Source organism: Xyrauchen texanus, chromosome 18 (assembly GCF_025860055.1).
Source record: "Xyrauchen texanus isolate HMW12.3.18 chromosome 18, RBS_HiC_50CHRs, whole genome shotgun sequence".
Classification (NCBI taxonomy): Eukaryota; Metazoa; Chordata; class Actinopteri; order Cypriniformes; family Catostomidae; genus Xyrauchen; species Xyrauchen texanus.
Genome location: NC_068293.1, coordinates 39,087,891 through 39,232,069, shown reverse-complemented (window position 1 = coordinate 39,232,069; position 144,179 = coordinate 39,087,891). Strand labels below are relative to the sequence as shown.

Below are 144,179 nucleotides of genomic sequence, written 5' to 3'. Positions count from 1 at the left end.
TTATTATTATTATTATATACATATATGTATATATATATATATATATATATATATATATATATATATATATATATATATATATATATTGAGAAATGACGATCTGGGCCTTGCGGTTAATATCAAATGTAAACTGTGGAATCATTTATAAGTCCTATAATTTTGCCTGCCTATAATTGACGTAATTGACCTGTCATGTTTTTAAAAAACTGACTGTGACCAGGCACACAAGAGTAAAAAGTCTATTCAAAGCTTTCCTTACATCAAATTACAATAATTACGTGTATTTAACAAGCCAGCAATGTTATGTTTTTATAACCTGTTTCATATAAGTTACTTGATTATGGACAGGAATTAAATTGGTAAAAAAGTGAAGGAGGAGGATTGATTTGAATTGTCTTTTATCTTAACCACTTCATTAAGGGCCTACATTGAAATGTTCCTTTACACATTTCAGCACAACACAGAGCTTAAGAGTCCACACTCCACTCCACTGCATAACACAAAAGCACAATCATGTTGTAATCAAAAGCTGTTTTGGCATCCAGAAACACTATTAAACACTATCTTTTTATTTCAGTCTAATCAGGGATTATAAAGGAATACTCTGTTGAGAAGTGAAGTGGATACTGAGGCAAGGCTTGTCAGAACCTTCTGCTCTGCAGACAGCAGGGCAGCCTGACACTGAAGAATACTGCTGTCAAATGCAGAGGATCAGGCCATTCTCCGCACCAGAACAATACACTCCACTACTTATTTATACTTGGAAAGACCACAAAGACCTTCAGAGAGCCGGTAAATCTACAGTCAGCCTTTGCGCAACACTGAAATGGAGGTAATTCTAGAATGAAAATCTGTACTGATTTAATTCAGGACACCGGATTGGCTCGTGTGACCCTTGAGTCAGAGCACTTCCACTGAAAACACAATGCACGAAACCATCTGTTTATGATTAGTCTCAGTTGTCTCATCTTGGAAGTTTTGTTTTATTTATTTTTTTACATTAGAAAGACAAGAAATATGTCATTTTTGAAATCCACAATTAAAAGCACAATCACTTGTCTCCTCCAAATGTCCAGTTTGGGGTTCGTATACCCAAGGGTCATTTAAATAGCTCTAAAAAAATATCCCACTGGTTACATTTGTGACCTAAATTTAGTTTTAAACTGAAAGGGTCTAAAAAGCGTTGTTGATGTATTTTATAAAGAACGTCAACTTTAAATGGAAGTGCAGACTGTCTTGATTTGTATATATATTGTTTGGTGCAAATATGAATGAATGTAACATTTATATAGCGCTTTTCTGACACTACACTCAGAGCGCTTTACATGCTCAACCACCACCAGTGTGCAGCATCCACCTGGCTGATACGACGGCAGACATAGTGCACCAGTATGCGCACCACACACCAGCTGTTGGTGGAGAGGAGAGAGTAGAGTGATATAGCCAATTCACGGATGGGGATTATTAGGAGCCCATGATTGAGAAGGGTAAATGGGGGGTGTGGCCAGGGTTACACCCCTACTCTTCACGAGAAGTGTCCTGGGATTTTAAATGTCCACAGAGAGTCAGGACCTCTGTTTAAGGTCTCACCTGAAAGGCGGTGCCTTTTTTACAGTATAGTGTCCTTTTCACTATACTGGGGCATTACAACCCACACAGACTTCAGGGTGAGCACCCCCTACTGGCCTCACTAACACCTTTCCAACAGCAACCTTAGTTTCCCCCAGGAGACCTCCCATACTGGTACTGACCAGGCACAGCTCTGCTTAGCTTCAGTGGGTAACCAGGCGAGAGCAGCAGGGTGATAGGGCATTCGGCCTAAATGGTCACATGACCAGAGCCATTTTATTCCTTTGAACCCCTCTGAAAGATGATGTCTGTGCCAAAGCTCCATAAATGGAAGCAAGTAACATCTGTTTTAATACAGATAAAACTACCATATTGGGTACACATTTAAAGGGTCTTTTGTTGATTTATTAATAAGAAGGTTCTGGCACAGGAAAAGTAAATATGTAAGTGACCAGTGGGAAAACATTAAGTCCCTGATTGATAAGTATTATTACAATAAATAAAACAAAGAGCAATGAAAAATAAATGCACTTATTCTTGGTTTATTGTTTCCTTTTCAAAATCGTCTGTTAGTAGAAAAAAAAATTGTTTACATTCATTGTTTACATTTTTCTGTTGGGTCTAGTTGAGCAACTCCGCAAAATTTGACTGTGTAGTTTCAAACTGGTTAAAATTGTAAAAGCACATACATTTACTAACTTAAAATATATATTTAAATAAATGTAAAAGAAAGAAAGAATGTATTTAAAGGGGGAAAAGAGCTTAATTTCGAAATAACTATCTTTAAAAACATTAAAGACAATCTCAATAGAACATGGGGTGTAAAAGAAATAGCTAGAGAAAGTCTGTCATAACACATTTGTTTTAGCATTAATAATCTTGCCTTTTGCCAATAGCAGTTGTACAGTAAGTTTTGTGTAAATATACAGTTTTGAGCTTGGTTAAATACTTGCATTGGATAAGCCCACTGTTTAGTGGTTTGCAACTTTTGGCAGCGACGTTGCATGCACCAAAATAATGAAATAGATCTAATAGCTTATTATTCAGTTATCACTGAAAACTGAAACATGTGCTTCCCCTCTTTTGAAAAGAACCTTCAACCCTCAATGGTTAATGGTCTGCACTTATATAGCACCTTTTTTAACCTTAGCGGTTACCAAAGCACTTTACACTGTGTCCCATTCACCCATTCACACACACACAGACACAGACACACTCATACACCAATGACAGCAGAGCTGCCATGCAAGGCGCTAGCCTGCCATTGAGGGGCAACTTTCAGTGTCTTGCCTAAGGACACTTCGGCATGTGGAGTCATGTGGGCTGGGAATCGAACTGCCAACCCTGCGATTGGTGGTTGACCCGCTCTAGGAGCCACAGCAGCCCAATAGGCCCACCAATTCTTTTGGAGGCCCACCCAAACAGCATATCTTGTCTATGCCCCTGAATCCATGTACTGAGCCATGGCATCACTCAGCTTATATTTTTCAATAGAGGGAAAATGCACACTAAGTATGTTATCAGTCATATCAGTGCGGTGACTTTGCGGTCAGTGCAAGTGCTCCGGAAAAAGCCCAAACAAATAAAGAATAATGTGCACTCTGAGTGCGGGTTATTGCAACTTTTTAGTTACCTTACCAGATAACAAAAGTAACAAAAACCACTTTTGTGCTCAAATAATGGTGTTTGTTTCACTGCTGTAACCAAAAATTCACGGGCATTACTTGTATCTGATAATAGCTCTAAATTACAGTTTCAGTCATATGTCGGACATGCTCTACTGAGTTTATAGGGCATTAGATGGTGATGTCTGTTGATTGTTCCACACTGTTTACCACACTGTATGTAGGCCAATTAAATGCTTTTGAACTCTCCTCTTGGGCCACAGTCAGCTTGGATTGGTGCAATGTATTTGCTTGCATCCACTTTTGTTTTTCATTGCACGGCTTGGCAAAGATCACAATAACTAGCCATTCAATGTGTGGATGCTATGTAATTGAGATAAAGTCATCTTAAAATCTCCACTATCTCCCTTGCTAATACGCCATACTGTTTGGCTATTGCAGCAAGCTAAACAGACCATTACAACTCATTCTGAGTTGTCTACTAAAGTCTCTGGTTTGGTGAATGCTTGAGTAAAATATTTACAGTATGGGATCTGGTCAAGAACTGCCTACTTAGACAGGAAGACACCATCAGACCGACATGTAAAGTGACCAACCAAGGGTGAAAATAAAGTACAATGTACTACTATGTACAGACTATTTCACAGACACAACATACAGTATCGCATAATACAGAGTTTTGCCCGTGGATAGGAAGAAAGTTACAACAAACAATACTCTGAATATCTTTTAAAGAACGGATGCCACTGCAAACTTTTTCAATCAAGAAGTGCTTTGTATGCATCAGATGCTGCATTCCATTAAACTCAGAAATAGTATGCCATTTGAAGCCAGACTTCCAACTTGAAAATCTGCAACTCTGATGAACATGGCAGCACTCAGGGAGATGGTAAACATTCACTTTTAAGCAAATAAAAATGCATCAATGCAATCGATTTATTTCCTTATACGCCTTCTTCTGAGCGTCAGACATTGGGGCTCCTTTATGGTCAGAGGTTGGAGATTTCAATTAAAAATATTCCATTAAATTCATTAAAATTAGTTAATACATTAGGTATCATAAACAAACAATTAACAATATATTTTAACAGCATTTATTAATCTTTTTCACTGTTAGCTGATAAAAATACAATTGTTTATTGTTAGTTCATAGTGCAGCAACTAATGACAACAAATGCAACCATTTATTTTGTTATCATATGCTGAAGTTAACATTAACCATGATTAATAAGTGCTTTTAAAGTATTGTTCATTGTTAGTTCATGTTAACTAATGTAGTTAACTAACATTTACAAATACCATCTTAAAGTGTTATTGAATGTCCCACATTTGACATAGTAATGCAGCATAAGTAAAAGGAAATAAAATAGAAATGATGCAGCTATTTCAGTCATTTGTTGGTTAAAGTGGGCACAGTGCCTTAAAAATCAAGATCAAAGTGTCCTTCCAAAACTATGACATAAATGCAGTGGAAGTCCCTATAGATTCAACATGACTGCTCCATGACGCAGCATAAATAGCTAAAAGGAGTGTTGACTAAATCGAATTGTAAATTTAGTTAAACTCTGAAGTCTGACTGCATTTGTAGGCATCCTATGAATTTTTGAGTAAAGATATTTTGGTCAAAGCATTTGACTTTAGAACTGTTTGGCATATGTTTTGCACTTGTTTGAAGATCCAGTGCAAGTATTTGATTCATTCTGTCTCAACGTCTTGCATCATATTAGCAATGCAAACTAGCTGATTATCCGAGTCATTTGTTTGTGCTACATACAGTATATGTGTGTTTGGCCGGTTGGATCAGCATCTTATTCTGCACAAATAAACAAAATGTCTAAACAATCAGAGTGCCTCCTTAGATTCCAGGTGCACATTTCAGTTTATTGGGTTCAGAGGGAGCGGGGAAACAGCAGCTCTGTTTTACAGTCTAGAGTGTTATAGCCTTGATATCAAAAGCAGGGATGGTTTAACCATATAATTAGAGCATGCTGGGAGCCTATGAGATGTGTATCAGTTTGATTTTTCGTTAATCAGTTTGACCAATATTCACATTATTCCACTTAATCAGTTTATTATTATTATCATTATTATTATTAATAATAATAATTATTATTATTTAATCGTTTTTATTCTGAAGTATCAGGTTTACTGATAAATGGCACCATTTGGGACAATAAAGAATATTACCTATAAAAACAACATTACATCACTATGTGTTTATATAGTAACAACAGTGTTCAGAGGTTAAGTACATCTTAAGTGTATTGTTTGCATTGATTACTTAAACACCATTTTTTTAAAGTGAGAAAAGAATAGCATTTTTAACGTAACATTTATTATTAATTATTAATAATAATAATATATTATTCCTAGATACAATATTGTAGGATTATTAATTTTAAAAAGTTTTATTAGAACAATTATATTTAAGATATTATAATGTAGTTATTATATAAATATATAATATAATAAGAACAAAAATTAAATTAAACATACAATTATAATCTTTAAGAATTATGTTATATAATAACAGTAATGATAATAATAATAATAATTGTTTTTATTGCTATAGTCAAATGCTTATTTAATTACTATTGCATATTGCAGAAAAACAAAAAAATATATATTAAAAAAAAAAAATCAGCTCTACATATCAATTATTGTACAAATAGTTTGTGATATTTACGTGATACAAATATTTGGCACAGCTCCTTAAAAAACAACATCAGTTGATCTTTAGTGCAGAGAAGAAGGTGCGGACCAGTGACGGACTCCACCACAGACTCTTCTTCTTATTAAAACTATAGGACACATTCCACACTTTTCCGGTCTTTTCCATCAGTACTGTCTGGAAAAGGCATCAGGCTTATAAAACCTTCTTGCATAAACAGTCCTTCTGTGGGCTGGGCAGGGACACAGGGCAGATGACAAAACATCAGCCATGACCTTAACAATCACATCAGTTCTGACAACCTCTGTCTCCGTACCAAAACCAAGAGAGATGCTACATAGTAAGAATTTGAAGGCATCATAGGCAGTTCCAAAAGGCAGGCAGTGTGATTATGCTGCTTTAAGGCCAAATTTAAAAGCAGCGTTGGATGTATAGACAATCTCATATTGTTTTGCGATTAATATTTGATTGCATCTTTGCGTGTCTTGTGCATTTGTACTGTGTGCTTTGTATGAGTATCACCAAAGTCCCTTCAAAGCACGTCAGGTCACTCACTGCCATGTTCCTAATGCCTCCGCCAGGCATTTATTTTCAATGGATAAAAGTCAACTTGTCAGCTTATCAACTTGAAGGGGGAAAGAGCAAAACCTCCAAACCTAATGGTCGAGATACCATTCCAATAACATTTTGCTTATCAAATCAGCATTACAAATCTGACAACAGTGGTTTAGTAAATTGTGCTTCTTTAGCTCAAATCAAACAAAAAATGCAAATTTTTAAGCTGATCTTGCTAATGCGCATGTGCATTCTTGAGTAAACTGACGCGATGTCTCAATCAAAAAGGTGATTAGCTCTTTTAGCTGTGAGGTGGTACCTCCATTCCTGTCTCAGGGTGAGTCTATGGAAGGGGGTGTTAATTGTTCCAGTAGATCTCCAATTCTTAAATGGCCTTGCAGTTCAGGGGTCAAAGCTCTCTGGATCTTGAGCATGTGTGGCTGAAGAATGAATCTGGCCAGATACTGAGCTCTTCACCCTATGCTAACGGTCTGAGGTGCTCTTATGTAAAGGATACTACTGTTGACAGGTCATATGTGAATGTTTAGATTCCACAATAGGATAAAGACTACAGGCTTCTTGTCCACTACACAGGTACGGCCAATACACCGATTTATCTTGAACACTCCCTGGATCTCAAGGGTCTCCATGTTAAGAATAAAGGGAACGTGTTAGTGCTATAATGAATGCTACTTTATGTTTTTCTTTCTGATTTTGTGAAGACTTACTTGTCTGTCATTTTTGGCTTTCTAGGAAGGCAATGGAAATCTGTAAATCAAGCTGCTTGATAAGATTCTGTTGGGCACAGGCCCTATCTATCCCAAGTCTATGTGTGCTGTTTTTATGGCAATATTTTACAGTGACATACGTAGTGAATTTTTTTGATGTTAAAATAAGTAAATGATTTATGAACTAACATGAACAATTGTAAAATGATTAGTTATCAATAACCAAGATTGATAAATGCTGTAAAAAATATTGTTTCAATACATTTTATGAATTTACTAATTTTAACTAATTGAACCTTATTGTGACAACATAACACAGAAAGTTGGCATGTTGTTTCAGAGAGTTTCAGTATCCTTGAATCTGCCACATTATGCCGACTTATGCCATCTCCTATCAGACACTTTTCATCAGCTCCAGCATGTTTACCTTCCCATGCGGAACAACTGGAAGCACTGCATTAGCAATGTGGGAGACCCTGGTTCGGACACTGCGTTGAAACCAAGAAGTATATCGCGTTCGCATACTCAGTGACAAGCGTGATTCATTTCCCCCTCTAACATTGCATTTTTACTCCTCTGATAGTTAGGTTTAGTTGTGGTAGTTGTGGTTGTGGGGTAGAGTTTAAGAAATATTTACTCTTTTTTACACCTGGTGAATGGAGCCCACATATTCCCATATGCCCTTCAACATGTACCACTTTCGCCACTGGGGGCAGTGTTTTGAAATTCATCAACACCTTTATGGCATTTGGTCATTTTTGACAAATATATTCTCCTAATTTAACAAAATACTTTTTCCTTTATCTGAGCAGTATAAGACTTAGTGACTTTTCCTCCATTTGCCATCTGAACACACACACACACACACACACACACACACACACACACACACACACACACACACACACACACACACACACACACACACACACACACACACAGGGCATCGATAGGTGGAGCTCTACAGCCATAATTTGTTCATTGTTGGCATTACAAATCATCTGTTGTTTTCCAGCTGATGACAGCAATCTGACACACTCACACACACGTTTGCAAATAACATTTTTACAATAGAAAGTTTGAAATTGCTAAATGTTTACTCTGATTCTTTTCTTTATACTCTAATTGAATTTCAGAATTTTGCAGTTTCTGTTTTCTGATGTTAATTTCCGTGACATTATTTTGAATATACTTTGAGTTATGTTTGAAATCAATTATTGGTGAAAAATGCTCGTTCTGTGTCTTTGTAACACCATGGTCAGGTTTGATTGCAAGCATAAAGACATTAACTGCAAATACTGACACTTCAAATTAAATGTAAAATAATAAACTTTAACAAATAATAGTTTGATAATGTCTCTATATATATCCAAATACATATATTGTGATAAAATATAAAAAATTAGGTTACAACAAGCCCACAGGCTTAAGGGTGGCTACAGCTTTGTACTGGCCGTTGCTGGCATGACGTTTTTCAAATCATGTTATTTATATATTTTTCACCAGATGGCAGCAATCTGCATCCAATTTAAGTCACATTCACATATTTTCTTTCTTTCATTTTCACCTTTTTATTCACCTTCCTGAAATTAGCTTATTTTTATATGCAAATGAATAGTAAAATTTAGAAATCTACATGTAAATAAGATCAAAAGGTGTCATTTTTCAATACCATAGGAGGGTTAATCGCAGACCGATTTTAGCTAAAGTAACCTACTGTTTCTGATTTCACCGAGATCAGTCTGACTGTGAAGTGTTACCTTTTGAATTGTTTTCTATATAAACATGCAGTAGACGGATTTGTGTCAAGTCCCGCAGTCTTTTAGCATCTTGCTTCATGAGTGCCGCATTTTAAAACAATGTGTCAAGCTACAATGTGTCAACATTTTCAAACATATCTCAAGACACTCATTCTGCTGTGTTGCGTTTAGCTGTTTTGGAACTCAAGAATGTGTCCTGTGTGAACAAGCCCTTTGAATTTCAAAAGATTACTCTTCATTTGAATTATCCACACAGAGAAATAACATTTAGTGGAAACATTAACAAATCGCCTAAGACCATGAAGTCCATGAAGTTATTTGCTTATTTGATCCCAAACACAATGATTAAATGACTCATTTCAGTGTTTAAAATGTTTGCTTCTTTGTCATGAATAATCATTGAATGAGTAACGCCCTCATGAGTCAGTGTATCTAAGATTTGTAAATCATGACTTGGTCCAGGAGGCTTTTATTATTTGTCATCTGTTTCAGGTGGAGCACCAAAAAAAAAAAACTATTATTATTATAGGCTGATTATAAGACAGTTTTGTCTATGATTGGATTGAGCACTAAAACATATTTCAAAAAAAAAGAAAAAAGATAAATAACAGTAAATTGAGGGTCTGTTGGCAGTTAAACAGTGCTGTTTATTTGGTACAGTTTGTTTCTGTATAAAATATTTATTTAGGGGTAAACATTAAGTAAGAAGATAACAGGAAAAGTGTGTACTAACACAAATGCTCAAATGACTGAAGATTTTATTAAGTAATATTTTGCAAAAATAAACATCCAATGTATGGTTTGTTGGTTTAATCAAGTATTTTAGATCTCTTTGGTGGTTTGAATTGATGTCATTGAATTTATATAGCGCTTTTTTTAACCTTAGAGGTTACCAAATCACTTTACACTGTGTCCCAATCACCCATTCTCACACACGCTCATACACCAATGGCGGTAGATCTGCCATGCAAGGCAGCTAGCCTGCCATTGGGAGCAACTTGGGGTTCAGTGTCTTGCCCAAGGACACTTCGGCATGTGGAGTCCTGTGGGCCAGGAATCGAACTGCTAACCCTGCGATTAGCAGCTGACCCGTTCTACCACTTGAGCCACAGCTCTTGCTCCAGAGACCCCACTCTAAGACCTGCCATTAGCTTCCATGCTTAAACCATGCAGACCTCCAAATTGCTCTCAGATGTCATGCTTGTGTAACGGTGGCCATCTGATAGATAGCTGTGCAATGTTTATAAACCTCACTCTCCTGACCTCAAGAGGTGCACTAGCGACTAACGCTAGAGGGTTTAGCCTCCTTGTTAGCGCACCCGCCTCCCATGCCGGAAACACCGTTTTGGGTCCCGTACAGAATGGGTAGAACAGGAGTGTCACACTTAAAAAAGTGTACATAAAAAAGCGTTTCTTGTTTGGCTTTAAGTGGAATTATTCATTACCATTTATTACAATGCTTTAAGAATCTTCTTCACTATAAACTTAAAGGTCTTTGAAAACACACACATCCAGCCCACGGCTGGTGCTATTTAACAATTAACAATGAATTTGCTTGTTTGTTCATATATTTGTGATCCATCAGTCTCAGTTACCATTCACTTTCCATTTTTCCCATTCTGAACGTTTCTGCCTAACATCTCCTTTTGTGCTAATTTTTGGGTTTACTGTCCCTTTAACATGATAGGTTATTTGCATAAAAGGCACAGATGCAGTTAAGGAAAAAAGTAAAACATCAACAGGTTTGTAAAAATCCAGTTGTAAAAAGAGTTGCATAACAATTTGAGTGAAAAACTTGAAAACTTGAAAAATTACACATTTAAAAAAAATAATATAACAGGTTTAAATTTTATTTAAAATGCCAAATTATCAATGTGGACCCCAATGTATTACTTGAGGGGTCTTTCACAAAAGCCAAATAGCTGTATTGCTTATCACTTTTGCAAGGCGCAGAGAAAAGATCAGTTATGGGAACATTGACTCTGTGAAATGGAGTGGTATAATACAAACAACAAGCATGATAAGATGCTGTTTTGTATGTAAAAATAGAGTTTACGATCAAAGCGAGCATCCCGAGAAGAAAGCAATATAAGTGTTGGATAACAGTTGGTTTTCTTTTAAAACAAACTTATTTCGAGGTTTCATTCTGAATTTGACAAATGTAATGGGAGAAAAATCCACCATCATTTTTACATCAAATTTCTTGAATCGTTATTTGACCGGACTGCCTAGAGGTAAGATTTTCCCCAAAGATTGGACAAAAAATTGGCCAAATAACAATTTTTATTTCTGAGATGAAAAGTGGACACCACTCATTGAATGAAACATGTACAGTACGTGAGGTTATAACTAGTGCTGTCAGTAGATTACATTTCTTAATCGCGATTAATCTCATAATTCTTTTGTAGTTCATCGTGATTAATCTGCAATTTTGAAAATGCTGAAATTTGTCACTATATATATATACACATGTTTTGCTGCTAAAATGCATTTATTTCCATTATAGGAAAAAAAGCAAAACAATATGTAACAATATAATGGTTTATTAACATTTTCCAAACAAAGCCTTCCACAATATAAAGATAGAAATGCAATAAAACTAAGTTCAAGAAACATTAAAGATTTCCCAAAGTCTAAATTGGAGTTGAACTTATTAAAATAAACTAGTGCCAACATAGGTTGCATATTCATTGCCACAGACATAAATTTCTTAAACTCTAATCCTCCACAATAGTAATCAGCCGGCAGTCTGTGGCTATCCGCTTTCCTACAGCAATCATGAAGCTGCGTTCATAATTCGTGTCAATGCCAGCGTTAAACGTTTCATTCTGCGTTTTGGTGATAGTTAAGACTTGCCGTACTTCTGTGGTAATTAAAATGCACCTTACATACGTCCCATCAAGGCTTTTTTGTACATCAAATAACGTTAAGAGTTCCTTTCTCCATCACTTGATCACTGACAAGGAAGCACTTTTGTGTGTGTTTATGGTGTGTGCGGACACATTACAAAGGAAGTACACTCCCAGGAAGTGTAGGCTAATGCCGTATTAACGGTAAATGTGTTAATCGCGATTAAGAAAAATGAATGCAGTAAACCGTTTTAATTAATCGCATGCGTTAACGCATTAACTATGACAGCACTAGTTACTGTATGACCAATGTAATTAAAGGTGATGCATACTGTACAGTATGCAGTAATGATAGACTAGTATTACATTCTGAACACAGCCTAAATCTCACAGCCAGTGATGAAGGTGTTTCTCATTCTGTTGTGTTTCAATATTTACCTAAAACATTCAGACTTTAATCTGACCATACAAAAAAGTTTAAATAAGACAGGAAAAAGAGCAACAGACAGCCAATCACAAACTGAACAGCAATATGCAATGAAGAGCCTAAACCCTGATTTCTAGAGAGATGAATACCCTTGATTAATAACTAACCCAGGGTAGAGTATGAACAGTGTAAAACATTGCACAAGATGTTTAGAATGACTCTGGGTTAACAAATTCAAGTGTGAAAGCCCTTATGAGTTTTTCCACAGCATGACAAATTCTGCTGACTGGTCTAAGGGGAATGCATGTGGGAAAGCTACTATAACTTTAATGGTGACATTTATGTGAAGTCTATAATAATTAAATTTTACAGAAAATGGAAGGAAAACAAAGTCTTCAAAGGAAACCACAAGAGCAAAGAATGTTGTCGAAATAACGCTTTGCAATTATTTGCAGCTACACTGAGTCAGAAGTGACAATTTATGTGGACACAATAGAAAGAAAAAGCAACAACAAATGACCATTGTTGCACAATAATGTTGTTTATTAAAATCCCTCAAAAGTATCTCTGAGTTTGGTCAAATTGCACAGTACAACAGTTAAAATTATGTATTGCTCGGTCTGCATTATTTCAGAGAAAACAATAGCATACAAAACAATACGTAGAGGTGAGGTCTGTAATTTGTTCAATGTTAAAATACTTTCTTATTTTAACATTTCCCAGCTTATTATACAAATACAACAAATAAGTACGTTGTTTTAAGGTTTTCTTCCCCAAAAAGTGGGATTACATGGGTAATCGACAGCCATGTTGCTTTTGAAAGTTTACGTAACCAGTCCATTCTGCTGAGATACAAAACAGGGCCATCCCCCATCAGACATTTTGCACCAATTCAAATGTGATCACGCAGGTAGCATTTTGCGCAAGCAGCCTCAGCGACTCGGGTTCTAGTATCACGGAAAACAGGAAGTAATTGTGTTCACATAAACAATGGTAAGTGTGATTCCGAAGTCTCAATTTTGCCCTAAAATTATACTTTCACTCCACTGGTGGTTAGGTTTAGGGTTGGGAGTAGTATGAATAAAATATGCACTACTGTTTACTTCATTACATAATTTATTACTAAAAATAGGTCTACAACTCACTTTTGGCACAACTCGGTGGACATTTCACCCAACAAATGGAGCTTACACATGCCCATAAGTTCAACAACACTTCCAGCTTCAGCCACTAGGGGCAGTCATTTCAATTTCAGTGAGCACAGACCGATTTCAGCTGAAGAACTTTCAACCTATTGCTGCCAAATTCACAGTGTGATCAGTCTGGCCTGACACAGCAATATTGGCTGCCAATGGTGTGATTTTGAGGTGGGACTAACGGTTTCTCTCAGCAATGGATGACCGGAGAGTTTTCGAGAAACCTGTTAAGAAAACACTTGCCCTTATTTTTGCAATTCCATTTGCTGATTTTAGTAGCACAGAAATTACACACTTCAGCTTTAATGGAATTCTTCTGCGCTCCTGAAGGAGTCAAGGGGAAATGACATGGCATAACATTGTCAGAACGCAGAGCAATGCTGCTTGGCAAAGCACTACTCTTTCGGGGGCAATGAAAAATAATTTCCTCCTGAAAGAGCAGCACGAGGGAAGACTTCTTGGACTGGACGAGGGAATATGAGCCATGCCTAAAGAATGCATGCATGACTGTGACCGCTGGACTTAAATGTCAAAGACAGACGGCCATACTGCACAGCATGCCATGAAATGTTTATTCAAACTTGATTACCATATGAATACATTCCTCCTAACTAGCATGAACAGAGAGACAGTGTATTTCAGTGTCAGTGGGCCAAACAAAACTAATTATTTTTTTATTTATATATATTTTAATTTAGTTTATAGCCCATTGTCTTTTGGAGCTTTATAGTCATGAAGCAGTGATCATATTTATGAGTTGAGCAAACATGGAAAAATTAGGTTAGGGGTTAGAGTTGTGGGTGTGTCAGTTTAAGAAACATCACAGAATCAAATTGATATTGATCATCAAGTCCACAAGTCCAGCAACTGTGAATGTAGATTGAGCAATTTACTTTGTTTGTATTTTGTGCACTGATGATAAAGTACAGCAATAAATCTAACAATAAAACACAACTTTTATAGTCTGTTTATAAAGAGACAGGCAACTGATATAAAACAAGTGCCATCTTTCTCTGCAGTAGCACTAAATAACCTTCCTATATTTATCAGTAAATGAAAACGTGAGAGAGGACTACAAAATTGCCCAACACATCCACTTTTTCCCCAGCAAAAGCACTTGAATGCACATCGCACTTCAATCACAACTTCCAGTCTCAAAAGAATGAATTTCCAAGGAGGACTTGAATACAGCATCATTACCCTCCCTATGTCCAAATAGGTGCTCATCACTGCTATACCATTTACAAAAAGCAGCATGTCAAATGAGTAGGATGTCCAGATAGTTACGCATGATGGTCGTTGTTAGTACATCATAGGTCTACATGGCAGTCAGATGCATTACCCTGCAAATGTGTTTATCCTTTACACATGCATACATAAAGAACATAAAGTACTTCATTAGCAGAAGTTCTTCTTGTGATTCAGTAGATACTATTAAAGTATGGAAATTTGGACGTAGCCCTTTTTTGCCTGAAGGTGCGGACACAATAGACTTTAAGCACGCAAAATCACTTCCACCTCGATCGCTTAGATTTGGGGACCAGGGACTTTTATCTGTTCCCAGATCTAGATTGAAGCAAGGCGATCGAGAATTTGGATCGAGCTCTGAAACAGCCTGCGTGTATACATCAGAACTTCTCTGTCTCTAAAACTAGTCTTTAAACATATTTCTTCTCACTGGCTTTTAAATCCATGATGGATGAGCTGACCTTTGAGGTATTCCTGTTTTTTTTCTGCGTTCACTTTTATATTTCTGTTTTATTGACCCTGTATATGTATTGTATATCCCTTTGCTCAACCTTGGTTGTTTTTAAATGTCCTTCATAAATAAACTTTGACTTGACTTGACTTTTGAGACAAAATATACTATCTACTCTACTCTACAGCTTTAATGTTTTTCTTCTTTGGATTGAGCCAAGAGATCAATCTATGTTTGGATCCTCTACTGGTCAAATGTCTTTTCACTTCACAAATTTGCAGGCCAGAGTTTTTCTATCTTGAAATTTGGAGTGAAGTGAAAGACGAAACTACATTTTTGCACAGACTGATCTCACAGTGAAATAGGAAACAGTAGGTTGACATTTACTAAAATCGGTCTGTGTTTACTGAAATTGGAAACACTGCCCCCAGTGGCCAAAGCGGTAAGTGTTGTTTGTGTATGGGCACATTTGAGCTCCATTTTTCAGGTGAAATAACCACAGAGTGGCACCAAAAGCGAGATGTGAAGCAATTTGTCAGTGGTGTCAGCAATTAGGGAGTGGTGGTGGCATTGTGGGCTACAGCACATAACTGGTAATCAGAAGGTTGCTGGTTCGATCCCCACGGGTACCAACATTGTGTCCTTGAGCAAGGTACTTAACTCCAGGTTGCTCCGGGGGAATTGTCCCTGTAATAAGTGCGCTGTAAGTCGCTTTGGATAAAAGCATCTGCCAAATGCAGAAATGTAAATGTAAATTTGTTTTCAGCTGTAAGGGATGTAATACAGTAGAGAGGAATGTATATTTTATAATCTGTACCACCAATCTCCAAACCAAACCGTCAGTGAAGTAAAAATGTAATGTTAGGGGGGGAAATGCAAAATCTGAGAGGGATAAAGGCAGACTGCAGAAGATGGTGCGACTCTCTCTCTCGTCGCACCATCTTCCGCAGTCAGCCTTTATCTCTCTCTGTGGCTTAATTAGCCTGATAAAGGACCGGTAGGTATAATCATGACCCGGTCCCGCCCTCCGCCCTGTCACACTGATTATGCGAACCCGATTACTTCCTGGTTTCAATGCAAGGTCCAAAGCTGGATCTCCCACTTCTGGTCATGACACAAGGGAAGGTAAACACATTATATCCAATGCAAAAATGTCTGATAGCAGCTGCCACTTCTCTGTGAGTTGGCATAACGTGGCCAAACCTAGAATACTGGAACTTTCGGAAACAACATGGCAACTTCCTGTGTGATCACGCTGTTTTGCATTGTTGATGCTAACGGTTGACATCAATGTCTGAAGTTATGCTATCATAGTTTACATTCCTGGGGTTTGTTAGATTATCATTGAGTTCCCAATTGTTTTGTTAAATGAAACTGCTGCTCTTGGCTTCCTCTTTCTTTGCATTTGAGCCTTACCTTTATGTAATAATTATGTTATCTGTTGTTATTATGTTGGAGTGGGATCAGAGTTTTGTACGTTGTCAAGACTAAAAGATTTTGATGTGACGCATAGGCTTTGGCTCAGTCAGCCAGTCTGGTACACATTTTTGACCACACACACACACACACACACACACACACACACACACACACACACACACACACACACACACACACACACACACACACACACACACACACACACACACACACACACACAGCCACCTGAAATTGTCATTTGAGAGTCTTCTGGGGGCTTGGCTGCCCTCACTCACCTACAAAAGAATATTAAAAGTAATATTGACCTCAGCCTGCCCTCCCTTCCCCTACACCTTTAACCCTAAATGCTACTCTCTAATCTCCTGGGCTGGTTTCAGGACCGTATTTCTAACCTAAATGATCCTGTATGGTAACAGACCTGCTTGTGATGCTAAGTGACTCTGACAGAGCAGATCTCAACAACATGCAAAAGTCTCAGAATTTGCCTCCAGTGAAAACCCTTTAATGCTGGAAAAACAGGCATGGAACAATATTCCGTACATTTATATTCCGGACTCCTCCATGCTCATTGGAAGAACAGTGGCATGTCACCTGAGTGTGACTTTAGCAAACACTTCTAGCAACTTTTAAAACTTGTGCTAAAAGTGAAGTAGACAGTTTTATGGAACAATGCTATGACGTCTCTGACAGCTGGTTAAGTTCAGCGTAATTATCAAAACCTTTTATCACAATATTAGGAATTCACAGTAACTGTATGTATCATGATATAGCTATTTTTGCTGGAAATTCAATTAGAAATGTATATATAATCAGCCAAAACATTAAAACCACCTGCCTAATATTGTGTAGGTCCCCCTCGTGCCACCAAAACCTGCATCTCAGAATAGCATTCTTTGATGATATTCTTCTCACCACAATTGTAAAGAGTGGTTATCTGAGTTACTGTAGACTTTGTCAGTTCGAACCAGTCTAGCCATTTTCTATTGACCTCTCTCATCATCAAGACATTTTCATCCACAGAACTCCAGCTAACTGGATGTTTTTGTTTTTGGCACAATTCTGAGTAAATTCTAGAGACTGTTGTGTGTGAAAATCCCAGGAGATCAGCAGTTACAGAAATACTCAAACCAGCAAATCTAGCACCTACAATCATGGCATTTACAAAAGTCTTTGTAAAATAGCTGATATACTGTACAGTACTGAGTAATAGTCTCATTAGATGTAAAAGGCACATTAGATGTTTCCCCCAAAACATTTCTTAAGATTTAGAGTCAATTGGAAATATCAAAAAATGTATTTTCCAAACATTCCTTTTGCAAATGGAATAGAAGTTTAACAAGGTGCCTACAACAGATGGTATGGCCCCCACAGAGCCCAGGTCTCAAGATCACTGTGTCAGCCTGGGATTGCATGAAGAGACAGAAGCAATTCAGACAGCCTAATTATATCAAACTGTGGCAAGTTCTCCGTGATGATGAAGTGTTTATGAACAGATAATCTGCCTCTAGTGTTCTTTTAAAAGTATCTGTGACCAAACATCAATTGAATTCTAAAATTATTTGGAAAGATGTCGATGTTACTAAGCAACCGTAAACAACAAACCCCTCTGTACTTACAAACACACCCCTAAATAACAAGTTCTTCTCATCTTGACTTCTTGTGATATGTCCCAATCAGCATTTTTGCAGAACTCCATGTTTCTCATTGCTCTCACATGTACTATTGCATTTTTGGGTCTACAGTGAGTGAAGCAGGTCACATACAGTATATCTAAGTAGAAACTGGTAGCAAAATATATAGGCTACAGGCTGACCACGGTTGTGCGTTATATACCTTCATTCTGACCGATACAGAACCCTGACCCGGTAGAAACTCCACAGAAACCAGTTCTCCTTTTCAGAGCCTGTATAACCACACTACACTCCCAGACGCACAAATCCCTAATAATGTCACCAACTTCAAAGGCAACTTGAACGGTGTAGATATCTTCTCAACTACAGTCCGTGCCAGGTTAGCAGGATAACGGGGCAGTCTGGTTCATATTATTCGATAAGCATCCAATTTTCAGAGGTATTTTAATAGCTGAGAACTATTCCTTTTCAAGGCTGGGACATTAACTCCTTACAATCGCAAAAGGGGGCCCGGTACTGCAACGTTTTTGCAGGGGTAAGTGTATCTTTTATTACATAACGACACCACCCAGCAGGAAGCCTGGTTAACGCTGTATGCCACTGAGATGGCCACTGACCTATCATGTGCCTTCTGAAGACATACAGTCTGACACATGAGATGCATGGACTAATTTTATGATACTTTTGAGTCCTTTTATAGTTTTCTAACTTGCATCAAAATAAACTTAAAAAAAATTAAATAGGCAATCATCTGAAATTAAGAATCTTAAAGAGAATTGAGACTTCTAAATTATAGGCTAAAGATAAAAGCATATCATTTAACTTACAAAGCTTCACGCTGGAGTTTTTCCTGTTTTAAGTTAAAAAGAAACTGTATGGCAGTGTATGTAGACTATATAATGCACAGGGGCCCATCTTATTTTGTGATTTTACTAACTTCACATTACAGTACTGTGCTTTGCTTTTATCAGCCTTTCACCTCTATTTGAGAAAACTTGCACACAGACAGCAGCAGGAGTGAGAGGGGTCGGTTAAATAAAAGCGCAGGGACATTAATGGAAATATAATGTACTGCGCAAAAGTTTTAGGCACTTGGGAAAAATGTTGCATAGTGAGGATGTCTTCAAAAATAATGCCATAAATAGTTTTCATTTATCAATTAATGTCATACAAAGTCCAGTAAACATAAAAAAAAGCTAAACCAATATTTGGTGTGACCTTTGCCTTCAAAGCAGCCCCAATTCTCCTAGGTACACCTGGACACAGTGTTTCTTGGTTGTTGGCAGATAGGATGTTCCAAGCTCCTTGGAGAATTTGCCACAGTTCTTCTGTCTATTTAGGCTGTCTCAATTGCTTCTGTCTCTTCTTGTAATCCCAGTCTGACTCAATATTCAATGGGGGGCTCAGTGGGGTCCATGACATCTGTTGCAGGGCTCCCTGTTCTTCTATACTAATCATTTCTATTTGGAAAAGAAATGTTTGGGATTCTATAATGTATATTCCTATTGACACACTAAAGCTGAAAATATAAATAACCATCTTAAGACAAATGTTTTTGTGAAGCATCTTATGTGCCTAAGATTTTTGCACAGTACTGAATACCCCCCAATTCTTTTTCAATAAGAGGTTACGAGCGGAATCTGCCGAAACATAGCACCCGAGAACGCTGCAACACTAGAATGCGTGTGGATCCAGGGTCGCTGATAAGGGGGGACAACTGGACCTTTTGTGCCCCTACAGTCCAACTGGGCCCTACAATGCCCTCTACAATATGGAACAGTCTTTCTGGGGCCCTGTCGGATTGTAGAGCGCATCCAAACGGTCAGCGGGAGACAAGGTTATGAACACGGAAACACTTGTGCACATTGGTGGAATAACTGTCGACCCCCCCCACAATTGACTGGAGGGGGCCCACTGAATACGTTTTGGGGCCCACTGAATACGCTCAAAGAATATTAGTTTACAGATTTATTCATTTTGTAATAATGATGCACATTGTGTGCACTAAACAGAAAAAACATGGGAAATATATACAGTAGTTAGGTCAAATGTAACATTTTAACTGAGGAGGGTGCCCCTCCAAGTGAGGGGACACAACCCATCCGTAGCCCCTCTGTGGCGCTGACACTGCCGTGAACTCATATTCAGCCCATTCTCAGCTCTTGCTCTTTGTCTGTTTGGTCAATGGAGAGGATCTGAGCAACCAATATCCCTCACACTGTGATGGCAGCAGTCAAATATATCGGCATCAACCACACTGCTCTGCCAATGGCACATCTTCATTACCGACCTCCACTAACTATAAAGTGCCTTGATTTTCTTGTCAGACACACAAAGCTTCTTTTCTGAATACTGTCACGGTCAGAGGATCAACATACAGCTCAGATGTTCTCAGGGACCTGCCACAAACCAAAAGTGTTTTGCACCAAATCGAAATGGTTTGAATCGTTTACAGACATCAGAGTTTGTTTTCTGGATGAGTTATTGACTTAACCCAAGGGTATGTCTTTTGTGGTAATGGCAAAGACTTCAACTTTCTTGACTGGGCAAGTGTCACAGAGTGACCTTTTGTGTTTAGGGAAGATTTGAGAGGTTGGGAAATAAACTTGCGTCAGTTCTCAGCTTGTAGAAAGTCAAACAATCAGCCAAGTTTACAAGCAAGGCTTGTAATAATGTATGTATTTCCCATTAGTTTATTGTGTTACGATATGTTGAACAGAGGGTTTGAAGATTCATCATCATACTTTTGGGTAAATTAAGTCATTGTGTGGTTTATGCCAAACACGAAAACAAAAAATAGATAACTTTGATCCGGTCCCAGTTGGAAAATGCAGTTTAAGCTGGTAGCCATTTTAATCTACAAGTAGCCATTCCCACCTTATACCTACTTTTGGATCTGTTGGATTTTGTTGGAAAGACATGGCATTCTGTTTCTTCTTATACAGAGACAAGCTATTGTGAAACCCTGTGTAAAACGACAGCATTTGCACATTACGAGCACAAATGCATCATGCCGTAAGTATGCGCTGCGTGCAAAGTGTAACTCCGGTCCAGATTTACCCAGAATCTTTTGACTTTACTTTGCCGGATGTCCAAGAAAGGAACAGAGAGCAAGAACGCTTTCATTGGGAAAACACCTCACCCTTCAGTAGGATCTACAGTATGTCCGTTTGTGAGTGTGTATGTGGGCTGGGGGTTTATCTGCTCAGCTGTGAGGCTAAATGAAGCAGGTTATGCCAGACTTTTATGCTCTTTTGCAGATCATGAGTACAATGCAGCTGTGTTGAGGGATATCTTCACAGTGGTCACCAAATGTTCCTGTCCAGGCGCACAAGCCTTGAGAGCATTACTGACTTCCTGGTGGCCTGCGTTTTATAATCGGTTGTAAGTGCGTGCCAACATCTGTCTTCAAGACCCCAATACATATAGTACATACATGAAGACCCGCATACAGTGCAGGTCAAGAGTCTACATTAAAAATCTGGGATTCAACATCAAATTTAAACCTGGAAATAAATAGAAATGTTTTAGGATTTTAAAAAATGTAAAGCTACATGTAAAGTTAAATACTTAAAAAAATAAAAAATAAAATTGGCCTAAAACAAATATGAAAAATGTAAGATTATGCACAATTTTATTTGGTCACTAATCAAATACACAAATTTGTGACATTGGCCATATTAAAATATGATGTTGTTTTAGTGTTATGTTAAAATTTAAAATGAAAATGTATGATTTCGAGTATGAAGTTGTAATATTAAGTAAATAAAGTCTTAATATTTTGAGAATAAAGTAAAAATGACGAGAATATAGATATAGCATTTAAAGATTAAAGTCATACAATTATGATAATTAAAAGTTAGCAAGTAGTAATGTTTTGAAAATGAAGTTGTAATGTTACGAGAATTAAGTAACAGCATTACATGATTACATTCGCAATTTTATGACACGGTCTCAATTATATTAATTCATTAAGAATATTAATCTCAAAATCCTGCAAATTTATTCTCAAAATATTACAAATGTATTATTGTGTAACAACATCATTTGTGCAACTTTGGCTTTCTTATTAAAAAGCCAATAATGAGATTATTCTCAAAATATTACTACTTCATTCTCATAATGTTTCAACTTTATTCTCGTAATAATTATTATTATTATTATTATTTTTAACACAACAATTAATGTTCAGTTACCATTTTCTCATCCTTGTTTCATTCCAAACCTACAGGACTTACTTTCTTCTATGGAACACAGAGATGTTAGACTGAATGTTAGCCTTGTTATTTTATTCACTTCAGTCACCATTCACTTTCATTGTATGGAGAAAAGAAATGCAATGAAAGAGAACAGTTACTGAGGTTGTCAGTCACATTATTCCTGACATTTGATACCAGAATAAAACATTTTTGGCGTCAACTATCCCTTTAACTCCTTTGTACAAAACGTCAGATTTCTTTCCGTCTGTTGAAGCACACAAGATGCTCTTTGGAACATTCTCAAATCATGCTAGAGAACATGGATCATAAGGTTTTGCACAAACTTGTGGAGTCTTGAAAATGTAGAAAAATGCAAAAAATAAGCATTTTCTCAAGTGGACATCGACTTTTAAATGGTATTGTATTCCCCCTATAAAAGCTTGATGAAAACGGCCTCGTACTGTACACACTAGCTGAGTGAAATAGTATGGAGGCGTTAGGCAAGGCATGCCAGCAGTGTCCGCTCCATCAATCCAACACAGGCACGCGTTTGCCAGTGATCCGTTGCATGAGATATGTATTCGGGATGTGGGATTTCTTTTCATTTTTTTTTTTATTTTTTATAAAAGACTCTTTACCCAGAAGGAATGGATTTGCAGGCTTGCTTTGATCCCTCCTTTATGATTCTTTTATTTGTTTTAGCCACATCCCCTCTCTGAGCCGCACTTGGAGAAATGTGCTTTGAATTAGAGTTGGTGGAAACGGGCTGCGCATTCTCTCTCTGCCGTAGGAGACAATGTGGTGGGCCGGGGTGCAACTGATCATCACACTAGACTGATAAACCATTCAAAAGAATTGATCTGATATTTCTAATGGTTTCACTAAGTCTACATATGTACATTTTACACAATATATGAAAAATATTGAGGACACCGCGGCTAGTTGTCACTCCAGCGAATATTTCTCAGGGTAGGTTTATTTTTGAAAGTCAATTTCTTTATAACCACATACCTCTAAGTCTTCATTAAAAAAAAATTTGTTTTAATTTTCACCGTCGACCTTCTATGACAATTTGCTCCAATAGCGGGGCACGTGGGGTAAGTTGTCCTGATGGAACCTGCCATTAATCCAGTTGTGTAGGTTTTATGTGTACATTGGGGGAAGGGCAAGTTCGCTCATGACCATCAGAACAAACTCTAAGCATCTGTTTACGGCATATCTACAACTTACACAGCCTACAGTGGGCTTTTCAGCAAAAATAAATAGATTAAATAATAGATTAAGGCACAAAACAATTCATGAAATTGAACAAAATAATTAAAAAAAATGGAAAAGGTAACATACAAACATTTCAAGACATTGTTTTGGCCAACATATGCTGTCATTGTTAAACTGGATAAACTTATGCCATTTAAATGTGAGAACCTGACCAAGGGCTGGACTGGGAGAGAAATCGGCCCAGGATTTTACATAGCAACTGGCCCAACTTTTGAACGGGGAGGGGGTGGTTGTTGTGATTTTCTGCATATCGCCACATTGTGGTCCATTCTGCATAACGCAGTGGCTCATTTTTGCTTAGCACGCCCCATTAAGCACGTTTCGCGCCCGACCCACCGGCCCGCTCGGTACTCCTGATGCTAGTACGCCCTGATTGGCCCCAAAGTGTGTCGGCCCACTGGGAAAATGCCTGGTATGCCAGATTACCAGTCTAGCCCTGACCCGATAAATGGTAAGATGTGGCACCATGAGTTCGAACCATTCCTGATCTTGTTCCCTCTATTTTCGCCACCATTTCTTTTTCACTCTCTGCTAAACTATAAATAAAAAAAATAAATACAAATCATAAAACTGAAAAAATTACCTTATTACTAGGACTTTTCAGTTATGTTATGTCCTACAAATGTTCAACTATCTGAACAAATATTACTGTTTTTGACTGTAACCACAAAAAACTGACTTCATGTGAATACATTTCATCTTATAGTTCTTCATTACTTCATTGATTCAATCAAATGAATTTGGAGATCACAGATCTGTCTTCTGTACATTAAAAAACCATAGCATAGTGTTTTATTCATGCCCTAGTTTGACATGTGTCAGGACTGTTTGTGATCAGTCCCATCTTGGGAAGTGGTCTGCCAAAACAGCGAGAGCAGCAGCATGTATGCATATGCATGAGTGTTTACTTTAAACGGCAACTGTAAACACAGTCGTTTTTTAACGGAAGTGGCCCTCTGGTGGAAACTCTACCGACCAGAGAAGTCAATAAACAAACTGCATGTAAACCTTACTGGAGAAGCATACACCGTGTCCGAACATCTGCCTTTTGTGTCCGGCTGATGTCAAATCTATTGGAGAGGGGTGAATGGTAATATGTTGCATGTTGACTTGCGTCTGGGAGGGAGTCAAGGCTTTGGTCGCTCGTCTTCGGTTTCCACCGCATATACCAGGACAGAAGTGATGTCAGAACTCGATAGACAAAACACCAGAAGATGCTGCTTTTAGCTTGACCTGCTGAACTTCCATGCTTTGATGAAGCTGTGCTTTATTATACTGTCAAACACTAGAGTACACCACATTCTCCAGTGACTACAATGGATTAGTTAAAACACTTTAATGCTTTTGGCAGAGTGTAAATAAAAGCGTAAGTAGTAGTACTCAAGTACTAGTATCTTGAAAGGCTGGGGCTGCATGCTTAACAGAGCGTAAATTCACCAAATGTCAAGGTATGGCAAGCTCAGATGACATCATCCAGTTTTACAATATCACATAAAATGATAATCAAAACATCCAATCAAGTCCTGCTTGATTTGACCGTGAAAGTTTGTACCCAACATTTATGACACACACACACACACACACACACACACACACACACACACACACACACACACACACACACACACACACACACACACACACAGTTGTGTTTCCATGTTTTATGGGGACTTTCCATAGACATAATGGTTTTTATACTGTACAAACTATATATTCTATCCCATGACCCTAACCCTATCCCTAAACCTAACCCTCACAGAAAACTTTCTGCATTTTTAGATTTTCATAAAAAATAATTTAGCATGATTTATAAGCTGTTTTCCTCATGGGGACTGACAAAATGTCCCCACAAGGTCAAAAATTTCGGGTTTTACTATCCTTATGGGGACATTTGGTCCCCACAAAGTGATAAATACACGCTCACACACACACACACACACACACACACACACACACACACATTTTGGTCTTCCATGTTTTATGGGGACTTTCCATAGACATAATGGTTTTATACTGTACAAACGTTATATTCTATCCACTAACCCTCAAAAAACAAGCAATGGCTAGGTTACAGAAAAAAAAACTCTCTCTGAAACTGACTAAGTCTATTTAAACATTAGGGCCATTTGAAAATTGGACAATTCTGTAATCATGGGTGTCAAAATAGCTTCAAATCAATAAAATAGACTATTACCTTTGTAGAACATCCGTACATTAAAGCTGAAGTGTGTCATTTTTCCACCACAACAGAAATATTTACTGTTTTCACAGGATAATATCTATATACTGCAAGGATAAGCAAATTTTGCAGCTAACTTTTAATGAATGTTGTTTTTGGACGGATGAGGAATTTTTGGGTTCTTAAAGTTACAAAACTGTTCTATAGCACATCAAGCTCTTTCCTCTCAAAAGATCAAGGAAACTTTCATTCCTCTTGATATGAACCTTTCAGCATAACACTTTGACCACCACTTCCACAAACACTAAAAAGTCATTTTCAGATCTACTCTATAAGATAACTGGCACAGATCTGTCCATTTAGCCCTCTGTATCTAAACCAGTGGTGGCTCTAGAGGGGGGCACGTGGGGGCAGCCACTCCTGATCCAAACAACATCCATATTGAATTAATGACTGAAAGCTAGTTGGAAATGATCTGTTAAAGGACTTGAGAGGCACAAAGCAGGTGCATCGCACCTCTGAGGAGGAGTAAGGCAGAGCGAGAGAGAGAGAGAGAGAGAGAGATGGTAAGACCAGACATGTGGCATGCATTTGACACTATAATCACACACACAGCTCTCTGGCAAACCTCCCACCCATCAAACACAGAGAGAGGAATAACATTATGGAGCGCCCTGTTGCATGCAAAGCACACCCTGCCTCCACCCCATCCCTCATCCCCACCTACTGCCTTTTATCAGAGAAACATGCAGCCCAGTCGCAGGAGAATGTGGAAGTGCTTTGAGATAAATAAAAAAAGCATGATGAGTTCAAATGTTTTTGCATTGAGTTCAGGTAATTTAGTTGGACCAGGAAACAACCAACTATTCACCAACCTGTCAGTTCAGACTATACAAAACACAAACAAAAGCCCAAATCAGTCCATAAAACAAACGCAAACTGTGACTGTCCTTGTGTCCTTGGGTCATTTCTGGGATTCAGAAATATTTCAACTTGGATTTAATTGAACTACATTTGATTAATTATGATAATATGCCACACAATTAGGCACATATTAAACCTCCAAAAAAACACATTTTCCTACCTCAACCCTGTCACGGACATAAAGGAAATGGTTTAAAATTGATTCTACACACTGGTTATGGAATAAACATCTACTGCTCATGTGTCCCTCGTACCATATTATTGACTACAAATATAATATTTATGACAGTTTTTGTATTTTATGTGATGAAGCTACAAAAAGGCAAATTGTGTCTGTGGACTCATTAAATCTATTAACTTCAGATTTATTAAACCCCCAACTTTTTTGTGCTAGCCCTGACATGTCAAGCAGGGGTCAGCAAACAATACATTAAATTATAATTGTGTTCCCATTTTAATTATTCACAATTTTCACTCTCGTCTCAACCCCATCACAACTCTTCCACCATCTTTAATGCAAGTAAATATGTAGAATTTGTCAACGTATAATATATTGACTATTCCATATTTTTGTTTCAATATTCATAAATGCATGTCGTGAATAGCTCAACTTGACAGTGATGAAATGTGATAGGGCTGTGTGTGATGGAGTTGTGTTTGTTTTGGTTTGTTTTTTTGCTTAAAATGGCCACTGTTTCTTGTGTGGTGCACGACAGAAGACCATATGCCATACATACAGTTAATACATTGATTTAATATCTTAATTTCATGTGATGGGTTGTTGAGCTTTACCATACCCATTTTACTATAATACAATTCAAAATATGTCTACAATTTATGACATTTCTATCCTGTTTCTGCACCACACTGTTGAGAAAAGCTGAATGATGTCAGTTCTGGTTAATAATGCCACATAATGGTGAAACCAAACATTTTATGGACTGAAAATGGTTGGTGTGATGGGGTTGAGTTACATTTACATTTACAATTATTCATTTGGCAGACGCTTTTATCCAAAGCGACATACAAAAGAGGAAAACACAAGCGAATCATCTTAAGGAGACAGTGGTACAAAAGTGCCATATTACAACGTTTCACTAGGATCAGAATAGTATTCAAGACATATACAAGTGAAAATGTTTTTTTGTTTTTTGTTAGAGACTAATTAAGTGCTCTTGGAAAAGACATGTTTTAAGTCGTTTTTTGAAGACAGAGAGTGAGTCTGCTTCACGGATGGAGTTGGGAAGGTCATTCCACCAACGTGGTATGATAAAGCTGAAAGTCCGAGAAAGTGTTTTGGTGCCTCTTTGTGTTGGTACAACAAGTCGACGTGCCTTAGCCGACCACAGGCTTCTAGTGGACGTGTAGCTCTGCAGAAATGATTTTAGGTGTGCTGGAGCAGACCCAGTGACTGTTCTGTATGCCAGCATCAGAGCTTTGAATTTGATACGTGCATCAACCGGTAGCCAGTGGAGAGAGACAAGGAGTGGTGTAACGTGCTCTCTTTGGTTGATTAAAGACCAGACGTGCTGCTGCATTCTGGATTATTTGCAGAGGTCTAATTGCACAAGCAGGGAAGCCTGCAATGAGAGCGTTACAGTAGTCCAGTCTAGATATGACAAGTGAAGTTCAGACTGAGGGACAAAACTTTATAGCCTGGTTTTATTTTATTTTATAAATCATGCATTTTTTCTCTGAGCCGTTGGGAGAAGGCAAACAGGCGGTCGGTCTTCCCCAACTTAAAGGACCGGAAGAGCTGGCGGTATTGCTCTACACTCTACACTCTATATGACTACAACCCACCCGCTGCAGGATGGCTTTCTTCTGGTCGTCAATGGCCAGGAGGTAAGCTGGGCTTCCTCGGACAACAGGTCTTGGCGTTTTGCTCAAACAGATCAAGGAATGCCCCCATTTTCAAGTGCGTGCAGGAAGGGGGCTGCAGTTGTCCGGTGTCACGGCCGGGGCTCTCTCCTGGCCAAGAAGGCTCCGGATCACATGCCGGTCCTCTGCTTGAGCTCGTAGGATCTCAAAGAACTGGCAATCCTGGTCTTGGTGCAGCTCAAGCAGGTATTGTTGGTGGCTCTGATGTTGGCCGGCGAGGGACTGGAGGATCTCGGCTATTTGAGAGGCGTACTTGCAATCTCCCGGGTTTCAGAACCAGTGAAACACATTCAAGCTCGGAAATGGAAGGGAGGACAGAGAGCAGTGATGCAGTCAAGTAAGGCTCGTTATTTCTCTGGCTTCCAAACTCTGCATGCACTCTTCTCTGTGCTCTTCTCAGTCTAATCAGGTCAGTGTAACACAAACTTTGTCCACATAAACTTCTCGGAGTCTTCAGTTCACAATAATATAAAACCCTCAATAAGACACGCCAGTCACTTTTCACTCGTGTCGCTCTCTCTCCCCGTCTGGCGGTGGCGTGCCCATAAATATGCCGCTATCCCCAGGCTCACTGGAATTAAAGACAGGTGTTAACTTTAAGACATAATTTAGCTCAGGTGCAAGCACCCTTACTGCTTTCTCTCTCTCCGGATGGGCGCTCGACCACGCCCCCGCTGCTACACGCACATACCTAAACCTTCCTCTCACTCCCATGAGTTCAATGGGGCAGTTCATGTAAATGAACCGGATAAATGAACTTAAATTCACTTAATTGCACTGCTGGGAAGTCCAATTCATTTTAGTGAATCAGTTTGTTTGAACGTTTCACTGATCCATTTCAAATAAACATCTGTGTCTCCTTTTTTGTAGTGAGAATTTTTATTAATTGCTGCCATTTATGACTTTTGAGTTATATAACATAAGGTGTTTTCTGGTCTTATTAGTTGTATTTATGGTACATTCATGTCATGATAAAATTATTGTTTCTAACTCCATTCAGGTCTTTGTAGAACTGGTAATTACAAGCTGAATTATATGAAAACTTTGATTTCACAGTCGTGGCGAACATTAAAGCAATAGTTCACCCAAGAATTAAAATTATCTCATAATTTACTCATCCTCCTGGCTTTCCAGATGTATATGGCTTTCTTTCTTCTGCAGAACACATATGAAGAAATGTAAAAGAAAATATCTGCTCTGTAGGTCCTTACAATGCAAGTGAATGGGTGCCAAAATTTTGAAGCACCAAAATCCACATAAACAGAGCATAAAAGTAATCCATATGACTCCAGTGGTTAAATCCATGTGTTTAGACATGATATGATAGGTTTGTGTGAGAAACAGATCAATATGTAAGTAATTTTTATCATAAATTCTCCTCTCTGCCCAGTAGGGGGCGATATGCACAAAAAATGTGAATCACCAAAAACACCAGAAGAAGAATGAGAAAGTGTAAGTAGAGACTGACTGAGCAGGGGGGAGAATTTATAGTAAAAAAAAAAGACAGAATTATATAAATAATTACCTGTTTCTCACTCACACCTATCATATCACTTCAGAAGACATTGATTTAACCACTCTAGTCGTCTGGAGTACTTTTATGTTGCCCTTATGTCAATTTTGGAGCATTCAAATTTCATTCACTTGCATTGTATGGACCTATAGAAGTGAGAAATTATTCTAAAAATATTTGTTTGTCTTCAGCAGATGAAAGAAAGTCATACACATGGGATGGAATGAGGTTGAAAATGATGAGAGAATTTTCATTTCTCAGTGAACTAACTCTTTAAAAGAACCAATGTGGAGCTGGCTAAAAAAAATAAAGGTCATTTAAAAAAAAATTATATGTTTGATATGCCATACTGTTAACTATGTTGCAAGAATATATAGAGGTGAAATCATGTAGTGATAATATTTTTCTGTTATCAACAACAAACCCTTCATGGCATTATGAACTTTAGAGGTCCAAATATGTGAACCGCTCCAAGTAGAATCTCTGATTTGTATCTATAGTACTTCTGACAAAACGTGAGCAGACTGCAGCATTAATACATAACTTATGTTCATTGTTCAATTTAAAATAAAGTGTATTCTGTATAAATGTGTTTTTTATTTATGCTCAATTTCATTTTAACACCCTAATTGTTTAATGCATGTACCTAATGATATCATGAGGTCTTTTCAAAAGCCTAGTAAGCTGGCTACATAGGCAGCAATTTAAGGCATGACAGGTATGCTTTCGACACAAAGGCTGTTCCAAATTGTAGGCTGCACATTAGCTTTCATTTTATAATATCTACTTAAGATATCTTATTTTGGCCAAATTCTAAAAAGAAAAGCATCAGATGTAGGCATATCCTTTGCAGAGAAGGCAATATACTTAATGATACTTAAAATTAATTCATTAAAAAAGTTAAATAGTCAATGTGTGACACTCTAATTGCCTCCCACAGCTGTCCCTGTTAAGAGATCAACCTCATTAGCCTTCTAAATTGTAATCACCTGCTCCTAATTACAGAACAGCTGTGCCTCATCAAATGGACTGATAGTTGTAGGTTTATACACCGATCAGCCACAACATTAAACTATCTGTACGTATAGTGTCTTAAAATGCATTGGCAATGTCTACTTAAGTTTATCTTGACAATAAAGCTTGATATGAATTGAATCTGCCCATTCGATCTTATTATTTTTTTTAAAGTCCACTGGAAAACACCAGAAGATTCTGCCCAACTTTGAATTACCGCATGTCTACTGATTTTATGGCATGTTATGCCTAATATCCCCTTTTGTGTTCCATGGAAGAAATAGCTTGAGGGTGTGCAAATGATGACTGATTCTAAGGGTCTTTATCACTGCATCATAAATGGATGTCAAGTACACTACACTCTAATACATTATTTTTAAGGAGTTAATCTTGTGTTCTGTTCACAGAATTGGTTCTGTGCTCTCATTATGCTCCATTTATGTCAAGCTCAAGTAGATACAGCTTTATAAAATGGCTGGATGATATGAGCGGTTTGAGCTTGATCATCAGCTTGATTTGCAATGAATGAAAATTCAGATGCTGTTTTGCCACGTCAGGGGACGTTCATGGTGCGAATGAGATCACAAGCCTGGGGAACACGCACAGTTCAGCCCAGTGACCAGCTGTTTCTCGAGTTCACTTACATATCTGTCCTGCACTTCCTTCTGCAGCCTGTAATGTGACGAGCAGACGGCACGCGGTCTGAGAAAGTTTGGGCTGAAAAGGATCACACACCTATTTTTATGAGGGGGCACTAGGGGTTGCACGAATACTGATATTTAATAGTCGATAGATGATTAGTCGAGGCGAATTCGAATAGTCGTGATGTCACTACCGGTAATTGCACATTTACTTGAGTATCATTGATAATGCATATTCGTTTTAAGGAAATTAGTAGATTTAATTTTGTGTTCCACAGGATAAAAAGTCGTACACATTGAACGACATGAAGTAGATAATGGCAGATTTTGAGAAAGCGGTTCAATAAGACTGTCAGAAATGTTTTGGCATAAATAATGCATTCACGTGTATAAATTTGGTCAAACACTTTTTTTTCTACAATATAGTGCAACTTGAAGAAATTATAATTATATCCTAAATTATAAAACTGGGTAACACTTTGCAATAAGGTTCCATTGGTTAACCGCATTCGTTAACATGAAATAACAATGAAAAATATTTTTACATCACTTGTTAATCTTGGTTAATGTTAATTTCAACATATTAATACAGTTTTTAAATTAAAAGTTGTATGTTAACATTATTTAATGCAATATGAACTAACATGAACAACTGTATTTTCATAAATTAACATTGACCAAAATTAGTAAATGCCATAAAAATATTCTGTATCTTGTTCATTGTTAGTTCATGATGCCTAATGCATTTACTAATGTTAACAAATAGAAACTTATGGTAATTGTTACCAATACTATTTTGGAAGTTTCTAAATAGTCCAAATCTGGCTAAAAAGTTTGACTTGTCATGATTCTGGAATACTGTTAGTCAGTGTATAGTCCTTGTCTTGGACAAGGCCATTTTCCAAAATAGATGACCATCTCCACACCTGCTTGTTTCTTTTAGCTGAATCCTTAAAGGAGCAGGGAGTATATGCACACTGCCAATAAGCCACAGACTGAAAAATGACAAGCAAAACCAGCTCAATAAACTGGGGATCCTGCCCTCTTGATGAGTAAATTACAGAGGATGTGGATACTAATGAGTGTACAAGCTCTTGATGAGAGGAAGGCGCAGATTAGGGATGAAACACTGGAGGTTTGGAACAACCAAGTCATAAAAAGTGGTTGTTTGTGTCTCCATGTGCAGTTCCCAAAGGCATATGGCGGTATACACATCCACAAGCAATCAGGGACAGGCCGCTGTTCGTTCATCACATGTTATGGAGTTTCCCTTCCTACTTAGGAATCTTCTTCACTTAGCATCAGCTCATGTTGTATTTGGCAGACTCTGCCAAATACAACATGAGCTGATGCTAAGTGAATGTGTTCCTTTAACTGGTAGAGCATGCTGCTAGCAACGCCAGGGTCATGGGTTTGATTCCCAAGAAACAGACAATAATGTAAGAGTTCCAGAACCTTTGGGTCTTGGACCCCTAATGATGCATTCCAGAGCTTTGAAGATGTAAATGTCTGAAATCCAATGTAGTAGAAAGACATGTGACAATAATGCTTAATAGTGTATTTCTGAATTTTGGACTTTTTTTTTTCATGATTGTTTATGTGTGAAATAAATAAAAGGTACAATTTGTACTTTATCCCTTTGTATTGTTGGACAAGCATTACTAGCTTCATATCACATGACCCACATTCGGTTATCAACCATTGAAAATGGGTAACATTTAACAATTTGCATTTGGAGCCACAATATTGGGCCTTAATATAAGATGCCAAAAGGAAAGTTCGTTCTGAACCAGGATCTAAAATGATATTAAGAAATCTGTCATACTTCTAGAGGTACAGACACATCCATTTTAGAAACACAAGGCAAAACATGTATTTATTTAATTAATTTTTTTAATTTTTGGACTCGGCATAGTCCAAGTCATAGGTGAAAATTGTCATTTTGACCTCCCTCTACAAAATAATGGCTTCCTCTGTAAATATTGATTCATGGCATTTCATATTTTGGCTTATTATGCATGGGGCGGCAGTGGCTCAGGTGGTAGAGTGGGTCGGCCACTAATCGCAGGGTTGGTGGTTCGATTCTTGTCCCACATGACTATACATGCCAAAGAGTCATTGGGCAAGACACTGAATCCCAAATGTTGGTGTATAAGTGTGTGTGTTTGTTTGTTTGTGTGTGGGTGAATGGGACACAGTGTAAAGCGCTTTGAATACCTCTAAGGTTAAAAAAAGGCGCTATATAAGTGCAGAAAATTCAGCCAAAGAAGTTTCTTAAATTTGGTTGATTTGACATGGATAAAAGATAAAAGGTTTACTTACAATTCACTGGAAGTTTCCTCAAATAAAAACACCTTATAGACCATGGTGCGAGCGGCACCAAGTTCATGGGTTCGAATCCCAGAGAAACACACTAAGTGCCTATCCACACCAAATGCATTTTTGTGTCAGAAAAACAGTGCAGACTATGTAAACATACACTAGACAGACTCCTTTAATCGTTGTGCTGCTTGTTCAGCGTCTTGCACAGGAGCGCCATATTTATGTAGACGCTGCGTCAAGTAAAAAAACCGTTAACTTTTAAAAACACATCTCGAGACATTTGCGTGTTTTATTTGTTGCACTGCATACACTTTGAACGCACTCCAAGTCACTTTGGATTAAAGCGTCTGCCAAATGCGTAAATGTAAATTCATAAAGTCATAAAGTGAATTCTAGGCTATTATTTATAGTCCTTAGTTAATAAGGTAAGGAAAGGGCGGTATATTATGTGCTTCACTGAGCCAACCTCAAGCTTTGAGTTGATATTGATTGAAGAGTGAACAGGCCCATTTGTACAGGAAGCGTTCATGTCGAATAGGCTTGGAACGCTGGGAATGTCTCAGCGGAGAGTCATTGTGAAGGATGACATCTCAGATTATAAATCAACAAGACACGCCATGACATCAGAAACCACAAGAGCAATATACTTCATGATGGAATTCACCAAGGACTGGATCCTCACTCCACTGTCACGCAATGCTGAAGAGATCCAACGAGACATTGCAAGCTGCTCTCCATACACACCTCTGAATACACAGCAATCAATGCTCCACATAAACAATCCATGTGGGAAGAGCGCAATGATCCATGCATCTATTACATTCAACTGTCACAGGATCTGAAATTTGTATTTAAGTTCATTCTAACCAACACAGAGAAGGGATAAATGCACCCTCCCATAGGAAAGAGAAGGAGATTTCTTTATTATTTCAATAGATTCTCCAATGAGATTAAATGGAGTGCAAATATTCTCCCCTGTGTTGTTCCAAACACAAATCTTATTATTATTATTTTGAAGTGGCATACATATACATGCAAACTGCCCTGTAAAGTCTGTCTTTGATATGACCGATCCAGCTTGATGTGGTTTTTACACACATTTTTCCAGCACAAATGATGTCTATTAGAGTAGAAAGCAACAAGAAATATTTAAAAACTGTCCAGCTTTGTGGAGATATTCACTAAAAAAATACATATTTTAGCCTATTTTTAAGATTTACGCATTTCAATTTCATAACATAATTTCATCACATTTAATTTAAACTTAAATTTTAATTTTATTTTCTGCAGACTTTCTTCTGCAGAAAATAAAGATTTATAGAAGAATATCTGAGCTCTGTTGGTTCAAACAATGCAAGAGAATGATGGCCAGAACACTGAAAGTCCAAAAAGCACAAAGTTAGCATAAAAGTAATCCATATGACTCCAGTGGTTAAATCTGAGCTGCACCGTTTCATAAAACGAAAGCCAGGCATCTCTTTATTAAACTGGACATAGTTTGGCTGAAAGGCTGAGAAATGTATCTCTTGTGATCCTTGCAATAATATTTTGGTGTCAGGTAGAGGTACTGTAGGATCAGGCACACACCTGTCTATCCTACTTAACGTTTGAAAAAAATCAAGAAGCGGACAGGAAGTGCATGATCCTGACAGGAAGCCAAGGGGGTTAGCACAGTCAAAGTTCTTCTGAGATCGAGATTAGGTACATGAGCATGCCTGAACCGGGCCTCTGCTCTGCCTGAGGAGTATCATGTTCTGCCACATGGGTCGACTAAGTCGAGTGATGTGTGCCTTCCTTTTCATGTGCTGACTCTCGCATTCAGAGCCTGTCACGGCCATCGCTCTAATCCACCTTGGCCTCCCTAAAGAACTTTTCAATAGCATTTCCAAACATGTTATGCTAGTTAGAGTGCACATTTTTGCCTTCTCCCAAATAGATGGTTGCAAAGTCAGGTTCATCTGAGAAGATAACCAAAGACAGAGCATTTTCCGTTAGGATCAGTATAGAACAATACTGTATATTGGCAAAACATGGGGTGAATATGGGTAAAGTGGAACCAGTTAAGCTTAATTCCAATTATGTATTTCCTTAAGTGGTTAAAAGCATTACTAAACTGTTCTTCAGTAAGTAAACAATGAATTTGTTGAAGTTTTAAGTTTATAATGTTACATCGGGATATGTGACAAAGATTATTTCATGACCAATCGTGAGAAAAGCAATGGCCAAGAAAATTACATTGAATTTAGTGATAAGTCTTGTTAAGGTTATAAAAACAAAGACATTGATTAAACTACTGGAGTCGTATGGATTACTTCTATGCTGCCTTTATCTGGTTTTTGGAGCTTCGAAGGTCTGGCCACCATTCACTTGCATTGTATGGATCTACAGAGCTGAAATATTCTTCTAAAAATCTCTGTTATTGTTCTATAGAAAAAAAAAAGTCAAACATCTGGGATGGCATGAGGGTGAGTAAATGAGAATTTTCATTTTAGAATGAACTTTCCTTTAAATAAGACAGTGAAGCAACTGAAAAGCTAGACACAAGATTGATGACACTTCCACCCTTTTACTGAGAAGTGTTGTTAAACTATTAGCTTGGCGATTTGAAGTGAGAAATGCAGCAGATGCAGGTAATCTCACACACACCCAAGTTTTCACTCTCTCTCTCTCTCTCTCACTCACTCACACACACACACACACACTCACACTCACTCACACACACTCACACACACACACACACACACACACACTCACACACACTTGTTACTCTTTCAAACTAGCAATGAAGGCTTGGGCTGTATCAAAGCAATCTGTAGCATAAGAAGGTTGTTCAGCATTTTAGGGATGAAAACTTGAATATGCATTGAAATAAAAAAACGTCTTGAGGTGCAGTAACCGTGCTTTAAGTGGAATGACTGGGCCTGTTGAACTGAAAAATAATGATTTGGGTTGTGGCCGCATCACATTTTATTCATCCACAGCAAATTTTATTCATCTTTTTTAAAGGGAAATATTTCCTCTGGTTACAAAATGTCTTAATGGACTTTAATTTCTTAATTTATTTTGATTTAACAAGTGGATATTTCAGTAAGCCAATCTTACTGACAAAATACAATAAACTACACTCAAGCACACACTTCATAGCTTGTTTGAGAGGAGGGAAATTAAGTGTCCCACTTTGAAAATACAAGTGTCCCACTTTACCAGTACTGCCTGAAAAAATCTGGGATTTGGTCTAAAGAGGGTCTTCAAAGGTTCTTCTTCCCAGTATGTAATATTTCTTCATTTTTGCTTTTGACAAAGGTGACGACATCCTCCATTCTATAAAGGTACAACATCTATCCATCCACCCACTAGCTAGCTAAACATAAAATCAAACTCTTATTTTTCAAACCACTGGACGGTCCGCTGCTGGTGGCTGAAGTTGGCAGCCAGCGTACCTTAACTCACAATTACATGAGACTGAGTAGAACGTCCCTCGACACAGAAGAAACATGAGAGGCTTTGGTAGGAGGGAATAGCCACAGCCAAAATCAGCCCCCACCAGGAAGGATCCTCTAAACGTCTATTTCCTGTCTTTTTCTCCTTATTGGAGATCTGGGAAGCTCATCTGGGCCCTCTTATCAGGGGAGGAAATGGTTGATTTGATGTGGCGTTGGGCCGTGGGCTTGGATCCTTTCCCACCCTTCTGTCAGGAGGGTCATACTAGAGAGGGAATTGCTACAGGACCCGATCCAAATGAGACACCCCATACCCTCCCTCTCCAATGTTCACAGTTCCACTTAAGAGTCACTTGATCTGAATCGCAGAAAGTGACAGCAGCAAACCTTTTTCGGAGTCTGCGTATGTGCTCAGTGTTACGTAACAGCATGATTCTAAAATATAGAGCCATGTGGTGCCTTTAGATTTGGAGTTTGGTGACAAATGCTGATGCAGTTCTGTGACTCACCAGTTCTTGCTGTAAACCAGCATGAAGTATTCACAGGTTAACACTCTCCGAAGACACGAGGCCTCTTTCAAGTCAAGTCAATGTTATTTGCATAGCGCTTTTCAAAAAATCATATTATTTCAAAGCCACTCTACAGAAAATGTTGAATATTTTTAAGCCTCTGAGCTATGAAAGAACTTGTTTCTATCAACATGAAAGAAAAAACACAAATGAGATTGTTTTAATACCATAACTGTTTCTACTTTCTCCTCAAAAGCCTGCTTCTCATACGTTTATCCTGAGGAAAAAGACCCCACGTGTCTCATCTAGAGTTTCGGAAGAGATCTCAAAAATGTCTACAACCTCAATCTCAAGTCAGAGATTTCAAAATGTACTGAAACAAGACCAAGATCAGATCATCTGAGCTATACGGTTTACATTAAAGGGAATGTTTCACACAAAAATGAAAATTCTCTCATCATATATTCACCCTACTGTTGTTCCAACCGTATTACTTTCTTCCATGGAACACAAAAGGAGATGTTGGGCATTGTTAGTCTCAGTCATAAGTTACTTTCATTGTCAATGAAAGTGAATGGTGGCTGAACATTCTGCTTAATCTCCTTTTTTTGTTTCACGAAAGCAATTAATTATTACGGGTTTGAAACAACATGTGATCAAATAGGTGATTTTTCATTTGAAAGTGAACCGTCCCTTTAATCCACAATTTCACGCGTTACGAAATAAATGTTTAAAACAATATTAGAGTCACTTTGTTGCATAGGGCATCATATCTAATATCAAAAACAAAATTGGAGAAATAATAAGTGAATATAACAATTCTAGGGTTTGTTGCTTGGAGGCAACATTGTGAGGCAATGGAAAGAAACGAATGAAAGTCAGGTTTTGATTTTATTTAAATAATTGAAATTAAAATTACTATATTTTGTCGATGTCTGAAAAAAAAAACCCAGCAGTGAACAATGCTCTGAAACCATTTTATTACACTAAATACTAATATAATAGACTTTACAAAAAACAAACTAATCTGGGTTACAGAGAGGCACAATGGAAGTGAAGTACTCACTGTTTCAAAAATAGACATAAACAATGTGTGTTAACATGATTTTAGTGTAATAATATCGCCTAATTACATTTTCTGTATATAGTTATTTCCAAATTTACAATTTCGTTGCCATGATGACATCATTTCATAAACCCTAAAACCTTGAAATGACTGTAAATCAACATTTTACAGCTCAAATAATCCACAAGTTAACACAATTAATGTAAGTGCTTTTATGAAATTATAAGATGCACATTTCTGCCATTAAACCCTCCAAAAATTGTCAAAATACATTTTTGTGGTAATCAGCATTATTTCGATTGAGCTTAACTTGTTTTGAACCCAGAATTTTCCTTTGAACTCAAAGTCATCCCTTCATTACTAATTTCTCCTAAGGAATTTTAGGAGACACATCTGAGACAAAGTTGATACCTCCATTATCTCATGAGCTATGAAAGAACAACCTCTGAGCAATATAATGCTCCTTTGGGAATTCCATGCAGGTTTAAGTGTGGGATTCCAGGCTTCAGGAAAACACATTTTACTGCACTCCCACAGCGGTTGTGGAATTGTAATTTTCCTTCTTTTTTTTTTCCATAGTTCCTGCTGATGCTGTTGTCTGATGGCGGTTTGTCAGGCGAGTGACAATTCCTGCTTAATTTGGAGAGGAAGCCCGTATGCCCTCAAACATGTCTGCAGATAGCTTTGTTCTTTAGCCAAGAGCAAACCATTCGACTCAGCTGTGGAGCTGCTCTCCAGAGCCAAAGCTTCACTGGAGTAATTAACCATGGGTAGTTTGGCTTAATGAATACTATCAATTACAAAGCCTCTGTACTTACAGAGCTGGAGAAACTCTGGGACTGAGTGGTCTTTCAAAAGAAACACACACACACACACACACACACACACACACACACACGTGTAAGCACATATCTGAGATTATTTTTAGCAGTTTTATATAGAGATTCATCTTTAGTAATAAAACAGCAATCTACAGCTAATCTACATGATCTTTAAATTAAAGTTAAGTTTAATGAACACAAACCCATCACCATAAATGACTGTAAATAATGAAAGTTAAAGGGATAGTTCACCCCAAAAAATAAAAAAAATAATTGTCATTATTTACTCACCCTCATGTTGTTCCAAACCCACATTACTTTTTTATCCTGTACGTGGAAAAATAACATGGAATGCATGTGAAAAGGATGCAATGAAAGTAATTTTCCATGGACGAAAGAATGAAATAAGAGTTTGGAACTATTTTTGGATGAACTATCCCTTATATTGATATTTGCAATTGGTAATGCTGGGTTTGAAATATTTAGCAATTTTGATTTATTTATTTTTTCAGTTTGTTTGCTATTGAAGGCAGTCGCAGAGAGTCTGGAACATTCATTTGCCATTCTATCTTCCACCGCTTGCGCAGAACTACCGGTGCTTCTGGAAAAAAGTCAAATTAAGTGCCATTAAGCAATTTTGGTTTTCCTAATTAAACCTGAAAAACGCATTTATTGCTACATTTTCTCCATTCAATATTTCCTGCCTCAAACCCAGCCACAGATTTAAGTGTCGCCTTCCTTTATTGGTAATAGCACAGTCGTGCTGTGAGATCTTACACACAAACACACGTTTGAGAGAAATGCACCGGAAATACTATGGTAATTGATTTTGCATGTGTATGACAAGAAATATTTACTTAATCATTACCCAACCCACTCTTCCTGTTATATTGACCTGACACAAAAATGAACAAAATACTGTTTTACTTGGACTGTATATCAATAGTTGTTTGATTTCTTGACGTCTAGCGTGTTTTTCTGGCAGTAACGGAACAGCTTACATAATACCTGATCTAAGGAACATGTGAGCTACAAATTGGAAAAGAAAAAAAGTGTTCTTTGTATCTTTTCTTTTGTCAAATATCCAACGAAAAGAAAAAAAAAATGCGGAGCCAGTCAAGGTATGAGCTCACTGTTCCAAAATATGCATTGCAATTAAATAGGCAAAATAAAAATGAGAACCCATGTCCAAATTACTCCGATAGAAGGCAAGATACGATATTAAAATGAACTAAACAACATGCAGCTGCCCTTCAATTTTCATAAAAAGGAAATAAGTGATTTTCTATCCGACACATGCACACGTGCATTTTTATAGCCCATATAAAATCTTAAGACACAGTTAATTGCATTTCCGTTAAAACCAAATGAAATGCATGAGGAAATTGACTTTTTTGGTTTGGAAACTTGAGATGTTTTTTTTCCTAAAACATTTATGAGACAAGAATGTAGTTTGTGGCATCATAAAAACAAGAGATAAACTTGTAATCTACAGCTGATGTGTAAAGGAAAAATCAGAAAAGCAGATACATCGGTAAAACAATACTAGCTTTATAGTATATAATATACTTAGCTTTATATTTTCCAGATAACTAAATCAATAATAGAAGAGAATGGACTAATTAACTATGTTCTGGGAATCTGAATGTGCAGATGTACAACACTCTGAGACAGTCCAAAATTAAAGAGAGTATTATAAAAAGCTAATGATGAGCACTGAAACTTCTATTAGGAAATGCTGAATGCAAAAGAGTGCTGTAGTATATAGATAGAGATGAAAAGATAACCTGACGACCCAAGAAAATCCCCTGAGGACATGCATTTTATTTCTTTTTTAGGCTTGTGGAGAGAAAGGAGGAATGAGATAGAGAGGCTTCATATGAAGACAGTGCCATCTAGAGCAATCCATCAGACAGCACTGAATCAAAGTGCTTTCCTGGGTCAATAATCAAGGGTTCATGAAGTCGGACTGGTCAAGCATGTCACTAGCATGTTCAGGTGTTTGATTCCCAGAGATAACTGATACTAATCAAATGTATTTCTTGAATATATACTGTACAACCTTGGCCAAAAGTATTGTCAGTGGCATACATTTTGTGTTTTGCAAAGTTTGCTGCTTCAGTATTTGTAGATCATTTTTTTACATGTTTCTATGGTATTCTGGAATACAATTAGTATTTCATGAGTTTTAAAGGCTTTGTCAATATTTACAGTGTTGACCTTTGTTCTTCATAACCTGTGCAACTCAGTCTGGCATGCTGGATATCAGCTTCTGGGCCAAATCCTGACTGATGGCGATCCATTCTTGCCTTATTAGTTCTCGGAGTTTATCACAATTTGGGGGGCCTCTGCTTGTCCACTCGCCTTTTGAGGATTGACCACAGGTTCTCTATGGGATTAAGATCCATGGAGTTGCCTATATTTCCAAAATTTCAATGGGTTAGGGTCTCTGAGCCACTTCATTATCACTCTTGCCTTGTGACATGGTGCTCCATCATGCTGGAAAATGCACGGATCATCACCAAATTGCTCCAGGATTGTTGGGAGAAGTTGTTCTTGCAGGACGTTTTGACACCATTCTTTATTCATGGCAAAGAGTTTGGGCAGAATTGTGAGCGAGCACACTCCCTTGGATGAAAAGCAACCCCACACATGGATGGTCTCAGGATGCTTCACTGTTGGCATGGCACAGGACTCATGGTAGTATTCACCTTTCCTTCTCCGGACTATCGATTTTCCAGATGTCCCAAACAGTCAGAAGGGGGGCTTCATCAGAGAAAATAAATTTGCACCAATCTTCTGCTGTCCAATCCTTGTACTTCCTGCAGAATTTCAGACTGTCCTTGATGTTTTTCTTGGAGAGAAGTGGCTTCTTTGCTGCCCTTCTTGACACCAGGCCATTGTCCACAAGTCTTCACCTCACTGTACATGCAGATGTACTCATACCAACCTGCTGCCAATATTGAGCTCTGCACTGGTGGTGACACGATTCCGTAGCTGACTCCTCAGGAGACGACGGTCCTGGTGCTTCCTGGACACTCTGGGACGTCCTGAAGTCTTCTTCACTGCAGTTGAACCTCTCTCCTTGAAGATCTTGATGATCCGGTAAATGGTTCTTTCAGGTGCAACATACTTTGCAGCAATTTCTTTGCATGTGAGGCAATTTTGATGCAAAGCGATGATGGCTACACGTCTTTCTTTAGAGAAAGCGATAGATAAAAGTGCATTCAAGGTATACGTTTTTAGAAGTTTGTGTGGTCCGTGTGGAATAAAACCAATGATATTTAAGCTTGAAAGTGTCACTATCAACTACCATTGCATTGAAATGATGGCCTGAGATACTCTTTAAAACATCTCCTTTTGTGTTTTGCAGTAGAAAGTAAGTCATACAGGTAAGGAATGAGACAAGGGTAAGTAAATAATGACAGTATTTATTCTTGGGTGAACTATTTCTTATAAGATAAAAGGAGATTTTATAAATGTTCAAGTGTTTATTGGCAGAATAACAGCAACAATGCACAGAGGGGAAATTCATACAGGGCATTCACAAACAAGAGTGTATTTATGAGTGTGTGAACACACCTTTCCCTTATTGGGCAGCCATTGATACAGGGACTGCAGTTCTCTACAAGTCCACTGGGCGATTTGTTGGCAGATCTTGGTCTTTCCCAGGCTTTGCTTTTTCCACAGTTTGTGGTTTTCAACAAGATGTGGTTTTAATGTCACTGAACACTGAAGTTATAGTTTGACAAGGAAAACAGGCAATTGTACACAGGGAATGGTCTAGATTGATGAGGCCTGGGAAATCTGGGATATCTGGGAAAACCTCAGTGGAATCTGGGATATTAGGGACAATTATAGGATGGTAAGATATGATAACTCTTCATGATATCTACTAAGACCCCTGAGAAATGAGTGGGCAGTGCTTCTGTGAAGACATGATAGATCTTGCAGGAAATATAGATCACTGTTGTGCCAAATGTAAATTATGTTTCTATACGGATATATACTTAAATATACAGAGGCCATACTGACAATCTGTGGTTTTTCTCATTTGATCCTGTAAATAAACAATGTTTTAAATAAATAAATAAATAAATAGTTACAGTATAATGTAAAATGAAGGAGAAATATTTACGCGTATGCATTATTTTTAGGTCACTAATCAGATGAAGGCAAATCTGTGACTTTAAAGGAATAGTTCACCCAAAAATGAACATTCTCTCATCATTTACTCACCCTCATGTCATTCCAGATGTGTAGAACACAAATTAAGATTTGTTTAGAATAAGATCTCGGCTCCGGTCCAGAAACAGGTAAATATTTAGGCCCTTTTTACTGTAAATCTCCACTTTCACTTTCACATCCTTCTTTTGTTTTTTTGGCTCTTTGTATACTTCGTGCATATCGCCACCTACTGGTCAGAGCTTAAAGATTTCAGTATTGATCTGTTTCTTAACCACACCTATCATATTGCTTCTGAAGACATGGATTTAACCACTAGAGTCGTATGGATTACTTTTATGCTGATTTTGTGCTGATTTTGTGCTTTTTTTTGAGCTTCAAAGTTCTGGTCATGTATGGACCTACAGATTTCAAAAAATCTTAATTTGTGTTCTGCAGAAGAAAGTCACTCACATCTGGGATGGCTTGAGAGTGAATAAATGATGAGAGAATTTTCATTTTTAGGTGAACTATCCCTTTAATCATGTTAACTTCTTTGTACAAAAGGTCAAATTTTCTTGCTTCCATTGAAGTATACAAGATGCTCTTTGGATCGTTCTCAAATTATGCTGGAAACATGATCATAAGGTCTGGCACAAACTTGTGGAGTTCATGCCAGCTTGAGTGCATGCTGCCATTGAAGCAAAAGCAAATTGCTGTGCTGATAATATAATTTTTAATAAAAACAAAATTTTACAAAAACATGTGCTATAGTTTTCTAAGACTTTTGGATCCCACTGAATGGATATAAACGTTTAGTCATGAGCTTTAACAATAATTCAAATGCTGAGAGGCAAAGGATAACAACAGCTCCTTAGGGTAAAGGAGAAACCATAAAGCTAAATACAAACAATTAAACAAAGCCAGTGGGACCAGGGAGATTTGTGCAATAGGTTTTCTAATTTCAGTATTCAGTTTTTTTAAATGAAACCATACGGGTCAAATTAAAGCAACTCCCAGTAGGACATGAAGGTGAATAGAAGCACATACAGTATACTGTACGTCTATCAAAATGCACAGATTTCATAATCATTTTGAAAACAATTCAAGTCATGTATTGTTATGTTGTTAAATATGGTAATGTTATATGCAGCATATAAGAAAAAGAAAACTGATATCAATCTGATAAGTCTTGTTGAATATAGAGGGCAGGTGTATTCATAAATAATAAATTATAACAAACTCTTTTTTTTTTTTTCCAGCATGCTTAACTCACAACACCACATACAGAAGTTCAGTTTAAACAGGAATTAAATATACAGAAGCATTTCTGTTCAGGTGAAATTCACTTGCCAATCGCAGTAACTACAGATTTCACCTTTAACAAGGTTTTTGCTAAAGCAATAAGCCACAAGAGGCCACAGAGTATACAGTGATATTACAATGAGTAAGGGGAGTTCTGCAGCACAATGCAAAGGTTTTATAAAACAGTGGCAACAGCAATATAAATCAAAGACACCAATAAATATAGTCATTTTAACTAATGTAAAAAATTCAAATAAGATAAATAATAAAGGCATGCGATATATGAAATGTTCACACTAATAAGCTTTCATTTGAAATCACTTAAATTTAACTACGTTTCCAACTCTCATCCTACATTTTGATACGCAATGCCCACTATTCACGATCCAATCAATTCCAGATGGATAAAATCAAGTTCTCCATTTTTATCATTGAACAACTTGAAATATGTCAAATTATGGAAGTAAAATGGCTTGCGAAACACTTCCACATTGACTTTAAAGAGCTTGAAGCATAACAGCGATAACAGAAAAGGCCTCCGATCTTCAGAAACTCAGAACAAGTTAAACATTAACCTCAAGTTGCATTGCCCATCACCTCCATTTACCTTGCCATTACAACTGCCGGTCTCCATGGAGCAGCAGTGCCGCATCAGTCTGTATGGAGCAGAAAGTTTTTGATGGTGTCTGGCAGCGGAAGGGAAGCGATACTTGATAGGCGCTGCTTGCCCACGACTTCCCGGATTTTAACGCGGCACATGTAGGTCAGTTTCCTTGGGTGTCCTGTGTTAGAGAGCAGTGTTAGTGAGTTCAGGGAATATCAGATCTCAGAGCACTTTAGACATCAAGCAGTAATCTGATGTACACATTGAAAAATATCACTATTTATTGTTAGATTTATGCTTACAACAACCAGAAAAAAAAACTATTTTCCAATAGAAATATAACTTAATTCCACACGTATTCTCTAAACAAGTTGTACAGGGAGATGTTAGGCAGAATGTAATGGGTGAATTATCCTTTTAATAACTGACAAAAATAAATCTATCCATCATCTACATATCTGTCTGTCTGTCTCTTTATCTACATGTCTGTCTGTCTGTCTATTCATCTACATGTCTGTCTGTCTGTCTGTCTGTCTGTCTATTCATCTACATGTCTGTCTGTCTGTCTATTCATCTACATATCTGTCCGTCCGTCTGTCTATTCATCTACGTGTCCGTCTGTCTATTCATCTATGTGTCCGCCTGTCTATTCAGCTACGTGTCCGCCTGCCTCTCTATTCATCTACGTGTCTGTCCGTCTGTCTATTCATCTACGTGTCCGTCCGTCTATTCATCTACGTGTCCGTCCGTCTGTCTATTCATCTACGTGTCCGTCCGTCTGTCTATTCATCTACGTGTCCGTCCGTCTGTCTATTCATCTACATGTCTGTCCGTCTGTCTATTCATCTACATGTCTGTCCGTCTGTCAGTCTATTCATCTACATGTCTGTCTGTCTGTCTGTCTATTCATCTACATGTCTGTATGTCTGTCTGTCAGTCTATTCATCTACATGTCTGTCTGTCTGTCCGTCTGTCTATTCATCTACGTGTCCGTCCGTCTGTCTATTCATGTACGTGTCTGTCCATCTGTCTATTCATCTACGTGTCTCTCCGTCTGTCTACTCATCTAGTCATCTACATGGCTGTCCAACTGTTCATTTTTCTATTCATCTACTTGTCCGTCCGTCTGTCTATTCATCTACGTGTCCGTCCGTCTGTCTATTCATCTACGTGTCCGTCCGTCTGTTTATTCATCTACGTGTCCGTCTGTCTGTCTATTCATCTACGTGTCTGTCCGTCTGTCTATTCATCTACATGTCTGTCCGTCTGTCTATTCATCTACATGTCTGTCTGTCTGTCTCTGTCTTTTTGTCAACATATCAGTCTTTCTGTCTGTCTATTCATCTACATGTCTGTCTGTCTGTCTATTCATCTACATGTCTGTCTGTCTATTCATCTACATGTCTGACTGTCTATTCATCTACATGTCTGACTGTTCATTTTTCTATTCATCTACATGTCTGTCCGTCTGTCTATTCATCTACGTGTCTGTCCGTCTGTCTATTCATCTACATGTCTGTCCGTCTGTCTATTCATCTACATGTCTGTCTGTCTGTCTATTCATCTACATGTCTGTCTGTCTATTCATCTACATGTCTGACTGTCTATTCATCTACATGTCTGACTGTTCATTTTTCTATTCATCTACATGTCTGTCCGTCTGTCTATTCATCTACGTGTCCGTCCGTCTGTCTATTCATCTACGTGTCCGTCCGTCTGTCTAGTCATCTACGTGTCTGTCCGTCTGTCTATTCATCTACGTGTCTGTCCGTCTGTCTCTGTCTTTTTGTCAACATATCAGTCTTTCTGTCTGTCTATTCATCTACATGTCTGTCTGTCTGTCTATTCATCTACATATCTGTCTGTCTGTCTGTCTATTTATCTACATGTCTGTCCGTCTATTCATCTACATGTCTGTCCGTCTGTCTGTCTATTAATCTACATATCTGTCCATCTGTCTGTCTATTCATCTACATGTCTGACTGTTCATTTTTCTATTCATCTACATGTCTGTCTGTCTGTCTATTCATCTACATGTCTTCTGACTGTTCATTTTTCTATTCATCTACATGTCTGTCCGTCTGTCTATTCATCTACATGTCTGTCCGTCTGTCTATTCATCTACGTGTCCGTCCGTCTGTCTATTCATCTACGTGTCTGTCTGTCTGTCTATTCATCTACATGTCTGTCTGTCTATTCATCTACATGTCTGACTGTCTATTCATCTACATGTCTGACTGTTCATTTTTCTATTCATCTACATGTCTGTCCGTCTGTCTATTCATCTACGTGTCCGTCCGTCTGTCTAGTCATCTACGTGTCTGTCCGTCTGTCTATTCATCTACATGTCTGTCCGTCTGTCTATTCATCTACATGTCTGTCCGTCTGTCTATTCATCTACGTGTCCGTCCGTCTGTCTATTCATCTACGTGTCCGTCCGTCTGTCTGTCTTTTTGTCAACATATCAGTCTTTCTGTCTGTCTGTCTATTCATCTACATGTCTGTCTGTCTGTCTATTCATCTACATGTCTGTCCGTCTGTCTATTCATCTACATATCTGTCCGTCTGTCTGTCTATTCATCTACATGTCTGTCTGTCTGTCTGTCTATTCATCTACATGTCTGTCCATCTGTCTGTCTATTCATCTACATGTCTGTCCGTCTGTCTGTCTATTCATCTACATGTCTGTCCGTCTGTCTGTCTATTCATCTACATGTCTGTCCGTCTGTCTGTCTATTCATCTACATGTCTGTCTGTCTGTCTATTCATCTACATGTCTGTATGTCTGTCTGTCTGTCTATTCATCTACATGTCTGTCCGTCCGTCTATTCATCTATGTGGCCGTCTGTCTATTCATCTACATGTCTGTCCGTCTCTCTATTCATCTACGTGTCTCTCCGTCTGTCTATTCATCTACATGTCTGTCTGTCTATTCATCTACGTGTCTGTCTGTCTATTCATCTACATGGCTGTCCGTCTGTCTATTCATCTACATGGCTGTCTGACTGTTCATTTTTCTATTCATCTACTTGTCTGTCCGTCTGTCTATTCATCTACTTGTCCGTCCGTCTGTCTATTCATCTATGTGTCTGTCTGTCTATTCATCTACATATTTGTCTGTCTATTCATCTACATATTTGTCTGTCTATTCATCTACATGTCTGTCTGTCTGTCTATTCATCTACATGTCTGTCTGTCTGTCTGTCTATTCATCTACATGTCTGTCTGTCTATTCATCTACATATCTGTCCGTCTATTCATCTACATATCTGTCCATCTGTCTGTCTATTCATCTACATATCTGTCCATCTGTCCATCTGTCTATTCATCTACGTGTCCGTCTGTCTATTCATCTACGTGTCCGTCTGTCTATTCATCTACGTGTCCGTCTGACTGTTCATTTTTCTATTCATCTACATGTCCATCCGTCTGTCTATTCATCTACGTGTCCGTCCGTCTGTCTATTCATCTACGTGTCCGTCCGTCTGTCTCTGTCTTTTTGTCAACATATCAGTCTTTCTGTCTGTCTGTCTATTCATCTACATGTCTGTCTGTCTGTCTATTCATCTACATGTCTGTCTGTCTGTCTATTCATCTACATGTCTGTCCATCTGTCTGTCTATTCATCTACATGTCTGTCCGTCTGTCTATTAATCTATATATCTGTCCATCTGTCTGTCTATTCATCTACGTGTCCGTCCGTCCGTCTATTTATCTGCGTGTCCGTCCGTCCGTCTATTCATCTACGTGTCCGTCCGTCTGTCTATTCATCTACGTGTCTGTCTGTCTGTCTATTCATCTACGTGTCTGTCCGTCCGTCCGTCTATTCATCTACGTGTCCGTCCGTCCGTCTATTCATCTACGTGTCCGTCCGTCCGTCTATTCATCTACGTGTCCGTCCGTCCGTCTGTCTATTCATCTACGTGTCCGTCCGTCCGTCTGTCTATTCATCTACGTGTCCGTCCGTCCGTCTGTCTATTCATCTACGTGTCCGTCCGTCTGTCTATTCATCTACGTGTCCGTCCGTCCGTCTGTCTATTCATCTACGTGTCCGTCTGTCTATTCATCTACGTGTCCGTCTGTCTATTCATCTACGTGTCCGTCTGTCTATTCATCTACGTGTCCGTCCATCTGTCTGTCTATTCATCTACATGTCTGTCCATCTGTCTGTCTATTCATCTACATGTCTGTCCGTCTGTCTGTCTATTCATCTACATGTCTGTCTGTCTGTCTATTCATCTACATGTCTGTATGTCTGTCTGTCTGTCTATTCATCTACATGTCTGTCCGTCCGTCTATTCATCTATGTGGCCGTCTGTCTATTCATCTACATGTCTGTCCGTCTCTCTATTCATCTACGTGTCTCTCCGTCTGTCTATTCATCTACATGTCTGTCTGTCTATTCATCTACGTGTCTGTCTGTCTATTCATCTACATGGCTGTCCGTCTGTCTATTCATCTACATGGCTGTCTGACTGTTCATTTTTCTATTCATCTACTTGTCTGTCCGTCTGTCTATTCATCTACTTGTCCGTCCGTCTGTCTATTCATCTATGTGTCTGTCTGTCTATTCATCTACATATTTGTCTGTCTATTCATCTACATATTTGTCTGTCTATTCATCTACATGTCTGTCTGTCTGTCTATTCATCTACATGTCTGTCTGTCTGTCTATTCATCTACATATCTGTCCGTCTATTCATCTACATATCTGTCCATCTGTCCATCTGTCTATTCATCTACGTGTCCGTCTGTCTATTCATCTACGTGTCCGTCTGTCTATTCATCTACGTGTCCGTCTGACTGTTCATTTTTCTATTCATCTACGTGTCCGTCCGTCTGTCTATTCATCTACGTGTCCGTCCGTCTGTCTATTCATCTACATGTCTGACTGTTCATTTTTCTATTCATCTACGTGTCTGTCCGTCTGTCTATTCATCTACGTGTCCGTCCGTCTGTCTATTCATCTACGTGTCCGTCCGTCTGTCTCTGTCTTTTTGTCAACATATCAGTCTTTCTGTCTGTCTGTCTATTCATCTACATGTCTGTCTGTCTGTCTATTCATCTACATGTCTGTCTGTCTGTCTATTCATCTACATGTCTGTCCATCTGTCTGTCTATTCATCTACATGTCTGTCTGTCTGTCTATTAATCTATATATCTGTCCATCTGTCTGTCTATTCATCTACGTGTCCGTCCGTCGGTCTATTCATCTACGTGTCCGTCCGTCTGTCTATTCATCTACGTGTCTGTCTGTCTGTCTATTCATCTACGTGTCTGTCCGTCTGTCTGTCTATTCATCTACGTGTCCGTCCGTCTGTCTATTCATCTACGTGTCCGTCTGTCTGTCTATTCATCTACGTGTCTGTCCGTCTGTCTGTCTATTCATCTACGTGTCCGTCCGTCCGTCCGTCTATTCATCTACGTGTCCGTCCGTCCGTCTGTCTATTCATCTACGTGTCCGTCTGTCTATTCATCTACGTGTCCGTCTGTCTATTCATCTACGTGTCCGTCTGTCTATTCATCTACGTGTCCGTCTGTCTATTCATCTACGTGTCCGTCTGTCTATTCATCTACATGTCTGTCCGTCTGTCTATTCATCTACATGTCTGACTGTTCATTTTTCTATTCATCTACATGTCTGTCTGTTTATTCATCTACGTGTCCGTCCGTCTGTCTGTCTATTCATCTACATGTCCGTCCGTCTGTCTATTCATCTACGTGTCCGTCCGTCTGTCTATTCATCTACGTGTCCGTCCGTCTGTCTATTCATCTACGTGTCCGTCCGTCCGTCTGTCTATTCATCTACGTGTCCGTCTATTCATCTACGTGTCCGTCTGTCTATTCATCTACGTGTCCGTCTGTCTATTCATCTACATGTCTGTCCGTCTGTCTATTCATCTACATGTCTGACTGTTCATTTTTCTATTCATCTACATGTCTGTCTGTTTATTCATCTACGTGTCCGTCCGTCTGTCTGTCTATTCATCTACGTGTCCGTCCGTCTGTCTATTCATCTACGTGTCCGTCCGTCTGTCTATTCATCTACGTGTCCGTCCGTCTGTCTATTCATCTACGTGTCCGTCCGTCTGTCTATTCATCTACGTGTCCGTCCGTCTGTCTCTGTCTTTTTGTCAACATATCAGTCTTTCTGTCTGTCTGTCTGTCTATTCATCTACATGTCTGTCTGTCTGTCTATTCATCTACATGTCTGTCCGTCTGTCTATTCATCTACATGTCTGTCCATCTGTCTGTCTATTCATCTACGTGTCTGTCCGTCCGTCTATTCATCTACGTGTCCGTCCGTCCGTCTATTCATCTACGTGTCCGTCTGTCTATTCATCTACGTGTCCGTCTGTCTATTCATCTACATGTCTGTCCGTCTGTCTATTCATCTACATGTCTGACTGTTCATTTTTCTATTCATCTACATGTCTGTCTGTTTATTCATCTACGTGTCCGTCCGTCTGTCTGTCTATTCATCTACATGTCCGTCCGTCTGTCTATTCATCTACGTGTCCGTCCGTCTGTCTATTCATCTACGTGTCCGTCCGTCTGTCTATTCATCTACGTGTCCGTCCGTCTGTCTCTGTCTTTTTGTCAACATATCAGTCTTTCTGTCTGTCTGTCTGTCTATTCATCTACATGTCTGTCTGTCTGTCTATTCATCTACATGTCTGTCCGTCTGTCTATTCATCTACATGTCTGTCCATCTGTCTGTCTATTCATCTACGTGTCTGTCCGTCCGTCTATTCATCTACGTGTCCGTCCGTCCGTCTATTCATCTACGTGTCCGTCCGTCCGTCTATTCATCTACGTGTCCGTCCGTCTGTCTCTGTCTTTTTGTCAACATATCAGTCTTTCTGTCTGTCTGTCTATTCATCTACATGTCTGTCCATCTGTCTGTCTATTCATCTACGTGTCCGTCCGTCTGTCTATTCATCTACGTGTCCGTCCGTCCGTCTATTCATCTACGTGTCCGTCCGTCCGTCTATTCATCTACGTGTCCGTCCGTCCGTCTATTCATCTACGTGTCCGTCCGTCTGTCTGTCTGTCTATTCATCTACGTGTCCGTCCGTCTGTCTGTCTGTCTATTCATCTACGTGTCCACCCGTCCGTCCGTCCATTCATCTACGTGTCCGTCCGTCCGTCCGTCCATTCATCTACGTGTCCGTCCGTCCGTCAGTCCATTCATCTACGTGTCCGTCCGTCCGTCAGTCCATTCATCTGCGTGTCCGTCCGTCCGTCAGTCCATTCATCTACGTGTCCGTCCGTCCATCCGTCCATTCATCTACGTGTCCGTCCGTCCGTCTATTCATCTACGTGTCCGTCCGTCTGTCTGTCTATTCATCTACATGTCCGTCTGTCTGTCTATTCATCTACGTGTCTGTCTATTCATCTACATGTCTCTCCGTCTGTCTATTCATCTACATGTCTGTCTGTTTATTCATCTACGTGTCTGTCTGACTGTTCATTTTTCTATTCATCTACGTGTCCGTCCGTCTGTCTATTCATCTACGTGTCCGTCCGTCTGTCTATTCATCTACGTGTCCATCCGTCTGTCTCTGTCTTTTTGTCAACATATCAGTCTTTCTGTCTGTCTGTCTGTCTTGTCATCCACATATCTGTCTGTCAATTAATCTACAGAGCTGTCTGTCTGTCTATCAATTAATTTAAGTGTCTGTCTGTCTGTCTATTCATCTACATGTCTGTCTGTCTGTCTCTGTCTTTTTGTCTACATATCAGTCATCCACATATCGTCTGTCTATTCATCTACATATTTGTCTGTCAATTAATCTATAGAGCTGTCTGTCTGTCTATCAATTAATCTACATGTCTGTATGTCGGTCTATTCATCTACATATCAAAGTAATTAAATTATATATAATTGTGATATTGTGATGAAAGCAAAATTATATGATATCCAAAAAATTAAGATAATACATGCATGGTGTCATGAAAAATTACTGCACAGTAGAAATGACCCTTCAAAAACATGAGAATACGACTTACTTCTGGCCTCCTGGTAGATGCGAAGAGCCTCAGGGTTAACTCTTACACGACCCATGGCATCAGGGTCAAGCTCGCCCCAAGGGACCAGCCACGGGTCAGCACCATGGTCCAGCAGTGAGCTAACGAAGGCTGGTTCACAGCCGTGTCTCAGAACTGCATCCAGAAGACAGGAGGCCAGGCCCCTTGCAAGAGCTTCCCTGCTCACGGGGCCAGTGTAGTTGTAGTCCGGATTGGCACCGGCCTGCAGAAGCATCCGGAAACAGTGGAGGTGGTGGTACGCAGCGCTGATGTACAGCGGACAGACCACCAGAGTTGACAGAGTGCGGGCGCTGAACAAGGGCCTGGGGCCCAGCTGGTGATCCACATCAACATCGGCATTGTACCTGTGTGTATTCCAGGACACATACAAACCAACTGATTACAATACAAATGAACATTCGGTTTTATTCATTATACATGAGCAGAACAAAGTTGAGTGTAAATTGTTTGGAAAACCATATTTACACATATTGTCCCATTGAGTTCAATTGGAATAAGAATGGATTAATGAACCATTTTTAAGCGCATTCGTTTTGCTCGTATTTCACAATTAAGACACATTGCTTCCATATTGAAGAATTATTTTTGCTTCAGTTCTTATTTGTATAGTACATGTATCTTTAGTAACAGATTGTGCAACATCATTTACTGTATCCCACCTGATGAGCTCTTGCAGGATGTCCACTCGGCCCACTCGTGCAGCGTGGTACAATGGGGTGCTTCGATGGTGCCTGCTGCCGTTTGGATCAGCACCAGCTTCCAGAAGGATCTTCACACAGTCCAGGTGTCCATTAACCACAGCAACATACAGAGCAGTCTGACCTTTCACATCCACCAGGTCCACTTCAGCTCCCTGAGAGATGAGGAAATCCACGCATTTGCCATGACCCGCAGTTGCCGCAATACGCAAGGGCGTGCAGGGCAGCCAACCACAGCACCAAACTGACTTCTCATTGATCCGTCTAAAAACAAAATTAAATGTTACACAACTTATCCAACACAAGCTTGTATTATGTGTTGAATCAACTGAAAGTAGCACTTCATGGTGAGAGGCATCTACAACCTCAATTCTGAAAAAGTTGGGACAGTATGACAAATGCTAATAAAAACAAAAAGGAGTGATTTGTAAATTATATTCAGCCTTTGCTATATTGAAAGCACTAGAACTACACATTATATGCTGTTTTTCCTTTTGAATTTCATAGTTTTTTTTTTTAATTTACAGTCATTTCAAATCAGATGATTGCAACACGCTCCAAGAAAGGTTGGGACTATTGGGACTAAGGTTGTGTTTACCACTGTGAAACATCACAATTTCTTCTTATAACACTTATTAAGCATTTGGGCACGGAAGACACAAGTTTGTTAAGTTTAGAAAGTGGAATTTGTCCTCATTCATCCATTATGGAGGTCTTTAGCTGCACAATTGTACGGGGTCTTTGTTGCTGTATGGTGTGCTTAATAATGCACCACACATTCTCAGTTGGAGACTGATCAGGACAATCTTGCACCCGCACTCTCAGCTTACACAGCCATGCACTTGAGATCTGGGCACTATGTGGTTTGAAGTTGTCTTACTGGAAAATGCAGGGAAGTCTCTGGAAAAGACTGTGCTGGATGGCAGTATATGTTGCTGCAAAACGTGTACATATCTGACTGCATTCATGGTGTTCACACAGATTTGTGAGTTACCCATGGCATGGGCACTGACACACCCATGGCCAATACAGACACTGGCTTTTGGACCTGATGCTGATAACAGCTTGGATGGCCCATTTCCTCTTTGGCCCGGATAACACGACGTCTGTTTTTCAACAATTTTATGAAATGTGGACACTTCAGTCCAAAAAACAGTTTCACTGTTGTACTTTCCACCTAAGATGAGACTGAGCTCAGAGCAGTCGGCAACGCTTCTGGACAGTGTTGATGTAGGACTTCTGCTTTGCATAGTAAAGTCTTAACTTGTATCTGTGGATGCAGCGGCGAGTGGTGTTGACTAACAAAGGTTTACTAAAGTTATCCCAAGCCCATGTTCATGATATCCATTACAGATGAGTGATGTTTTTTAAGACGGTGATGTCTGAGAGATTAGAGATCATGTGTTTTCGTCTTACCCTTTATGCACCAAGATTTGACCAGATTCCTTGAATCTTTTAACTATATTGTGCACTGTAGAGGGTGAAATGCCCAAAATCCTTCCAATTTGTCTTTGGGGAACATTGTTGTCAAAGTGCTGGACTATTTGCTGAAGCATCTGTTGGTAAATTGACAAGTCTCGAATGATCTTTACTCTTGGAGGTCTAGGCTGTTTTTGGAGGCTCCTTAAACAGTATACAGTACTATGACACGATTGCCTCACCAGTTTCACATCTCCTGTTTCCAATTGCCTTGTTATTTCAACTCGTCAAATTGTTATTAGTCTTAAATTGCCCCCGTCTCAACTTTTCTGGAGCGTGTTGCAATCATCTGATTTGAAATAACTGTACATTTAAAAAAACTATGAAATTCACAAGGAAAAACAGCATATAATGTGTAGTTGTAGAGCCTTCAATATAGCAAAGGGTGAAAATAATTTACAGATCACTCATTTTGTTTTTATAAGCATTTTACATGCGGTCCCGACTTCTTCGGAATTGAAGTTTTACAGTATTTGTTAAATTGCGTTAAACAAGTATTTATTTGGAGTTGTGTAACAACACTAAACCTCCGAACTGACCCCTAACCCTGACCCTAAACATAGAAGCAGCGAATCTAAAATTGAAAAGAACTAGGGTTACCACGTAGGTATGACTGACGGAACATCACTTTCATCTGACAAGTTGTCAAGAACGTAGCAAACTGCATAAATAATATCGAATTTAACTGATGACACAGGTGCGCATATTTCAGCTATTTTACAGTAGCTTCAAATGTGGCTCAGCCTATCAGAATTTCAGAAAGAGTTGAATCTATTAATTTTATAATAGTAACAAAAGGTTATTATGTTGTATTCTTTATTCATTTATGCATCAATTACCAAAGGAAGAACTGTCTCCTTAGGGGCAGTTTAGATCAGTGGGTCATAATTGGTTGATTAGCAGGACCCAGTTAGATCACAAAGGTACATAGAGGTCTGAAGACATTATAAATATTGGCAAATTGAACTTTCACGGATATATAAAGAATGCTTCAGTCGCATCTCACAGTGCAGCACATTGAATGTACATGGAATATTGGTCACAAACATGACGGTGTGGTCATACAGTGACCTCACATGAAACAGGTCAATACAAGGTGCATACAAAACATATACAACTCACAACAAATGTGTATTTTTATATATATATACACACACACACACACACACACACACACACACACACACACACACACACACACACACACACACACACACACACACACACACACACACACACACACACACACAAAATAAAAAATGCCAGGGGTATTTATGCCAGGGGTATTTATGCCAGGGGTTATATATTAATGCTACAATAAATCAAAAGTGCCTCATGAGTATTTTTTTCTTTGTTATTTCTAAAACGGTCCCATATTGTTTAACTTCATTCATATATTGTTCAAAGTTTGGGTTAGCTCTAGCTCATTTGTTCTAGCTCATTTGTTTGCCCATGAGCGAACACGTCAGCCTCTAGATCACGTACTTCCAGGAAACCTTGCGCTAGATAAACAGATGCCATTGAAATGAATGGGAATGCTAATAGATCGCTTTCTCCAGGGATTTTAGTGCTCCTCGGTTCAGACCCCTCAGAATGCATTTCCGCTAAAAAGAGCTTAGCCCCACACAACGAACAAAACAGAAAGCACATTTTCACATCTCGAGACACATTTTTAAAAGTTGATGCACGCATGGGTAAAAGGCGTCCATCTAGTGCATGTTTACATTGAAAAACAACTGCAAAAGTGCAGATAGACACAAAAGCACATCAGGTGTGAACAGACACACGGTGCAATTTTGGCCACAATTTTGTCGTCTGAAACAAATTTCAGGGATCGTAAAAGATTTCTCTTGTCGTCGGGCAAAATCTGCAGTTTTTAATGGCTTAGTGCGACATGTTCACCAACAGGTGATTAATTGCGATGAATAATAGCCTCTGACAAAAGTTCTGGCGATGTTAGAAATTTAGCATTGCAGTCGTGTAGTCTGACCAGCAACAATCGCAAAGACTGTGCAGTGTGCACCCAGAATCACTTATCGAATCACTGAGAGAAGGAAGGCTCACTGCTTGAAGCTGTCTTCTTGAAGGAGGGTCTTGACAGTGTCCAGATCTCCAACATAGGCAGCGTTATGTAGACGCATGTCCTCACACTGTTCCAGAGGCTTGTCACAGAATTGCTCTTGGAGCCATTCCTTCAGGTTACGACCTGTTTAGATCAGTTACATAGCTAGATCTGCACTGAACTTATTCAACAATGAAACATAGCCTACTATACAGTAGGTTTCCAAAAGTCTGAGACCACTAGTGGCTTCTTTATAGCATCATTTAACTTGGCTATTAAAAGTTTTGCTTTTGTGCAAAGGAATTAACATGGTCGGTGTCAGAAGTTTACTAGAAATAGAGCAGAATCTTAAATATCTCATCTTCATGTTACAACATAACATGATTACATAATTTGTTACAAATTATTTCCAAAGCTTTCTGTTTATTTCCATGCTTACATTACATTATCTGAATCCCAGATGATTCATGTGGTCTCAGATGTCTGGACCCCACTGCAGATGTTTAAAATAATACATATTCATATCAGTTGTATAATGACATACCAGCTGCAGTGGTGTTTGGTAGATGTGAAACAGTGACCAGTGGACAGCTCATGCTGGGAGGTTCATCAACATCCCCTTCAACAACACCTCCACCATCAGCCATACTCTGTCAGTCTCCTAAAACAATGTCTGCTCAAAGTGTAATAAACCACAACAAATAGCTAAAGCAACCAGAACTACCAGTGCCTTTTTTACAGACTATTTCGATAGTATTTTTAGCCGAAGCATGGACTTACAGAATGCGCTGCTGTTTGGGCTGCTCTGATTGGCTGGCTGTTCACTTCCTGTTGGAGGCTTGTCTGGTTTTAAGGTGGAGCGCTGCTCGGGCAGAGTTAAGGTGGTAATTGTTGGGGACGTTCTTAAAGGAAAACACTCAAAGGAATAGTTTACCTAAAATGAAAATGCTGTCATCATTTACTCACCATTATGTTGTTCATATGACGATTATGCCTTTTTTCCCATAATGACACACATATTGGCACATATTATAATAATACTGTCAAATGTTTGGGACATAATGCACTAAAAAAAAAAAAAATCCTAAAGAAATAATAGTAATTTTGAAACATATGTATACAATCCATGTCTCACATGAGATGAAGACTCCAGTCATAGCAGTAACTTTATAAAAGCTGTTTTTTTCTATGTAGAGAGGGTCCCCTCATAAGGGCTACCATGTTGGGATCACATGACAATCCGAATACAGTAATCTCAGAAATATCCTTGATATTTGACACTTTCACTTATGGATTAAATTTATCATGGCTGACTTTGAAAAGCGATATTCTACAACAGCATCAGAAACTGAAAACCATTGTGTTTAAACAATGCTGCCTCCAGGCCCCTAGGTGTCAGTGTAAGTTCAAGATTAAATATTTAAAAAAAAATTATGCACCTTTAAGATTTTTTGATATTGTTTTTAGAATAATTACACACACTATGCACAAATTCTCATTGCCATGATGCTTCTGGACATTTTTTTGTTTTTTTAATTCCAGTTATTTTCAATGGTGATTTTTTTTTTTTCCATTTGAGTCTCATTACTGTAATTCAGTCATTTTTTACTTTATTACATAAAAATACTGTTTATTTTTTTATGTTATTTTTTTAACCAGCATAAATACATTTTCAGATACTATGGCTCTGTTAATGTTTAAATCAGCTTTGCCACATTAGTAAATTATATTTCTTGCCCACTCAAAACTTGTCACCAAAATGTTAGGCTGGTTGGCAGGGAGTTGCAATGCGGTTGCTAAGGTGATATTATTGTTTTTGTAGCATAGAACGATGAGCAATGTATCAAAGTTTATGGCCTGATGCAAATATTTAGGGTTATGGGTTTGTTCAAATTATAGTTATATATTGTCCTTTTTGTTTATTCTTTTTTTTTTTTTTACATTTTTAACCAGATTTTGTGACATTATTTAATTTGATGATTAAGCACATTGAGCAGAAATGGTCCAGGAAAGTAATTCCTATTACAACAAAATACTATTACAGTATACTATTTCTAATTACAGACATTTTTTTTTATTTGTTTTACGGTAATATACAGTGTTGAAAAAAGGTACTGTTTACAATAATATATAGAAAATTGGGGGGACAAAGTGTCTAATTATTGTGAAATTAATGTCATAAATACATTCTTAATGGTCCTAAAAAATAGGCTTTATTTTCTCTGAGCAAAGTATAATTAAAAATTTAATTATTTTAATTTTGAGGATCTTGAGATTCATCCATTTTGTACATAGCAGAAAAGTCTTGAGTTCAGTCCAGTGCATTGTGAAATGTGTGGTTGAAGACAAAGTGTTACTCTCTGTAACTGTGGTAGGTGACTTGATTTTGCCATTGTAGGAAATTTACTTGGAAGAGCCGCAGACGCATGCCTTTTTGCTGCCTGACGACAGCTCAACCATGCATACTGGGCTTTGGGCTCTCTTAAAAATAAACAGTGAGTCTGACGGCCCCATGTGTCTCTTGAGAGGAACAGACCTTAGGGAGCTACAACACACAACTCTCTAAACACTGGCTACTCTGCACCAAAAAATGGGAGACATCAGTCTCATTCAACAAAACTCTTTCAGGTGACAGTGCAGTTCTTTAGTACAATGTTGAAATATCATTTTTGTGCAACTTGGGCTAAAATGTTTCTACCTTAAAGGAGTATTCCAGTGTAATGGGATTAATGGAAAGGAGGAGGAGAGAACCGGCTTGACAATATAAATAATAGTTTTAATATAAAACTGAAACAAAAAGACAAACACACACAGGTGTCGGACAGCTGTCCATAAATCTCTCTCTCTCTGTCGCACTGCAGCTTCCAGTCGGCCTTTATCCCTCTCTGAGGCTTGATTAGCCTGATTAGGGGCCAGGTGTGCACAATCATGGTCCCGCCCTCTGCCCTGTCACATCCGGGTTCAATACAAGTTAAGCTCAATCGACAACATTTGTGCCATAATACTGATTACCACATAAAATTATTTTGACTCGTCCCTCCTTTTCTTTAATAAAAGCAAAAATCGAGGTGACAGTGAGGCATTTACATTGGAAGTGAATGGGGGCCAATATTTTGACATTAAAAAATCAGTTTCAAAAGTATAGACACAAGGCATAAACGCTATGCATGTAAACATGATTTTAGTGTGATAAAATCATTTACTAAACTTTTCTCTGTAAAGTTAATGCCAATTTCACAATACTGTTGCCATGACGAGTTAATGGCAACCAACCCTAAAATGACTGTAAAAATTAAGATTTAAACAACTTTACAGCTCAAACAATACACACGATTTTATAAAATCATAAGCTTCACATTTCTGCCTTTAAACCATCCAAAAATTGGCTTATGTTGTTCAAAACATGCATGACTTTCCTTGTTTTGTGGAAAGCAATATATTTATGACTGGACTTGAAAAGCTCCAAAATGACCAAAAAATGACCTTAAAAGTATCATGAAAGTAATCCATAAGACTTCAAAATTCAAGCAAAGAATTCAAGAACGAGCAGCATGCTCACACGGGAAGTCGGCATGTTGTTTCCGAGACTTCCAGTACCCAAGGATCGGACACATAATGCCGACTCACTGACAAGTGGCAACTCCAATCAGAAATTTTTTTGTGTGTGTGTGTGTGTGTGTAAGACGTGTGTTTTCCTTCCCTTGTTGTGCGACCGGCAGCACGTTGCATCTTCAGTGTGGGAGTCCCGAATTTCGAATCCAGAGTTGAAACCAGGAAGTAATTGCGTTCACATAATCAGTGATGTGCGCGATTTGTTCAGTTTGCATTTTTTTCATATAATAATACATTTTTACTGCACTGATGGTTAGCTTTAGGCTCGGGGTTTGGGTTTGGGTTGGGAGGTACAGTTTATAAAACATGCAAACATCTTCACTACATTACAGCCTGTACAGCTGAAAACAACTAGCTTTACAACTCACTTTTGGCACCCTTCTGTAGACCCTTCAATTGAAATGGAGCTCACACATGCCTGTACGCCTTACCGCATTTGCCACTGGGGGCAGTGTTTCCAATTTCGGTAAGCACAGACCAATTTTAGCTAAAGAGACGTCAAGCTACCGTTTCTGATTTCATTATGAGATCAGTCTGGAATGAATGCCATATGGGTTTGCAGTTTTGGGGATTAACAGAATTGTATCTTTAATTGTATTCCACTACAGCTACAATTTAAATAATTGTTATTTAGAATACAGTTACATTCAAAAAGTATTTTGATTACTGAAGAGATTTCTTTGCATTTTATTGTCATTTGTTTCATTTAATATTTAGTCGTTTCAGTTGGAAAACATTTATACATATAAATGATGCGATCCAAAGTGCATTTGAACAGCAGAGAAACACTTTCTTATGATGTGTTACATTCATACGAGCAGACAGAGAAGAAGGTTTGAAGCACAAGAAATATAAATACATTTTGTGTAAATTGTTAGCTTTACGCTAAGCTAAAATGCTATTTCTAGCCATTTTACATGCACATGTTACCAGACACAATCATATTTTTTATCAAGAAAATTCACATTGGATCATAATTTCTTTTTTTTCTAGTAAGACCTTTGATATTAGGGCAAAAATCCTATTCTTGATAATAATGTGTTTATTGTTTTCCTGTAAAAATATCTAAAAATCTTTAAAACAAGATCAATTTGATTTATCTGGTTTTAGAAACAACACTGCATAAGATATTTAGTTTTTTCAGAGAATGTATTTTTAACATGTGTATTTTGTCTTACTGTACTGACAGAGATTTTATAATCAAAACAAGTGAAAAAATCTACCAGTGCTGAAAAAGTAATCCAAAGTATTTAGATTACATTACTGACCTTGAGTAATCTAACGGAATATGTTACAAATTACATTTTACAGCATGTACACTGTAATCTGTAGTGGAATATGTTTCAAAAGTAACCCTCCCAACCCTGTGGGATTGGAACAACATCAAGGTGAGAAAAGAATAACAGAATTTTCAGTTTGTGGTGGACTCTCTCTTTAATAGTGTCTTAATGATGCACTTGCTTTAATTTCTTCCCTGGTTATGATTCTGTTATAAGAGTCCCAAATAATAAGGTATATAAGAAATTGTTTTACTTCAAAATCTTTTATATGTAACAAAACTATAGAAAATACAAGATCCACCTGTTCACTGGGCTTCGTGCTCAAGCGACACAATCATTTCTGAATGACCCGAGGACCCTCAGGCTGGCGTTTTCTCCAGTGTCCACAGCAGGAGAACATAAAGACAAAAGAGGCCCGCGGGGCACGTGGCCTGTTCACTCCAAGCTAATCCAAACGTTCACTTAAGGATCTCAGGACTCTCTCAGGCAGGTGCTTTTTAAGGGTTTCAAAATCCTGATCTTAAACGGCCTGGTCAAACTTTTGCTCAATAGACATTCAAGTGCTCCTGCAGTACTTGCATGCAAGCCTGTGTGGTGCAGCTGTTATAACGCCTGCCAAAATCAAAACTGATGTGCTGATACAAGCTTTATAAATGTTATTCAGTGTTTTTGAGGGTCAGCTTTCTGAAACTTTGTGTGTGTGTGAAGTGTTAAACATTTTACATTTCCAGGCTGTTTTGAAAACTCATTAAAATGTTAACTTGGCATATTTATGAACTTTTGTTATGCATAGAATGCCCTGTATGACCTACAACATTTGCCGAAATGCTCAGAAAACACCAGAATACTCTGTGCTGGGCACTGTATACCAATGTAATGCAATGAAATGAACCTTTCGTTTCCAGTTTAATGAATGAAATGGATAAAATATCAGCTGCAATTTTAAACATCTCTTTCCTAACTTATTATTTGCAGAGCCCCTTTGAGGAAAGGCAGAGAATGACTTTCTGAAATAGTTTTGCATTCCCTCACCAGACCATCCCTTATGAAAATGTTCCATGGTTTTACAAGTTGAACTAGGTATTCATGGTTAAAACATGATTTGTAAAGCCATGCTAAATTTTCATAAGGGATGGATAAGGTTGTAAGGGAACACAGAATGGTTTCAAAACATAAATTCCTTGCCTGTCCTCTACGGGGCTCAGCTCTCATTTAATCGGACTGAATTCAACACAACAATTTTACACAAAATTGGATTAAAATGAAAAATAACCATTTATTTCCAAGATGGAAGCCGCTCTCTGCAACATGAAGTCATGTGGAAACAATGTAGCATATGACTATTTGAAATGTTTATTATGGCATATAGAGTTCAGTTTCACATGCAATTGTTTTCAATATTTTTTTCTTCCTAGTATTCAATTCCAATCACAGCCAATGACTTTTCCAGTAACTCGCTCTTTTACCAGATATGTAACTGTTTATTATGATTTACTAGAAAATTAATATTCATTTGTGAACTATGATACAAACAACATATACACAACATGTACAATAAAGAGTATTGATGTGGTAAAAATGGTTTACAGTGTAACTGGTCAGCTCTTATAAAATATAAATGGAAATGCAAAGACAATTTATTGATGTTTATATAGACGATTTTTCCTCAAAATAAATACCAAATTCTATTTTCTGTCATAGTGTGCAGCTGATAATACTGAAAAGTTTATAATATGTATATTCAAGTTGTACTTTGAATTTTTCACTATGTGGTTTATATTTGAAATTCTTCTAAAACGGTTTGACTTTTCCACAGTAGGCAATCAATACATACAGAGTACATTATAAAATGTTGTGCATGACCAGATGATCAACTTTGACAGATTCAGCCTTTTATTGCTTCATCTAACACAGTATTCACACTTTTTACAAACATTTTACCCGTATCAAAATATATACACTTGCGGCCAAAGAATAATTGAATAATGTACAGATTTTGCTGTTTCAGAAGGAAAATTGGTTCTTTAATTCACAAAAGTGGCATTCAACTGATCACAAAGTATAGTCTGATGTAAAAAACAGCACCATCACTATTTAAAAAAAGTCATTTTGATCAAATCTAGACAGACCCCATTTCCAGCAGCCATCACTCCAACATCTTATCCTTGAGTAATCATGCTAAATTGCTAATTTGGTGCTAGAAAATCACTTGCCATTCTATCAAACACAGCTGAAACATTGTCTTTGTGTTTGTTTTTGAATTGTCACTGTATGCAATAGACTGGCATGTCTTAAGGTCAATATTAGGTCAAAAATGGTAAAAAAAGAACTTGTCAGTCAATCATTGAGGCTTTGAGGATTGAAGGCTATAGAATGCTTGAAATTGCCAAAAAACTGAAGATGAAGGACAACTGGCTCTAACAAGGACAGAAAGAGATATTCAAGGCCAGATGTACATTTATGCATTTGGCAGACGCTTTTATCCAAAGCGACTTACAGTGCAATAATTACAGGGACAATACCCCTGGAACAACCTGGAGTTAAGTGTCTTGCTCAAGGGCACAATTGTTGTGGCAGTGGGGCTCGAACCAGCGCCCTTCTGATTAACAGCCCTGTGCTTTAGCCACTATGCCGCCACCACCACTCCAGATGTCCTCCGCTGACAGCTTCATTGAATTCTTCTCGCTCAACACCAGTTTCATGTACAACAGTAAAGAGAAGACTCAGGCCTTATGGGAAGAATTGCAAAGAAAAAGCCACTTTTGAAACAGAAAAAAAAGAAAAGGTTAGAGTGGGCATTGAACAACAGATAACTGGAAAAGAGTGTTATGGATCTTAAACCCATTGAGATTTTGTGGGATCAGCTAGTCCATAAGGTACGTGAGAAATGCCGACAAGACAGACACATCTATGGCAAGTGCTACAGGAAGCGGTGGGTGAAAGGTCACCTGAGTATCTGGACAAACTGACAGCTGGAATGGCAAAGGATCTGCAAAACTGTCATTACTGCACGTGGAGGATTTTTTGATGAGAACTCATTGAAGTAGATTAAGAAGTTATGAATCTTTTTTCAAATTGTAATAGTAATTTTTCACATTATTAATGTCCTGACTATATATTGTGATCAGTTGAATGCCACTTTTGTGAATGAAAGTACCGATTTCTTTCCATAAGAGCAAAATCTGTAATTATTCCAAACTTTTAGCAGCCAGTGTATGTTGATACATTTTCTAATTGCTTCAGGGATCTTAATTTGCAGTAGAAAACACTCTCAAAACACTTTCAGAAAATCTGATGCCCAAAAACCTGTAACGACAAAGTGTAAGTTGTATTTTCTGAATTAAAAAAATCTGACCTTTTTCCATTACTGAAATTAATTTGAAAAATACACAGTACATTTGATCAAGGTACATGTCTTCACTTAAATCACATTTGTGCTACCTCATCTCATTTCTTGAACAATATATCACGCTACTTGTTTTCAATGTGCACAGGTAAATCTTGCTTTGTGTTCTAGACAGTCTCATTCATCAAAGTGCAGAGGTGCTTGTCCAGATAACTGTATTGAGTCTCAATTTTGTTTTGCTTTGCTTTAAGCAATTCTAATGCTCATCTGCAAAATTTGATTGCTTACAGAGATCTTCAGAAATTACACTAGAAAAGCAGTATTGTATATATTAAGTTCTGCTTATATGTTCACATACCTTCTGAAGAATCTGCAAGATGCTCATTTAAAATAAAAGGGATCATACAAATTTTTTTAATTTTTTTATTCATTACTGTGCTGATGAAACTATTGTACATAAGATATATTTCATATATTCCACAAGATAAAATAATAACTGAATATACACTATATATACAGTTAAAAAGTTCACACACCCATTTTATATTATTTTGCCTTTTGGAATATACTTAAATATCTGTAATGAAGCTTCTGGGCATTAATATATAATAAAAAAAAAGTATGATATCTATGAGCACAACTATCGATGTGACTTGCTCCTCCTTTTTCAGTGATTTTGACCCAGAAGGGATTTATGCACTAAGGTTAGAAAGTAAAATTCTGTAGTAAACTTATAAAGTTACGTTTCTACTCCAGACTGAGATATAATCATTGAAATGTTGACTCAACATTGGCTTTCCTTTACACTTAAGTGCATAAACTCAAAATGTGTTTCTCAGTCAAAGTGACTCATCATGATGAAGCAGGTCACACATGCAGATTTATTGCCAGTATTTTCTTTTGAGACAACACCACCTATCAATCTGAATGAAAAAGCAAACAAATATATATATACAGTATATTGTATATATAAAACATGGATATAAACTGAAAGCCCATTACAAAACACAGGACACATCAATATGGTGGCCACACACATTTATCTCTCAATCAAGTGAAGAGTGCAAATCTACTGCAGTAGTGTAGGTGTGTCTGTCCCTCCGAGAAATGGTTGAGAATCGCAGTGAACCATCGAAAAAAGACCACGGGTCTTCCAGAAGGCACCTTACATGGAGGGGGATAAATGAAGGTGACTCCGAATCTACCTGCACCTGAACTTTCTCCGGTGCCCGCTTACAGGTTACAAACAAGACATCTGACCTAGTGTCACCCACTGCTCATTGCTTCGGCTTTCATTTGGGGTGTGTTGATAAGTTCACGTCAGTGAGGAGAAGCTGATGCTGGACACCATCTTCTGAATCTTCTCCTCATTCTTCAGGATGTTGGACTTGACCGTGCAGATCTTGTCCTGCTGGTCTTTGATTAAATGCTCCAGTTCAGCGAGCTCGGCCTTCAGAGGTTCCACTACGCCGTCTGTGATTCTGAGATACAGAAAGAGCACGAGTTAACATAACATGCACATGCTTGGTTATGTTTTTTAATAAATTTTCTATGTAAACATGTGCTAAATGGACTTTTTTGAAGTTTATTTTAGAAGTTCTTAAGAGGCAACATCAAGTTAAAAGAACTTCAGCTTTTAAAGACGTATCTTGAGACACTTCCATACTGTTCCATTTGTTATGGTGCTTGCATTTGCATAGCTGTTTTGGACGCAAGAACGTGTTTGGACTGAACGGCCCCTTAGAAGGCAGCTCAAGGTTTTGGAAAGGAACCATAATGTGTTTGTGCTCTGAGCACCTTTGTTCCTGTAGTAGAGCCTGTGTGTTCTCTTTGTTCTCTTTGTGCCAGGTCTGTAGTTCGTTCTGCATCGAGTCCATGTCCTCCTGAATGTAGTCCATGATCTTGCCCAAGGGCAGAGCACTGCGGCACACCATCTGTATAGATGAACGCAGGCGCTCGATCTCCTTCGCCACCAGTTCACGTTCCTTCTTACGAGACAACTCGGACACCAACATCTGATCCTACAGAGTGGGACGAAACCCTAGGTTACACGATCACCATGAATAACCATCAGCTTGAGTTTGTTGAAGAAACAAACAATGGCTTGTCAGTTCTTCAGTGTGAGAAGAAACTCATTGGCCACAGTCAAAGTCACAAGAGTCTACTTTAAATGTAATTATCAGCACAGTATGGCATCGTTGACTGTGCTATAAGTGTATCACAAAGCAGTATACTGTAAGTGCGCATGTGGCAAAGGTGTCTTTATGCTCGATGGAACGTCATGCAAAAAAAAAAACTAAGTATAACCTAGTCTTAACTGTTATATCAATTATGTCAGACATTGTCAGATAGTTGGCAGGGCTATTAATTCAGCAGGAAGTTGAGTCCATGGAACTGTTATCACCCACCCTCTGAGAGATGCGGCCACACGCACTGACTCCCTCTCATTCTCACACGACAATGTAAATGGAGCTTACGACTGAAAATCAGCAAGTGGGGCACCAGCCAAAGTGCACTTGGGAGCACTTCAGATGAATGCTATAAATGAGGTTAGAGCAAATCTATACCTACCAACAATATACTTAAAAAATAAAAAAAATAAAAACCAGGGAGAGGTCTGCATTTAGTGGTTTTCAATGTCAAGGCTACAAATGTTTAGAATTTCAAGGCAGGAATTATACAAACCTTGCAATGTATATAAAGATCAAAACTAAAGGGACATGTGATCCATAATGCAAGTGAGTGGTTAGTGAAGGCCTCCTCTGTATGCTGTGTGGTTGGGGGGTCCTGGTCTGCCACAGTCACCCTTCAGCCCAGCACAAGGGCCCTCCCACCCCACCCGGCACACAGGGCCCACATCTATTTGCTCAGCTGGGGCCACAGGCTGTGTGTGGCACTAGGCCAAACAGGCCTCACTCTTACTGCCTCCGTCCCACTCACACACACCCTCGTGCAAGACATGACGCTGTTTATTTTAGTAACAGGCTGTGGCAGTGAAGTTATTTTACAACAGTATTCGGTAACAACTACTTCACATTTACCTCGTTTCAAGCTGAACTCCTCAACCAGTTCATGTCATTCTGGCCACAAACACCGACACTTTACTTTCAAAGGCGGGAGACGTCAAACCTGGACTACATGACAAAAGAATAACCAGAAATATCCTTATCAAAATAGACCAAACATTACATGAACTCCTCACACTGTGTGTGTTAGATATAGGCAGGCACAAACAGAATGAAAGCAATGGCCATTAAAGGCGATGGTACATTTACATTTATGCATTTGGCAGACGTTTTTATCCAAAGCGACTTACAGTGCACTTATTACAGGGCCAATCCCCCCAGAGAAACCTGGAGTTAAGTGCCTTACTCAAGGACACAATGGTGGTGGCCGTGGGGCTCGAACCAGAGACCTTCTGATTAACAGACATGTGCTTTAGCCCACTACACCACCACCACTCGTAACGGCACCACGAGTGCCGTTACATCTCACGGATGATCAAACGCTCTAGTCTTTCAATGTATACTCTTTTGGCTTGTATGATGCTTTTGATGCATGCACACTATGACTGCTTTGTTATAATCTTTACTACAGTCAACGGCAGGCGCATTTGCAGACAATGCGCACAGACGTGGACTGTACGCATGACTAGAAAAAGTGGGCTGCTGCGTTCTGAGTATGATTGATTCTGACACAACCTGTCAAGAAAATGTCCTTGTCCTTTTTTACTCAAACTTAAGCTTATTTCTTTGGGCCACTAAGATTTTGTACATTATGGTATTATTTTCATGACAGTAATGTAGTAATTTTACCCCCCAATTCTAATTAATGCAATGTAAAAAAAAAAAGAAAAGATGATCATTATAATATGGCAATTTCTGAAACGTAATTGTTCAGTAATTATACATCAAAGTAGCGTTGTCTTGGAACTAATTTGGGACTAAAATTGAAATAAAAAATGTAATGCTGTAATACTTTCAACAAAATACTGTGTTACGGTAAAGAGAATCATCATTGAAAACAATGGGTATGGTAAATGTGAGAGTTGGGTAGTAAAATGTGCTTAAAGGGATAGTTCACCCAAAAATGTCTCATCATTTACTCATCCTCTTGCCATCCCAGATGTGTGTGCGCGTGTGTGTATATATATATATATATATATACACACACACTCACCTAAAGGATTATTAGGAACACCTGTTCAATTTCTCATTAATGCAATTATCTAATCAACCAATCACATGGCAGTTGCTTCAATGCATTTAGGGGTGTGGTCCTGGTCAAGACAATCTCCTGAACTCCAAACTGAATGTCAGAATGGGAAAGAAAGGTGATTTAAGCCATTTTGAGCGTGGCATGGTTGTTGGTGCCAGACGGGCCGGTCTGAGTATTTCACAATCTGCTCAGTTACTGGGATTTTCACGCACATCCATTTCTAGGGTTTACAAAGAATGGTGTGAAAAGGGAAAAACATCCAGTATGCGGCAGTCCTGTGGGTGAAAATGCCTTGTTGATGCTAGAGGTCAGAGGAGAATGGGCCGACTGATTCAAGCTGATAGAAGAGCAACTTTGCCTGAAATAACCACTCGTTACAACCGAGGTATGCAGCAAAGCATTTGTGAAGCCACAACACACATAACCTTGAGGCGGATGGGCTACAACAGCAGAAGACCCCACCGGGTACCACTCATCTCCACTACAAATAGGAAAAAGAGGCCACAATTTGCAAGAGCTCACCAAAATTGGACAGTTGAAGACTGGAAAAATGTTGCCTGGTCTGATGAGTCTCGATTTCTGTTGAGACATTCAGATGGTGGAGTCAGAATTTGGTGTAAACAGAATGAGAACATGGATCCATCATGCCTTGTTACCACTCTGCAGGCTGGTGGTGGTGGTGTAATGGTGTGGGGGATGATTTCTTGGCACACTTTAGGCCCCTTAGTGCCAATTGGGCATCGTTTAAATGCCACGGCCTACCTGATCATTGTTTCTGACCATGTCCATCCCTTTATGGCCACCATGTTCCCATCCTCTGATGGCTACTACCAGCAGGATAATGCACCATGTCACAAAGCTCGAATCATTTCAAATTGGTTTCTTGAACATGACAATGAGTTCACTGTACTAAAATGGCCCCCACAGTCACCAGATCTCAACCCAATAGAGCATCTTTGGGATGTGGTGGAACGGGAGCTTCGTGCCCTGGATGTGCATCCCACAAATCTCCATCAACTGCAAGATGCTATCCTATCAATATGGGCCAACATTTCTAAAGAATGCTTTCAGCAGCTTGTTGAATCAATGCCACGTAGAATTAAGGCAGTTCTGAAGGCGAAAGGGGGTCAAACACAGTATTAGTATGGTGTTCCTAATAATCCTTTAGGTGAGTGTATATATATATATATATATAAATAATCAAAAGGCTGAAAAATACCAGTCTATAATTGTTTCAGCTCTATCACCCAGGCATAGTTAGATCAAACACTATTAAGAGGGACAAAAAGAAATGTGAATATATTTTGGTAAAGAGCCGGTCTCTAATCATCTGTGTTTTAAAATTGGAGTTTATTGTTACAACTTTACAGAGTTTGCAAACATTTCAAAATTGAACTATGCTTCTTTCCTCTATGAATCTAACAAACGTTTGAGAAGACAGACAATATTCATTTTCCCTTCTCTCTGTGGTTAACAAGCATGTTCAGATTGAAATGTCTAATAGTTGTCTGCAATGTGGGTGGTTTTCCCGACCCCCTAAACACCCCTCTACACAAACACCAGCCAGCACATTCGGCTCACTGTTAGTGGAGCGAGAAGGCCAGGCTGGATTTGCTCTGTTTGCCGTCCTCCTGCACTTCACCCCTTCATCAAAAAGAAAAAAAAAACTCCTGTGTACTGTTTCTGGGGACATAAATCAATCGTTTATAGGGGCTCTTATTTTCCCCATTACTTCAGCTGGACCCAAGAAAAATATTTGTTTTGTGCAAGGCAGCTGAGGACAGGTTTTCCCATTATCTCAGACAGTGACACAAGCAGGACGTGGAGCCGATGTGCCAGAGGCAGGTGGCTTTCAGAGATGCTGGATGCCTTGAGCTGGAGTCTCTTGCATCAGCACGCCTCATTACACAGCTATGTGGATCTGAGTCATCATCAACATGCCTAATTTGCTTAATGAAGAAATGCATGCAAAATGCATGATTTATAGAGTGCTGATGAACAGCAAAGAAGGGAAGGAGAACAGTGCAGTGTTTAAATGAGAGTTCTGGCAAAAAACAAAAAAACAACTGTCACTCTTGCAGAAATTTCTTACAGCCAGCCTTATAGAGGAAACATTCATTTCTGTAGCTCTGAAACTTTAAGCTCAGATGCAATATTATGAAATCATATTAACTGACTACAAATGAAAATACACTGGTAGGACAAGTATGTCAAACTTAAAGGTGAAGTTTGTAATTTCTTCACCACCAGTGGCAAAGAGAATACATTTATCAGCCTAAATGATAGTCGCGTACCAAACACCCACCATTGGTTAAACCAGTTTTATGGCTGGTGCCCAAACAAACAGATTTCAATTCCATTTGGTGGCAATAAAGACATTACATATTTCACTTTTACAAAATTTGGATTCAAAAAGCTGTTTCTTTAGGAAGTTCTTTACTAGTACTTGACTATTTTCAGTTTGAGTACTTTCACTCAGGGCCTCGTTCGTAAAATACAAGCAAAGAGAATGTATGGGTAAGTTATTTGTAACATCATTCAAATGTAAATTGTCGCATTAAACGTGGTTTTAAAAGTCTGAATATTTAAAACTTGACCTGCTATTCTAAAATAATCGGTCATGTATTTACCAACAAGTACAAAAAAAGTGCTTTTCTATACTTCAGCTCGTAGTGGGAAGAATCGTTGTCGGTACTCCCCCTCACAATGAGTCCCCCCTGATAGTGTCGCAGAAGCAGGACACCATAAAAGCTGCGGGTACATAAGAATAGCTGTTGTTAGCACTGGTTCAACTGGTAATCCATGGTGGTACAGTTAGAAATGCAAATGGCATGTGTTCGATTACGAGAACAAATATAGTGACAAAATATAATTGCTTGCACAGTTGCTTTAAAAAAAAAAAATCAAATAAAAACGTCTTCACTGTTAAAAATTGAATAATTGTTAAAAAGGATCATTCCAGATTCAATACAGGTTAAAGGGATAGTTCACCCAAAAATGAAAATTCTCTCATCATTTACTTACCCTCATACCATCCCAGATGTGTATGACTTACTTTCATCTGCAGAACACAAATTATGATTTGTAGAAGAATATTTCAGCTCTGTAGGTCCTTACAATGCAAGTAAAAGGGTGTCAACATTTTGAAACTCCAAAATCCACATAAAGGGAGCATAAAACTCTAGTGGTTATATCCAGGCACAATATGATAGGTTTAGGTGAGAAACATAAGATAATAATAACAATATTCATGTTATTTTTTGTCATAAATTCTCCTCCCTGCCCATTAGAAGGAGAATGAGAAAGTAAAGTTTAAATTGACTGAGCAGGGAGGAGAATTTAGAGTAAAAAAGGACTTAAATATTGATCTGTTTCTTGCCTACACCCATCAAATCGATTCAGAATATATGGGTTGAACCACCAGAGTCGTCTTGGGTACATTTATTTTGCCCTTATCTGGTTTTGGAGCATAAAACTTTTGTCACCCATTCACTTACATTGTTTGGAACTAAAGAGCTGAGAAAATCTTCGACTGTGTTCTGCAGAAGAAAGTCATACACATCTGGGATGGCATGAGGGTGAGTAAATGATGAGATAATTTTAATTTTTGTGTGAACTATCCCTTTAAGCTCAATCGACAGCATATGTGGCATAATGTTGATTACCACAAAAATCTATTTCGGCTCGTCCCTCATTTTACTTAAAAAAAGAAAAAGGCATAAATCGATGTTATAGTGAGACCAATAGGGGACCAATTTCTGGATGTTTTAAAGGTAGAAATGTGAAACTTATAATTTGATATGCACTTACATTAATATAATAAAACATTATTATATTAATTAATAAAATGTATGTATTACTTGAGCTGTAACGTTGTTTAAATTGTCATTTTTATAGTCATTTTAGGGTTTTAAGGTTTGTTGACATTATATCGTCATTGCAACAAAGTTGTAAAATTGGCTATAACTTAACTACATAAAATGTATGTGGTAATCAATATTATGCCACAAATGTGTTGATTGAGCTTATCTAGTATTGAACCTGGAATATTCCATTAATGTAAAAAATAGCATAGACAGAACACGCTCCATGGTTCAGACAACCTTATAACAACTGTGTTACTTTAAACTACATTGCAATAGAATCAAACATGGACAGTAGCTTGAAAAAGAGTGCAAGCATCAATGCCAAAGTCCTATTTAGACAGACTGCGACTGGTGTAGAGCTCCATGGTGGGTCTTTGGGAGCAATACTGAACTCAAAGGGGACAAGATTAATTGTTTAGCAAAGTTTAGGGGTTTCCTCTTTGGGGGAATAGTGGGCCCCATCCAGCAACATCATAAAAATAGCTGGGATGAAGTGAAGTGCAGAAAGCGGGGTGTCGTGTACACAGGATGGAGACGTCAGTTTTGCCTCATGAGGGTCACCGCTAACATCACTGTCCTGAACATGCATGCAAAGAGAATCACCACAGAACTGAACAACAAGGTACATGCAATTTTATATCATTGTAATCATATACATATCACAATTTAGCTATTCAACCAAAAATGTTCTATAAAATATATTACATAACCATGTAGTGATGTCAATCTTTCGATAATCTAGTGTCTGAAATACTTTAAATTTAAGACAGTCAAATTTGAGTCAAAGTATGACTCAAATCAGTCACACTTTATAAATGCAACTTGGATTTTATATTAATAAGCAAAGTTGCTATGCTGTTTGGCAACACAGGAAATCAACATATTGCTTCTGAAAGTTCATATACCCGGAAATCAACCTCATTCAGTCGAATTACTGATGTGGGATGACCAAAACTGCCATCCCCATCAGACATTTTTTGCATTCATTCAAGCGTGAACACATTTTACCTCTAGCGCTAAAAAAAAAGTTACTACACTGGTGGTTAGGCTTAGGGTTGCAGTTTGGGTGTAGTTAATAAAATATGCATTCCTGATGACTGTAATACATTCGATTTACAACTAGCTTTTGGCGTCACTCTGTGGACAACAATCATGCCATGCTCCAAATCACTGATTCACCCCAAATCACCCCATTCTGATGGTTGATATGAACATTAACTGAAGCTCCTGACCATATCTGCATGATTTTAAGCACTGCGGCCACACGAATGGCTGATTAGATAATCGCATGGATGTTTGTTGGTGCCAGACGGGCTGGTTTGAGTATTTCTGTAACTGCTGATCTCCTGGGATTTTCACACACAACAGTCTGAGAATTTACTCAGACTAGTCAATGGCTGACAAAGTCTACGGTAACTCAGAAAACCGCTCTGTACAATTGTGGTGAGAAGAATAGATGCAGGTTGGCGCTGTTTTGGCAGCACGTGGGGGACATGCACAATATTAGGCAGGTGATTTTAATGCTGTGGCTGATCGGTGTATGTGCACATATGTTCAACAACACACAGCTTCGGCCTTGGTGTGCAGATATTAGAGTTTTGGTAAGCACAGATGGATTTCAGAGCAAAACTTTCGACCTACTGTTGCCGAATTTACAGTGCAATCAGTCTGCCTACACAAAAACCCAAACAACAGCACATAGTGGTATGAATTTGCACTGGCCTCATGATTCGATTCAAAGGGTAATTATTCGATTACAAAACGATTCTCGATATATTACAATGTATCTTGTCCTCCAATTTTTTCATCAATAAACACTCAGTATTAAGTAGTATTGAATAATTAATTTAGAACTAATCAATCCCTAGCCTAAACTATAACCACGACTATTGGGTGCTGGTCCAGAAAAGCTGCAGATGTCAGCTTCTCAATTCCTTACCACGGGTGATAGTAAAGCAACCCAAATAATGGAGTTGCTGCATAAGAAATCAATCAAGCATCTCGTAAGCGCACTGTCCCGAAGCGAGAGACTGGAAAATGAGCAACAGCCAAAGAAAAAGAGAGCGTTAAAGGAGAGAACAGTATTGGGATGCAGGAGAAAAAAAATAATAATTTGAAAAATAAAACCATTAGCGACATCTCCCAAGCCGCCGTCTTACCATTATTTTGAGCTGTTTTTTCCCTTTCTGTGCAAACCATTGCAATAATGAGTGCTAGCCAATATTTCATTTTGTTTATTGACGTGTAATCATGAATAAACTCTCTCATTGGTATATGCTTGTGTTTATGAATTAATTTAGGGATCGTAGTTTCAGTTGGGGATGATGGTCGTGTGGTTGATACATCTAGGCTGTGAACAATTTATGAGTGGGCGCTTGGCTTTAGCATGCGTCTGACCATTTGTTTCTAGCACCTCACTTTGTCTCTGGCGCAGACATAAGCACCACTGTGCTGCCACGGTTAAAAGTCAACAGAATTTTTTTGAGAATCGATTCAGAATCGAATGAGAAAGAATGGCGATGCATCAGAGCACTAGTCAAAACGAAATTGCTCCTAGTATAATCAACAAACCAACCAGTATACATTGACTTGAAGTATTCTTCTGGAACACAGATTAAAGAGTATGCTTTCATTTTCTGCATGCACAGTATATTCGGTATTGCAGAATCTCGTTTGACACATTTCTACCATTGCATGCTATAACAACATTGTACCGCCCTGCCCTAGTATTATGCATGACAGTTTGACTAGGAACCAGACAGCGGTAAGTAAGTCTAAAATAATAGACTAAAACAAACAATTACGCTATCAGACTTCAGAGACTCATACCAGGTCTGCATGGTATTTCATCGTAACCTTGAGGTCGATCCATAGGGATGTCAATCATCTTTCTGTGAGGGCAAAATGTTTGGAGAAATGCAAAGAGAGTCATCTTCTTTACATTTCCAACAAAAAGGTAGATGTTTACAAAGACACAGGCCTGAGGGGACGACTATTTATTTTCCTGCCTGTTCTGCAGAGAGCGAGCTGGCGTGGCGTTCACTCAACAGTCATCCATTTGTGTGCTACGGGTTTATTTATACATTGCGAACCTTCATCAAGGCTAATTTGATGGCGCAAAAGAGGAGAAGGGGAAAAAATGCTTATGAAAACGCAGCTGCTGTCAGGGGCCAATACTCTGAAAACAAAAAGACGCCCTACAAGACGTATCTTACAATAATATACACGTGATCTGACAGGGTCATAACAGAGGTCAGCAGCAAAATACACTGCAAATTCTTTAGTAAAAAGCACTATGATGGGGAAATACATTTTTAATGGTTAGTTCACCCAGAAATGCTAATTCTTTTATCACTTACTCCCCCTTATGTTTTTCCAAACACTTTTGATTTACTGTGTTCAAGGTCTTTAAAGGAATATTCTGGTTCAATACAAGTTAAGCTCATAGGACGTAAACACTAAAATTACTGTAAAAACAATTTTAACAACTTTACAGTTCAAGTAATACACGTTTTAACAGAATAATTAATTCAAGTGCATTTATAAAATTATAAGCTTCACATTACTGCTTTTAAACCCTCCAAAAATTGGCCTGTTCACTTCCATTGTAAGTGCCTCACTAAAACCTCGATTTTTGCTTGTTTTAAAGAAAAGGAGGGACGAGCTGAAATTCATTTTTGTGGTAATCAATATTATATGACAAATGCTGTCGATTGAGCTTAACTTGTATAGAACCCTGAATATTCCTTTAAGGCAGAACGACAGACTCAGTCACCATTCAATTACATTGTATGGAAAAAAGATGTAATGAAAGAGAATGATGACTGAGGCTAGAATTCTGCCTAACATCTCCATTTGTGCTACATGGAAAAAAGTAATTCATACAGGTTTGAAACAGCATGAGGGTGAGTCATTTTTGTATGAACTATCCCCTTTAATTTAGAATCTGCCATTTTAATTTGCATAATGAAGTTCTGCCGACCCAGTCGAGGTAAATCAGAAAAGTTGCTAATAAAGCAACAGAATGAGTCATTGGCTCTGTTTAACCTTCAGAATTACTGAGAGTCAAAATTGTCATTGCTGTGGTCGTTCCAAAAGATTAAGTCATAAATACTTGATGTGAGGATCTCCGTATAAACTCAAAACCCCAGAGAGATCTGAGACCGAAAAGCTCATGTTTGCGAGCGAGTTAAGGGGGGCTCAATATTTATATTTTTAACCCTGGATGTTACACCGCGATTACAGGAGAGCAACCGCTTTATTGTGCTGACCTTCACCCCCTTTTAAGGAAGGAAGGAAATCATTACAGGTCTTTTTGCACACAGCTGACTAGACAGAAGAGGTGTGGCATGCCAGTTAAACTCAGTGCCCCACCGTAACACCCGCACATTTCATACCCCGCAATAAAGGCAGAGAATTCAGAGAGCTGATGAGGCTGAATTAAGTCAATTAGAAGAGCGCTCAGGTTCCAGCTTAGAGTTGGCCGGCGTCTGATGGGGGAAATCTAATTTGATTATTTGGGATTGAAAGGAAATCCAATCTGATTGTTTTGAAATCATAAACACAGGGGAGAGGAAACACTCGCTGTGAAGACCAGCTGGGAGAAGCTCGCTGTGTGCGGCTAAAGCTGAACGGCAACCAAGATCACGGCAGTGCCAAAACTACTCCCGCCCAATCATTGAGGTCATGCCATCTAGGGTTGGGAATTGAAATTCTGTGCAGTATTCCATTTATAAAAAATAAAAAAAGACATTAAGACTTTTGGCTCTGTTAAAATAAAAATTCTTTTTTGCGTCATTTCATCATTTACTCACCTTCAGGTTGTTCTTTGGAAAAACACAAAAAGGTAATGTTCAGAATGTTCAGGACTGGGTAAAAATTAAGATTTTTCAGATGGTGATCTTCATTTCAATATCAATTCTTAAATCCGAGATAGATTTTTCTACTATATGCACTCTCTACAATGGGAATAAATCACTCACATATGAGACCAAATTTCGCACTATGCTACTAAAAATGTCTGTGATTAGCCAGTGTCTGAAATGTTAAGATTTCACTTAACATTCATTGTATAGTATATTGGTGAAGTAGTTCAGCATCTTTTCACTGTGCAACCCTCTATGGATGCATTGGAGAAAGAATCGCATTGGCTAGTACATTTTAGTTTTTACTCGTCAAGTCTTTTTACAACATGGAAGCGTAATGCAACTTAATCTGAAAAAGATATTTAGAAAACCGAGAAGGGGGCATCATCATAGATAATACAGTATGCAAGATTGTACATTATTTTCATATTTCAATTTTGATCACATTTTATCTTGTGTACAAATTTAACATTCTATCAATTTATATAATTTTTCTTAATATTTTTAACAAAATATTCACAAGGTAGGAACCTAATGAAAATAGAATTAATAAATATATTAAAAATAATAATAAGTTAAGAGCTAATATATCAAAAATAATATGCAATTTTGTTTTTTACCAAACCCTTGCATAATGCGACACAAGCCTATTAGTTAAATTCTTTCATATTTATAGTTTTCGTAAGTTAAAATATTTCACAATCTATGATTGTGCCTTTTAAATATTTATGTATTTACACATTTATTACACTTACTACATTACTGTATTTTGTAACATGTTTTCATTGAGTTTACATTGATATGTACAGTATAACAAGCCCTAAATTTGTACTGTCACTTTAAGAGATTAGCTCACGAGCAAGTGAGCAAGCTTGCTTGTACAAATATTTATTGTACACGTTCTCAAATTCAAATCTATAAGTTCTGGAGTTTTGCAACACTTTTACCTTCTAACAGAAGTCCAACAGGTTACTGGTCTGTAGCAATGCTTCAAAATGGAGAATGTGAAAACAGTCTGGGAAAAAGTTTAACCAAAGTCATAGCTGACATCAATAAATGCAATGTCAATCGATCACGACAGATCTGGACCCACTGCTGCCAAATAAGGACAATTTCTTGAGGGTGTGCGCTCACGAGACAAGAAAGATGAGGCTGAATCCAGCTTCTTAATCTCCAACATCTTATTAAGTAGAAGGACCGTGATGTTTAAGTTCTTCTTCACCACTACACAACTCAAGCCGAGTAAAATCTGAAAATGTACTCTCCAGTGGCTAATAAAATACATAAGTCACGTAGTGTGAAATTTGTTCCCATATGTGAGTGGTTTGCTCGCTATGTAGAGGGCTGCTGTGTGTTGAGAGTAAAAGTTTGATTGACTTGTTGTGTAATATGTGTCCAAAGATTAATTCATAATAATTACTAATAATAATTTGTCATTGAATAATGTCTCTTTAAAAAACTTTTCTGTTCTTTACGGTCAATTGTTGATCAAAAACGACAACATTTAATTCTAATCACGAATAGCACGGATGAAGTATAGAAGCCTCTCTTGTTAATATGCGCTCATTTACAGAATCTTTATAGAACTGCTGGTTGTCTTAAAGACCCTGTTTCCACCTGGTATTAAAATACATTTCGGGTGATCCAATCACATGTGGTCGGTGCTAAATACAGGTCTAAATGGGGTCTAAAAAGTTTTGTGATTGGATCACAACAACCACATATGAATGGGGTCAAAAACGCATGTGAACAGTCCAGTACGCATCCCGGCAGCAGCAATTTTAAAACTAGCGGGTTGATGTCGCGTGCCGGAAATCCAGTGACGCTGGCAGTGACGATTCTTCCTGACCAATCAGTGATCTGCAGGGTTTTGACGTCACATTTAGTATCAGCTCGGCTCGCTTGGAACCTTGACTGAGGTGGTACTAAAAAAAGTATCAGATACCAGGTACTATCCACAGTGGAAAACCTAAAAAAAGCGAGCAGTGTTGAGTTGTACCGTGCAGTGGAAAAGCCCCATAATAGTTGTCGTTCGACCTCTATTCAGTACTGGTAAAAAAGCATTTCAGCATGGACATCATGAAGATGGTTGTACTCTGAAGGACCTAAAATACAAGATAGACTCACTACATGAATTTACTCTTTCATAGTTTTGAAGACTTTACTATAATTATAAAGTGTGGATAACAGTTATAAATAATGTGTAGGTGTCCAAACTTTTGAATGGTGGTGAAAATTTGAATGGGTAATTCACTTTTTGCTTGGATTATTGCATAATTTTTGCTTTAATCATGCTGTTTTATGTATGAAATGTCATTTAGTAGCAGGTTGATGAGGACAGCAAGCAATAAGAATTGTTCTCCAAATATTGTCATTCTTTCTTCCTCAAAATTACTAAAAGAACTATTAAAGGAATAACTAAATTCTTCAAAATTACCAGCCCAAATTTCCGACTCATGCATTGAGCATGTGACTCAAATGGAAAGTCAGGTTGGGAGGAGGGGTTTCTGCATGAACGCCACAACCAAACACTGAATCCATCAGGCCTACAGCCAGTGACGGACAGATAGAGCGGAGCGTATGTTCCGGCAGGGTGGACCACCCAGTGCAGACCGCCCCTTACACCAGGGCATGGACAGGATACTGTCAAAACTCATATTGCTATTCTAAATATTGACAGTGTGAGTATTCCCTTGCTCACAAACAGTCCAAAGCAGCTAAAAAGAAAGATTCGGGAAGTCATTGAGAAAGTGCCACTTTGGATTGGATTGGAAATCATATCATAGCAGACCTGAAAAATCTTTACACAATATGGGGAGCAGACGAAAAGAACTACATCTGCTATAAGCCTGAACATCACTGAAACTATGTGACAAAGGAGCAGATTTCTGTCAAATATATTTTTTAATCATCTTTTGGAAATGAAATCCTATCCTTGCCATTAAAGGTAGTTCACCCAAAAATTACAATTCTCTCATCATTTACTCATCTTCTTGCCATCAAATACTGAACACAAACGAGGATTTTTAGAAGAATATCTCAGCTCTGTAGGTCCATACAATGCAAGTGAATGTTGTACAGAACTTTGAAGCTCCAAAAGCACATAAAGACATCATAAAAGTAACCCATAAGACTCCAGTGGTTAAATCCATGTCTTCTAAAGGGATATAATCTGTTTTGGGTGAGAACAGTCCAAAATTTACCTGCCATTACAGTCTCTAGGCATGATCATGATTTCAAGCTTGATTACGCTTAATGGATTACTTTAAAGCTCCAGAAAGCACATAAAAGGCAGCATAAAAGCTTTGTCACCATTCACTTGCATTGTATGGACCAACAGAGCTGAGATATTCTTCTAAAAATCTTAATTTGTGTTCAGCAGAAAAAGAAAGTCACACATCTGGAATGGCATGAGGGTGAATAAAAGATGAGAGAATTTTCAATGTTCATTTATTTTTCCATTGCTGATAGTTTATATCACTAATGGCCAAAGGACACAGGGGATTTAAATGTTTAGATAAAATCCTAATAAAAACTGACCTAAAACATTCACAAACAAGTTTATGAACAAAAGTCGCCACCACATTCTGATATTTATTTTGTAATTCAGTAACCATCTCATAGTTAAACATCTCAAAAACAGCGTGATTGGTGTCATTGTGCTTGCTTTGGCCTAATTCTTTTAAGCTCTGCTGAACAGAACAACACTTCAGAGGCTATCGTGGACTGCAATTACATTTCTCCACGCCATTTGCAAAGTTGCTTTCTTTGGTAAACTGTGAAGTCTTTGGCAAACACATCTCAGAGGTATTGTTTACACACAAAAAATGTAATTTCCTTGATGAAGAGATATTTAAACGCATTTACTCTCGTTACTGGAATCCTGTTGTGAAAAACAAAAGCTGGAATGTGCAAGAAAAATGGAATTGCACTGCCCCCTTGTGGTAAAGACTGGCACAACGAGGAACAAGCTTGCAACATCTGAAAGCTAACAATGTCATACCTGATCCTTTGACTTTGGAGAAGGAGATGATTCATAGTCTTTTTTTGTTTCAAGGATTTTTTTCACAAGTCCACCTATGAGAAAATGAAAATCATTCATTCTCAAGACTGAACATTTATTTGCAATCTATTTTTGTCCTTAAATGGTAAATATTAAGTTCTGTCAACATTTACCCACCCTCAATTCATTCCAAACCTCTATGCCTTTTTACTTCCATGGAACACAAAACGAAATGTCAAGCAGAATGTTAACACTCTCATGCCATCTCTTTGTTTGATCCCATACAATGAAAGCGAATGGTGACTGAGGCAGTCAGTCCCTAACATTCTGCATAACATCTCATTTTGTGCACCACAGAAGAAAATTATATGACTTTGGAACAACATGATGGTGTGTAAATTAGAGAATTTTCATTTTTGGGTGAACTACTCATTTAAAATTAGTACATGACTGACCGTGTTTGTCTTCCCCTTGCAGTTCAAGTGAATTATGCTGTAAGATAAAAAAAAAAAAAAAAAAGTATAACTCAGTTTAAATCATGCTGGGGTTTTTTCAATATATGTATAGAGAACAGAGCACCTACACTACCTCGATTTCAGGTATGGCAACGGGAGGCGGAGCTGCCTCCACTACAAACTGCCCATCTTCATCATCCTCATCTTCAGAGAGCTTCTTACCATCCATAATGACCACTGCAGGGGGCTTACCACTGCCCAGCCTGAGAAAAACAAACCATGATTAAATATTCACCTCACTTTCAAGCTACACTTTATTGGATCTAAACTGTTTTATTTGATTATGAATGAATGCGAACCACCAGGCCCACACGGAATCTGCATATGCAGAAATCAACAGGTCTGTTCCAAAAACCTAGTGAGCTGCCTCGCTGTCTCCTGCCTACATAGGCAGCTGCATTCTATGGCAGCATACTAACTGAAATGGAGAGCCATAACCATAAGTGAGAGATTTGAAACCATCTACATAGACGGCAAAATCTTTCGTCTTTTAAATAGTGCTCTTTACATGGTATGCATGTAAATACACTCAATAATAATGTAGTTATTGAGGCCTTGAGTGGCTTATTGCTTTAATATATAATAATATGCAGTGGTAAATTAAGAGTGTGGAAGAGAGAGAGATCTCTCACCTCTCCGCTGGGGTCACATCAGCATAGCTCTCCTGTCTCTTCACGCGGGGGGCCGCCGGTCGAGCGCTGCTTGGTCGCGCTAATCTTGTGCTTACATAAACATTCAAGAAAACAAAAGAAGTGTGAGTACTTTCACACAGCAATCAACAGAGCACTTTTGTAAGGTATGCATGTGACTTCATGTGTGGGTAGTTTAGGTAACGGCAAGATCTGAAATGGCTAAATGCTTGTAAAAATAGTGCTGGGAACGGGAGTAATGATTGAGCTGAGACTGATATCTTGTGGTTTGATCTTGCGGTACACTGCAGTGAAAGTGGGGATTTTCATCAGTGAGGTCCACTGCCAAGCAAGCTCTCATGGGGCAAACATGATACACTCCATCCACCCACAAACACCACATTATCACATTGTGTAACATTTGTTTTCATTAGAGGGAAATTGACTGAATATTTTTATTTTCAAAGCAAAATCATTAATTTGGATAATTAAAACTGACTGAGTAAGAAAGAAAGAAAATAAAGACATAAAAAAATAAAAAGGAAAGATTTACAAACCTAGAAAAAACAAAGAAAGAAAAACAAAGGAAAAAAAGAAAAACAAGCAAACCTAAAAGGAAAAAGAAGCAAAGGAAAAAATAAAACTAAGAAAAACAAAAGAATGAAAAATGTACAAACCTAGAAAACAAAAAGTAAAACAAAGAAAAAAAACTAAGAAAGAAATATTTACAAACCTAGAAGAAAAACTAAGAAAAACAAAGATAATGTAAAAACCTAGAAAAAAAAAAGAAAAAAAAAATCAAAACAAAGAAAAGAAAGAAAAAAGAAAGAAAGAAAGAAAGAAAGGACACTAACCTGTGGGTGGTATGAGATGACACAGTGTCTGTTGCATCACCATTTTCAATGGGAATTGTTTTTTCTGATGGAGCATCCCCATCTGAAAAGAAATATGTTTAAAATTTAGTTTTTCTTCTTCTTTTAAAAAAACAACAACAAAAAATAACAGGAATGTTTGCAGACAGGGTCCAGCCCATGAATCTTTATTTTGCATTATTTGTATTACAAAATGTTTGTTTGTCCATTTGATAATTTAATTATTTATTCATTAGTTACAAACAGCACAGGTCATGGCATTATACGGTATATCAGCCAGGGTCAGATGATCATTCACTTTACCATGCAATGACAGCCATGCATGCACAGGATAACTGGCAAATCCTTTTATTTACTCACAAAATAAATTTTTTCCTTGCATTTTGCATTTGGTGAGTGATAATTGTGGACCGTTTACAGAACTTGCTGTAACTTAAGACAATCTTTAGTTTTAAACTGCAATGTCTATGGAGCAGTTACAATGTTTGGAATACAATCAAGAAAAAAGCAGCAAGAATGCTCAGTGAAGAAAACAAAACACTCACCTCCTTCAATGTCAGACTCATCTGAAACAGAGGTATACAATATTAATTATCATATGTTAATATCTGAGATATACAAATCACATAAATCATAATCTGACATTTAATCACTGTATTAAATACACTAAAGCTGCATTCCATTAAACTCGGAAAGTTGGAACTTCTAAATTTCTACTTGGAAACTTGTGTGGAATTCCACAACTCTGATTTTGTAGGTGCAGATGTATGATGCTACGAGAACATAGTGCCATCCAGGGAGATATACACAGTTAATGCTACACATTTTTACTTTTGTGAGTTGATGCCAGATTTTATATACAAAGTAGTATGTTGTCAATATTTGCAGACACCCATTTTTCACAAAAAGATGACCAACTCACTCATTGCTCCTCTCCCCAGCCTCTAAAATGTTTGCTTTCCCCAGGATATGAAAATGTTTGGGGGGTAAAGTAAGGAATACAGTAATTGATGACGGACTGTTGAATTATTGAAAACTAATGCAAACCCCAAGGTGGTAATGTGGACCTGACATAAGCTGACAATTCTATAGAAGTTGTTTGTCATTTTTATCCTATTTGATTAGCCAACGTCTTTGTTTTTTTGGCTATTTTGCCATGGTAGGCTGTATAGCTCTTAAAAATAAATGAAGATTAAATAATTTGGCAAAGTGATATAGAACCATAATGTGGTCAAGACCTGTGTGTTTCCTGAAAAAAAAAAAAAAAAAACACTTTGAAACATCTGTCAACCAATCAGAATCAAGCATTAAACAGTGTTGTAGAATAATTTATATAAAAACCTTTTTAATTTTTTTTTTAAAGCGACAGGTATGTAAAACACAAAAGAATAAATGCTTTGCAAAGCATTGTTTGGTTGCTAAGAGACTTCTTTGTTGACAATAAAACACCTGCAATGCTAACGGTAGCATTGCCATTTTGTTTCCTTATCCATCAACCTCTGAACATCAGGTGATGGAGCACTTTTACTGTCCTAAGACCAAGATCTTGTCTAAGAATATCTGAGATTCGACTTTAAATGAAAAAGCAGCAAATTCACTGTAAGTCAACCATTAATGTGGTACGTTAAATAAGAACAGCTCTGTACCTTGACCACCTGTTTTGGGCCACCGTCGCTGTCCTTTAGCTGACGAGGGCCTTGGGATCCGGGAAGGACTCTCAACCTGAAAGGAATGAGGAAAGACATTCACGTCCATGATTTATTACAATGAGCTCCACTGAAGCACTTAAACTGACAGAACATCCTCAAGAGCATGTGACTCCCTCCTTTCAACTACTTTGGTGGACAAAGAAAAAAGTGGATTAACCTGGCATTAACAGAAATTACCTGCATTTCAGAGAGATCTGTAGGCTAAATGAAGACAAAACAAAAGAGTGCAACAGAGATCCATTATATACATTTAAACCATGAGAGAAACATTCACTTCTCATTTATAAGTACTTTGATAAGTACTTTATAAGATGTGCCACTAGCCAAATCAAAAAGCTCACTATTGTTAAGAGAATGTAGAGTACCTATAGCAGCTGCAAAGCCAAATGGAAAACAATATAGAGAGGAGAGCAACCTTACCCACAAAACCAGTCAGAAAATACTGCATGAAGCTAAGGCAAGCACCAATATTACTATTGCTAATGCTTATGGTTAGGGATCAGAACAAATGAAACTGTGGTGCTTAAAGAAATAGTTCACCCAAAACTGAAAATTCTCTCATCATTTACTCATTCTCTTGCCATCCCAGATGTGTATGAATTTCTTTCTTCTGCAGCATGCAAATTAAGATTTTTAGGAGAATATTTCAGCTCTGTAGGTTCATACATTACAAGTGAATGGGTGCCAAAATGTTGACACTCCAAAAATCACATAAAGGGAGAATAAAAGTAATCCATATGACTCCCCCTGCCCAGTAGGGGGTGTATGCATGAAGAATGTGAATCACCAAAAACACAAGAAGAAGAATGTGAAAGTTAAAGAACAGTCTGACTGAGGAGGAGAATTTTTAGTAAAATGGACTAAAATATTTATCTGTTTCTCACCCACACCTATCAAATCGTTTCTGGAGACATCAGTTTAACCGCAGGAGTCATATGGATTACTTTTATACTGACATTATAATTTATACTGACTACTGATTTTTCGAGTGTCACCCATTCATAGAGTTGGCACCCATTCACTTGGATTGTCCTTTTGTGTTCTGGAGAAGACAAAGTCACACACATCTGGGATGGCATGAGGGTGAGTAAATGATGAGAGAATTTTCATTTTTGGGTGAACTAACCCTTTAAACCATTAGTTATGTGGCTTGTTGAAGTGTGTAATTACTTTTCTAAACAAAACCAGAGACCAGAATATTATAAACGCCTTAAATTCTGATTGGATGAGCCACATTTTAAGCCACTGTGCAACTACCGCACACTTGTGACTATACATCAATTAAATACTATATTAAGGCAATAGGTCACCCAAAAATGAAAATGTAGTCTTTATTTAATCACTCTCATGTTTTGTGACCTTTAAGTTTTAAAGTAAGGCACTATCCACTGCCATTTTCATTAAATATCTCCTTTTTGTGTTCTGCCTAAGAAAGAAAACCATATGAGCTTAGAACAACTTAAGGGTGAGTAAATTATGACAGAATTAAAATTTTTAGGAACTGTTAATGTAATGCGGTAAGTTGCAATGTTGCTTGGCAACCATAAACAATTTAACACATCTTCGCTTTACACCCCTTAATAACAAGTTTCCTCGTCTTGACTTGTCTATGACACTCCTCCATGTTTCTTTGTCACCTTCACATGTAAATAACGTAAAGCAGTCATGCCCACTGATAGTTACGCAGATATATCTACTGGGGTATAAATGGTATAGCAACATCTCTATTAGTTGACACATTTCTAGTGTTGCACGTTATTTAACGTAATATCGCCTAACCCTACCCGAAGTATGTTGTCACAAAAGGATGAACACTGTGTAAACAGTTCAATTCTTAATTTCAACTGAATGTCTGTGGTGTAATTGAGCTGCCAGTAAAATCTAAACATGTCAGTCATGCATAAGACAACCTTCACGATCAGGTCTGTCCTTGCGCAATGAGATTGGTAAATATGCAGCACTTCTTTTATTCTAAACCAAGCGAAGCGGGCACACAAACCACAACAGACTCGTACCTCCAGTTCACCGCCCTCAGCCTCCAGGTTAGAGAAACAAAGACATGAATAAAGAATAGTGTGAGGAACATTCCATCAAAAGCCTTTGTGATGAAAGAATGTTATTTCACTGGCATCCACCTAGAACTATAGAATTAATGTGAAGGGACTAAGCGACAGGCTGCACAGGGTTGTGTTTGAGAGGTTGAACTCACCTCTTCTGCTTGAGCTTCAATGGTTTTACTCGCATCTTCTGGGAGAGTCTTTGGCTTGCTGGTCTCCTCAGCCACCCTGATCTAAAATAAAAGTACAGTTGTTACATGTACATTATATTGAGTCTAGACAGAGACCAATTTTTGGATTTTTTATGCTGCTTTTTGGGGAAAGCCAGTGGAGTTTAGTGTAATGGATTTAATCATGGTAAAATGTACATGACACAGGCAAGACTCATAGTATGTGGACTCATAGTATGTGGAGGCTCATGCTACTCTCCACGATCCACACACATGTGCCCCATTGAGAGAGAGAACCACTAATTGCGACCACGAGGAGGTTACCCCATGTGACTCTACCCTGCCTAGCAACCGGGCCAATTTGGTTGGTTAGGAGACCTGGCTGGAGTCACTCAGCACACCCTGGATTCGAACTCGTGATTCCAGGGGTGGTAGTCAGTGTCAATACTCACTGAGCAACCCAGGCCCCTCTAGGTTACTATCTTAATTTTAAAACAATGCTACAATACAACCTGAGAGTTGACAATTTCCGTGACGTCACCCTCAACAAACTTCCACACATCGTATACATGCAGATTACGTTCAGATTACGTTCATGACGTCACGGGACATTGCTCAGTTCTCTTTACACAACATGTGTCATCGCACCCTTGACCCAGCACAGTGGCGCTCAGTTAGTGGATATAACAATCATTACACAGTCTTTGACCATTGTCATGTTTATTGGGCCACTTTTAAAAGGCACAGCGTCTGTTACAACAGAAAAGGAGACTCTGTTCGGCTTCATTCAGCTGCTCTGCATCTTGCTGTTTTTGTTCCCATCTGCACTATTTATAATTGTTGGTGTATATAAACAAGCACTAGCTGGACATCTTTTGACTGTTTGGATGCGTTTCTGGTAATCTGCGCCTCATGTTTTACCATGCTATGAACTGTATGTATGGCCAATATCAGTGTGAACGGCTTGTGAAGAAGTCATAATATGATTCAAGCTTTGCAAAGGAACTGTAACTGAAGAACGGGGCAGTTAAAACACTTGGATTTGACAGCAAAACCATGAGTAAACAGTTTAATTATTTAATTCAAATAATCATTGGACCTCAGGGAAGATAATTTAATTATTAAAAAAAAAAAAAAAAAAAAAAATTTCATGAACCATTTCATATTCTATTATAGTCCTAGTTACACATATCATGGCATAAAATATGCATTGATGTTCAATTAATTTAGAAATGCACAGATGTATCAGCCAATTATTGACATTGGCATAACGGTTATAAGCATGAAAATGCCAACCTGAAAAAGCAATGTTTTATTTGTAATTAAGTTATAACACACTTTGAAAAACTCTGTGAATTCACATCCACAATTCAGGTCATACTAGGGCTGTAACTAATCATTATTTTGATAATCGATTAATCATCGATTATTTCTTTGAGTAAGCGATTAATCGGATACAAAATACGTTATTTCCTGTAGTTTATTAAAATATGATAAAAAAAAAAAAAAACAGAAATAATAAGGGTTTGGTTTGATTTACATTACTGAATTCATGATTCTACACTCTTACAAAACTTGTATCAAAACTTGAGCAAAGCCTGAATCATGAAAAGTTAAGTTTGAATTTATAAGTATTATTATTATTATCATTACTATTACTTTCAGTACATATGCAAAACAGTTCCTTTCATTACTTGTAAAACTAAACGTACAAAAAAGTATTGTTCATTAAATAGTAAAATGATCCATCACGGTGGAAGGACAAAAAGTAATAAAAATCAGCCCAGAAAAGGGCAATGTGACACCAGAAAAGAAATATTAATAATTCTGCCAGCTGAAAAAAAAAATCATAATTATGTTAGATACATAGGCTTGTACACTGTCACTGATTACATGCATTTTACATTTTTTTAATTTTAAAATAGTATTGTCACCGATTAAATTTTTCTAAACTATGCTTTTCAAAAATATGTGTATGTTTATCCAGTAAAATAATGTTTACCATGGTATAAATTTACTGGTGAAATCAGACATTACATTTAGCATTATCAGGACTATCAAATATCAGGACCTTGTAATAATAGCATTATTATCCATTATATTCAGCATTATATACAGTTTAATATAGTACAATCATCTGTTGACACACTCGTGCTGAAAAGTCTCTCTCGGTGCTCACTGTATCGTATGCGCTCACATGAGAAATTATCTAAAACACTTTAAACTGCACACTTTGACCTCTGAGACATCAGCGTGCCATCAATGAAAGCTGCACAATTGATTACATTGAAACCGAAAGCACGGTATGATGTTACACAAGTTTAATCAAAGTGATTGTGCTTCCTTTCTCCATTGTGATTGATTTGATTAATGCGGATGCGTGCGCTCGCTTGCTCAGTGAAGTTTAATGGAGACTTGCATGAGGTAAAACAAACAGTTTTGCAAAATACGTTGAAATACATGCCTGATTTTGAATTCATAGCATGCATACATAGTAAAACATGCATACATGAGAAAATAGCAATAAAATGTCATGTGCTGGAGAGAAACAACTCTTAAGCGCATCAAACAGCACAATCACTGTGCTAACACACCTGATGCAGCAACCGCTCCACATTAAACTGTATAATTATTATGATCTACTTTGAAGTGTTTATAAAGTGCTCTCATGTGCTGGACAACTCGGGTTATGTTTTTCTGCTTCACCTTGTCTCTGAGCTGTAAATTGACATCACTGACGGAGCTTCTCCATGCTCATGGCATATATCCACCTAATCGATAATGAAATGTATTGTCGATGATTTCCATTATCAATAATCATTTATTTTATTGATTAGTTGTTGTAGCCCTAAATAATACCCACAATATGTAGAAGTGATGGCGCTCCTAAGAACATGTCATTTTTATTTAATTTTTTTTACTTTAATATGGAAAAAACGTAATAAATGGACGTGACAGTTGTGAAAGCAGCACTTAGCCATAGGCGGCATGATGAGGGAAACCATCTAAAACACTTTGAAGCACACAGACTTTGACTTCTGAGATGCTGATATAATATCCACTAATGATACATGATTAATTGAATTAAGATTGAAATGGTAATATGGGCAGGCGTGATTACTTAACCTTAAAAAGCTGAGCTTTAAAATATAGTCTGCAGTCAGCGCTGTGTGTGCATGCGGCGCCCTCTAGTGGTCTGCACAGCATTATCCATTATAAGAATATAATACAGAATTTAAAAGTGGGTTTTGTTTCTTTGGTTAAATCTGTTTATTTTTCCAATGATGTGGTTGACATTGTGTGGTCCTGCAAACGATATAGTAGATTTATACTTTTGCTGTAAGAGCAAATGGGAACACAAAAATAATATGTGTTGCAGTCTTCCATGTGAATCTATAAAAGTTTACCGGATTAAAGTTTACTTCAGCATTCCAAACCCAAATATGTGAAAACGGCCCACTAAAAGCAGAGAAAGGACTACGACTACCTTTCTATCGGCTCTGTCCTTCAGCTTTTCCTCCGTCTCTTTGTGTCGTTCTTTCTCTTTTTCTCTACCCCGTCGTTTCTCTCGCTCGCGATCTCTCTCCTTGTCTCGTTCTCGCTCTCTGTCTTTATGCGGTTCTCGTTCTTTTTTCTTCTCCCTCTCTTTATCTCTCTCTCTCTCCTTATCCTTGTAGCGCTCCTTCTCTTTCTCTCGCTCATGGTCCTTCTCTCGGGTCTTGTCTTTCTCCCGGTCACGGCTCTTGTCCATGTCTCTGTCTCTGTCTTTTGTCCTGTCTCTTTCATGTCCCTTGTCAGTCCTCTCGGCATCTCGCCGTCTGTCCTTGTCGTCCCTCCTGGTCTCCTGATCTTTGGATTGATCTGGATCTTTTTGCTCTCGGCTCCCACTGCTTTCCTTGATGCCCTTCCTCTCCTGAACAAAACAGCCAGAGACAACATCATATATTCTCTTTCATAACAATAAGTACAACAAAAAATGGATAATAATGTACAGTCAGCCATTCAAGATTGCTAGTTAAAAAATTGATAGTTCCAACTCTTATGATTGGATGGGCCATGTTCAAAGCTGCTGTAATCAATGCACTTTTGTGGCCACACATTCAGTATTAACATTCCTATTTTGCTCGTTAACCCAAAACAGCCTAGATATAGGCTAATGAACTATTTTACTTGGCAGAAGAAGATTTTTATTACTATTATTAATAATGTAACAATTTGTTGAAAATGTGGCTACATTCACATCCCAGCTGAATGTGACCCAAATTAGATTTTCTGCTCAAATTGAAAAGAGGTTGATCAAATGACATTTTAAATGTAGACCATATCAGATACTGGTCTGAAAAACGAACGCTCCTAAACTAACGCATATTCATATAACACTCCCTGAACATACGTATAACAAACTCTGGCATGTTCATCATTAAAATACAAATTAATAATACATTAAATTGCATTTAAAAATGTTATTAGCTGCTTTTAAGCAGATAGAAAACTTACTAATCTAATAACAAGACATAAAGGGATGAAGAAAGTTGTCTTGATGGATAAAGTATTTTTAAATAAAGTAATTTGCCTTCATATGGTGCAATTTCATTACTATCGAAGCTCAAGAGTGTAATTAGTTAACACACCATAAAAACGACATTACATAACTTTTCTTAACTTACAAACAGTTTATCTATAATTATTTCATTTTTCCACTGAACTGCTTGCATTTGCAGTTTATACAGTTATAGGAAAATATAGAAACAGATTTTTCTGTGCAAGGGGAAGATTTACAGGACATACATCTCTGTATCTTTTTCATGGGCGTATTTTACTACATGTAGTCCAAATGAATCACTGAACCCAACTGTTGAGCCAATAATTTTGTTTATTTTCTTAAAAATGACCTGAATCCATTAACTACAAAATATACACTGCCTGGCCAAAAACAAAGTCGCCGTTTGGATTTAAATTAGCAGATACTTAAGAGCCTATGATTGAATCATTATTGCAGTGATTAATGATTCAGCTGGCAATAATTCTTTAAACCCTAACTGATGAAGTGTGTAGCTTCTCATATCTTAAACAACCATGTCGGAAGACGTATCCTGTGGTCATGGAAAAGATGTTACTGTGTTTCAGAAGGGGTAAATGATTGGCCTGCATCAAGCACAATAAACAACTATTGCAGAAATATCACTGGAATTGGGTGAAGAACTGTCCAACGCATTATAAAACCCTGGAAGGTTAGTGGTGAACCTTCAGCTTCAAGGAAGAAAAAAAATCACAATGCAACAAGAACTTACAGGACTGGGTGGCCACAAGAATGCCACTTGTTAGTGAGGCTAAAAAACGACTTCAATTTGCTAGAGAGAATAAATATTGGACTGTGGCACAATGGAAAATAGGTAATGTGGTCTGATGAGTCCAGATTTACCCTATTCCAAAACAATGGGCGCGTCAGGGTAAGAAAGCGCATGAAGCGACGCACCCAGTTCAACTCTCCCGTCATCAATACAAGATCTGGCCAAAAATGTACACAATTCTGGATGGAAATAAATGTTGTGGCATTGAATAAGGTTGTTGAAACAATGCCAGGATGAATGCATGCCTTAATCAAAGCTAAAAGTAGTCCAATGAAATATTAGAGTATGGTACTTTTTTGGCCAGGCAGTGTATGATTCGTAATTAAAAGTTTTAAACAAAAGCACGTATATATGCCGGAAATCAAGTGCATAAATGACAAATGTTGAGATGGATTGATGTAAAAAATACACATTATAGCTGACCTGGCTGCTCGCACTGAAGGTGCACTGGAAAACATTCTAAAATGTATTTGGTTTATTTCCACATATGAAAGTGGCCCAGATTGGATTAGAAAATGTCAGATTCAATGCTCTTGTGACTGTTAACATTGGTCGTCCAATTAACAGAGATCTGTGTCAAATGTGTATGAAAAAAAAATCAGATTTGGGCCACATTCAGCTGTGGTGTGAACGTAGCCTTAGTGTCTTATATTGCTACTTCTGCAGATTTAAGAAAGCAATAAATACATATTTTTTTTTAAACATGCTTCTTTTAAAAAGAAATGTATGAAATTCCAGATATTATGACTGAAAGAAAATGACATGAGAAGAAAGCCCAAGGGGACAAGTAGAGGAATGATTGGTGATTTTTGACAACACAAAAGTCTTGTTTGGCTGAAATAGTCAACATTGTCAAGCAATTCTTACCTCTCTGTCTCTGTGGCGCTCCCTGCCCTCACGGTTCTCCTTGTCCTGTGACCTGGAGGTGCTGGGCTTCCCCTTCAGGTCCAATTTGTCTCCTGATAACACCCGCCTAACTGCCTCGTCACTGGAGAGCTGAGACAGGGACATTAAAAACTGTTTAACAACAACTCAGGCTGACCCAAACGACCATTACCATTCTTTTGCACTAGTGCTTTGCACAGACTTTAGAAACTAGTGATCTCAATAATCTTCCTGCACTTGGATCACATCGGTTGTGTTAGCAGTCCAGATCCTTATTCATTAAGCTGTACCCTTTTTATATATTGTTATCATGCTATCTCATAAAATATCCCAGTGTATTGTACAGCAGCAAAGCCATCAATCAGCCCAACATTCACACCTGCTCTTTGCCCTGCATAAATCACTGGGTTCCCCTGATTATGCTGTTGGCACTCCATCCCTCCTAAACCTTCGGGAAAGCCCAAGGGTGCAATTAAATAGGTATGTCTATAAATTAACCCTGCTTGAGAACATTTAGTCTTTAGTCAATCACTAGTTAAATGGCTTTGAATGAATCCTACAGGACGCAAGTACAGTAACTGAGTGGTCCTTAATCGCTGGACTGACCTTGTTGAGGCAGCACTTAGCAATGGCATGCAGCAGCTCATTGGTCTTCTCTGGTTCATGTCCAGCTACTATCCGAGCGGGTTTAACAGACAAGGGCTCTCCACTGACCAGCATCACCACGTCGATGGCCTTCTGAAGAAACGCTATTTTTGAGTCTTTATCCTGTAGGGTACATGAAGAGAACTGTATAATTACTTTGTATAGTTAATAATAATTGACTTGGATTCTGATTTCACTAAATTATTCTGATTCCATTTCCACTAGCATTTACAATTCTTTAAGTACTTTAAGAATAATCTAAGGCCACATCCACACTAATAAGTTTGCCATTGAATAACCCATCGATTTTACTATTTTTATGCCTCTCATCCACACTGGAACAGCATATTCCTTCATCAAACATGGAGACTTTTGAAAATGCTCTCTATCGCTGCATATTTTGGAATGTGATGACTACAGGAGCAGCTAAAATTGTTTCCATGCCATTGAGCACGACTCACATTTGTATAATTAAAATCAACCCAAAAGGGACATACATTAGTGACTTTAGCCTAGGCTAGAAGATACAGGCTATAGGCAATTTTTCAGTAACAAGTTTTTTTTTTTTTTTTTTTTTTGTGGTTTGACAGTTTGAATTAAGCCTAGGTTAGGCTAGGTCTGCCATTCCTCCTTGCAGATCCTCTCCAGTTCTGTCTAGAGGATGGATACCCGAACCGAGCCCGACGGTACCCGACGGGCCGGGCCAGGTTCGGACACATATTTTGAAATGACGTTCGGGTCGGGCTCGGTCACGTCGGTGCGATAAGGCATTGAACATTTGAAATTTAAAACAGCTTATTATAATGTTTAACTGGATGCAAATGTTTATTTTTGTGATTAAAATAAATTTAAAATATTACCCTAACATCCATCTTCATGTGTGCGGAAATTTGTTTATGTTGCTGTGACAACGCGCAACAGGTGCGTGCATAATATTGCATATTTGGCTACATGTGGCTGGCAGCGCAACGCTGGAAGACGTTAAAAAGAAGTTGATGGATTATGTGAATAGATCCCATGTTACAGTTTTATTAGCCACACAGTTTTCGAGAAAAATGGTAAGAGTGATTTTCATTTCAATAAGCTGCATTTGTGTTACGTTAATGTTTTGTTCTGTTAGCTTGGGCAATTTTTGGTAGACCTAGCTTTGTTCATTTAATTTCAATTGGCTATTTGTTTGGGCCTCTTGTGCGCGCCTGTGTTAACATGTGCTTTGTTGGCCGTGTGCGGCGCACGCTGATGCGTTGCGCACATCTGTAAACATTACCTAATGCCTTCCAGTTGCTAAATAAAAGCGGGCTTTCTACACAAACAAACGTACGTGTCATTAGTATGAGAAAAAAAACGAGATTTTAACAGTGTCGGGCTCGGGTCGGGCTCGGACATAAATATCTTAATGATGTTCGGTCGGGTTCGGTTACTGCCCTGTCGGACGCGGGCCGGGCTCGGACAGAAAAATGCGGCCCGATCCGCACTCTAGTTCTGTCAGGTTGGATCGTAAACGTTGGTGGACAGCCATTTTCAGGTCTCTCCAGAGATGCTCAATTGGGTTTAAGTCAGGGCTCTGGCTGGGCCATTCAAGAACGGTCACGGAGTTGTTGTGAAGCCACTCCTTCGTTATTTTAGCTGTGTGCTTAGGGTCATTGTCTTGTTGGAAGGTGAACCTTCGGCCCAGTCTGAGGTCCAGAGCACTCTGGAGAAGGTTTTCGTCCAGGATATCCCTGTACTTGACCGCATTCATCTTCCCCTCGATTGCAACCAGTCGTCCTGTCCCTGCAGCTGAAAAACACCCCCACAGCATGATGCTGCCACCACCATGCTTCACTGTTGAGACTGTATTGGACAGGTGATGAGCAGTGCCTGGTTTTCTCCACTCTTTGCTCTAGGAAGGGTTCTGGTCGTCCCAAACATCTTCCATTTAAGGATTATGGAGGCCACTGTGCTCTTATGAACCTTAAGGGCAGCAGAAATTTTTTTGTAACCTTGGCCAGATCTGTGCCTTGCCACAATTCTGTCTCTGAGCTCTTCAGGCAGTTCCTTTATCCTCATGATTCTCATTTGCTCTGACATGTACTGTGAGCTGTAAGGTCTTATATAGACAGGTGTGTGGCTTTCCTAATCAAGTCCAATCAGTATAATCAAACACAGCTGGACTCAATTGAAGGTGTAGAACCATCTCAAGGATGATCAGAAGAAATGGACAGCACCTGAGTTAAATATATGAGTGTCACAGCAAAGGGTCTGAATACTTAGGTCCATGTGATATTTCAGTTTTTCTTTTTTAATAAATGTGCAAAAATGTCAACACTTCTGTGTTTTTCTGTCAATATGGGGTGCTGTGTGTACAATAATGAGGAAAAAAAATGAACTTAAATGATTTTAGCAAATGGCTGCAATATAACAAAGAGAGAAAAATGTAAGGGGTCTGAATAATTTCAGTACCCACTGTATATATATATATATAAATAATATATTTTTGATTATGGATCACCCAATATATAGCTATATATATATATATATATATATATATATATATATATATATATATATATATATTTTATTTATATATATAAATAAAAGCATAATAAGCATCACCAATTAATCTTTGTTGATTTAATTTTGCACAGTTGCACTTGTTGTTGTTTTTTCTACACCAACCAGCAAACTCATCAATGTCACATTGTTCATTCTTGAAGATCACCATAAACTTTCATATGTAACTTTTGTCTGTCCAGATGATGAGATTCCCTGTTTTGGACTGCCAGCTATTTTCTATGTAAACAAGCAGCATACAAGTACAGCTCCTATCTACTTGAATGGGAAAAGACCAAAATCTGTCAAAAAGTCAAAGTCAAGATTACTATCAAAGAACATATTTTTTTTAATCAGTAGTAAAATCTGACAACACTGGTATCATAAATTGTGCTTCTTTTTCTCCGATTATGCAAAAAAAGATTTTTCCAACCTTGTAAAGCTAATACGCATGCACGTTCTCGAGTTTTCCACTGCACGTTACGGTTCGACTTGTCTTGACTCTGCTCACTTTACTTTTCCGAGATTTCTTTTCCACTGCAGTTTAGTGCCGCCTCAACGTGGGTGGGATTATAGGCTGATCATCATAGTTGTGCCACCTCTTCTGCCGTGACACCATCTTAAACGTGACACAAACTTTACTGACCATAAACAATAACACAACCGCTAGCTGTTAGCTACTAGCTCATTGCATGGTGATTTTACACAAGTGTAACAGTTAAATTGGCCTGGTTGTTTTAGAAGCAAGCTTTCCAGTAGTTGGTCAACTAAATATAGTGAAGCTTTCAAGCTTTTCTGTTTGAACCACTTCCACTTTCTTCTGTTTGAACCTCTCCGGCTGTTGTGATCCTTGATGGTTCTGTAGTCACTTGTAAGTTTTTTTTTTTTTTTTTTACTTGTCCTTTCAATGTTGGTAGGTCCGGTGGTAGCCGTGTGTGGCCAACAGCTGAGACACTTCCTGAAAGACTTTTTCGTTTCACGTCATTTCGTTCGCCGCTAATGAGAGGAACATCTGCACCTCGTTTATTGACCACGGTGTGGTTTTGCGCACAGCCATTTCTTTTTACAATTCGAAAGTCACGTGAGCAAATGATACTCCAATCGCTGTTGCTAACTTTAAAACTAGCATCTTGATGTCCCGTGTCGCAAATCCAGTGATGCTGGTAGAGACGATTCTCTCTGACCAATAAGTGACCTGCAGGGTCTTGACATCACATTTAGTATCGGCTCGACTCACTTGGAACCTCAACCGAGGTGGTACTGAAAAAAGTACCAGGTACTATCCACACTGGAAAACCCCCAAAAAGCGAGTCGAGCTGTACCATGCAGTGGAAAAGCTCCATAAAAGGTGAAAAAAAATAAGGGTCATTCGGAAAATCAGTTTGAAGCGATCTTACAGCATGACTATAATAGTTATTCTCCCTTCAAAGTGCCCTTCCAAGGCTGATAAATCACATTTGGAACTGGTATAAAGAGCATTGCTCAATTTGCTCAAGGATCATCCCTTGTGGGATCTGATCCTACAACCTTTCGGGTACCACCCCTATCATCTTTAACCTACCAAATGTTTGGTGGTGTAGCTTAGTTACCATAGACTTAACAGCACTGATGATTCGTACATAAAGCAATAACACTGACTTGGTCCTTTAAACAACTATACATCATCAAAATATGCGTGACGATGCATTCACTCCATTAAACTATCTTTTGTTTCCGTAGTTCCGCTTTGCTGGTTATAATGAAGTGCAACTGTCTGTGTTCCCATTTAATGCTTTTTATACTTCATGAGGTCCCTAATGAGCTCCCACAGGCAGAACAGCCTGTATGTTGATGCAAACTGTTATTATTTTACATACTCAGCAGAACAACATTTTCAAAGGACTAACCAGTGAAGTTTCATTAAAAACAAAACAAAAAAAAATGCTTTTTTTTTCCACAACAAACTGAGAAAATAATAGAACTATTATGGATCACCCAAACAAACTCTCACTCAGACCCAGGTGGTGTGATGATGGACATGTATTATGCATGCCAGGACATCAAAGGCCCCGGCTCTTTTCATGGCTCTGTCCAGCGTTTGGAGCAGGATCAGTCACGGACTCCTCACTTTGCACGCATGGGACAGTGGTAAGCTAGTCACATACTTCTCTTACAGAGTTACGGTGATACTGATCTGAGTAAAGCTAGTTAACGACACTAGGCTTTTAAATTTGAGATTTATCACACCCCATGGCTCACCTTGAAGAGGTACATTGGCACGCTAATTAAAAGAAGAGTCTTGAGTTACACTCAGTTATCTGATCAATGTCACACCTGAACAACAAAAACACAGCTGATTTGAAGTTTCTGTTGCTATAGAGAATCCTTCTAACATGATAAAATCCCTAAGGATAAGATAAGGAGGTAATGAGGCAGGAAGATCAGACATGTACAAGAGGTCAATTGTAACATGATGTATCAAGTGCCAAATAAGAGGACCATAAAATTGTCATGATTTTTAAGCAGCATTGACGTGAGTCTCGGATTTGTACATATTTAGGCTAAATATGCATACTTGTATAGCCTAACATTTTTTACTAAAGGACTTCTGTCACTTACTCATTCTCATGTTATTCTAAACCTATATGGCTTCCATAGAACACAAAAAGAGACTCAGACACCATTCAATTTCTTTGTATATTTGTTCCATGCAATGAAAGTGAATGGTGAATGAGGCTTTCAGACCTATACTGTACATTCTTCCTAACATCATCTTTTGTGTTCCACATAAGAAAAGAAGTCATATGGGTTTGTAACAACATAAGGTGTGTAAATGACGACAGAATGTTCATTTTTGGATGAACTATACCTTTAAAGGAATAGTTAACCAAAAATAAAAATGTGCTCATCATTTACCCACCCTCATGAAATCACAGATGTGTATGACTTTCTTTCATCTGCAGAACTAAAATGAAGATTTTTTGAAGCTTAACCAAAATCACATAAATCAGCATAAAAGTAATTTGTAAGACTCCACTGGTTAAATCCATGTCTTTAGAAGCAATATGATAGTAACGGATCACTTTCACAACCTTCATCTTGTGTTTTTGGTGATTCACATTCTTCATGCATACCGCCCCCTACTGGGCAGGGGGAAGAATTTCTAGAAAAAATTACTTAAAATATTGATCTGTTTTTTTTTACACACACCTATCATATCACTTCTGAAGATATGGATTAAACTACTGGAGTCATATGGATTACTTTAATGATGCCATTATGTGCTTTTGGAGCATAAACATTTTGGCACCCATTCACTTGCATTGTATGGACCAACAGACCAAGAAGAGATATTCTTCTTAAAATCATAAGGGTGAATAATGAGAGAATTTAAATTTTGGGGTGAACTGTTCCTTTAAATCCTAAACATTCTAAAGAGCACTTTATGACTGTTTAGAGGCGGTTTACCTTCACATTATCTGACTTCATCTCTGACTCTCCATACAGTCCTTTCATAAAGCCTGTGGTACGAATTACCTGCAAATTGGAAAACAAAAATTTACATTTTGCAATAATGAAAACACACACACACACCGAGTTCTGATTAGTTGTCTATTGATATGGGTTTTTAATGGCCGATGCCGATATCCAGAGAGCAAGGTGGCTGAAATCACACAATTTAATATAGTAAATAACAAACATAAAACTGCTAAAATTAATAAACTATTTATTTTTACCCAATTTCACACAAAACTACACAAACAAATGTGTAAAACCTGTAAAAAACCATCTAAAAAAATTATATTGTATTTTAAATGGTAGAAAGCAGTTTCTTCTGATTTCTGTTTATTCATCACATTTTTGTAATTTATTTGCACATGAAGAAATTGTTAATATATTTTAAATAAGGAAATAACAGTACACACAGTAGTCCAGCAAACACGCATGGCATGTCCATGTTAGCAAATCGCATTTTCTAATAAAAAAATACAGAATCAAACCAATTTTACATACAGTGTATAGTGAATAAGACATTTACTGACAGCACACGTGAAATGCTTTTAATTTGCACTCACATGCTTGTGAGGATCCAGCGAAAGCAGCAGCAATCTCCTGACCATTTAAACGGCCTGGATCGCCTGCTTGGATTGTCATGGACTGATCACATGATTTCTGAGCAAGAGGAACTTTTGATCCTTAAGTTTTGATTCTGGATGACAGAATACGTGCTTCAGATGAAGTTATTAGATGAGCTTTTGACGGGTAGAAAATGCTGTATTTTCATGAGGATCGTAAATTATATCTGTTTAAATGAGACATCTGCAGACAGTATATAATAGAAGTTTTATTGATATTTGCCTTTTATCATTAGAAAAATAAGATAAAATTTACAGGAAATTGCTGAGGAGAGGCTGATAGAAAACGTGTTTTAAATGTAGATACATGAGCGCACAGGATGATGGATTTGCTCACGTTTTGTGAGGTTGGTTTATTAAACAAGATAAGCACATATTTGAAGACGGTATATGATATCAGATTTATTGATATTTGCATTTTTATCATTAGACAAGACAGTTAAATGTTACAGGGAACTGTTGAGGAGAGAGAGGGAGAATGAAACAGGCGAGCACTTTAACATTATGAGCTCAAACGTGGCTCTGATATGCAGACCGTTTAAATGGCACTGTGTTGCACACAAGTCTATTATTGTAGTAACACAATGCACGTAACAACAAAACGAACCGTGACTGGTCGTTTACATGTCTCAGTCGCTTCACATGCAAGCAGGTAATTCTTGGTGCCCTCAAGAAAAAAATGTGCCAAATGGGAAAATTACTCAGCCCGTCAGCCGATGCTGATAATTAAAAGATTCAGAATATCATCCGATTTATCGGCCTCTGCGATATATCAGCTGACCACTAGTTCTGGTTAACAATGATGGAGAAATAATTTACAGTAAAGTAAGGATTTCATCAGTAGTACATCCAATCATAGCTATATTAAGTATGACAGCAAAATTAGGTTAAACACTACACTATTGGAAATTACTGTCTGTATAGTATGTTATACAACTAAAGATGTCAAACTGTGGCATGACTCCTGTGAGTATGCTGTCAGTGGACAGACGTGGTGACCTTTATGGTGATTGTGTCTGTCTAGCTAATCTTAGCTGAGCCTCCAACCCACATGACTATCTATGACTACAAACACATCCACTTCATCCTTAAGTGCCCTCTTCTTTTACCTAATACTGTATATATAACCAGGTATACAGTCAAACCTTTGGATGACACTTTAAGTTTACACCAACATGTTTATCCAAAGCAACTTACAGTGCAAGCAAGGTAGACATTTTTATCAATTTATGTTTTCCCTGGACATCTAACCCATGACCTTCTTGTGGGCTCTACATTTCATTATACATTTAAACAATGTGTAAATCTTTCCCTAAAGATAGCACCATATCTATTTCCAGAGCCAGGTAAAAGTGCAATTAAACAGAGTAACGTTCCATTTGTAGAGGGTAATCACAGTAAACAAGTTATCTTAGATTAAATAGGTTATTCTTCACTAATACAATACAATTTCATCAACAAATTGTATCATCTGAATATAATAACTTGCCCTTTTCAATTACAATCAAGATCAATGTCTTGAATAATGGAGATATAGCATAAAATGTTGCGATTCAATTTGGAAAACTTTATTGAGATTCATAAGCTTGATCAATATATCTTCATGTTATCTGAATATGTTCTCATGTTTTACACTCATGTTGTACTGGACCCTTCTGTTTTTTTGCATAGCCATGTGGACATACCTATGCCTAGTTACCAGGTAAACAGCTAAATGGCTAAAAACGGCTATGGTTTTAAACATGTGACTTCAATCACACAACAACTAAACTGTCTTTGATTTTTGATATTTATACAGTATATTGCATGGCTTTACCAACACCAAATTCCACCAGCCCTGCCAAAAGATTTAAAATAGAAACATCCATTCTGTTCTTTCCATTCTATTCTATACATAGTAAGCAGTTTAACAGCTCAGTTGCTAAAACAAGAGCGATGGCTTTATATACGAGACTTCAATCTTATAAAACCGAGACTGTCTTTAAGAGGAAGTGAGAAAATTGCTAACAACATATTAACTGTTATTAATCTCTTATATTGTGTACCGTTATCTGTATTGTACATTGTTTCATATTGTATTTCTACTAGATTGTATAACGCTTATTGTATTGTATAGCTTTTCTTCAATAGATTATAGGCAATATGGTATTGTTTAACACAAAATTGAATATTGTGCAGTATTGTACTTATTGTATTTCACACACTGTCACATGTATGTTGCATAGATGTACCTATAACAATTCTATTCGCCACCAACAACACAGCAACATCACCTAAACCCTCACACCCTGGAAATTCATCTAGACTTTAGATGATGAAATATTTAGGTTGATTGTTTGCATGAGAGATCTGACACATTTACACTGATGCATTATGAAACATCTTTCATGATCTTGCTATATGAGCAGGCTACATTAGCAGGTTAGCCTGTTGCGATCTATAAAATGCATTTGCAGTGTTTAAAGCAGCATGTATAGGGAAATTAGATACCTAAAGCACTATTTATGTAACAATAATGTTTTAAAGAACTCACCTCACTGAATATGTCGTGCAGGTATCGGAACGGTGGTTTGGTGAGCAGTTTTTCTGTAAGTGGAGGCTTTTTAATCACTTTCCCCAAACTCTCCTGTGTCTTTTTGGCCACTGATTCGTTCATTGCAACACACTAAAGAGGTAAAAACTGTCTTTATTGAATTACTCTTGCGTTAGTGTTACGCTAGCTGCAGATTTCCGATCGCTAAACTCTGCTGCTGTTGCCGTGGCGATAGCTTTCTGTCCCACAATCCTCCACTGTGCCAATTCTGCGCCTGCGCGGACACAGTAAATTACCAAAGGTGTCCATAGCAACAGCAAACTACAGCGGGTCAGTCTAAAATCCATGTCAAGTGTTTTGATTATTTTATTTATAGTACCCGAAACAAAATAAGAATACATATCTGTATTGTTACCGGTCACATACAAGCCTAAATGGCCAGATGAAATGAAAACAAATAAATTACCAAAATAAAATTTTGCATCAATAAATACATGTATTTAAATCCATAATATATACAAGATACTACATGAAATTTTTAATTTTAAATACATACAAAATATAATAAAATATGTATAATGAACACATATTCGACATTACAATATGTATGAACAATAAATACTACAAAAAATAAACCATTAAATTATTTTTACTAACAAATAAAATCAAATAAACAAATGTGATTAATACAAAATATTTGAATTAATTTAATAATAAATGTATATATGTACCCCGCGACCCTGTACACAGGATAAGCGGTTGACGATGGATGGATGGATGTATATATGTAAGTAAATGCATCAATGATTAAATTATAGCATTTTAAATACATGAAATAATAAATTACAATACAATATCTAGAATGATAATAATGCAAAGAATTATAAATGCTTGACAAATAATAGTTTTTACATATCATGAATAAAGTGACAACAAATAAATACAATAAACAAATTATAACTAATGAATGTTAATACATTATTGATAATATACAAATAATAAAAACTTCATAAAATAAAGAACTACTAAATATCAAAACCAAATAAATAAATTTTTTACTTACAGTATTTTAAAAACAAATGCATTTTAAAATATGTAAAATTATAATACTGATTTTGACTAATTATAAAATTAAATATCTACAAATACCAAATAACGATAAATGTATAAATAAAAATAAACAAAATAAAAATGAAAAATATTCAAATTAATTTATAAATGTATTTTTAAATGCATCAATTATAATATTATAGTATTTTTAAATACATAAAAATAAAAGTGTAAAATATACTTAAAATGTTAATAAAACTACAAACATTTTTACTATAAACAATAGAAAAAATATGTACAAATAATAAACCCTAAAGTATATAAAAAACCAATAAAGATACATACCAATAAAAACCAAAAAATTCTGACCTGCTATTTTAATCAATTGCTCAGTTTGAATGGTATTTAGGCTATATCCCCCCAATATTCAGAATTTTTCAATTACTTGCAGTAAACAAACATTTGATCCCCTTTGCTTTTACTATAAATGCAGGCTAAGCGAAATCAAAAGTGTTCAAAACTTTTCAGGTAGACTTTCAATCTGATAACACCAGGTCTTCATTATAACACACAGTACCCTGAAATTAAGACAAAACCGATACAGATCAGCCTGAACTTTAGGCACGTACATGTAGACCTCCACCTAAAACAGACAGGTGCCGGAGCTTGTTGCACAACTTTGCTGACATTTGTGTGATTTCAAACCACAACCTGGAATAGTAAAACATCATGGTACAAAGAATATTGTCTCTCATTAAATAACTTGCCAGACAACTTCAGTTTACAAAAGCTTTTTACATATACGTCCAAAAAAAAAAAGAAAAAAAAAAAAATCATTGAATTTCTGTTTGACTTAAAGAAAATAAGAGAATAATTGAGACTTTCTTTTGTGCAAAACCTGTTTGGGAGGTTACAGAGCATGACTATAAGAATGCCTGCCAAACTAGATAGTAGTTGCTGTCAGACTGAAGAGAGGGACAATAAATCTAGTTCACTTATTTCTCTCCTCGTAAGTTTTCCATTATTTGCCATTTTTATTTAATTTTGTGCTATGGAGCAATTTATTATTCTTATTTTAGACAATCACATGTTCTTGTTGGACACTTATGAGTTACTTTGGCACTCCAAACTTGCATGTCAAGAATGTTTTTTTTTTTTTTTTTTTTTTATGGCAAACTGAATGTACTGTTATAATACTGCTAGGATATCAGTAGAAAACCTAAATTTTAAGTTCAGCTTGTAGTAGCATTTGAAATTATTTTATTAGATTGAAAATATTTTAAATTAATATGCGGTGACATCTGTTGCCAACTGTTCAGCTTTAGAAGCAAGTTTGTCCTGTTCAACAGCATTTCTCAACTCGTAGTAGGTGGACCCAACCATTAAAACGGTCTAATATTCAAAACATTACTCACATTTGACTTCCATTTTCTTTCCTTTCTTTTATTCCTCAGCACACACAGCACACACTGTAATCATGCAGCACTGGACCGCCTGTGTGTTACTTTTATTCTTGGTGTTTTGTGAAGTCTCGTCGGAGAGGGAAAAAAAGACAGTCCAAACTCTCTCAAGAGGTATTATTTAGTTTTATATCAAAAAACAGATCTTAATAAGACCAATTTTGAAATGTAACTTGTAGTAGAAATACATAAGTCCAGTCTAGAGTATTTTCTCTTTTGTGTTTTCAGGCTGGGGCGATGACATCAACTGGGTTCAAACATATAATCAGGGATTGACTGAAATGATTGAAAGGTACCTAAAGATGAAGAAATCACACTGAACTTCATTCTCACCTGTAATTAATGTATTTTGATTGTTTACACATGTCTCTGTTTTTCTGTAGTAAAAAGCCTTTGATGATCATTCTTCATTTGGAGGATTGTCCGCACAGTAAAGGTATGCACCTTTAGTATTCTTCATTTAAACAGTCCACATAACCTGAAATGAACTGAACATGTTGGCATTGTTTTATAGATTCTTTATCTGTGCATAGACACATGTCTAAAGGAATAGTTAAACTTGAAATAAAAATTCTGTCAAAATTTACTGACCCTCATGTTGTTCCAAACTCATATGCTGTTATTCTTTTGCGTGGAGCATAAAAGGTATAACGATTCTTTTAAATTCTCCTTTTGTGTTTCACATGAATGTTGTTCGAAACATTCCTTGAAACACCACAAGTATGTCTTTGGGACAGCTATTCCTTTAAATGACAACCTGTTTTGCTTGAGTATGTGAAAAAAGGCTCCTGCATGACATTTTACTAATCTCCCTGCTCTCATCGCTCACTTTCAGCTCTGAAAAAGGCTTTTACTGAACATGAATCTATTCAAAAACTGGCCAAATCAGATTTCATCATGCTCAATTTAGTGGTAAAGTACATTGTATTTTACAGTATATAGTTGATGGACATTCAAATGAAATATGGATAAAATAAAAGCTAGAATATTCTCAGATGTTCTTCACTGTGTGATTGTGATTTTCAGCATGAAACGAATGATATTAACCTGGCCCCTGATGGCTTCTATGTCCCCAGGATCATGTTTGTTGGTGAGTTTCCTTTAAATGACTTTACATCTATTGTGAAAAATAAAAGATGTAATGGCTTCTACAGTTAGGGTCACATAAACATATATCATAAATACAATTTTAACACTGTAATACTCCTGAAAAACACCTCTATGTCATATTTCAGACCCAAATGAGCCAGTATTTAGCCTTCTTTACTTATATATTGTGGGATTATTTTAATGACAATCTAGCACACACCCAGCCCTCCAGTTCTAATTACTGTAAAATATAATAAAATGACTAATGCAGTATTGAGCATCCAACGAGAATCGCAATGGAGATTAATATGAATTACTAATACATATATATATATACATACATATACACATATACATATACACACATATACACATATATGCATGTATATATATACACATATACATATACACACATATACACACATACATATATATACATATACACACATACATACATATACACATATATACATATACACATATACATATACACACATACATATATACATATATATACATATACACACATACATACATATATACATACATACAGTATATACACATATACATACATACACACACATACATATATACACACACATATACACATACATATATATACACATATACACATATACACACATACATACATATACATACATATACACACATACACACATACATATATATACATATACACATATACACACATACATATATATACATATACACATATACACACATACATATATATACACATATACACATATACACACATACACACACATACATACATATATATATACATATACACACATACACACACATACATACATATATACATATATATACATATACACATATACACACATATACATACATACATACATATACACACATACATATACTGTATATATACACACACATATACTGTATATACACACACACATATATATATATATATATATATATATATATATATATATATATATATATATATATATATACATACATACATACATACACACATACATATATACATACATACATACAGTATATACACATATACATACATATACATATATACACATACATACATATACATACACAGTCAGGTCCATAAATATTGGGACATCGACACAATTTGAATCTTTTTGGCTCTATACACCACCACAATGGATTTGAAATGAAACGAACAAGATGTGCTTTAACTGCAGACTTTCAGCTTTAATTTGAGGGTATTTAGATCCAAATCAGGTGACCGGTGTAGGAACAGTTTATATATGTGCCTCCCACTTTTTAAGGGACCAAAAGTAATGGGACAATTGGCTGCTCAGCTGTTCCATGGCCAGGTGTGTGTATTCTCTCATTATCCAATTTACAAGGAGCAGATAAAAGGTCCAGACTTCATTTCAAGAGTGCTATTTGCATTTGGAATCTGTTGCTGTCAACTCTCAATATGAGATCCAAAGAGCTGTCACTATCAGTGAAGCAAGCCATCATTAGGCTGAAAAATCAAAACAAACCCATCAGAGAGATAGCAAAAACATTAGATGTGGCCAAATCAACTGTTTGGAACATTCTTAAAAAGAAAGAATGCACCGGTGAGCTCAGCAACACCAGAAGACCCGGAAGACCACAGAAAACAACTGTGGCGGATGACCGAAGAATTCTTTCCCTGGTGAAGAAAACACCCTTCACAACAGTTGGCCAGATCAAGAACACTCTCCAGGAGGTAGGTGTATGTGTGTCAAAGTCAACAATCAAGAGAAGACTTCACCAGAGTGAATACAGAGGATTCACCACAAGATGTAAACAATTGGTGAGCCTCAAAAACAGGAAGGCCAGATTAGAGTTTGCCAAACAACATCTAAAAAAGCCTTCACAGTTCTGAAACAACATCCTATGGACAGATGAGACAAAGATCAACTTGTACCAGAGTGATGGAAGAGTATGGAGGTGGAAAGGAACTGCTCATGATCCAAAGCATACCACCTCATCAGTGAAGCATGGTGGCGTGGGCATGTGTGGCTGCCAATGGAACTGGTTCTCTTGTATTTATTGATGATGTGACTGCTGACAAAAGCAGCAGGATGAATTCTGAAGTGTTTCGGGCAATATTATCTGCTCATATTCAGCCAAATGCTTCAGAACTCATTGGACGGCGCTTCACAGTACAGATAGACAATGACCCGAAGCATACTGCGAAAGCAACCAAAGAGTTTTTTTAAGGGAAAGAAGTGAAATGTTATGCAATGGCCAAGTCAATCACCTGACCTGAATCCGATTGAGCATGCATTTCACTTGCTGAAGACAAAACTGAAGGGAAAATGCCCCAAGAACAAGCGGGAACTGAAGACAGTTGCAGTAGAGGCCTGGCAGAGCATCACCAGGGATGAAACCCAGCGTCTGGTGATGTCTATGTGTTCCAGACTTCAGGCTGTAATTGACTGCAAGGAATTTGCAACCAAGTATTAAAAAGTGAAAGTTTGATTTATGATTGTTAATCTGTCCCATTACTTTTGGTCCCTTAAAAAGTGGGAGGCACATATACAAACTGTTGTAATTCCTACACCGTTCACCTGATTTGGATGTAATTACCCTCAAATTAAAGCTGAAAGTCTGCAGTTAAAGCACATCTTGTTACTTTCAGAGCCAAAAAGATTCGAATTGTGTCGATGTCCAAATATTTATGGACCTGACTGTAAATAATAATAATAATTTATATATTGCTGTTATTTATATATTACTAATAATTATATTATATACTGTCCAAGTTATTGGAGAAAATGTATTTTGCTTTTGTTCTATTTTATTTATTATATATGATGCTTTGGCAACATTGTTTTTGAAACTTTCATGCCAATAAAGCCCATTGAATTGAGAGAGAGAGAGAGAGAATGTCTGAATAATTCAAGCATTTTGGGTGGAAAATAATAAATAAATATAGTTCCAGCATTCCTAGCGTCCTACCCTTCCTCATTCTTCCCTTCTCTCCCTCCACCCAGATCCCTCACTGACTGTGCGAGCTGACATTGTTGGAAAGTACGTCAACCGAATGTACACTTACCAGCCAAACGACATGGACTTCTGTGAGTGTCTTTCTGCAGTCTAATGAGCTCCACTGAGAGACTGTGGCTTTGGTTGTCAAGCACCTATGCTTCAGCTCGATATTTCCATGTCTGAGTCTCCCAACAGCCGAAGAGAGCAGCTCTTTTGTTTATTTACAATCTAACACATGCTATCTCATGCAACCTATCAGCCAAAAAGAATCAGAATGTACTAATGTTGTTTATTTTTAGATTTAGGGCAGTTATTAATTCATCATGCACTAATCATATCTCTTGTCTCTATATTTGTTTGTGTAGTGGAAGACAACATGATGAAAGCCAAGATGTTGCTCAAGAATGAGCACGAGGAACATGATGACCTGTGATGGGTACAGAACCTGAAAGATGACATCTTACCCTCTTTCAGATGTGACAAGTTTTCAAGAAACTTCTACGGAAGAAAAAAAAACTTAAATGGAAATTTCTAGAATTTTGTACACAGTATACATGTTTCTCTTTGTAACTAGCCATTTCCAAATGTGAATAAAATCATTTATCAGTTTGAAAGATGCTTCTTTGAGACTTGGGGCCATCTATATTCTAGTGTCCTCCAAAAAGTTACCAAATTTAACTTTTAGCAGACCAATGGTAGGCAATCCTAATCATTAGCAGGATATGAATTGTTGATATCAATAATTCAAGTTTCATGCCAGTTTTTGATATCAGAAATTATATTTACATGAGTAAAAACATAAAATCTTGATGTAAAAAAATTATGTCACCACTTGCAGAAATCGGCTAATTCTTGGTATCAAAAAAATCAATTTCAACTACTAAAAACTGTCATTCTTGATATCTGTAACTGCGTTTGAACTAGAATTTCACAACAAACTTTCATCCACTTCTATTCAAAATGCAGTAACGTATATATAAAATTAATTTCTTACTAGTTGTAATTCCAATTTCACATATCAGCAATGCACTTCTTATTAGTAGTTTCATTTTTATATATATAACAAAAATCATCCTTTTTACTAGTGCAATTACTGATATCAAGAGTAATTTCCACTAGTACAACATTCCTGATATTAAGAATTTGCATTAGAACTAGTGAAAATTGAATTGTTCATTTCAACCATTCACATCCTGCAAATGATTAAAAGTCAATTCGGCTTGCCAGATGCGAATCATATGAGGAACATAAACGTACAGAATCGTCCATTATGCAATGACACACATTATCCACTAGATGGCGAAGTTGACAATGCACAGAAGCCATTGAGAACCAGAAGACTTGCATGTGAATACTACTAAGTAAATGGGCTTTGTTTCTTCCTTATTGCCTCAACATAAGAAAAAATATCAGTTTATCGATTCATTAAATAATAGTTAGACAGGAGCAGTATAGAATTATTAAATGATTGCAAAACATACACATTTTTTAAATATTTTAAATCAAACAAGTAAACACATATGATGAATAAAGGTTAGGATGGTATAAATCTCAGATGGCAAGTCCATACATACACTGCTCACAGACCATTCACTGACCGTCTGATCCATATTGCACACAAAACTGACAAGCAGTAACAGGAAACCTTCAGCTTCAATCTGATTAGCTGGTTTAACAGATTCTGATGCACCAGTCTGCATGGAAATTAATGTAAAGTCATGTTTACAAAGTTTTACACAGTTTCTGCAATGAGCACTTTTAATGAAGAACTAAATCACTAGATATGACAAAGTTTGACAGGTCTATGGCATAAAATCGAAGTTTAAAGCACTTAGCTATTAAACAAGATATCCATGCAAGGGTAGAATGGTACATTTCACTTGGTTTTTGAGTTGAATCTACAAAATAATCAGTAAAAATTGTATTATTAAACATTATTTTTATTGGTGTATTCTGTCATTTTGGTCGCTTATCAACACTTCTGTGATCATTTGAATGATTTTTATCCATGCTGGTTTATTGGTATGGTAACTATTTCAGACTGACCAGCACCTAAATGTAACATAAAACTGGTTGCTTACATGTTGTTAGGGGTTGGGTTAGGGTCAAACTGTCTCTTCAAACTGGATGAGACGTTATGCCATCAAGACATGTGAGACTAGGAATATGTTACTGCATGTAATAATCCTATATAACTAAAGCTCCAAAATTGTTGGAGTATATTACCAGTAATTTCTCTAAAAAGGTGTGTTTGATGCTTAAAAAATGCTGGACCATTTTCAAACAGGATTTAACAAAAGCAGTTTTATGGCTATGAGTCAGGAGGAGTTGCTGTGTGTGCTGAACGAGGGGGAAGTGACATCCCAGGCCCAGTGTGACAGACTCAGACCGCTGGTGTTTAATCCTGCGGCCAGCCCAGGGTCACAGAGAGTAATGGAGCGGAGCAGCATGGTCATTCCTCTGCCGACAGAGTGAATTAATGCTGTTCGCCTGGTTACGACTCTGACTGACTCTGGTCACACAGGCACAGGAAACAGTCTTATTAACGCCACAGATGAGCACATCCACTTAACTTACCTATAAAGCTGCCAGCACTGACAATACACACACACACAGCAAGCCCTTGATGAAAACTAAATGCATACGTTAATAAATAAGTTTAATATTCACTTTTTAATAGAGTAGTTCACCCAGAAAACGGAAATTCTGTTATTCATGTCCTTCCAAATCTTTCCAAAGACTTTAATTCTGGTGTGAAACTCAATAAGATTTTAAGCAGAATGTTAGGGACTGACAGACTTAGTCACCATTCAATTTAATTCCACAGAAACAAGATGCAATGAAAGTCAATGGTGACTGAGGATGTCATTCTGCCTAACATTTCCGTTTGTGTTCTATGTTATAACATGGTTTCTGCCTTTCTGATGCATTTCTTAATGCACATCCTCACACAAATATGATCAATGTTTGTAATTTGTTTGTAAATCTTCTTTTCTCAGGCACTAGAACAAAACTCAAAACCAAAAAGCAGCAAACAAAAATGGTTGTCAAAACAAACCACATCCAAAAACATTTCAAGGCAAATCTCATGTGTCACTTTCTGACAGCTGGTCTTGATGGGCTATAGTTGATATGTACAAACCTTATGCAGTTACATTATATAATGGCACAAAGTTGAGAACACCATTTTATTTGTTGCGCAGTGTATTCTTCTCCCTGAAGTCCTGGTTTTTGCACAGAAGAATCACTGAGTGACAATCATTCGTACTTCTTTATTTTATTGAACATATGCATGGGTGACCAACAATTCAGAAGGATGTTTTAAGAGCTTTAAACCTACTCAAGTGGTCCGGTCATGTATAAAATCCTGGCCCCCCTTTTTTTTTTTTAAATAGAAGTGAATGGGGCAAATTTTTGGAAGGTTTAAAAAAAGGCAGAAATATGAAGCTTATAATTTTTTTAAAGCATGTCAATTTATTCTTATGTTAAAACGGGTATTATTTGGGCTGTAAAGTTGTTTAAAGCATCGCTTTTAAGGACATTTTCAGGGTGTTACGTTTTCATGGCAACAAGTTGTAAAATTGGAAAATTGGATATAAGTGATTTTATAACACTGAAATAACTTTAACACACATTGTTTACTTCTTGTGGATATATTTTTGAAACAGTGAGTTTTTCAGTGTTTATGGATTGACTCCATTAACTAAGTGCCTTATGAACCCAGAATATTCCTTTGTGCATCTAGCATCTGCCTTTATACTACTTGCATTGTGCCTAGTCACATTAAGCATAACTTAATATATATTATTACATACAACAGTTAGTTCCGGTCCTCGATTCTGATTGGACAAGAGACATTCCATGAGTTCTGATGTCTCAGAACATCAGCATTTGGACGCTTCACTGTTTGTATCACTCCGCTTGTGGTCATGTCGTTCTAAACTAAAGAGTAAGAGCAGTGCAGATATGTAAAAAGCTATATGTGTCTCTTTACATTTATTTTTGTGACACTAAAGATTTTAGCCGGCAGTTGGCAATAAAAGACCATTTTTGTGTTGCTAACATGTTTTATAACTTCGCTAGGCATTGCTAGCATGTGGTAGCATGATGCAGCACTTTGCTATGCATTGCTAACATGATGCTAATGTTTTTTTAGCATGTTTTAACACTTCACTAGACATTGCTAACATGTGTTAGCATGATGCCAGCATGTTTTAGCACTGTGTTGGGTGTTGTTAACATGTGTTAGCATTATGCTAGCATGTTTTAGCACTTCGCCGGACATTGCTAACATGTTAGCATGATGCTAGTGTGTTTTAGCATGTTTTAACTCTTCACTAGGCATTGCTAACATGTGTTAACATGATGCTAGCATGGTTTTTGCACTTTGCTAGGCATTGTTAGCATAAAACTAAGTGAAACAGGAAGTTTCTACAATGTTCTGGTGCAGAGATATACATTTTGCTACTTGGTTGCTAGGATAAGCCCATGTGGTTGTCAGGGTGATACTCAGAATGCTGCTTGCTGTCCTGAGTCATGCAGGCCAAAAATGAAGTCTCTACGACATTCTGATCCTGAGATAGCCATCTAAGCGATTTGGAATGGAAATCAATGGTGTTTCGTTTCGGGTGTGGCTAAATAGATTCCATAATGATACTTTAAGACTGATTGCTCCGTTAGATTGCCAATTAAAACAAGCCAACTCTCATGTCTCTTGGACATTCTGATCTGAAGCTATCACAGACATTTGACATTGAAATCAATAGAACTGGATGCTAGGGTGCTCTAAATTGTTGCCAGGGCATGGTTAGCCAGTGAACAGTGATTCTTATTGGCTGGTTACTAACCTGACTCAAGAGCCAATCTCCAAGTGTCTGCGACATTCTGTTCTGAAGATATCCTTCTGAGCAATTATGAATGGAAGTCTATGAGGGCGGTTGCTAGGGCATGGCAACACCATTTCCAAGATGATATTTAAATACTGATTTGAGCCTGAGTGAAATAAGCCCACCCCCATGTCTCTACGACATTCTGATTGGGAGATATGATCCTACAAAATTCAGTGTCTTGTCATAGAAGTAAAAAAAAACAATTGTTTTCATGGGCGAGACCCTTGCCATAGTATGCCTATGGGGCCTATTTGGGCCCGTTTTACAACCCAGGGGTACATGATCTTACCCCCAAATGCTTACCCTAAAACTGCTTGCTAGGCCACATGAAATGAGTCCATCAACATGTACAGAATAATAATATGTATGTGAGATTACAATAGTGATGCTTTGCTCCACAAGTGCCACTAATAATACAATCACAGTATATTTAACTGAACAAATTTTTATTTATTAGAAATGTGAAAATTGCAATCTTAGGTAATAGGTAGGTAAATGGAAGCAGTAATGCTGCAATTTTGTGGTAGTGAGGCGTACAAATTTACCAGCCCGACCGAGTTCCTTTTTTGACTTGCTGAAATCTGACAAGGACAAAGATCCATTGACTGCCATTCCAGCAGCCCACAGACAATTTAGATATTCAAATATGCCCTCGCTTTGTGGAAACTGTATGCAATGAGACGATGACTAGGTAATGTGACAATCTCTCTCTCTCTATTTGTCCCTTAACACACCTTTGCCAGAGAGACTCTTTGATGTCTCTTTAGGTCCGGTGTGTGCCCAGCTAATAAAGGGGCATCTGTGCCATTGTCACAGGAAGGTCAAAATGCTAATTCTCTCTCATTCTTCCACTTGGGTTGATGTTTTTAATTATTCTGTCAGTTTCAAATAATTCCTCGTCAGAATTTTCATGAAGGTCTGAAAGCTCAGATAAATGTTATCCTTTTCGGTGACAATGTCTCTGCTCTCTTTGCTCAACTCTCGCCGTACCTCACAAGTAATTACAATAGATCAATATGCTTAAGGTTGGCAGACGGAACAGGGACAATTAACTTTAACCATTAACTAAATGGTTTTGTATAGTGAATAGGCATGTAGTGTTTTATTTGACATGAGGAAACAATGTAATCACAGGCTGGCTAAATCTAGCGGACACAAGCACCAACAGACTGTTATGAGGTAAGTGCTCTTTCCCGCCTTAGAAAAACAAATGCAGCTGTCACTCCCCACTGTTGCCATGCCAGAAAGACAGGACAAAGATTTCCAAAAGATCAGAATTTGCATGTAAATACACCAAAACAACAACAAATATAACTGCAAGCAGCGATGATATCTCATAAACTCAGTAAACCCCAAAGCCTAGAAGAACTTGATGAAATAACAGAAAATATAAATACAGTCATAGTACAGATAGTGTAGACCCCCTTCGATTAAAGAAAATAAAAAAAGCCCTGCACCATCACATTCATGCTCTCAAGTGGAAGAATAAGTATTTCGCAGTGCATGGAAGGATAGTGTCTGTAGCTACAGACAGGCACTAAAAGCTGCCAGGTCAGCACATTTTTAGCAAACTCAAACAAATAACCATAACAATCCTCTGTGTTTATTCAGTACTGTGGCTAAATTGGTTAGGAATAAAGCCTTAACAGGACCAATATTACGTTGCAGAACAAGAGTAATGACATCATCAATTTCTTTACTGATAAAATTTAAATAATCAGAAATTAAATTGGAAATATGCAATCATCTGTCATAGCACCTCAGAAAACAGTGTCTCATAATCTTCCTCACGTGCAACTTCAATCCTTCGCTGTCATAAGTCATGAAGAGCTAAAAAAATTTATTAAAATATCAAAAGCCACAACATGAATGTTAGATCCAATACAAACAAAGCTCTTAAAAGAGGTATTCCCTGTAATCTCAGAACCTCTTAATATTATTAACTTCTCACTATCCTTAGGACATGTCCCAAGAAACCTTAAAATGGCTGTTATCAAACCTCTAATTTAGAAGCCACAACTTGATCCTGGAGAAATAGCCACTTATAGATTGATTTCAAATCTCCCGTTTATGTCGAAAATACTAGAAAAGGCAGTATCCTCCCAAATATGTTCATTTCTACAGAGAAAAAGTGTGTGAACAATTTGAGTCAGGATTTATGCCTCAACACAGTACAGAGGCTGCACTTATCAGAGTTACAAGTGACAAATGCTCTTATCTTCTGACCATGGCTGCATTTCTCTTCTAGTGCTTTTAGATCTTAGTGCTGCATTCGACACGATAAATCACGACATTCTCCTAAATAGGCTACAGAATTATGTTGGCATTTGTGGAGTTGCATTAGCATGGTTTAGGTCCTATTTAGCAGACCGCTATGACTTTGTCTATGTAAATGAGGAATTGTCAAACCAAACAAAAAGGGAGTGCCACAGGGATCAGTTTTAGGGCCTCTGCTTTTCTCCTTGTATATGCTTCCTCTGGGAGATAATATAAGGAATCGTGGAATAAGTTTCCACTGTTATGCTGATGATACCCAAATTTATACTTCTTCAAAACCTGATGAGATTTCACAATTCTCCAAATTAGCATAGTGTATCAATGAAATAAAAGATTGGATGGCCAGAAATTTTCTTCTACTCAATCCCGACTAAACAGAGGTACTAATTATTGGACCAAAAACTTCTAAAAAAAAAAAAATAAAATAAATAAGCAGCTAAAATATAATTTGACTCTCGATGGATGTACTGTTACATCATCATCAATGGCAAAGAATTTAGGTGTTATATTTGATACCAATGTGTCCTTTGAAAATCAAATTTCCAATGTTTGTAGAACAGCATTCTTCCACCTAAGAAATATTGCTAAATTACGACACATGCTCTCTGTTGCTGATCCCAAAAAACGAATTCATACATTCATGACCTCAAGACTAGATTATTGTAATGCATTACTGGGAGGATGCCCAGCAAGATCAGTGAATATACTTAAATTGGTTCAAAATGCAGCAGCCAGAGTGCTGACAAGAACAATGAAATATGATCATATTAGACCCATTTTATCATTGTTACATTGGCTACCTGTTCAATTTCATTTAATTTTACATTTCTGTTAACTACGTACAAAGATTTGAATGGTCTAGCTCCACACTAATTAAGAGATCTTCTACCACACTATATTCCATCACATTTATTACTAATTGCAAAATTCTGGTCTGTTAATAGTTCCTAGAATATCAAAATCCACAAAAGGAGGTAGATCCTTTTCGGCTCCTAAACTATGGAATAGTCTTCCTAACACTGTTCAAGATGCAGACACACTCAGTTTAAGCCAGGCATACACCTAATTTATCCATCAACTCACAATTAGGCTGCTTTAGTTAGGTCTGCCGAAACTAGAAACAGTGATCATGATCTATAACTCTGCAATGAATTGAATGGCATCTATGCTAATATTATTTTATTTGTTCCCTGTATCAACTGCAGGACTCATATCCTGAGGTCACCAGAACCAGCTGGATCCAGCTCCATTCCTGCTTCTTGTTGGACTCCACTGCTACGTGTCGCTGAATGATGATGACTAATAGCAGTCTGTGCCAGCAAAACATTACTTCAGTCTATTACGATGAACTTCAGAGGATGAACTGATGCCAACTCCAACCATATGAAATGGGATACTTCATATGCCACTGCCTGAACCTTGGACTTAGGATAGACCCAGGGATGTAAAGTAACAAATACTCACGTCACTGTAATAAACTACTTTTCACCAAGAATTGTACTTTAAGTAGTTTAAGAATTGAATACCTTTACTTGAGTATATTTTAAGTGCTGTAACTGTACTTTTACTGCGCTATTTTCCCACGTCTGTGTTCGCTACTTCCCTGTCCTGATTTAATTTTTATCTATCAACACGATTGGCTAGGGAGAGTCTTGTGACTCCCGTCAAATCAAATCGCAAGTAAAAAACTTGAACGCCAACTGTTATGGATGTGGAGAATGCCTAAAGGATAGTTTACATCTGAACATCTCGGCCGCACCTAGAAGGGCTTTTTGCAGTTGAAAAAGGCCAATTGTATGATCGTGTCATATGAGTTTAACTTGCTCAAGCCAGATATCGGCATTAATCCTGCCTCTAATTTGAAGAAACATATTGAGGTAAATTTAATATTTCTGCTTACTAGATTCTGTGTGTCTATAATGTAGCCTGTAATTTAACTATCTATCGCTGAGATTATTGGACTGCTGTAAGAGATTAATGAAATGTTATCAATAGGACTGGGCAATAAAATGATCTAGAGGTTTATCGGAAAAAAGATGTCCTCAATCAAACTTTTGTGTAATTTTCTATATTTAGCCTATATTCTACTTCTATAACAGGGATGTTCATTACATCACCGTGAAAGCAAGAGCACCACTGGTTGGTTGATTTAGATGAAATAGAAAATATTGACTTTTTATTTCCTTACATCTGTAGCTGCGTGCTGTTTGATTGACAGGCGGCTAATGTTTGAGCACTAATGCACCTAAATGGTCAAATACACTTTAGAATTCCGCCAACTCCCATCTTGATGAGGATTTAATGTAAATGCAGTTGTTTATGTCTAAAGTGAATATAAACAGTGGGACAAAAAGTGTATTTGCATCAAAATGTCAGACTTGAAGTGTACATGTAACTCAGTTGTGCACTGTCTAGTAGGCTATGTCATATAAAGGCTATTAATCAAACAAGAATAACAAGGAAACGAAAAAACAATCACTACATTTGGCTGAATAACTTTAATAGCTTTGAAAGTATTAATGTAATAGAATAAAACAGTGACATTTTCAATAATAATAATTTTTTTAATATTTTTTATAATACTGACCCCTGATGTAGTGTGTGTGTAAATTGGTATAATAAATTACCAGGAAAGTAGAGATGATAAAATATTTATAATTCTGCTTAGCCTTCATAAAGATAGAAAAATATCAACATTTGCAGAGCAATACTTCAGAAGAACATTCTACCAGTCACAAACTTCAGAAAATTGAGCATCATGCATTAGAATAAGAACAACTATTTCTGGGCTTAAAAGATACAATAACTAAATCATTGTGAAACATTGTATCTCAAAAGGAGGACAATGTGGCCCCCCCATGTGCTACTTAAAGAAATAATCACACAAAAATTTACATTTTCTTATCATTTACTCACCCTCATGCCATCTGTTTGACTTTCTTCAGAACACAAATTAAGATTTTTTGAAATATATTTCAGCTCTGTAGGTCCATTCAATGTAAGTGAAGGGGTGCCAACATTTTGATGCTCCAAAAAGCACATAAAAGCAGCATAAAAGTCTAACCCATGTGCCTCCAGTTGATTAATCCACGACTTCAGAATTGATATGATAGGTGTATGTACTTTCATTGTATGAACCAAAAGAGCTGAGATCTTAATTTGGAAAATCTTAATTTGTGTTCTGCATAAGAAAGTCAAACACATCCAGGACGGCATGAGTGTGAGTGAATTAACTTTCAAATAATTTCATTTTTGAGTGAATTATTATTAAGTGTGACGTAGCCCCTGCACCAAACAACTTTTCCCATGCCTGCTCTACCTCTATTGTACAGGACATGACATGCCAAGTGATCCTGCTTATTTAGCATTTTTTTGCATTCCTTGCATTGTTTGAACATGTTTTATGCACAACAATAACGCTCTATCGACATTAGAGGAAATTTAGACCCTACACACAAACTGATTTTAATGTAATTGTTTCATACATTACGATTTAAAATGGTGATCAGTGTATTGAAAATAACTTTTTAATCTTTTAATTTCTGTTATGTCTCCTTTTATTTTTTGGAATCAGATTCATGTCTTTGTCTTGTTTATCATAGATAAGTTTAGTAATTTAAAAGTTGGTGTACAATGTTCATTATAATGAGACACAAGTTTTGCAACTCAGTACTTAATACTCACTACTCATGAGTACTTTTAAATGAACTACTCTTTTACTCTGACTTGAGTTGTTTTTAGGACAGCTACTTTTACTCTACTCACACTACATTTTTTGGGAAGTAACAGTACTTCTTGAGTATGATTTTTAGTACGCTTTCTGCCCCTGGATATACCTCACTGAAATGACCGGCCAGGTTGAACTGTGATGCACCTCACTGATCTCTGCCAGCATCACCTCAGCCTAATGATGGACTACACACTTGAAATGGAATACATAGACTATCAATTAATTGCCAACAAAACACTTCATTAGCCAACTAACAAGGACAATTGCATCTATGTGAACTTCTACAGTTAATCCAGGATGGACTTCAAAAGACATTAGTCATTAATATTACAGTTCATACCAATTTTCTTTTTTAATACTGACCCTTAACACTTACTTAGTTTACAAATTTTAAACCATGACTTTAACTATACAGAAGTAATATTGGCATTATATTCATGATGTTAGTTAGAGGGGAACTGGCCCCCACAGTGAGTCTGGTTTCTCCCAAGGTTATTTTTCTCCATTAACCAACATTTTATGGAGTTTTGTGTTCCTTGACACAGTCGCCTTCGGCTTGCTCTCTGGGTTTATAAATACAATTATTATTTGTGAAAAAAAAAACAAAAAACCACCCATTCAAACATTGCGCTGAAATTTCAAAGTAATATTTTGAATATTAGCTAAGATATAGGACTATGCAATTACACAAAAACAGTCAAAACAAGTCACGCCAGCTTCTAGCAGAATTCAAACTAATAAACGTTTTCAGAGATGAATAAGCCTACTGTGGCTGTACACTTGCAAACTTGGAATCCTTTCAAGGCTCCCAAAAGATGTCTTGTTAAATACAAAGAACTGAATACGTCTGCCACTGTATGTCAGTGGATGGGTGATACACTTAATAAAATAAACTTAAATAAAATGCAATAAAAGATGCAGGGAGACGAGAGTAGCTGAAACAGACACATTTATTGACCGTTCTACATTTGAAGAAAAAAAAAAAAAACCCAGCAGCAGGAATTTGCACGAGAGCATCAGTGACCAAGAAGGCACAGCTCAAGGATGACCATCGCTTACTTTCAGCATACAATTGTTCAGCATATATTGCCATTTTCAGATTCATAGCCTAGAGGAAAACAGGGCACAAACTAACGCAGGGTTAGTAGTCAACAGGGACGTGCACAGACATTTTGGGGGCCAGGGGCTCAAGTGGAAAAAACAAAACGTTAAATATATTAACAAAACTCTGATTTCATAACAAATTTATTTTAATTCACTCACACAATTGTTTCATACTCAACAGATTTCTATAAAATAATCAGTTCACACAGAGACCATGGTCTTCTTTAGTATTCACTAGGTTTATCACAAGAGCAGGCAACAGCAAAGGAAACTATGCCACAATGTGCATATTTTTATATTTTATGTATATATTTAGAAAAAAATGACTGCACCAAGGAGAGGGACATAGTTTCACTAATAATTTGTTTATTTTGCACAAGGCAATAAATCGTTTTAATTCTTTTGGTGTTATTGAAATACATAACACTTCAAAATCAACAAAAATCTTCACACTTAAACTGTAAAAGGCTGTTGTTGTTATTTTGTTAGTTTTACAGGAAAGAAGCACTGCAAACATTATGAAAAAACAAAAAAAAATTTGGGCCAAAATACAGCAACTTAATTGAAATTATAAAAATAAAAAAAAGGGTGCAGTGCCTTGTCAGATGTATGCAAATTAGCACATTTTAATTAGTTAACGCCTAATTTGCATATAAAAAAAATACACACACACACATATATATATATATATTATGCATTTGGCAGACGCTTTTATCCAAAGTGACATACAGTGCACTTATTACAGGGACAATCCCCCCGGAGCAAGTTAAGTGCCTTGCTCAAGGACACAATAGTGGTGGCTGTGGGGATTAAACCAACAACCTCAATATCATATTTTGGGAATGCTTAATGTAGCTTGGCTGCTCTCTATTGGACATTATTTGTAATTGTCACTCAGACCTGCGTTACATTTATGACATATTGTTATTTTATTTTCACATTTCATTTGATATTTGTATAATATTTTATTTCAATAAAAATAATAAATATTTTTATTAATAATAAACTTTAAATTCAAATATGCTAATACTTCATTGTGTGAATATACACAAAAAGGAATGATTATATTTAATGCATTGCCATGGCATCAGTATTTAAGATATTAAGAATCCCTTCAGGATTTTAAATCTGCACTGTCTTGACATTATTCTAAAACTTTGAAGCAATTCAGGTTAACATAATAGGGATATTTCAAAGTCTGTTAAAAGGGATTCACGTCCGTCTGGCAGTTGCTGGCGCTATTGCCGTGACCCACAATAGCCACATCAATGTGATCAGCCTTCAAGAACAAACATTTGGCTAAATTTTTATGTTAAATCACACCATGCATGCAGAAGATATGAGACATTTCCTTATTAAATTTTTTTTAACGTTATTTTTATCGCTTTGCCATGGCAACACCGTACGATATATCAAAAATGCTATTTAGCATCGTCAATGTCTTGCCATGATGTCGCCCACATTTGGTACCTGTAACTTGCAGTGCTTGGCCCCAATAATAATCCTTAGAAGAACAATAGGGTCTTCACACTTTGTGCTTAGGCCCTAATAACAATAGTAAGTGCTCTTTCCCACCTTAGAACAAAAAAGACAACAACGATGGTGACAAAAACGATAACAATTATTACAACAACAACAACAACAACAACAACAAGCTAACAATAACCACAACAATGGTAACAAAAACAAAGATAACGACTAACAAAAACAACAATCATAATGGTGACAAAAAAACAATGATAACAGCACTGACAAAACAACGATAAATCCAATGATTCAAACAAACTACAACAATGGAGGTAGGAAAAAAAATACAACAACAATGAGAACAAATAACAGCAAAAGAAACAAAAACAATAACAGCAACAATGGTAGCAAAAATCAAAGGCAACAATGATGGTAACAAAAACAACAATAACGATGGTGACAACAAAAACAATGATAATTATATAAAAATAATGATAGCAATAACAACATCTATGATAAAAAAAAAAAACAATTTAACAATGACGACAACTATGATAACAATAACAAACATGTTTTCAGCTCATCTCCATGCAACCACCAAGAATGTTTAACAGGAGTCAGACATGGTGACATCCATCCACCCATCCGCCTCCAGGGGAAAGTAAAAGTTTAACAAACAACTTGAAATGGGGCACTGATGCTGGTTTCAGACCAAATTGAAGTATGCTGGAGGAAGATAAGTGTAATGTCCTCCTGGGGTTTGCGGCCCGTCTCATACTGCGGCGCTTCTCTTTGCTCTTGGTGACAGCAGATGTGGCGCGAGCGGGGAGAGGCAAGGTCACCGGGATTCCGAGCTAATAAATGGTGTGAAGATGGTACGGGCCAGTGAAGAGAGAGAGGCCGTGGAGCGATTCGCCACATACATCAACTCCATTGAGCAGAAAATTGAAATGGAAATCTGGGCCTTGAATGAGTGCGGATTCCATTGTCCCCCCGAATGCAATCTGATGATGTATGATATCTTTTAAGGTGGCCAGTCCCCGCTCGCTGCTTCATTTTCAACCACGACTGGACAGGTGAGCTCATGTGAAACTTTGTGGTCACGTCTGAATACGGAGCCCTAGACTGAATTTGGACTCTTCAGTTATCATACAGTGAAGTATGGATTCAAAAAGATCAAGATGCCATCTCCAGAGAGAAAAGCAATAGCTGTATGCAGAGAAATATGATAAACATTTGAGGTGCACCAGAAATAATGAGAAAAGCAATAAAAGCACATTTACATAAATCACATAATAAATTCAACTGACACAGCAAATTTCAACAAGAGATTAAACACTGCGCTATTTAAAAATAATAAATAAACTGATCAGTTGTCACACATTATATATACATTTCTGCATATACATGGTGAAATATTTATTTTTCACATATCCCAGCTAAGCTGGGGTCAGAGTGCAGGGTCAGCCACGATACGGCGCCCCTGGAGCAAATAGGGTCAAGGGCCTTGCTCAAGGGCCCAACAGTGGTGATTGTTCGTGAAAATGTTTACCCCGAACACTTGGTCTTGATTGAGAAAGCATAACTGATTTGAACATTTTTGACAGCATGGAAACACTGCGCAGTTTTTAAATATCTTACGTTATGCTTTCACGCAGACAGATGAACACATTGAAAGACTAAGGTAACATTTTCATCTTTTCCTTTCTTCACAATTACACTTATACAGACTCAAACTGCAGTGGTCCTGCTCCCGAGGCCCCGGCAGAGATTAATATAACCAAGTCAGCAAAGTGCAGTCAGTCTGTCCTGACAAGATCTGGCCAAGAGGGAAGAGAAAGGGAACAGAAAACTCCCTATAGCTCATAAACTTCTAGACAGCACTTTTACCATGTCAAACCAGAGGGTTGGTGATGGTAATGATGCTTTCAATTTAAAGATGACAAAACACAGGACAGTCCACAACCGTACATCACAAATAAAGGTTCATTTTTATTTTAAGTGCTTTGTCAGAAACATACACTAGTGGCCTGGGATCTAAAAACTAAGATGACTTTAGATATGTTTGTATTGTGACATTATTATCATGACAATTAAATCAATTAATTACCATCAAATTAAAATGCAAATATAACTTATAAATAATAAGCATAATAAATAATGTTATTTCAAATGTAAAGTACATAATGGTAGAATTTGTTGTACTCTCTTTTAAGTACTGAAAATTTAAATATAATAATTATAATAATATTAATAGTTTTAGTATTAGGTATTATTTACTAACACTGAATAATAATATTGTTTTATAGCATTTATGAATATTGTTTAATGTTAATTTATGAAAATACAATTGTTTGTGTAGTCAGAATGCATCGATGTTAACGTATTCAACTTTAAATTCCAACAATGTATACTGACATTAACCAACATCATTGTTAGTTTGTGTTAATAACCAATGTTAATATTAACAAAAATCACCACTATGAATAATGAGAATTACCAAAAAGTAAACAACCAGATGCGTAATGCAACAAGTTGAGGGAAACTTAATGCTCCTAAAAAAAACATTTTTAATTTTTTGTGTTGTGTGGCTTTTTGCAAAATATTATTTCTATTTTTTATTTAGATTTTGGGGTCAAATGTTACCTGGACATGTTTCCGTTAGACTCGTGCCTCTGGGTTGCACAGGAGTCTGTAGTTCTTCACACAGAGGCAGGAATAATGCAGCAGGGATTGTAGCTGGTGGAGGTGTTGAGAAAAAAAAAAAACCTCCATCTGTTGAGGAATACACAGTCTGAACCAGCAGCTCCATTAAGCTGACCACTGAAGAAAATCACTGAGCCACTGCAGGGAGAAAACAACTAATAACAGGGTGACTTTATTATGTAGGACAAACTTTGTGGTTCTATTAGTTAAGTGGAATATTCTACATTTATGCATTTGGCAGACGCTTTTATACAAAGCGAATTACAGTACACTTATTACAGGGACAATCCCCCCCGGAGCAACCTGGAGTTAAGTACCTTGCTCAAGGACACAATGGTGGTGGCTGTGGGGATCGAACCAGGGACCTTCTGATTAACAGTTATGTGCTTTAGCCCACTACACCACACATTCTAGAATCGAGATGTATCTGAGTCACCAGATATAAACATAAAAACAGAAATACATGAAAATGGACTAAATTCAGAAATGCATACTTCCATACCAGTCTTACTAATCTGGCCATATATAGAATAGTGTGGTAGTAATGTGATTCCAAGTTGAGTCAAAGTTTAGATTCTACATAGTCAAACACTTACAAAAATCAGTCTGGGCCTAATTATTAAAACAACAACAACATGATGTTGTGGTGTTTGGTGAAAATAAATAAACTCTGCTAAGGGAGCACTAAAACATGCCCTGGTCACATTTCTTTCCAAAATCATAAGAAACCAAATAAAAATGAAGCCTATATTTAGGATAATAAATGTGTATTGCACAGTTACATTTTCATGACAATCCCACAGTAAAAATCACTTAATTTGTCATGAAAATGTCACAATGGGGGAAAATAGTCATTGTTTTTAAACAAAATACAGTACTGTGCAAAAGTCTTCGGCATATATGATTCTTCACAAAAACATTTGTCTTAAGATGGTCATTTATATTTCAGCTTTTGTGTGTCAATTTGAAACATACATTATAGACTCCCAAACATTTCTTTTCCAAATAGAAATGATTAGTATAGAAGAACAGGGAGCCCTGCAACAGATGCCATGGACCCCACTGAGCCCCCCACTGAATATTGAGTCAGACTGGGATTACAAGAAGAGACAGAAGCAATTGAGACAGCCTAAATAGACAGAAGAACTGTGGCAAGGTGTAACTGGGAGAATTGGGACTGCTTTGAAAGGAAAGGTGGTCACACCAAATACTGATTTAGCTTTTTTTTTGTTTACTGGACTTTGTATGATGTTTATTGATAAATGAGAACTATTTCTAGCATCATTTTTTAAGACACCCTCACCATGCAACATTTTCCCCAAGTATAGGCGGAAATCGCAGGGGGGTCGGGAGCGTCAGGACCCCCCCCATCTGAGGGTTGCCCCCCCGTAAAATATCATTAAAATATGTGTATTGTAAATAATATAATGCTATATTCTTAAAATAATTGTTTAAGAAATAAAAATACAAATGCAAACGGGGCAACAACAAAAAATCCCTTGGTGTCCCCTTCAAAAATTGCTCTTGAGAATTGTTGTTTATTCCCCCCCCCCCCACCCCCACCCCCACCCCACAACATTTTGATGAAATTTTCGCCCATCCCCAAGTGCCTAAAACCTTTGCACAGTACTGTAGATTATATTTCTTTCTTTTGATTCTGGGGTTAAACATGACAGTCTTGGCAGGTTTCATGAGATTCATAACATTTTGGGCAGAGTTCTCACACTTGTTTCAAAAGGGTTTCTGTTATGATAAAAATAAGATTAAGAATTTCCACCTATTGCCAAATAGACATTAGCAAACAGAAGTTGTGTTTGCCTGATGAGGTAGGCTACCCATAACAGTCATGTTAGCAACCGTGATGCTGCTGCTTGCACACTTTCCATTGCAAGTGACTTGCATATACTGCCGTTATTAATTACAAGGCACTCTTTAATACTCAAATCTGGTTTGATTGATTGGTCAATCAATCACTTCATCCAGCGGCCTGACATTTCTGAATAATGACCGGTCATCTGGGTATTGCAAGTCATCTTTCCTTCCATCCCTCTATGATCACTACAATTAAGCTAATAAAATAATTTAAATTCAAATCAATAATTTATGTCCATTTATTATAAGTGGGATGACGAGTCATTTTTACAATATGAACACCACCAGAACTAAAACAGAAACAAGAGGTTGAATTCAGCCATTTCTGGAGACTGTGGCCTCTTTCACATAACGACGAAAATGTAATATTTTGTGTGCATTTAATTAGTTTATTGGCAAGTAGTCATGTAATAATTCCCCACATAATAAGCAGGATAATCTACAGCCAGCTGGCCGTGATTTCAAAATAAACCCCTTCTGGGTGAAACAAGAGTCCTTCGCTCCGCATCGGGGTCCTGACAAGCCTGTTGGGGTTTATTCTGCGATAATGCGCAACTGACTGCTCATTATTCCTAATCACTTTATAGATTATCATCATTGTTTATAAGCTTTTAAAAAACTGACATTTAGCTAGCTGTGCTAGTGGTACCAAATGATCATTTGTGTTGCATGAGATGACTCGACAGATTGCGCCCTGAAAATGACCTATAGAAATTACTTAAAGCCGACAACCCTCTGAAAATCACTGCTTAACTCGCACACTAGAGTTAGGAACATGATGGATGTCTGTGTGCTTTAGATCCTAGCAAGTAGGAGAAGACTTCTAGGCTTACCTGCCTAACTCCGACAGCAGATCCCACCAGACTGACATGGTTTTTGAGTCTCTGTGTGCCAATGGCTATTGATTCATTATTGATAGGAACACTATGCATCTGACAGTTTTGCCAGAGTCAATGAGAGACACAGCATTTATCAGAGTAGTAAATTAGAGCAAAATCACGATAAACCCACCACTGTTTTGGGGTTCAAGAACTTCACACCTGGTTTGACGACTCAAGTTGAATTCCCAGTTAGCTCGCCAGTCGAAAGGAGGCATCCAACCCAAGAGAGACAGATCACAAGGGTTACAAGAAGCTTTGGAAGTTGAGGAGCATGCTGTCCTGAAAGTACCTCAACAAACCAACACCAAACTTTATAGGGGCTTCTGGGGGTGACTGCATAGGATTTCTAAACCTTGGCGGGTAGATATCAGCAATAGTGGGGACCACTGAATATCTGCTTGTGTTTGAAATAAAAAGCTGTGACTTTGTGCATGGCAGCACCTGGATCCGTAACAGCACAGCGAAAGTGTCATCATACAGAGCTCTGCAAATCTGATCACAGTACATTTGAGTCGGTTGTTGTTTTATAATGTACAGGGACACTTCAAAGGTACATAGAAACGGTTCCAAAGCCTTGCAAGCTGCCTACCTAGGCAGCATTTTAAGGTATCTTAGGCTCACTCCAGAGGTTGTTAAGCATAATTATGCTGTGATATCTAGCTATGGTCAAATTCCCAGGCTGCATCACATGAATCCTTCATGGTGAAGAAAATGCCCCCTTTTCTTGTTGAAAAAATAAATAAAAATAAACGATAAAGCCAAAAAGTTGGACTAGCATGATGATGATAATAAATATAGACTTACTTAAAATACATTCAATACTGAGAAGTATCAAACAGTTCAATAATAATTATTAAAAAATAAGACCATTTCACCCACATTTTGTGTTGTGATGTATTTTTTTGTATCGCATTGTTAACTTGGCAACAACAACTCAAATAAAATCAATTGTAGGCAGTCTTCAAATTTTCAAGGCAAGTCAGTCCACTCAGGGGCCATCTTGGGAACACTCCCAGGGAGCTATTTTCTATGGACACATGGGAAAATAGAACCATAAAAGTACAGCTCCAATTGAATTGAATGGGGAAAGACCCAAATCTTCAAAACAGTTGTTCAAGATTATGATCAAAAAACATTTTAAATAAGCAGTAAAATCTAACAATTGTCATCATAAATTGTGGTTCTTTAGCACAGATCAAAATACAAAACACGTGGTGCGTCCCAAACTGCTTCTACATCATTTTGTAGTGTACTTAGCGCGAGCTAATGCGCATGCATGTTCTTGAGTTAACTTGCAGCCCATGTCAGCATCTATAATGTTTGTCTCTTTTACATGTAAGACGATTCTTTCTTTTCTACAGCAGCTATATTGAGTGTTCCAATTTCCAATATATGCTCATGGCTGAACAGCCTTAGTCTTCCGTGCAGAGCGCTATATGTGTGTTTGCCTATGTAATGCGTCCCAAATAATTCACTTATGAGGTTCCATTTCAGTTAGGATGCTGCCTTGGAAGGCATGCACCAGACAGAAAGACACTCACTAGGTTTTAGAATAGAGCCAATGAGAAATAAGTTCATCTTTAATAGTTTTATATGAATTCACACATGCACACACGCTTCAAAAAACACAAAGTCAGAAAGAAAATGACACCAATAAGGCAAAGGTAAACTAAGATCTTTTTTTATTCCTTTCATTTTTTGTATATTTAGATCTATTTTGTGTTCTTTTTTTCTACATACAAGTCCTTTTTTAAAGTAAGTCATCATGCTGGGTGCAGTTTCAGTGAAGTAGCTCATGCAGGTGACCCATGTGGATATTACGAAGGACAGGCAAAAGATGGTGTGGACCATGATCGAGCCAGGTACGGACCAGGGTACGCCAGGCTTCGACACTCAAACCGGACCACTGCCGGACTCCACTGTACAGTCACCATTTCACAAGACGTTTAGAAATTGGTTGGCCAGGACCAGAGGAGGATGAAATTCAGGACTCTTCACTAAGACGAGGCTCAGTTTCCAAAAAGAACAAATAAACAAAGGTTCCACATTAGATAGGATTATGTACAGTGTTTGAATTGTGTCAGGGCTATTGGGGGCCCCCCCAACTCTAACCAACCCCATAAAACTCAACTCTGCCAGTGATTATACAGTATTTTAGAAGTGGTATCTGATTTTAAGATATTTTAGTTCATGATTTCACCAATTTGACTAACTCTACAGCAAAGGATTGTGAACAGATTCATTTGAACGTAATCATTCACTATCATCTACTTTTAACATTACCTAAAAATATCTGCTTGAAGCCTAGTTATAAGACTAGGTGAGGTAAAATTAAGGATAATATAGTAATAAAGACAGAAGACATTTATTAACAATGATTTATAATGTTAGTCTTATGTGAAGATGGGGACCTGAAGTGCTAGTCCCATTCAACGCCCTTAAAATGGAGCCTCGTGCACTTGGGTGTTTAGAACTTAAGTTGGAAATCAATTTCAGATCACGGAGGCGTTTGCATGCTTTAAACGGTTCATTTATTGGGGTAAGTTCATAAACGATCAAAAACCATTCACCATGTCGATTTTGCCCACTACACCGATTTCTCGTCGGATGCAAACACCTTTACTGGCGTTCTTACTGACTTAACCAAGTTGGCAAGTGTTGTGCGCATGCCCGTTTACATTTTGACGTCAAAAGCAGAGAATAACCAACATAGTCTCAAGATAACGGTTACGAGATGGCGAAATCGTAAGACACTATACGATTTAGCTTATATGAAAATAAACTACTATTATTTCAACCAATCGACAACAAATTTCAAATCAATATATTATGACGAGCATCAAATTTTAGCTAGCCTCCTATCCAACACTTTATTTTAAGAATGGTGTGGTGGTGGTGTAGTGGTCTAAACCACATAACTGGTAAACTGGTAATCAGACGGTCGTTGGGTCGAACCTCACAGCCACCACCATTGTGTCCTTGAGCAAGGCACTCAACTCCAGGTTGCTCCGGAGGGATTGTCCCTGAAATAAGGGCTCTGTAAGTCGCTTTGGATAAAAGCGTCTGCCAAATGCATAAATGTAAATGTAAGAAAGGAAACGTCAGTGAATAAATTTGGTTACTCATTTCACATATATTAATGTAATAGGCTACATATGACTTATGTATGTCCATAATCAAAAACCGTAATACAAGTTCCTTGTCTCGTTCCAAATACCAATGTTTTCTTTCTTCTAAACAGTGTGTTCCAATTAAAATCATGGTTAGGGTTTGGGTGAGGGGGTTAAACTTAGGAAAAATCTTAATAACATTGTTCGTTGGATATTTTATTTTTCTCTAGGAGTCAAAGTTGAATGTTTTTGTAGCATTTCACACTTTCGTACTATTATTGAGACTTTTCATGAGACCTGTTGAAAAAAACATAAAAAATATGATTTCAGGGGTCCAGGACCCCTATAGCCCCTCCAACCTATCAATTCAAACACTGACTACGTACATTGTGACATCATTCATCAAAATCCCCAGCATAACATTAGAAGCAGACAGTTGAAGTTTTGACAGCAGTAAGGTAAAGACAAAATTAGAATGATGCAAAAAAAGAATGTGAAAAAAAAAAAGGCCCTCAAGTCTGCTGTCCTTGAATTGTCCCCAGAAAAGCGTTACTTTTTGCTGAGCCACATTTATGCAGAACTGATTGTGCTCGTTAATTTCAGGGCGTAATAGTTTCTCTTATAGCAAAGGGAGTCTACAGTCATTAATCATTACAGTACTGTAGATTCCCCAGATGCTCAAAGCTGCCCTTCAGAAATACATTACTGCCCAAACCGCTGCCCCATACTGCAAGGAAATGGGTACTAGGGCCCCTTTTCTCACGCTGGAATTTACCAAGCTTTGTGTGAAGACTATGAAACCAAATGCATGTTGCTTTTTTGATTGAAAATCAAAGATTTTACACTCATTTAAAATCTTAGTCATACATATGCAAACGGTCCACTGTAACAGCATCTGAGAGGGTCACAATATATTTACAGCAGTACATCCACTACGTACAAGAATACTGAGAGTTACGAGCATGTTCCAAAGCCAGTCCTGACTAATCCAACTTAAATGTACACATGAAAAAATAAAATAGTAAATGAACACAAGGCAAAACTGTAAAATGCTGAACAATCTTTGCACCAACAATGTTCTCGTCATAAAAAAAAAAGTTTAAAATGATCAAAAAATTGACATCTTTGGTGAAGATTCAGCAATCTCCAATTTATGGTGCTTCGACATCTCTGCAGTGCCACATGGGCTCAGCAGCAGGTGCACAAACAGACACACTTGAGCAAACGTACACGCACACTGCTGGTTTCTTTAAAAGGTTTAAAATCAGCATAATCCCACTGGAGAAACCTGATGCAATTGTGGGGGAATGGAAAGAGAGCACCTTCAGAAAATGGTGCTGCGTGAAAGGCAAAGATGGCCGAACTGTAAGAAATAACGGGCTCTGATGTACCTGCAATCCATCTATAAGTTAAATCCCCAATATCTGATTATTTTGAGGGTTATAAAGGAATAGCTTACCCCAAAATGGCCCAATGTCATTCCAAACATGCATGCTGCTATTTATAAAAATAACAGCATATGGACTTGGACCAACATAGAGTAAATAATGACAACATTTTCATTTTTGGGCAAACTACTGCTTTTATTACTAATGCAGCCTTGTTTCTGCAATTTTTTTGTGTGTAAAATGACTGAAATGTGACGCATTACTACATCTGTTATATTAGTATTAACAGTGATACTCATGGAATCTAAATAACTCCAATTGCCACCTTTTAAAAAGTCAGTACAGAAAACAGGTCTGCTTTCAGGCTCTAGGTAACCTTACCAGTCAAACATGCAGCACTGGATAAGCCATAAGTCAAAGACAGCCTGCACTGTTGGATCATAACTTTGTAAAGCAGAAGTCTCCGTAGGGGAAACCTCTTCCTTAAGGACTAACAGAGTCTTATACTTTGCAGAGGAATGCAGGCATTCAGTTCTAGGAACAAAGAAAGTCTAAAACAAGACACAAGGGTAAAATTAAAGTCAGAGTGGCCCCTGCAAACCCTCCCTTCTGCATGCAGAGATGGCTTTTGTCAATAATAAACATGCATCATTTTTCAGTCTATTCTGCCATCGCGAAAACTCCCATGAGTGCCCTGCGCTCAAACCACATGTGATCATAACTTACTCACCCTCATGTTGTTTGAAACCCACAATCTGAATATCTTCATGGAACACAAAAGGAAAACTTTTGAAGAATGTACTGGTTCCTCTTTTGCATGAGATGAGAGTTCGTAGTGACTACATCTGTCAAACTCCCCCCAAAAAACAACAAAGTATTCCACTATGACATGTGCATTATAATCCGAGTCTTCTAAAGACAAATGATAGCTTTTTGTGAGGGATAGACTACAATTTAAGGTTGTATTCACTGATAATCTTCCCCTCAGCTGCAGTGGTCAAATCTCATTCTCTATTCTATGTGAATTGGCAAGTCACTTTCAGGTAATGACTGCTCTGGAGGGGGGAAAGATTATCAGTGAATAACTCTAATTTTGGTCTATACCTAACGCAAAGCTATTGTAGAGCTTCAAAAGACTTGGAATATAGCGCACAAGTTGGAACTACTTTAATGACGTTTTGATGGTATTTTTTTTGGTCCTATTTGGAGCTCGATAGCCACGGTCACTGTGAACGGTCCTTGTATGCAAACAGCTGCATAAAGATTCTTCAAAATATCTGGAAGATTGTGGAAGACATGAGGCTCAGTAAATCAAAGAATTGATGTTTGGTTGAACTATTCCTTTAACACAAGTGTAACTGAATAACACCAACAGAAAAGAGTCATCTGGGAACTTGCCATTTGTGTGATCATTTAGAGTCCATGCAGCTTAAAAGACAAAATTGTGTAAAACCTAAAAAAGTAGGGGCTTCTAAAATGGTCCATTTCAATTGGCTAGTGAAGCATTATGCCCAGATAAAGGGCTTTGAGCGAGGCCTGAATCAAAGCAATGTGCCTTACACAATACGTGCATGCATTTAATACCTTTGAGAAATGTATATAGCCACGGCAGACACACTGTTTAATAACATCAATGCACTTTGGTTGCATCCATAAAAAGACTATTCAATCATCCAATTCAAAATCAAACCATTTGGGGATACAGTATATTTTCCAAAGCCATTTGCAGTCATGTTTCCCTCGGAGGTCAAAATTAAAATCTGAAATCTATTCTGACTATAAAGACGGAGTTTGCTAAATCTACACTAAAGTTTACGAGTCCTGACACTTGTTTAGTTTCTAGCTAAAGGGACCATGCCATGTATTAAATGTCTCAACCATTCTCCCTCTAAAATCTGGAGGGAACAGAATAAAACATAAATATGCTTATGATTTGCATATTAAGGAGAACCATGCTCAACAAATTTGAGCCAGCATTAGGGTAGGCTGAACCAGGAAACCTTCAAACGCGTGCACAGCTGTGTGGTCGACCTGAAGCCATATGCATGCGCATTAACGGCATCAAGGTTGTCAGAACAACCCTCTCACAAAAAAAGAAAACCCAAATGATACAAATGAAATGAAAAATATAACAAAAAAAACAAACTGAAACAAAACAAAAAAAGTATTTTTTCCAGTTACAAATGACATTACATCCTGTTATCTGTAGCTAATGCCACTAACTTCAAAACAAACAAACAATCATTTTTTGATGACAAAAGCAAAGTCATATTTGCACACAGAGAGAGAGAGAGAGAGAGAGAGAGAGAGAGAGCAAAATGACAATAAAGGGCTCTTGGTTTGTCTGAGAACAAACATCATCACACACACACACACTCGCAGCACACACACACACACGTGCACACCCACACATCAAGTGAAGTATTAACAGCTGGTTGTTGTCATGTCCTGGTCTTTGTTTTGGTCCCTCTTCAAGAGTTCAGGGAGAACTGGTCCTGCTCTATGGGCTTTTTCACCCAGGCACCCAGACCCGCTTTGTGAAAGGCCTTGATGAGTGTTTGCTTCGCTGTGTGGTACTCCACCGCTGCTTGTTTGGCTTCGTGGTATGAGCTGGGCTTGTCCACTTTGATACGAAGAGTTGACAAGAGCTGCGGAGAGGGAAGACGACAGTGTCATACCTCTAGAGGTGACAGTTAAAGGAATAGTTTCCAAAAATTATTTACTCTCCCTCAAGTCGTTCCAAACCAATCTGACTTTCTTGCTTGTCTTAGGGGTTTTGGAATGACTTGAGGGTGCATAAATGACGTCACAATTTTTAAATGAAGATTAAGGGGGATTCTTGCTAGTGTTTAATGTTTTGTTGATATTTCCTGACGCAAATGCGTAAAGTTTCAAAATGATGCATGATATCATATGAAAAGGTAAGATATGTACCTTAGAGTGCAGCCGAATCCAGCGACTGTATAGGGCGTGCTTACAGAGACGAGAGGGTATGCCCATGTCATCCTTGCCTGTGGTGGCATTAATTACTTCTAGAGCCTGGTCTCCCACAGTCCAGTTCACACTGAAGTTGGGAGCCTTTCCTGGCTGCCGTGCCTCAGCGTTGCTGATTCCTGCAAACACAAACCACAGCAGAAAGGCAAATCAAGAGACAGCCTTTTCGCTGTTTTCTCTGATAAATTACAGACATTCAGTGTGGCCTGTTTAAAGCAAATGACAGGAGTTCCTTTTTTGGTACTTCCAAATTTTAAGAACATCAATAATCAAATGCTTTTCCTTAATTTGGACAACTATTAAATAAGGTAAATTAATACACTCAAAGAAAAAAATACATAAAAATCTTTCACTACTGTTAGGCTAACAGAATCATCCATATTCAACCAATTGAACAATTTAACTGATTTGTTTCAATGAAAAAAAAAAAACCTAAGGTTTTTCTTCAATTCATTTGTGTTTGGACAACATTCATATTTTTTGTTTGGTTAACTGAAACCGTGCAAAGGATTTCAAGTTCCCAGCATGCTTTGCAAGGAACTCAATGGGAGTGTAAATGTTAATATGAAGTGTTATTAGGGCCCAAGCACTGAAAGTGTGGAGGCCCTATTGTTCTTCTAAGGATGATGATTCTTTTTTGTTTTATGTTTTCAAGGTTTCAGGGGCTTTTGGGTCACTTAAAATGCTCAAAAACTCATTACATATTGCACAAGAGTCAGAGTCGTCGGCCATTAGGGCTTGGCAAATGTTCATACATGGGCGTGTAGAGGGGGCTCTGTAGCACCACCTAGAAATGGGCATGTTCAGGGGGCTCATCCATTTTGAGCTACAGTCACCAAACTTGGTACATATATAGATCTCATAATGCCGGACAACTTTCGTGCTGACAGTCATAAGGTCCACCCAACAGGAAATTGGCCATTTTGGATTGTTTGAAAAACGCATGCTCTGGAATTTGAAATAATACTCCTAGGGGATTCATGTTACAGGTAACAAATATGGGCGACATCATCCCAAGACATTGACGATGCTAAAGTGCAAACAGATTTTTGATATATTGAACGGTATTACCATGGCGACGTGATAAATTAACGTAAAAAAAAAAAAGGGAAACAGGTAGCGTATCATATCTTATGTGCTCATCGTGTGATTTACATTAAAATTGAGCCGTATGTTTGGCCTTGTGGGCTGATCACATTGATTATTGTGGGTCACGGTCGTAGCACTACCAACTGGAGGAAGTACGGCACTTTTAACAGACTTTGAAATATCCCTCTTATGTTTACCTGAATTTAGAATAATGTCAAGACATTCTTGATATCTTAAGTGTTTCCATGGCAACAGCATTAAATGTCATTATTCCTTTTGATGTATGTTTTTGAGGTACTTGGCATGCTTGAATTTTCTTGATAGTTTGCACACACAGAGATGTCGGCCATTAGGCCTGGGCAAAAGATAGCAAATGGGTGTGGCCGGGGAGCTTTGTAGTGCTACCTTTTGACTAAAGTGGTGGGGTCAGTTTCTTCTACGGTCACCAAACACTGCTATATATTTTGTTTTTATCAAGCCGGACAACTTTCAAAATAACAGCCATTAGCTCCGCCCAACAGGAAGTCTGTACTTTTAAATACACCTTCTAGGGAATTCATGTGACTGGCACCACATTTTTGCAACATCATGTCAAGATATTGTGGATTCTAAATTGTGAACTGATTTTTTATATTTTGAATGGTGACGCCACGCACAGCAGTAAATTAATGGCTAAAAATATGAAACAGGAAGTGCCTTATATCTTCTGTGTGCATTGTGATTTTTATGAAAATTCAGTTGTATGTTTGGTAATGAGGGCTGATCACATTGATGTGGCTATTATGTGTCACAGTCATAGCGCCTCCAACTGGCAGCAGGAAGTATGGCACTTTTAACAAACTTTGAAATAGCCCTCGTGTTTAATTATTTAGAATAATGTAAAATGCACGTGTCCACCTTGCATTGTTTTCCGAAACTCCACTCAGTGGAAATGGACCAGTTGTGCTTGGGCCTGTCAAGCAGGCTGATAGTGTATGATGTGAGATGGAGGCCCATTTAAATTCCAGTACTTCATCAACCAATTAGGAAACTGAAGGCGAGAGAGGGGGAAAACTGTCTGCCTAGTAATGGTTATATAATTTGACACAGATTCCATTTTCAATGATTTGGGAATGGAAATGCGAGCTCTTACCGCTAAGCAGGGGTCGGTTGAGGGAAAATTGCTGGGGCAGGTCCTCGATGTCAGCGATCCGCTGGTACATGGCTCGCGAAAGATGATCAGCATGGTACAGGCTGCCCAGGATGATGCTGGAGAAGTAGATAGGCTCGGTGAAGTAGCTCATTAGAGAGCCCTGAACACCCACCACGTTCCACCTGCAGAAAACACCCCCAAACAAGGATACGTTTGAGCTTATTTTGTGTCAGGCCCCAGATTTTATATCGGACATCAATTGGCGACCCAACACATTAGCGGACCTGTTTTTTGTACAAAAGTTAACAAAACATCTTTCAAATTAAACTTAAAAATTAATTCATATAACAGTGAACTGCATAGGCCCAACAGTATGAAAAAATATTAAACAAAATGTTCCAGGTTTAATACAAGTTAAGCTCAATTGACTGCATATGAGGCATAACATTGATTATCACAAAAATAATTTTGACCGGTTGCTTGTTTAAGGAAAAAGAAAAATGTCTGTTTAAGCAAGGCACTTACAATGGAAGTGAATGGGGCCAATCCTTAAACGCTAGAACAGTGTTTCTCAACTTTTAGGTCTTGTCTTGTATTGTATTGTCTGTAAATCTCTGATTTTTAAATCACACTAAGGTTTTATCACCCTGTATAGTTTGAGTGCTTAGTTTCAAAATGTCTGTGAAATTTCAATTGGCAACCAATAATTCACTTTGGTGCAATTTAACCTGTATGTAAAGTAGTCTGGGTCATATGTGCTTTAATCTTGCAAATCTTGTTTTAGGACGAGGGCATGTCACACAATCGATCCATATTGGCATCTGCCTAATCTGGCAAGCTTCTACGAAGCGACAGATCAACTTGATTTTTGACACAAACGTTGACGTCAACAACTAATGATATGGGATAGGCATTTTTATTTTGCTATTCTAACTATGCGTAATTTTATGGTTTGTTGCATTTAATAATTTGCACATGAGCATTTTGTTCATGGTGTCCCCAACTACATCAGAACAGACCTGCAACCAGTTTTTGTGTACCGAAGCCACTGTAGTAGTGCTTATAATGTGTAGACGTTTTACAAAAGTACATCTTTTTTTTGTTTGTTTGATTGTCCTTGCCTGAAGCATTTTCAACACTTTGACATGATGCACTCGATCCCTGATCTCACTTGTTCCATCTAAGACGTAAAAATTACCATGTAGATAGCATAAACAAGTCAGTCAGGAAACAAGAATCACATAACGAGTTTCAGAATCTGTACGATCCTTAGGCCTGAAACCACAAAAAAAGAGCAAGGAGAAAAAGCAATCTAGCCAGCAGCCCAGTTGTGAATGATTTTGAAAAGCTTGATATCTAAAATCACAGTGAATGAACGGTTTCATTAGTGCAGTTCTTCCAAGCCACCTCATTTATGTCTTTACAGGTCGCAGACTCGCCCATTAGTCTCCTGCTCAGCAGTACACAATGAAAAGGCCTAATCAAGCCCAAATCTACTTCACAAAAGACATCTGCAATACGTGACAGAAAAGAAACCAGACTGATTGTGAGCTGCGATTGGAGCTATTCTCCTCGGCCTGACCAATCAACTGCCTCAAATCTCAAACAGACAAAGTCTAACTTTTGCTACAGTTAAAACGATAACTTTGTTAGCCAAACAGCCAGACATTTGACTATCTTTTGACTTGGACCGAAAGAGTCTGTCTGCCTGACATGTAAATAAAATAGTCTACTCCTCTCTTGTAATTGCTGGCGTGCCAGGGATTACCCCTTTGCGTGTCAATGCTAGCACGAGTGACATAGGTTGCAGACCCCTGGACTAGTCCATCCAAAAGTAATAATCCAATAGTTTATTTTGTCTGGATCTATTAAAAGTTGCACTTTGTTCCTTCATAAAAAGGTTTTACCCCTAAAGAAGTTAATTGTAATTTTTAAAAACATGTATAAAATCATGACTCACAGCAGATGAGGACTCTAGTTATATCAATAACCTTTTAACCCTCTGGGGTCTGAGGGTTTTTGGGCCCTGGAGAAGTTTCGACATGCCATGACATTTGTGCTTTTTTCAGTTGTTTAAAAACCTTAATGTCTAAAGTGGGTGAGTCTGTTTCCGCTATTATGAGGAAAGAAATCCAGCAGGACAGTGACCGTCGACCCCTGAGGGTTAAAAGTGGTTTTATTCTACATGGGGCAGGGGAGCCATCATGGGGGCTGCCATTTTAGAATCACATGACCAGCCGAAATAGACTCTCTTAATCTCAGTAACCATCTTGATATTGGACACTTTCACTGTTGGATTCAATTAATGGTTGATTGTGAATTTCTACAATAGCATCAGTATCTGAAAACTATTGATTTTGAATGATGCTGCATCCACACCACTAGGTGCACTGTAAGTCCAAGAAGACACGAACAAAAATGTACTGAGTGCAATTAAATATAACTTACTTGAATACACTTCTTTATCGATGAACAGGTTCCAAGTACAGAGTTCTTCAAAACTCTGATATTTCAAAAATATTTCAAGGGCTTAAGCCCCAAGTATACTTTCATTTTAACGTGAACAGTTGAACGCAAGCCTGTCAAAGTATACTCCATTTGAAGGTGCGTGCATACTTGGCTACAACTGCTATGACACACAGGACGATTTCTCTTCAGGAGTTTAGACTCATAAATATGTCTTTATTCCTTTGTAATTGAGTTACACAAATGTAGGTATCTCTGACCTTCTCACACTCGTGCTCTTGACGTGCATATCTACTGTTGTTGTTTTTTCCTTCGTTTACCATCAATTACATCGTCTTCTAGTGTTACTTTGTGAATGTAAAGGCTCAAATGTGAGTATTGCCACCTTGTGGATCCACTAATTCATACAAAGTATTCCAGTGCATGTGCATTCTTAGTGTTCAAGGCTGCACACGTTCAGTGCTCGAGCACTCTGCTGATGACGAGACTTGTGTCATGGGTCTGACTGAAGTATACTTTGGGCTTTAAAGTAAAGATTTTGTCATGTTGCCTGACTCTCTCATTAAAAGCTGACATTCTTGAAAAAGAAATGTCTGCATAAGTAGTGCAGAATAATGTAATATGTCTTACTATAAACAGTAAAAAAAAATGTTAATAATCAACATGAAGGTTGCCATTTTGTTGTCATGTGACAAAAATAAATTAAAATAATAATAAAAATCATATATATATATATATATATATATATATATATATATATATATATATATATATATATATATATATATATATATATATATCGAATATATAAGTCGGAAACAAAGATTACGTTTCTACAAACTTCATGTGGGTAAAAAAATAAAAAATAAAAAAATAGATTTAATATTTTTAGCACTTCAGACAACCTTATTTGTCAATGACCCAATTACCAATTATTTCACAGACAAAACTCAAACAAAGCGGAATAT

General features: G+C 37.6%; 4 protein-coding genes across 5 annotated transcripts in view; 1 reads left to right on the top strand and 3 right to left on the bottom strand.

Annotated features, from left to right (window-relative positions):
• Nucleotides 1-43,389: 43,389 nt before the first annotated feature.
• Nucleotides 43,390-63,550, bottom strand: asb1 (ankyrin repeat and SOCS box containing 1). 2 transcript variants are annotated; one of them, XM_052148126.1, is made up of 7 exons: nt 63,495-63,550; nt 59,082-59,163; nt 58,846-58,974; nt 58,304-58,445; nt 54,722-55,024; nt 54,024-54,406; nt 43,390-46,188 (listed from the first exon to the last, which is right to left on the bottom strand). In XM_052148126.1, exons 3-7 carry the CDS (start codon nt 58,946-58,948, stop codon nt 46,058-46,060), a joined length of 1,062 nt encoding a protein of 353 aa, XP_052004086.1. In that variant the 5' UTR covers nt 58,949-58,974; nt 59,082-59,163; nt 63,495-63,550; the 3' UTR covers nt 43,390-46,057. The 2 variants fall into 2 exon arrangements, with proteins under 2 accessions (XP_052004086.1, XP_052004085.1); XM_052148125.1 differs by lacking the exon at nt 63,495-63,550 and having other exon boundaries at nt 58,846-59,101.
• Nucleotides 63,551-64,444: 894 nt separating this feature from the next.
• traf3ip1 (TNF receptor-associated factor 3 interacting protein 1) lies at nt 64,445-105,744 on the bottom strand. Its single transcript, XM_052148123.1, has 15 exons — nt 105,505-105,744; nt 102,304-102,372; nt 96,286-96,447; nt 95,662-95,790; nt 92,931-93,356; nt 89,426-89,506; nt 87,154-87,229; nt 86,053-86,073; nt 85,490-85,571; nt 84,639-84,728; nt 84,080-84,209; nt 83,947-83,983; nt 83,492-83,565; nt 68,337-68,560; nt 64,445-68,020 (listed from the first exon to the last, which is right to left on the bottom strand). The coding sequence occupies exons 1-15, from the start codon at nt 105,625-105,627 to the stop codon at nt 67,855-67,857; spliced, it is 1,890 nt and encodes a 629-aa protein (XP_052004083.1). The 5' UTR covers nt 105,628-105,744; the 3' UTR covers nt 64,445-67,854.
• A 1,763-nt stretch (nt 105,745-107,507) lies between these two features.
• On the top strand, nt 107,508-112,714 carry agr1 (anterior gradient 1). The gene is made up of 8 exons (XM_052148130.1): nt 107,508-107,563; nt 108,009-108,128; nt 108,243-108,306; nt 108,398-108,450; nt 108,850-108,926; nt 109,041-109,104; nt 112,112-112,195; nt 112,472-112,714. Exons 2-8 carry the CDS (start codon nt 108,032-108,034, stop codon nt 112,537-112,539), a joined length of 507 nt encoding a protein of 168 aa, XP_052004090.1. The 5' UTR covers nt 107,508-107,563; nt 108,009-108,031; the 3' UTR covers nt 112,540-112,714.
• Nucleotides 112,715-132,697: 19,983 nt separating this feature from the next.
• The window catches only part of adarb1b (adenosine deaminase RNA specific B1b), a 166,409-nt gene continuing 154,927 nt past the window's right edge, over nt 132,698-144,179 (bottom strand). Inside the window, exons 10-12 of the mRNA XM_052148122.1 lie at nt 140,746-140,927; nt 138,465-138,643; nt 132,698-138,178 (exon numbers count right to left, since the gene is read on the bottom strand). Of these exons, the coding sequence (XP_052004082.1) occupies nt 138,002-138,178; nt 138,465-138,643; nt 140,746-140,927 (538 nt within the window). The 3' untranslated portion in view covers nt 132,698-138,001. The remainder of the gene's footprint in view (nt 138,179-138,464; nt 138,644-140,745; nt 140,928-144,179) is intronic.

Coding starts and splice junctions, on each gene's coding strand:
- asb1 (XM_052148126.1), bottom strand. CDS start 58,948: ATGGCTGATGGTGGAGGTGTTGTTGAAGGGGATGTTGATGAACCTCCC. Junction 58,446..58,845: donor ACCAAACACCACTGCAGCTG/GTATGTCATTAT, acceptor TGATCTAAACAG/GTCGTAACCTGAAGGAATGG. Junction 55,025..58,303: donor CAAGAAGACAGCTTCAAGCA/GTGAGCCTTCCT, acceptor TTTTGTTTTTAG/ACGGATCAATGAGAAGTCAG.
- traf3ip1 (XM_052148123.1), bottom strand. CDS start 105,627: ATGAACGAATCAGTGGCCAAAAAGACACAGGAGAGTTTGGGGAAAGTG. Junction 87,230..89,425: donor TTGAAGCTCAAGCAGAAGAG/GTGAGTTCAACC, acceptor CATTCCTTTCAG/GTTGAGAGTCCTTCCCGGAT. Junction 68,021..68,336: donor GCTCTACTACAGGAACAAAG/GTGCTCAGAGCA, acceptor TCTGTATCTCAG/AATCACAGACGGCGTAGTGG.
- agr1 (XM_052148130.1), top strand. CDS start 108,032: ATGCAGCACTGGACCGCCTGTGTGTTACTTTTATTCTTGGTGTTTTGT. Junction 108,129..108,242: donor AGTCCAAACTCTCTCAAGAG/GTATTATTTAGT, acceptor TTGTGTTTTCAG/GCTGGGGCGATGACATCAAC. Junction 108,927..109,040: donor TCATCATGCTCAATTTAGTG/GTAAAGTACATT, acceptor TGTGATTTTCAG/CATGAAACGAATGATATTAA.